The following is a 142296-nucleotide window of genomic DNA, read 5'->3' as shown; positions in this document are numbered from 1 at the left end:
GATGCCAAATCATCTGGTTTGTCACTGTTGTTTGGAAACAACCATAGCTCGGGTGCTATTTTCTTCATTTATACATGTGTGTAAACTTGCTTGTAATAAATAGAAGCCACGGTATTAAAAACACTTATTTCTGTAACGGCAAGGTTCAGCCCAAATTACTGTGGCGTGTCCAAAATCAGAGTCCTGCATGGTGCCGTGCTTTTGAAGAAACAATTTAAGAATGTGTCTTTAGGCACAAAATCAGCATAAATACCAAAGGTAACACAGTACATACAAACCTTATTGCAGAAGGCAAACACTTTACAGTGCAGTGATTCTTTTATTAATATTTGACTGAAAAAACTTGTATATTATAAAATTGTAAGTGCTTTATGCTGGTAAAATAATATAAAGTTCAAAAATGGGTAGGTAACTGGTTTCATGGCTTTACATTCAGGAGGCAAAACAAGAAGTGAGACACTGATATCTTTGAAATACATTTTTAATGAACTGACAAATTAATAGCTGTGTCACAGTATGCCACCATTATTATTTTTAATTAATACTGCTCTATGTGCTACTCCTCCTGACATCATTATTAATATTATTATTAGTAGTAGTAGCAGTATTATCATCATACTTTCACACCAAAGTCCTTTGATTTAAATTGAATAATAGCCTTTAAAATGATGGCAGTTACATCCAATCAAAAGAAAAACCTACTCACAGCTTTAGAATTCCCATTTTTAGTGCAAGACTCATACGCCTCAATTCTTAATGCAAAAAATGAGACCTTCTATTAGTGAATTTATTTCATTGTATAAATCCTTACCAACAGTTGTTGGTTTAATTCCAGCCAGAGACAGAAAGTGGATGTTTTTATTCATCCGGGATTGGCAGTCTCCCTCAGCCAGTGGCTCATGTATTAAATGAGATGTGAGAACAATTAATATTAGCAATCGAAAGGTGATCAGGAATCTGTTGACTCGTCACTGATGATTAAATTAGACTGATTATTTGTGACTAATACATTAAGCTTGCTTCAGCGATATTCACATCCATCTAGAAATGACTACAAAATAAAAATTCTCTCTAAACAAATTCCTTTATCTGGCAGAAGCTCAACATAAGTGTTGATGAGGTTACTGAGCACAGAGCACTTATTTTACCAGTTTATTGGATGCTTTTATTCAGCGATTTCCTTACTTTGAATAAGGGCAAATATCCCGGGAGGTAAACTGTGATGTAGAGGTACATTGTTAACCTAAAAATATTTACTGAGAAATAGTTCCTCAGTGATTGCTCAAGTGTAAGTGGATGCTCTGTCTGTGCACCTTAAATACCCAACTCTATTTAACTGGATCAGGTCAGCACCTGAGTTTAAGCAGACTGAAAGAATCTGGGTGGACGGATAAAGCCTCACATCGGTGGTAAGTTTACTCTTTCTGACTCCACTTTCTCAAGATGGCCTCTGCGGCATCTAGCGTGGAGTCCTCCTGTGAGGAGAAAGCGGAGACAGAAAGACTGACAAACAGGAAGTCGTTTCTTGAGATGTACCACTTTAGTAAGAAAGGTCAGGTTTACCTTAACAAAACAGAATCGGATGTACTTGTCAAACTCCTTGCTGTGCTCTGGACTGTAGAACGCAGAGACGGGGATTGTTGCTAAACCCTGGAGGTAGAAAAGGCAGGAAAAAAACAACAAAGAAAACTCAAAATCTGTGGCAATGGATCAGATTTTGACTGCTTAGCATCAATTGTCTCCAATCGATGCTGAAAGTTTGTCCTGTTCATCATCAGTTTCCTTACATGGGGGGCATCTATCCCCAACAGTTTTCTAGACTTCGCCACGCTTCATCAAAAAGTATGCAACTCTTTATGTCTCTGTTACCCACCTTTCAGATATGCACCACGCATTTTAATCGCTGGTCTAAGCAGAAGGACTTGATTGGTTATGTCTCATTAATGCGGTGTAGGTCTGCATTTGAGAGTTTGAATCTTCAGTATTGTTTTTCACCTTTCAGGATTTCTTTTTTACCTCGATCTTCGCTCCATCTTCTCTATCCACCCTACACCCTCCACCCTTGATCATCTTAAGGATGACCTTACAACACGTGCCCAGATCAATCGTTTTATATCCCCACATTTACTCCAAACAAACATCAACAAACTTAATAAAATCTTACATTTTTACCTTTTCTTTAACGAGCCATTTAACAAATCTGAAGTCATACAATTCATCCTTTGTGTTCGGGTCATTCAGGTCCACCTCTGCTTGAGGAAAAAAGACGAAAAGGTAAATACTGATTTCAGATGATGACAGATGTATAAAACAAAGATGACTGTTCATCACTCACTGACTGAGGAGATGTCTGTGACCATGAAGTAGCCTCCCTCTGGCATGATGGGCTGCAGCCCCACGCTCTCCAGACACAAGGCCAGCTTCTTTCTTTTGTGGTGCAGCATCGCGGGAAGCTGCTGGAAGTAGCTCTCCGGAGTCCCAAACAGCTGATATTCCCGTTCAAATCCATGAGCGACTGCCTCCTGGTGGTAAGGAAGAAGGATGGAGAGAGTTTTAAAATTTAACCTGATCAAGCAATTCTGATTAGATAAAGCACAAGGAGAAAGAAACAAACAAAAATGATCTGCTCATTTCCATATCCATTAACTGATTAAAGTAGCTATAATTCACAGCCCTGCTAAAGTAGTACTAATATTAGTTTAGAAAGTATGCATTTACTTGAGCGGCTGTTGCGCAGTGATAAACCGAGTTCTGATGGATGGTTTTCATGTATTTGATGATATTTCCAGAGCCGATGGCCCAGCCAACCTGAAAAAGATGAGTAAAAAACCCCAAATCAGATCACACTAACAACGTGTTGCAAAGATAATGACCCTACAGACTGTGTGTTACCTTCCAGCCAGTAGCACTAAATGTCTTTCCGGCACTGCCGACAGTTACAGTTCTTTCCCACATGCCAGGAAGGCTGGCTGCCAGAGAATAGGAAACAAACATGAGATGACACATCGGCACTGTCGCAAGCTGGTTTGTGTGTAATCTGTTATCCCACCTATCTTTATGTGCTTGGCTCCATCATAGGTGAGCCATTCATACACCTCGTCACTGAAGCACAGCAGATTGTGCTTAATACACAGATCGGCAATCATTTGGAGCTCTTCTGTCTTGTAAACCTGTAACACACACGGATGCATGTTTGTATCCGAGAGTAAAGTCGATTTATTAAATGAAAACACAGAAAATGGCAAGAAAATAAAATCCATTAGTTGAAAATTCCACAAACCAAATCAGACTTATGTGCACGGTAACGGCCTCGTGAGGGCATCATTAATCTTACCTTGCCTAACGGGTTGTTGGGAGTGTTGATAACAATGGCCTTAGTGCGAGGAGTAATTTTACTGGCCAGCTCGTCAGCAGAAAGAACCCAGTCTCCACTTGACAGGATGGCGCTGCCCTCTCTCTGTTGCAAAAGAGAAAAAACAAAAGGGAAGAATTATGTACAGGAGCCATACATTGAGGATCCTAAATTGAAAAGAAAATGTGAAATTATCAGTTTCTATTTTATTTTTTAGAAACATGAACCACTCACTGGTCTCAGAGGAACATAAACTGCCTTTCCTCCAGCCATCACCACCATGGGCTGGTAGCAGTCAAAGAACGGTTCGATAATGATGACCTGAAACGTAAATTACTTTTTTAAGAGAGAGAGAAGAAAACCAACTCTCAGTTCTTTAGATTTTCACTTTCACTTTGAAAGTTGATCACTAGTTTCTTGTTTTTTGACAGCACTACTTATCGCTTTTTTTGATTTCTGTACCTCATCCCCTTCATCAATCAGACCCTGGAAAGCACAGAAGAGGGCCTGATAAGCTCCAACTGTCACCAGGATGTCTTCGAGAGGGTCGATGTCCTGTCCCACAATCCTACTAAAGAATTTAGCCAAGCTTTTAACAAGAGGTGGGTGACCCTGAGGAAAGAATACAATAAAAAGGCCATTCATTATATGCTTTGCAACTATTTCAGTTTCTGCATCTGTCCTTTTAATCCCTGAAAACTGAAATGGGGTCCCCCTTTGGGATGCCTTTCTGCTTACAAAAGCTCGGGTGTACTGGTGCATTTGAGGTCCTCCGCTGATGGCCTTGCAGAAGGCCTCCTGGACAAACTGTGGAGGGGAGAAGTCGGGAAATCCCTGGCCGAGGTTCACTGCTTTGTAATCTGCTGCGAGCTGTGTAAACTCAACCCTGTGGGTGTGAGGTGAGTCAGACAAAGCAATGATGTTACGAGACGTGTCAGTAAGAATGAAACAATCAGAGGGTTTGTTCCATTTCAGTTCATCTCAGTTAAGACGATTATTTATTTCAAGCATCCATCATTCTATTTTAACTTGAGTTACACTCCTGAGAATCTATATTTTAAAGTGGTAGCACCAGAAATTTACCTTAAAAAATTTGAAGGACCAAGTTTAATTAGTTTTCTAGACTAGTGAACCCAAAAATGACTCCTTAAAAATGACAGGGATCTGACATTTTTTGAATAATTCCTATTAAAACGCGTATCATATATATGTTTTTTCAGTATTTATTGCATATTCTTTTTGTTTTAGTTGCCATTATATTCTGCAGAAATCTGCTCTTAGCTTGTGACTTGTGTCAGACACATTTGCACTTGACCCATGAAGACAGTTGGGCAAAAGTTAAACTTTATGAAAGTGTTTGTCCTTCAGTGATGACCTTTGTAAAGAAGACACAATCAAAATGTGGAAGTGTCTCAGTATGTGAGAAGGGGCCAAGGGTTAAAAATGCAGTGCAGTCCTTCATGAAGTCGCACATCTGAGCAAACTGTCATTTACTGGCTCAACCATTAAGCCTAGGGGCAGGGGTCATCAACTACATTTGTCCAAGGGCCAGAATTTTTCCCAGGAGACACTGTGAGGGCCGGTAGCTCTCATAAAATAAAATTAACATAGTATCATAGTTACTATGTTATTTAATTGTGCTAATGATCTTTTTCTAAATTTTTATTATTCCTTTTCCTTTGTCACTGTTAATACTTACATTACTTGTACTGGAGTAAGCCAATAAAGGGCGATTGCGATATTTTAGGTTTCACATTTGTGAAGCTTTCAAGCTAATCATCACTTACACATGCAGTGTACTTTTACTTTGTGGAGTCTGGGAATGAGCAATTTGTGTTTGCATCTTTTCGCTGAATTAAACAATTAAAGAGTGGGTATTGCTCTGTAATTGTTTGTCGTTTTAGCTGTTTGGTGGTCATGGAAACAGTTTTATAGCTTGGTGACATAAAACATGCATGTGAAACACTACAAGAAATGTTAAATGAGAGATACTACTTATTAGGCTATTCCTGTATTCAGTCATATTCTAGGGGCTGGATGAACAGCTCTGGTGGGCAAAATGTGGCAATATTTCAGTAATTAAAAATATGCAAAACCTTAATTAAATAAAACACCTGACTTTTTCTGCTGTCTATAATGACATATATGGATTCCACTCTGAAGCACATTTTTAATAGTTTGTGACACTTTAAAAAAAGAAAGTGGCTCAGCTCCAATCTGTGTGACCTCATTCTCAAGCACTCAGATGTAGGTGATACATCCCGCTGGTGGAGGTATGAGGCAGGTCATAAGCAACAAACTGGTAGAGTTTTATTTTTTTATTTTTTCTTCTTTTCTCAGTTAAACAATCTGTTTAAGAGAAGGCAGAAAGCAGGTCAGCGTAATTCAGTCCAGTGAAATATGCTGACAAAAACATTTCTGTTTCTGTTTCTGTTCTTCTTCTTTTTTTCTTTTTTTTAACCATAAATCTGAGCTAATGAGCAGGTACCTGAATGCAACTTGCTCAGTAACTGCAGACTCTGCTGTGAAATATTACTTTTGCTGTTATGGTTAATATATTACACATATGATACTTTACCTATCCCCTAAAAACACGGACATTTCAGGTCATTACTCACCAGACATTCTTATCCACCCCGTCTGTCCTGCGTGCATGAAGTCGCCTGGACATGATGACCTGAAACAACAAAACAAGCTTTAAAATACACGGCCACTGGCCGCTGGAGACCTCTGTCTTCAGTTTAACAGAGCTGTGCCTACCTTATGATTGTTTCTAATTGAACTCTGTCGAAGTAGAACCAAACTTGCTGCAATGTTCCGGATTATTCCCATTAATAAATGATCTTAGGCTCACAGGAGCAGACGACACATTCAATGTTGTCACTGAGTCCCTGCAGAAGGAAAAAATATCTGTAAACGTTTCTGTTCACTTGAAAGTCCAGGGTTGTTGTTGTTTGGGACCAGTGCAAGATGAGAACGAAGGTCCCAGCACCTCCCCTTCAGCCTCCTTGTGTTTTGATTATCTACTTCCTGTGTGGGCGTGGCTAGATATTACAATTAGAAACGTCACGGACGACGGACAAACACGCGCCCAAAACTCAAGCCGCGGTTCACCTCTGTTGACGTATATGTCAACAATATGTTAGGGTTTTGTTTTTTTGTTTTTTAATACCGTTTTTAAAAGTAGCCGTGAATTTAGGAGAAATATTCCTGAACGTTTCATTTCCTTCTGTTGTTTTTTATTTGAGAGGTCTCAGGTAGTCCTCCAGCAGCCTCAGGACTGACTTTTATCACTGCCAGTGACAAAAAAGTAGTCCAATAAAAAAAAATTAAAAAAGATAAGCCGCAGTTATTTTGTTTTATAGTTCACATTTTACAAATTACATAGATAACATTAAAAAATATATTGAGTTGGCGCTCACTGGCACTTGGCCTAAGAGAGAGCCAGGCTGCTAACCAGCTTCTTTATGGTAAAGCCTCTTTTTTTTTTCTTTTTCTTTTTTTGAAACGGGCACAAACACACACACAGAGCCAAATATGGAAACCTGTTAATTTGAATTATAGTCTGTTCACAATCATGTTCACAATTACATTTTATTGACCATGAATCAAGGTATTCCTCCTGGGCATTAGGGTCAAGCAATATCTGCACAAGGAGAACATTTTATTATCATGTGAATATCACAGTGCCATACAGAAACTGAAAAAAGATGCAAGTTCTCTTTCCTTTGACTAAACTTTGGCTTTTTTCAAGTCCTCGGGCAGCACCCGGCCCTTCTTCCGCGCCCTGTCCTTCTTCTTCTCTGCCCTGCCTTGCTTGCGTTTCCGCAGGTTCTTTTGCCTCTTGTCCTGCCGCTGCTGCATCTTTCCTAGGACGTGCTCGCTCCGCTGCTCCCATTTCTTCTTTTTCTGAGTGCGTCTCTTCTCCTTCTTCTTCAGCGACTCGCGCAGCATGTCCTCGTTGTCTTTGATTTTGATGCCCTCTGCCTTGTAGAGCATGTTGGTCCACATGATCTTCTTTTCCATCTCGCGGGCCTTCTCCTCGTCTTTCTCTCTCAGCTGTTCCAGCTTGGCTTTGCGAGCCTCCACGCGGCTGAGCAGCTGCTTGTAGTTCTTCCCCGTCAGAGGAGTTATCTGGCCTTTTATCCCCTGTTTCTTGTTCTTCTTTTTTTGTTTCTTGTCTATATAACCCTCGTCCACCGTCTCAACCTTGTTGAAGACCAGAGCAGTCTCATTTCTTTTGCTCGAGGCAGCGATGTGCTTCTCTTCCTGTTTTACCTCTAATGGCTGTTCTTTCCCACTTTTTTCAGCTAGTTTCTTCATCAGAAATTCTTTTCTTTTCCTCTTCTTGCGCTCCCGCTCCAGCTTTCGCTTCGCTCGCTTCGCCTGGACAGCTTCTGATAATGCATCCTTTGGAGTTCCCTGATAAAAGACAGGTTAAGATGGTTAGGCTCAAAAAATAATTCTAGGGCACCAAGTCAAGTGACATCACTTCCTGTTTTAGAAGATCCTCAGTACAATAACACCCCCCCCCCGTCTCCCTTCATGAATCTCTTTCATACTGTGTGCAGTCTCTGAAAACTGCATACCTGTCCTCTGGACTCTTCAATCTTTTCGTGGAGCCTCTTGCGTAATACATCGACTGTAGTGAAGCTGGAGTCTACACTTCCTCCTTAAAGAAAAAGCAAATAAGCATTAAATGAGACCCAGTCATGTAAAGAGAAAAACCTCCGCAGAGGACCAGCGTAGGCTCGGTATACCTTGATGCTTCTGTTGTGTAGCTCCATTTGCGGCCTCAGTGTTGGACTCGTTTGGTTTCACGGCAACTTTGATTTTCTGCGCTGCTGGAGAGGGCGAAGGCTTCTGTTGGGGTTTGGGAGTCTTGCCGTCTGTGACCTCATCTTTCCTTTTGCATTTTTTCTTCTTCTTTGGAGGACCAGTGTCACTTTTAGCTTTGAAATGAACTGTACACACACAAACACAATGCACATATTGATGATTGCATGTATATAATGTGTCACTGCAGTTCTACAACACTGCCATTACAGTTACTAGCCTAGGACATGCAACATGTTCAGATAATGTCAGCTAACTGGAGAAAGAAGGATTTGAAATTTTCTGTTGGCAAACTCATGATCAGCTCGTTTCCTCATTTTCCATGAGAAAAAAAACACTCACAGCTGATTTGGTGGGTGACTCTTCTCTTATAAAAGCAATCCTATTAGCAGTAAAACACCTTCCAGTCAATTTATCTCATGACTTCTTGATATGACAAAAACTGTTCTTATATCCTGTGATCAAAGGATGTATGTCTACAAGTTATGAGCTGTTTGGTTTCAAAGTAGTCCACCTGGAGGTCTAGTGTACACATACTTGTACAATGAGACCGTTTTTAAGCCACTTTGCCATATTGTCACTTTTATTGCATATCTTTTTCACTATAATTTTAAATTTAAGTCCTAGACAACAACCATGCATTAGCTGGATGGACTTGAAGAGGACTTTAAAGAAGTGTAATGAGAACTACTGTTGAACTGTTGAATCTCAGTTGTCTGCATCTGCAATGGAATATAACCAAGTCTTTAAGTTGGCTGCGCAGCCTGTCAGAGCATCTCAAGGGAGGAAACACAGCACTAGGTTGTAGACTTAAGAAACCTACTGCTTAGGAAGACTGCAGAAGTATTTAAAGTAGTAAGTATGTATTTATATTTTAAATTCTGTTTATGTGTCTATTTACTTTGAGGGGGGATTTGTGTAAAACTTCTGTGACACCTACATAGTTACTGCATTACTTTTGTTAAAGCCCTTGAATAAAAGTTGAGCCTCTGCACTTGCCTGATTGATTTAAAGTCAACAGTGGAGGTGGACAGTAGGGCTGCCACAAACGATTATTTTGATAGTCGACTAGTCACCGATTATTTTTGCGATTAGTCGACTAATCAGATCATGCATCCATTGGATGTAAAACATACAACTTATTTCACCAGCATGCATCTGCTCTTATATAACTATCATTAGCTTACAGCTTTAAATGTTTAAGGTATGTGCTAACTAAAAATAAAGACAAGATGATAGTTTTTTAAATTTTAATGACATTTGTAGTTTGTTTGGTGGAGTTTAATAAACTCAGCCGTCTGCTCCTTGCTATCTAAAATATAACAGGACACCGGAGTATATTCTCGAGCATCTCAACACTTCTGATAATCAGTTGTCTGCTTGACGTTTATTCAGCTGTGTAAAAACTATAACTTTAATCTCAGCCAACCCGATTTACTCAGGAACAAATAAAATACTAAAAAAAGCCAAACAATATCATTTTTAAGTTATCTAAGTGACTAATATATCATGTTTAACCTGAGTAGCGAAAGACGGCGGTGGGTTTGAAAACGATTTGCCGGGAGTCCGGTGTTCTCACCGGCTCTAGTGAGCCGTCAACCCCAGCTAGCTATCGAGCTGGTGGGTAACAGACGTCTCCGAAAACGTCGGAGCGCACAGCTATATTCACAGCTTTATTCTCGCCTGAAAATATGTTAAAAGTTTATTTTGTGACCCAGAAAGAATAATAAGAGTGATATTAAAACTAACTAGCTGCCGCCATTGTTGAAAACTGAGCAGGGCCGCGCTATGAATTCTGGGACACAGATTCTTCTTCTTCGGGGTTTAACGGCAGCTGGCATCCTTGTACATGCAGTGCTGCCATCTTCTGTTTCAGTCCGTCATTACACTCTTAAATCCTACTACTTATTCCTGCGTCTTTTGGGATCTTACAAAGCTTCAAACGACGCGTCGACTATTAAATTAGTCGTCGACGATTTTAATAGTCGACGTAATCGTGACTAGTCGACTAATCATGACAGCCCTAGTGGACAGAGACAAAACTACAAAAACAACCCAAAAAGTAGCATTGTCCAAAAATCTATGGAGCCAGCTTTAAAAAACATAAAAAGGTCATTTACAATATTAGTTCCCCCCGAGTTATAAATTAATCTTGTTGTCCACAACTTCCCACATAAATGAAATCAGTGAAAGGTAGAAAATTAGTACCTTTAGATATTCCAAAAACAAGTTTATACTTAAATATATGACAAAAACTCATTTTTTTTAACAGTTTTGGGGACAAAAAAGTCATTTAAGAGTAATAGCAGATTATTTTTCTGACATGCTATCAGTTTGGTAACTTTAATAAACAAAGGGTGCATAAAGCCATCAGATGTTTCTCAAACACTGTAGCGCCTCCTGTGGTACCAAGTAGGTAAAACCTGAAACTGTGGCACAAGGTTTGATGACATTTGCTGAGTTTTACGTAGTTTTTCACAATAAATAACACCTAAATGTTAAAGTATGCACTACAGCTTCAATTTTGCCATGTAAACAAACCCAAGCATTTAGCTAACATTACCGAACGGTCTCTTCCTGGGCTCCTGGTCACGTTGAGAAAACACTTTACTTGCAAGTTTCTGAATGTACGAGTCCTTTGAGGCGAGATCCATGTCGACAAGTGAAACGGGCTCCCAACTTTAATCCGGATAAAACAGACACACGATATTTACTGATAAAAACATCAACACGTCCACAGAAGCACGTGTGTAAAAATTAAAAGGGGCGGGGCGTCGCCAATCCGGAAGTAGTAACACCAGAAGTGGTCCCCCTCCAAGCAGAAACTTGTCAGTTATGTAGCTGTGATGTAGTCGATTGTCTCGTCCATTTCCATCCATTTCCACGTTGTTTTGATTCAGAATGGTCTCTCTGACATCTCTGCTGACTTACTCCCGGAGGCTGCTGCCGACACTAAAAACACAGGTGCGTTAGTTGTCGCAGTTTCTCGTCTTTACGGCTCAAACAAAAAAAAAAATTACGTCAAAGTCATTTTCATTGCCGAGTGAACGACTAGCAAAAATGCTGAGTTTATTTTATACATGTGTATTTCAGAATCATGCCTTTTACACCAAGAGGTCTTTCTTCCTGCCAGGACCCTTCAAACGTGTAGACGGTACAAACTAAACTTGTCAACAATTACACCGCCTTTAGATAATTAGAAAATAAAGTCACTGTTGCATATGTTTTCTTTAGCAATATTTTTTCCATTTAAAAAAAAAAAAGTAGAAAATAAATCCGTTTTTTATCTGTTATATGGTATTTTGTCTTTAATGTTGAAATTAGGTAAAAAGTAATAACTACGTAATAATATAAAAAAAATCAACAAAACCTGTTCAGTTTACATTAATGTCTGTCTCCATGGCTGCTGAAATAATCATTATGTATACATTTTAGGGGTAGAATATATATACATTATTCCATTATATTATTTGTAATTGTTATGTCAATATCCACCTTTCACTATTATTCTTTACATAACCAGGCAGGTTCCTTGGCTTTGGACGACAGTCCAGCTCCACAGCAGCCAAAGCTGCAGAGAAAGGAGAAGACTCTTTTCTTAAATGGTTCCTGCTGCTTATCCCTGCCACCACCTTTGGCCTCGGCACATGGCAGGTACGACTTATTTGTTGATTGTTATTGCCTTTTTAAATACACACAATGCGGTTATGTCTTTCTGGTTGTTGTTGGGTGGAGTCTAGTGCCTTCATTGCCTTCATCTGTAGGTGAAAAGGCGTCAGTGGAAATTGAAGTTGATTGATGACCTGACACGACTCACTACTGCAGAACCCATTCCTCTTCCTCTTGAGTAAGTGAGTGGCAGAGAGTGGCTAGATCCTGTATCTATGGGAGAAAATATGAAAAAGCATAATAGGTGCTCTTTAACACTTCATGTAATGGCCTAATGTGCAGAAGTTGAATAAGCCACGTTATGTACATATGTGAATCATTAAGGTGCAGATTTACATGCCATTTCCCCCCCTTGCATTGTAGTCCTTATGAGGTTAATAACCTCGAGTACAGAAGAGTCAAGGTACGTGGACGTTACGATCACTCCCAAGAGCTGTACATTATGCCCCGCTCACCAGTCGACCCAGAGAGAGAGGCCAGAGAAGCAGGAAGGCTCTCTTCAAGTGCAGAGACCGGTGCTAATGTCATCACCCCATTCCACTGTACCGACCTCGGGTAAGGAGCCAGATAAAACATCTCATCATACCAATATCTGTACATTGATCTTGCGCTGCTCCCAAAACTGATTTATACCGTCTGTGTCACTGAAGCATCACAATCCTGGTGAACAGAGGATTCGTGCCCAGGAAGAAAATAAGACCAGAGACCAGGATGAAGGGACAGGTGAGGGGAAGACATCAGATGCTGGGTAAACACAGAGGTTTTAAACCAGGTTGGAGTGTTAAGTCTTTTATTATTCTTGATAAATGAGTTAGTCTTTGTGCAATAAACAAATCTCAGACTCACTTATAAGTCTAATAGGTTTGTGACAAGCTATGTTAGAACTAAGACTACAGTTCAGTTCATAGGTTTTACATACCAGGACATAATAAAAAGTCATCTGGTTGACAGCAAGTCTTAACGGCTAAATACAACCTCAGATGAACAACAACATGACATATCACACCATGTAATTATTTACTGAAAACTAAGCCAAAATACAGAAGCAGCATGTGTAAAAATGATTTACACCCTTACTTACTTCCTGTTCCCGTAAGAATTAGGGGGATAAATTCCAGCCCTGTTGCTGATAATTAAGTGCACTTGATTAATTGATCGTCAGTAAGTGTGAGAACCGCTGTAAAGGTAGAGGTTTTGGTAATTTGCTGGTCTGGAGTATTCAGGTGTGTGTTAACAGAATACCAAAGAGATAACAGCAATGATCCCCTGGGAGGGTTAAATGACTATTTCCAAATATTCTGAAGTCCATCATTGTACATTGAGAAAGATTATTTACATATGGAAAACACTGAAGAGTTTACAGTCTTCCCAGGAGCGGACGTCCCGGCAGATCACCCCAAGGTCAGACCGTGCAATGCTCAGAGAAATTGCAAAAAAACCCAGTAGCTACATGTCAGACTTTGCAGGCCTCAGTTAGCATGTTAATGTTAAACATGTTAAACAGCACAAAGAAAATAATGAACAAGTATGGCTTATTTTGTTCACGTATAACCTGTTTTGGAGCACAAGTTACTATGTTGATCCACCTTGGTAAGAAGTGAACCACCCCTGAAGTTACCTGGTCAAGACAAATCCCACATCCTAGTATAGGCCTTGGGTGTTTCTAGTTTTGAAAAACTCTTGATGTACTGAGAATTCATCTTCAATTAGGCCCCAACTCCCTTTAGTAATTGAATAGTTTAAATATGCCTTGAAGACCCTTTTATTGTCATGTTACTCCTACTAATAAACTTTCTGCATACAAATTTAAATTAACTAAAGCAGAACTGACCTACACCACTTGTCTGTTCGCTAACACACTAACACCACCTTTGTGTTGTTGTAAACACTTGAACCACTGAAATATTGCCTTTATGCAGGTGGAGGATGAGGTGGAGTTGGTGGGAGTGGTCAGACTGACAGAGAATCGTAAACCCTTTGTACCAAACAATGACGTGGAGAGAAACCGCTGGCATTACCGTGACCTGGAAGCAATGGCACAAGTCACTGGAGCCGTGCCCATCTTCATTGATGCCGACTATGGTATGTTCAGTGCTCTTTGACGCAGTGACTTTACATTAAGATTAAACCTCTGGAATCCTCCGTGTGCTGTTTATCTCACTCACATCAACAGAAACACTTTGTTTTTGAAAGTAATTTAAAGTTTTGTCTCATGCAGGTAGCACTATTCCTGGTGGGCCAATAGGTGGACAGACTAGGGTCACACTGAGGAATGAACACATGCAGTACATAATAACATGGTGAGTGTTTTGTTTTGGACTGCTGTAGATATGTGACACACTCATGTCTCAAAGTGCATTTGATTAATAAAATTCTGAATTACTTTTTTCTTCTAGGTATGGTTTGTGTGCAGCTACTTCCTACATGTGGTATGCAAAGTTCATCAAGAAGATTTAAAGCAATAAAATTATTTTACTTGGTACTTGAACTATGGGTAAGCAAATCTTGTATGTGCTTAACTTTTGTAGCTCCAGCCTGGTGCATATATTATGTAAATAGCCTAATGTGTAAATAAAGTACTCAAGCTCTGAGATTCTTTATTTACCTTGTCGCATATACTACGTACCAATAATAACCGTGGGGAAAAAAGATCCTCGTGTCCTGTAAATTATGTGGTTTTGATAAAGCATCTTATATTAAACTTAGGCCAGTTTTTCTGGAAATGTATTTTTTTCAAAACTGGTTAACTTTACTGCTGGATGATATTAAATATAATATCAATATGATCAGATTCAGTAACTCCAGTTACAGAAACTTAGACCATCAATATGTCTACACTTCAATGAATTGAAAGGTAGAGTTCATGATAGTTTTCACCTTTCAAGTTGTGGTTTCTCAGTTATAAAAAAAAACCCAAACAAAACTATCCTGATCACTCTTTTCAAGCAATTTGTCAGATAATGCCCAAGATTATCATTCATCTTGATTTAAACTGTGACACTTCAGGATTCGGCATGGGAAACCTAAAAACGTCAGTTCCACCCTTATTATGAACAAGCAGAATTTAAAATGCTCCCATGTTTACATTTCCTGCTGTCACTGTGGTGACACCTGCAATCTGATTCTAACATTTTTATAATTTTAGTTTGAAAATTAAACAACAAAAGTCTTTCTTTTAGGGCATACATTTTTTATTCCAAACAATTTAACCAAGCTTGGTTGCAAGTTCCTTGGCCTTTGCCTTCTCCAGCTTAGTGATGCGGGCTGTGGATTTGGGACCCATGATGTTACCTCCCCAGTGACGACGGATCTGGAAAATGAGATCGCGAACAGTTAAATATTTGTACAATTTGTTTTAGGATTTGTGAAATGTAAACACTGCTAACTGAGTAATGGTTATTCACCTCCTCGTATCTGTCATTGTAGTTGGTCTTGATGGCTTCCACGAGCTTAGCAAGTGCACCTTTGTCCTCACTAGAAGTAGGGAAAAAAAGAAAAAACACTTTTATACAGATGACTAAATTTCCCTGTTTGAAAATTCACTTCAAATTCATACATACTGTGGTCCCTGATTAAGGGGTCAACTGCTATAGAAAATAATCCAAGCAAATTTGAAGACGTGAATTAAGATCTCACTCCAGAGGAAGTATCAAATCTTTTCTCCAGCCAGTTATTGAACATGTACTAAAAAACATTTGCCAAACTTCACTGTCACACTTGAACACAGTTCAGTGTATGCTCATACTCACGGGTTAATCTGTGTGAAGGCAAATGAACTGCATGTCTTTCTGTGCACCAGTCTGCCCAGTCTTGCCTTCCCCTTCACGATGCAGTAAGGGACACCCATCTTGCGGCACAGAGCAGGCAGGAAGACCACGAGCTAGAAATTCAGGGGAGCCACAGGAAGTATTAAGTATCATATTATTATTATATTAAGTATTATTTCAGGAGGCAAAAAATATTTTTGAGTTTATCCATGGAGTGTAGCAACCATATTGCCTTTTATAAAAAATGAAAACTTGTTTTTGCTTTGTGGTCCGTGCTCAGGGTTAAAAAGCTCGTATGTTTTGATCCACACAGAGGATTCAGGTGAAGAAATTCAGACATCATTGCCAGAGACCACTTTTTACACTAAAATGAACCCAACATGCATTCACAATATTACACCAATCTCACCTCAATAGGATCCACATCATGGGCAATGACGACCAGCTGGGCCTTCTTGTTCTCCACCAGAGAGGTGACAGTGTTCACACCTGGAGAGGGTGAAAACCAAAAGGCAGAAATTAAAATGTGTGACCCGCCAACTTAATCCAGAAAAATGTTTCATTATTTTTTGGCCAACGCTCAGGGTTAAAAAGCTCAAAAGCCATCACGGCAAGTTTCAGGTGAAGAAATTCTGGTCATCACTGCATTGAGGCCAAGTCAGATGAGGCTGAACTAACAAGAACACAAAATAGGTTCTAATGCATGGTTTAAGATTGTTTAGGAGCAAACCTACAATTTCACCAGCACTCCTGAAATACATTAAGACTGAGCTGCCAAATAGGCTAGCGTAAGTCTTAAACTTTTATACATTTTTACTAAACTGTGGAGCTTAACAAAGACAGGACTTTGTTCAATCAAACTCACCTGCACGGATAACGGGAGGTCTCTTCGTCGGGGCATCTCCCTTTCCAGCAGCCTTCTGCTCAGCACGAGCCAGCAGCCTCTGCTTCTTCTCCTGCTTGGTCTCAGGCCTGTACTTGTGAGCCAGCTTGAACAGCTGAGTGGCTGCAGAAGAAACCAATTAAAATTAAAAATGTAAACACTGAAATTTGGGCTACAGGTTTGGTTTACTGCAAAGCTACCATGGTTACAAACACATGCATCAGTGATCTTGGTGGAAGTGGTCCGCATAACTGGTCAGATAGCAAATACTCTTTCACATCACTTGCACAGTGAAACAGTCCTTCTTAGAATGCACATGACAACTCTGACATGCTGCCATACAGAAGAAAACCACTTGCTTGTACTTACCAGTCTGGCGGTCCAGAGCCTGGGTGAACTGGTTGATCGCAGGGGGAACCTTCAGACGCTTGTAGAGGATGGAGCGCTGCCTCTGCAGGCGGACGTAACGAGGCCATTTCACAAAGCGTGTCAAATCACGCTTGGGCTGAATATCCTGGCCTGTGGTAAAGAACAACAAATTCATCATTATCTACCATTAAACACAGACTTTCTCTTAATTCAATGTTAATATAATGTGCATCAGCGATCTTGGTGGGAATATTGTCATCAGTGGTATTAAGATAGCAAATATTCTTTTACATCATCTGCACCTGTATGACCACTAGCTTATGCCCCCAATAAAGTGGCACCTGCAGATACTCACCGATGCCAAAGTTCTTGGGCCTCTTCTCGAACAGGGGGTTGACTACTTTCTTGGCCTCATGCTTCTTGGCCACTGAAGGGGCTGGTGCCACCTTCTTCCCCTTAGCCTTCTTTCCCTTAGGCTGTGGAAAAGGGAACAGTGTGTTACAGAAGCATAAACACAAGCAACTTTAACTTAATGTGCGATTATTAAATTGTAAACATGTTACTCCACATGTAAACTTACAACACTGCTCTACATTTCCCAAGCATGTCAGGGGGTTGCTTAGCATAGCTTTAGCAACTACCAATGTCAATTTCCCACAATAAAATAAAATAAAATCTAGCAAAAATACAATTAAAAGACCACTTTAGTTTTTTAAAGCTGTAACGCAAAAAGCAAGAAATAAACCTCAAAAGCCAGAGAATGACTTTGGAGCTCGCCTAATCTCCATGCTGCTACACCAACACGTAAGGGACGTCATACACACTGAAGTAAAGACCGATTCAGGACAATAACGTATCAATGAAAACGTAGGTAAGACTTGCGTGTTTGTGAATACATTCAATAAACGACAGAAACACTACTAATGTGAGGCCAAAAGGAAGGTTAATACCGACCCACGCTCGGGCCCATTCACTTAATGCTAGTGAGTAAACTAGCAGGGCACACAAACTTGTACCCCGGTAGTATTGTACTTCTACTCTACAAAATACATATAACCGTCTGGAAAATTAAAAAGAAAAATTCAAAAATTAAATTAAAAAAAGAGCTCCTAAAACAAGCATGTTCATCGCCTTTAGCTTCAGTACTTCACTCAACCACAGCACTGCTAGCACCGGTAACACATCGACCAACTTAACCTAAGTTTTTGTCAAAAACAACACAGCATCAAAGCACAATATTAACATCATGGCCCTACACAAAGTTCAAAGACTTAATTGGCACTTTCTACAGTATAAAAATATAAATGTATGAGAGGATGCAAACAGATATAACAGATAAAATATTTCCCCCAGAAGGAACAGCTATGTACCCACCATGTCGGTTCAGGCAGAAAGGAAGACCGGGGCATTCTGGGTAGCGTAAATACCGCGAGGCTTGCTGCGTGTTACGTGGCTTCCAAACGTGCCGATCTGAAGTCAGATTTTACAGCTACCCGCCAGTTCAGGCTTCGTTTCGTAAAAAACGGAATACTGACTCGGAATCTGTGTTACACTGACGTATCAATGACTGGGATTTATTTTAATTTTCTTTGCCGTACTGATAAAACATATTATTCTAAACATTTGTATGAATGAAAAATTAACATTAACGTCTTGTTTTAAAAGCATAGGATTTTTTATGACGTATTAACGTCATACCACACATTTCTAGTTTAGTTTTAACTTTATTTTTACAACAAAATCTTAAAAAGTAGAAGAAATAAACAGTAATAATTGATTTAACTTTATTTTATTGATCATAGTAATTCTGTACTGCAGTTTAGTACCATTTAGTTTGTTTAATACAATTTGACAAGCATAAAATAGTATTGTTCCAACAAGATGATCCCCAAAACTTGGCATATCTTAGCATGGTGTGCAAAAACTGAGGTGGTCAGATGGTGGTCAGTGGGCGGCTGAGCTCCTACCTTCACCAGATTTCCCAGAACATACAGCCACAGATCTGATGATACAATAACAAAATCAATCATCGACCTTCGACGTGGGGTGTCCTGGTGACACATGCACTTATGTCCAAACATGGGTTAGGGTTAGGACGTAACCCATGTTTGGACACTTTTCCTCCTCCAGAAGTCGCCACATCTACTTCTGTTCCTGCTGGAGCATCTGGCATCTGGCCACGTTAGCTGGAGGCTCGGGTGACCCCCTCCAGCATCCTGCTTTGCCTCCGCTAGTGCTCTCCACACCGGTTCAGCCGCCTGTGGCTGGCACACCGTCACCTATTCAACCGCCTGCGGCTGCCACGCCACCACCTGCTCAACTGCCTGCAGCTGCCACGCCACCATCTTCTCAACTACCTACGGCTGCCACGCTGCCATCTGCCTACGGCTGCCACGCTGCCATCTGCCTACGGCTGCCACGCTGCCATCTGCCTGCAGCTGCCATGCTGCCACCTGCTCAACTGCCTGCGGCTTCTACACTGCTTTCCAGGCCCAGCCACATCTCTGCCTGAGCCAGAGGTCAGCATGCCGGAAGGACCTGCTCTGCCCACGCCAGAGATCTGTTGTTCATGGGGACCTACTCGACCTAACATAGCCTGAGCTGCTCAGGCACAGTTGGCAGCTCCAGCATATCGCTGGTCATCTGCCATGCCACGCCGCCACTGGACCTGTGGTTGGCACCAGAACTTTTTCTCTCCCACTGCCAGATCTGCAGCAGGCCACCACAACTGTTTCTCCACCACCGGACCCACGGACGGCCACCACTGTTGCCGCCCGCTGGGCCGGCCACCAGAACTGTTTCTCCACCGCTGCAGGACCCGGGTCTCATGTGTTGCTTTGGGTTTAATGACTATTGTGATTCAATAAAAGGACTAGTTGTTACAATCCCTGATACTGCATTGCTTCTAATGGAGAAAGTCTTGAGGGATGGCTACTATGAGGAAAGGCAGCCTGGAAGCTTTACCAGCAGGACACATCATAAAATGTGTGATTCAGCTTCACAGGGTGTTTCGGCCTTTATCACAAGACACCATCAGCTGAGGCAGGCCCACCACAGGTTGATCAGGCCTGGGTATGTGTCTTGCATCCTCTCACAGTACCATCAGCTCAATGACATAAGCAATTTTTTGAGAGTTTGGCCAAAAGACAAGGTCTGGTCACAGAGGAGCTGTAACAATTTCCGTGGGGAAAATTAGTCTCTGATCCAAGTCAACTTGCATCTGCCAATCCCTGGCGACCTTCGGCGGTCCCAGATCCGGGGTTGAAGAGCTAGTCCTTCACTTGTTCCCCTCCCGGACAAATGCTGATGGATACTGATGCTCCTCTTGGTTTGTGAAAGGTTGGGCGTTGGTGGATTCCCTGTACTCAACTTTTTCAGCTAGACACCTGAGGACCTGGTTGTGTCTCCATGTGTATCTGCCTTGAGTAAAGCTAGTCCTACAACAAACCAAAATGGGCTCGGTGTTGCTGGGTCTGTACACAGGGGGCAAGATGGGTCCTTTCCAAACCAAAGCTGCAGATTTATGGGGGAAGGCAGCACATCATATGTGGCTCATAGAGCTGGGCGATATATTGAGTTTTTTTAAAAATATCGATATATTTTTATACGAGATATAAGATGTGACAATATCCTTTATATCGATATAGTCTATGTTACGTTATAATTATAGTTGCGGAGCCGCAAGTTTGCCTCTCTTTCGTCCACTTTTGTCTTTACGCAACGTTACTCGACCTCGCCTCTCCTTCACTGAACACAACTCCCCCTCCTCCCCCATCGCTTCACCTGCAGGCAGCGATAAGATGGACACGGCAAATCTCCGTTAATGAGTTACTGCGCATCGCCCCGTGCGTGGGGCTGGACGGCGTCAATGTGTTAACGAGCTAGCCACGCTAACGCCATGCACGGCCTGAAATCCTTTCATTTTCTCAAAAGTTGACTGCGCACCTTTTGTATGAATTCTGGTTGTGCTTGATGACCGCGAACCGATTTTATGCTCAGCGCTCAGCAATCTGTCAAAAAATGTTTTAGTTCGACTTTGGTAAGCTACGGAGCTGCACCGCTTGATGGATTGTCGGAGCATTACGGCTACCGAGGAGCCTCGCGGAGTAATACGTACTGTGCTTCAACGTAATATTACCGTATTGTGTGTGTATAAGGACCATAAATGGCACCTGTTCAGAGACATGGTTATGAAGCGGATTTCAAACTCCAGGCTGTCAGTCACGCAGTAGAAGTTGGGAACAGAGCAGCTGTGAAATCTGTCTTTGTTATTATGCTCAGCGTCTTTTAGTTTACATTTTGACTGCACAATTGTGAGCTCTTTGTTATGCACAAAACAACATAGTTTTCTTTTATTTATAGAGCATCATTATTTAATAAATGCTCATTATTTATTTTTGAGTAGTTTTTTTCATGTACATCTATGCTGTATGTTAATAAAAGTGCCTGTGTGACATCTGGGACACAGCTTTGACTAAGAACTCTCTTTTTGTTCTTACTTTATGGCTTTAAAAAAATATCGAGATATATATCTTATATCGCCATCCAGCTAAAAAATATCGAGATATGAATTTTGGGTCATATCGCCCAGCTCTAGTGGCTCAGATGATGAAACTTAACCTATTACACTCCATTCCGCAGATTTCACTCCATGTGAGTTTCCTCTTTTCAACACACTCCCAATTCATCCAGCGGCCCTGCTTGGCCAGCGCTACAGCTCTGGCATTTCTGGCTGCATCCTCCTGTCGACGCACCTCCTCCACCACCATATTTCGACATTCGGTTACAGATGCCTGTTGCCAGAAAGTTGTTACTGCTCCAAGACCAAACCCTCCTCTGCCCTTGTTGGACGTGGCCCACGATAGAGAAGAGCAGATTTGGCCTGTAGCACAGCTGTGGCTGGGGTTCACTTCCTCCCCGTTGTTAGGGTGGGAGCAGCGCTTCTCAGTCCTAGGAGTCTGTGAGTGATATTTCCAGACTCACTTTTGCACATTTGAACTCCTCTGCTAGGTTAAGGATAGGCAATGACAGTATCCTGTCGCTGTAGAGTCCAACGCTGCTTAGCCATTTCGTAAGTCCAAGCCACTTCCTCACGTAGATGCTCACTAGCCTCTCCAGTCGATTGGCATGATTAACCGAGACCCCATACATCATCAGTGGCCACAGTAGTCTGGGTAACAACCCAAACTGGAACCACCAGAGCTTTCCCTGGGAGTGCGGTGTTGTTAATCTGCCTGAGGTCATTAGCCATGTCATGCCGTAGTTGGCCCACGTCAGTTGTTAGTTTTGACCAGCCACAAATGCAGTTCTGCAGCTTCTTTCCTACCAGCATTGATGGTCCATTAGTTGCAATGCTGGTTATTCTATTCATCGTTGGTACTGTTCCAAGGTCCGTTGCCATCAAATCCATCCGAAAATGGTCTTCTTCCGGCAAGTTTTTGTAGCAATATTGGGTGTATCAAAAAATGGTCTATCAGATTCTCAGGATTGTCTGTTGTTGTTTGTTTGGTATTGTCTGCTCCTGGTCCCTCGTTTCCCTGTGTACATGTCAGGGTGTGTGTGTGTGCTGTGGTGTTCAGGTTTTGTTGCCACACCAGGCCTGGAGAGTCTTCCCGCCTTAGAGCCAGCCACACCTGGAGTAATCACATTCACCTTTTACTGATCAGCCTTGTCAAGGAAGCACTACTTAAGAGAGTAGCGGAGCAGTGCTAGGCGCAGGATCGTTGTGCTATGAACGGGGTTCTCTTGCTCATAAGGTGAAGATGTACTAACAGAAGCGTTTCTTGTTTCCAGGAGGATTGCGGAAACGTGCGGAGGGAGCTGGGCACCTATGTACAGACTCGGAGGATAGAGGAACATTTACCATGGACCACGGAGGAAAATCACTGCATGGGAATTGAGGAACTGTCGCACAGAGAACTTACACATTGTGAATTGTTAGCACTTTTGTTGTTATTCTTTGCTGTAAATAAACACACTGTCTACATTCAGAAAGTCCTGCATTTGGGTCCTACTTCTGCCAAACCATTGTTGGGACTGCTGTCCCCTTCCCCTTCCCCAGACCCCAGACTCACTGCCTCTTAAAACATAATTTAAGTACTGCATTTTATATTTACTTTGGGATTTCACTGAATAATATTAACATTTGCTTGATATTTTCCGCTAAGATGCCCTGATGAATATATATTTGGTGTCCTGACAGCTGCATACAAAAAAGCACTCACGTGACATTTATACTATGGAAAGGACTACTTTCTTTCTCTTAAGAAAAATGATTTTTATTAAAACTATGGGATTAGTGGGTCAAATAGGGTAAACCTGTAAAATTATATTTTGTGTAGGTCCTAGGTGAATTTCATGTATGTTATTTTAATCTACTTATTTGTTGTTGTTGTTTTTGTATCTATACAAAAAATATTGTGTATATCTTCATATATTACTTAGTGTCTGCACCTATCTCCACTCATAATCTGTGTAAAAAAATCTTTGAATGCCAAGAAAAACTAAACTAAACAAGAAAAGACCAATGGGGAAGGAGGCACACTTTTTTCACGGCACTGTAAACAGTCAACCGATGGACTCGAGGGACCCATTTAACTTACGTACCTCTGACATACGTGCAGTATTATGTCACTTCCGTAAACAGGGACATTTACGAAATCGGAGCGCACTTTGCGGTTTATGAATCTCTATGTATCAGTATATACAAATAAAATAGTTGTGAATCAAATGTTAATCAGGACACAGAACTAATATTAAAAAAAGAAGAGGGCCTTCATTTTCATCAGCGGTACTGAATTTGCATGTGTTGACCTAACGGTGGCCGGGGCTGACGTCTCCTCCTTCAGTCTGACGTCGTCCCCAGTGGTCGTGCGTGCCGTGCCGGGCCTCTCTGCAGATGGAGGTGGGCGGGGGGGAGGTTGTTTGGGGATGGTTTGCCGGGATATCGCGTCACCTCCTCGGTGTCTTGCTAGCATACTGTCACCTGCTCGCATTCAGCACGAGCTGTTTGCACGGACATGAAAAGTAAGCTTTCAGGTCGCGGCAGCCGCTTCTGTTTGTGAGCCCTTTGTAAAGCACGTCGCTGCGGGCCAGGAGATGTTTCGTGAGCTTTGGTGGGTAAACAGAAGGCCTTTACCTTTGCAGGGTTGACAGCTTCTGTTTAGGGGGTTGTTGTCTTCGCGGTAATGACAGACTACAACTGCTGCTGCTGCATCTGCTTTTGAGCTATCAGCCAGAGACGAGGTGAGTGCGATGTCTGTCTGTGTGTTTGGTGTTGAGGTGATGGAGCTAGCGTTAGCTTACAGCAGCCCCTTTCTGAAGACTTTATTGCTATTAATGGCCTGTCACGTTTGCAGACGTCCACCAGAAGAAGATAGTTGGTAGCTATGGCTGAACAAGACGTTTGCCCCCACCTCGATTCAATAGGCGAGGTGACAAAGGAGGACCTTCTGCAGAAGTCTAAGGTGGGGTTTTCATACAGTGAAGCTGCTGTCAGATGTAAAATATACCCTATTGTGGATGGCGACTTAAGTAAGCACTTGAGCTGTGTTGTGCTCATGTAATATCCATGCATGTAAACTTCTTCTTCTTTACGATGTTGTGTTAATATTGCCTGTAGGGAACTTGTCAGTCATGTGGAGCTGGTGGTCCAAACCTGTGGGCCTGTCTGCAGGTAAGGTTAGGACTTGGATCATGTTAAATGCCTTACATTATTCTCTGAAATACTTAGCTATGAAGCTAAAAGGTAGCTTAAGTTCTAAGCCAACACTGCCCTTAGCATATATCATCAGAGACTGGAGGGCCAGGTGAATGCTGAATAATTAATGTTAGCGTGGAGTATAAATGTGCTTAAAAATGCAGTTCCCCTTCAGTTCAGGAAAGCGATAAAGGGTGTTGATTGATTTTTGGATTCTGAATAGAGAAGCGAAAAGGCATGAGATCCTATCTTACATTGTGTCTGCTTTGCAGAATGACTGCCCATATGTCGGGTGTGGAGAGTCCTACTCTGATCACAGCACCCTGCATGCACAGGTACGGCCCTTTCATACAAAATTTATTTGCAGGTCCCCCCTTTTTTTATCAGTAGTCTATAAACAGATTGTGTGCTTCCTTTTAGGCTAAGAAGCACAACCTTACCGTGAACCTGACAACGTTCAGGATCTGGTGTTATGTGTGTGAGCGAGAGGTGTTTCTGGAGCACAGGCCGGCCCTGGTGCCCGTACCTGCTGCAGCACACCTCTGTAAAGCTACAGAGCAGGTATGAGTTCAACCCAATACCTTTTTTTTTTATTTTAAGTGTCTTACTAGTGGAATTTACATTTTAACATAAGAACAAGAAATACACACACACACACAGGATGCTTATAATATTTGTTTATTCTCTTCCTAGGAAACCTCTCCCCAGACAGTTGGTCACCCACTCAAAGCAGTACCGATTGCTGTGGCTGAAGAAGAAGGCTCAGAATCAGAAGAGGATGAGCTTAAACCCAGAGGTATGCATGCATGCATGCTTGATCAGCTTCAAACATTTCTAGACTGGTGGTCAAAGCTGCCCTGGTTTCTTTTCATTGAGGCCTTGAAGGGTTTTTTTTTTTCTGTCTGACTTGTACAGCAGTCTTTATGTGTAAGATTTTTAGTTTGAACGCTTTCTGAGAGGATAAAGTGTTTCATGATTGGTGATCTTTTTTTGGATCATTGTTTGTAGGGTTGACAGGAATGAAAAATATTGGAAATTCCTGTTACATGAACGCAGCTCTCCAAGCCCTGTCCAACTGGTGCGTGCTTTTCCTCCTAAAATGTAGAACAACTTTAATGTTTGTTTTGGCTTTCATCAGGGTAATTATTGGGCATATTTCAGTCCAACAATAAAACTTCTCTTTTGTTTTACATCTACTACTAATGTTAGAGGTGCTTTAACCTCAGCTGTCCCTCTGCCCCCTCATTAGCCCTCCTCTCACTCAGTTTTTCCTGGACTGTGGTGGATTAGTAAGGACCGACAAGAAGCCTGCTTTATGCAAGAGCTACCAGAAACTCATCTCAGAACTCTGGCATAAAAAACGGTAATTAAGCGTCACAGTGATTGTATGTAAACTGGACAACAAACTAGTGTTTAGTCATTAAAATGAAAACATAATTGCATGTCTCTTATTACTGCTGTCCTCTCAGGCCCAGCTATGTTGTCCCTACCAGCCTGTCCCACGGCATCAAACTGGTGAACCCCATGTTTCGTGGTTATGCTCAGCAGGTAGGGGCGTCTGCCCGGCATGCTTCAACAGCATCTTCACACTGTCCTTTTATTGGATTTTATACCATTAAACCCTTGGATTTGCAAAAAATGTTTTTCACAAGATTACTGGGTTGTGTATTTTAAAGTGCAGTCCATTATTTTTTGACTCAGTCTGAAATCTACAGTTTGTCTCCCCCCTGTGGCAGTTAAAGCAAGTACACAAACATGGTTGATTGGCCTTTGACAAAGAGAAATTCCTAGCGTTAATTCCTGTTTTCCTTTATCGTTAATCACTTTCATTGTTAGACTACAAGCCTTCCTTCAAATGCCATTTGTCTGGAGGGGGGAGGGGGCACTAGACAAAATAATAGGAAATGCATTTTTTTCTTTTAACATAAAGACAGGAATTGAATTTCCCTTTCCCTTCTGAGAGGCTGCTTGATCTGAAAGATAACTGCTCCTTGGGATAACACAGGCTTTACTTCTGTTGTTCTGTGTCTTTCATATTTGAATACTGAAAAGACAGAGGGCTTCGTCTTCACTCAGTTATGTTTCATGGCACGTCTAAGGATAAACAAACCGGGTGATTGTCTGCATTTTCTCTTTAAATAGAATCAGACAAACTCAAATACAAAGTCTGACTTGAAGTTTAATCAATAAAGTATTCTGATTCTGATTCTGATTAGACTTTGTATTTGAGTTTGTCTGATTTTATTTAAAGAGAAAATGCAGACAATCACCCGGTATCGGGTTATCTCCAATTCAGTTTCTTGTTATTTTTTCCATATTTTCTCGGTGGCTTAGTTAATGTTTGATTTGTCTGTTTACTCAGTGGCTGTGATCAGCACATGGTATCTCGCTAATGTGCAAACTGATTTCTTGTTACTCCGATGTTTCTGTCTTTTTGTTTGCAATAGTTGTGTTTATCTATTGTCTGTTTACAAATGTTCTCTGTGAATGCGGCCCTATCCATGCAGTTAATATAAGGTTTATGTGTTGTCCAGGACACTCAGGAGTTCCTGCGCTGTTTGATGGACCAGCTACACGAAGAGCTGAAGGAGCCTCTGTCGGAGTGTAGTGTGGGCGGCGACGGGAGCGACGGGGAGGACAGAAGAGACGGAGACCGCTCCCCCTCTGAGGATGAGTTCCTCTCCTGTGACTCTGGCTCCAGTAGTGACCGAGGGGAGGGAGGAGGGGTGGGTGACAGCGAGTTGCTCATCCAGGATGAGTGTGATGGGGTCCGGTCACCGGCAGGTGGAATGGGGGACGTCAGTAGTGGTGCAGTGATCTCTGAGAAGGAGAGGCTTAAAGAAAGGAGGGTACCCGGCTCCCCGCTCCGTGGCGGCTCACAAGAGATGGATGAAGATGCTGATGTGGACACAGCAGCTGAGGAGGGGTCTCCTGAAAGGAGGGCGGAGGATGAAGAGGAGCCTGCAGCAAGCCCAAACACAGAGGTCCAAAGTCAGGAAAACCATCAGACGTCTAACACAGGGCAAAGTCAAGTCCCGAGGAACAACAACTCGGGTACAAGCCCAGCAGGAATACAGTCATTTTATATATACATATATATTATTCAGTTACGTATTATAGAATATCATCAGTTATCATTAAGCTTGTATTTCCACTGTAATGTTTTCTAGAGCCAGACAATGAAGCATCGATGGCCCAGCCCCAGTCCACTCCCTGCAGTCCTGTGCGCACCCTTCAAGAGCTGCATCCCAAACTGTCCTCCAGTCCCCCCCGGTCCAGCCCTCTCCGCTCTTCAGGACCTGCATACTCCTTCAAAAAAGGTGAGAAAATTTCTCATAGATTGCTCAAGATGCTTCACAATTTTAACAGACTTGTTGTGGAGTCCCCAGGCTGAGAAACATTTGCCTCGGTAAAACACATTTTTACTGCACTACCGTGTTGGAGTTATTGAGTTTTTCTGAAGATCTTTCTAAGTTTTTTTTTTTTTGGGAGATGTTGGCTGCTTTTACACTCATTTTCACTCCAGGGTTTAGGTCAGGTGACTGTGGAGGCTCACGTGACTCGTGTATCATTCAAACATGAACAAAAAACCCATTTAATTATATCTTTTGGGACTTTGACCGTCAGCCTGTTGAAAAAAACACATCATTTATTCCCATTTCTTTGGCTGAATTTAAAATGTCAACGATAACACAGTTTGATAGGCATAAAGTAGTACTTTGGCACCACTAAGGTTCGAGATATTAGCTGAAAACTTGGCATGTCACAGCATGGTGTGCAGTGTGGCCTTTAAAAAAATGAGAAAACTGGACAAGTGAAGGATAAAATAATTAGTGGCTGGCATTAAAAGGTATGTGTAGCTGATGAATAGTATCTGAAAGTCATTTTCAGTTTGAGTATACACGGTTACAAAGATGTTAGTTAAGGAGGCACTCTTTGAAATGCTCTCTGCCTTTGTCCTCTGAAGTCAGCCCTCCCTCACATCATGTGTCTTCCAGCTCAGCTGCTGCTCAGTGCCAGGAAGAAAAAACAGTCTCACTATCGCAGTGTGATCTCTGACATCTTTGATGGCTCCATCCTCAGTCTGGTCCAGTGTTTGACCTGTGACAGGGTAAGATGCACTTCACATATTTGAACAGAAGGGGGAGCTGGAGTATACGCTTTATAAAATATATTAATTGTTAAATTATATTACATTTCCTATCAAAGCAGGTTTAAATGAAATGAAGTGACTTGTGCAATTATTTCATTTCAATATTATACAGACTTTTCTGTATAATTAGAGTGATTAAAACACATTCATAATTGCTCTTTTACTGCTAGAGGTATGCTGTTTAAACTGGTTATCTGAATTTGTTACAGGTCTCAACTACAGTGGAAACCTTCCAGGACTTATCCCTCCCTATTCCTGGTAAAGAAGACCTAGCAAAGCTCCATTCATCCATCCATCAGAACCTGCCGGTGAAGACTGGTGTGTGCCCCGACACTTATGGCTCGCAGGGGTGGATCTCCTACATCATGGACTCCATACGGCGGTCAGTGAATCAAATATAATTGTAAAAGGCTGAGAAGACGTTTGCATGTTTGAACCTGAGTTGTGCAGAATTTTGACTGCTGATGTTACCGATATACTTTTAATCTGGCATGTTTCTGAGTTCAGTTTCCTGTATCTTCAGATGTAGTTAGATAAGCTTTCTACATGCCTGCAGGGTAACATTTTTACAGAATTAACGGCGAGTAGAAACTTGGCCTGTCAGATTTTTCAAAATTGTTGTGCATTTCCTGAAAATGAATCATAAAACTACAAAACCTTCTTATTTAGCTAGTCTTTTCAGTAGGTGCTGCAACATGTGTCTGTGTGTGTTTGATGATGAAGATGAACGCATGTGCTATGCCAGATCTATAAACTAAATAGATCTAAAAAATGAATAGTTTATTTCCTCTAACTAGCAATCACTTTGCTAGTTAGAGGAAGTGTATCGCAGCTGATGCCATAGCTAACTTCCTTCAATGATTTATCATATTTCTTTCTGAAAATGTACTGATAAACGGATAAAATGTGTGTGTAGGACATGTAGAGAGCCGGATATCTCCCTCAGGAATGAGCACAGATAACCTTTGTCCGCTGGAAGTCTAAATACAATTCTGCTTTGTTTGCGTCATAGCTCAAAAATTCATGTTCAGATTACTACTCTGCTGTGATGTCACATACTAGTTTATGAAGTCTTGTTTCAAAGCTTTGACTTTTACCTTCACGGCTGTTGCAATCTTGATATTATGGAAACAGAAGTGGCTGTGTTTTGACAATGCTGTTATCAGCTAACACAGGGGTCAGCTTTTTCCCATGAGAAACTGAGACTGTTGTGGAGCGCTGCAGGTGGAAATATGAAGGACAGCAGACAGGTGATCATCACTGGGAGGGGATTTGTTAAACGTAGTCACTAAGGGTATTTATTGACATATGAAGGTAGAGCGTCTTCTGATACACGGAAACCTCTCCTCTTTGAGAGAACGATAAAGATCCAGCAGTGATGATGATGTGAAAAACTGAAATGATTCTGTGCTTTTGCTCTTGCAACATGGTTAATTTTTAGCAGTGACTTACACAACACTTCCTGGTGCATAATTCAGTGCAAAAACATCAATTTCAGTTCTGTGTTCATTTCAGTCGCTTTATCTTTCTTCAGATTTAGACAGCCATTAGTTGTAACACCTGCCAGTTTGTCCCGTTTCAGCTCCAGCCTATCCAAGCATGCAGTTACCGTCATGGACGAATCACTCCAGCTCCTCCATGATGTCAAACTCCCTTGTTTCACGTGTACATAGACTTATATTGGGCTGTGTTGCAGATATCACATTTCTCATCTGGTGGCAAGGAGAAAAGTTAAAATTGTTTGCTTTGTTTTCAACCAAAGCTTCAGATTTCCCCGAAATGTCCTCGTTCCTTCTTGTTAACAGTTTGCACATTTTCAAATGCTGTTTTATCAGGGCGTGTTAGTCCGGCCCAAAAAGTAAAAATATTCTCAGTAAGAATATTTTTACTGTTTTTCAGTTGTTTTTGTGGGAAATCACAAAGCTGGTCTTGACCGCCCCATACGTGGATGTTTAAAACTTTCACTCTCTAAAACAGTCAAGTTCTTGTATTTCTCTACGTGTTTCATCTTGTATTCATCTTGGTGATTCAGTGGTGAATCACACTAATCTGCTCTACACAAACTAAGCATACAACTTTACCTCCAACTGCAGTAAATAAGTTCTTAGAAGTCAAAGTCATTTTTAAAAACTACTTAAAAAAACAAACATCCGCTTTCAAAATAAAAGCAACAAAATGACATTATGATTTGAAGCTGTTCTCCAATGGAAATTTATCCATGGAAGTTTGGTGGTTACAATGGGAAACACTTGAATGATTTATAATTATTTATTTGAGTGCTTTTGGATGAATTGTTACTCCAGTTGTTAGTTATTGGCAGGTAATTCTTATCAAATGATCTAAAAGGCACCTCAAAAGGGCGAAAGACTTCAGTTAGCTTTAATTAGCTGTGGTGGAGTCTTTGCAAAGACTCTAGTGATTATAGCGGACATCTGTAACCTTAAGATTTCAGGTTATTAAGTCACACCCCTAATAACCTTAAACCTTAATACAATAAATATAATTTTGACTTGCTTTTGGAGCCAGCCCCAAACGGCCATATCAAGGAACTGCAGTTTTCCAGATGTTCTAACTTTCACACCAGTCCATCCTCTAACTCACTTTGTTTTGTCTGAGAATCAAGCTTAAAGAATATTCAGGCGTATTAGTAAGAATGATTAAAAATGACTAATTCAAAAAGGCCGTGGGAGGAGGAAACCTTTTCACTATGTGATCAACTGCGCTGAAGTTTAAAGTTGCCTTTTAAAGCTAATATTTCTCCAGCTTGCTTTGTTTGTTTTTTTTGTTATGAATATTTGTGTTTGTGTTGTGCAGGTTTGTAGTCTCGTGTATCCCCAGTTGGTTTTGGGGGCCCATGGTAACACTAGAGGACTGCCTTGCTGCTTTTTTTGCTGCAGATGAACTCAAAGGTAAACAGCACTAGCATACTAGCATAGTTTATTATGTCAGAATTTCAATTTCCATTCATTTTCTTTGTGTTTTTTTTCCAGGGGATAACATGTACAGCTGTGAGAGATGTAAAAAGTGCGTAAAATTAAATGCTTGAAATATATATCCTTGATTTAAAAGGAGGTTATTTGTATGCATTTATTCACACAGTGTTTTCTTTTCTACAGGTTGAGAAATGGTGTCAAATACTGCAAAGTGCTTAGACTTCCAGAGGTGCGGTTTTCTTTTCTTTTCTTTTTTTTTTTTTTAACTTTTTTTTGATCTCAGCACTTTCTTTCAGTAGATAACACATCAGTTTCATTTGCAATCTGATGCATAATGCCATCTTTAATTTCCTTGTTTTGTCCTATATTTGCTGCATAGATTCTGTGCATTCACCTGAAACGTTTTCGGCATGAGGTCATGTATTCGTTCAAGATAAGCAGCCACGTGTCCTTCCCGCTTGAGGGCCTCGACATGCGACCTTTCCTGGCTAAAGAGAGTCCATCACAAGTTACCACTTACGACTTGCTGTCAGTCATTTGCCACCATGGCACTGCAGGAAGTATGAGACTGCAAAGTTTCCTGTTGATATAATAATTCCCCCGTGAGCCATATATCTCACGGTGCGAGCAAAACCCATATCTGATTAGCATCTGTCACTGAAATGTTTTCTCATGCTTTTTATGGGTGCAGGTGGGCACTACATAGCTTACTGTCAGAATGTAATCAACGGCCAGTGGTATGAGTTTGATGACCAGTATGTTACCGAAGTCCATGAGACGGTGGTGCAGAACGCAGAGGCTTATGTGTTGTTCTATAGGTGGGCAAAGGCGTCATTTACATCGACTCTACGCTAATTCATCCAAGATGTGTTTAGTGACTCATTTCTCTTGGACTCGTGCAGGAAAAGTAGCGAGGAGGCTGTGAGAGAGAGGCAGAAGGTGGTGGCTCTGGCCAATATGAAGGAGCCCAGCCTGCTGCAGTTTTACATCTCCAGAGAATGGCTCAACAAGTTCAACACCTTCGCTGAGCCAGGCCCCATCAGCAACCACACGTTTCTTTGTCAGCACGGCGGTATGTGTGGTTAAGTCTCTTCTTTAAAATCAGAATTGCTTGCTCATGGCTCAGCCTGCAGCCTGGTATAAATATTTTTATTAGGTCGTCCAGTCACGTGTTTTGATTAGAAAAACATGCCTGTACTGTCTTTATTAGCCTTCACGTGTTTCATCTCTGTGCAGGGATCCCTCCTAATAAATACCACTACATAGATGATCTGGTTGTGATTGTTCCCCAGAACGTGTGGGAATACCTTTACAACAGGTAAACGTGCTCCATGCTGCCAAACAAACCTCAGTATGACTATGTTACGACCTTGGCCTGGGGTAACCTGGGCGTAACAAGAAATGTGATTCCCCACTCCAACTCCGCCCAAGAAAGAGCCAAAACACAGAGCAATTGCAAATGCTATGCAGCTGTTTATTGACCTCAGCAGTGAGCTATGGCAATGAAACAAACAAAAGATCTCCAAAGGTCCCTAATCTTCCCTGCCCAAAATAAAAGTCAAACAAAAGACAATTTGCTTACCTAAACTCCTATCCAGTAAACAAGAGAAAAGAGGTTTTAATGGAAAAGCCTTCTCACTCCTGTAGTGTTCAGTATATACAGTAAAACAGAACAAGTTGTGTGATTTACAAAACTATTTACAAAGATCTCGACTAGCACTCATGAAACCAGACACACAGATTTACTCACACTCACTAACGAAGTCTCGATGTTCGTTAGTGAGTGTGAAACACTCAAAGCTACTATCAGAAACACAGACTGTTTGATGGGTGGCGGAGGTCAGAAGAGACGGGCGAGGTGGCTGTCATCTGGTTAGTAGCTTGCTGTACATCCAATTATCCAGTCCGGGAACGGGAATCAATTCAACCCAACCACACACAGGCACCTGCCTCCATCAAGACACAGCCATGCACGCATGGTGGGAGGAGTCACATATATAAACATACAATCATGTGGGTCATATATGTGTGTATCTGCTTTTATAAGTTCCTGCTGCCTTAAACAGGGAATTTTGGTCCAAAGTTAGTGGAAAAACTAAGGGCATTTTTTTGAATGACTAGCATAGTAATTCTAAAAAAATGTCCGGATGGTTGCAGTCACTTTGTGGCTGAGTTGCTTTGGTGCCAGCTGCACTTCTGCTTTGCAGTAATAGCACTTAGAACAAGGAGGTTGAGCCAGGAGGTAGGAAATGTCACAAACGGACTTGTTGCAACGGTCGCATCGTATTACAGCACCACACTTGAATTCACTGAGCTCTTTAGAATGACCCACTCTTTCACCAACATGTGTAAAGTCAAGCTGTGTGGTTAGGTGCTTGATTTTTATACCTGAAAAAGGTTGAAGAGGTGTCACTCAGTACTTTTGTCTGTATTAAAAAAGAAACCAGACGCTGTTGTTGTTTATAATCAAAATGACCAAAAACCGTCACTCAGCATAAGAGCTGAATGGTTATAGTGCGTCATGTAGCAACATTGTTGACCACTTTGATTATATTAGGCAGCAACACCCATTTGAAGTTGACATGCATCTCAGCATTGATGTAAAGACCAACAAAAAGGCCTTATACTTGCTTATCAAATCGTCTTAATCTCTCAACCATCTCTCTGTTACGTTTTTTTTTCTGTTCTCAGCTTTGGAGGTGGCCCAGCAGTCAACCACCTCTACATGTGTGCAATCTGTCAGGTGGAGATTGAAGCTCTAGCTAAACGCAGAAAAACAGAAATTGACACCTTCATCAAGGTAAACGTGTGTGTTATGCAAAGGGGTACCTTTGTGCTAAAGTGTCTTTGTGTTGAATGAGCTTTTTTGTTTTTCCTTGTGTGTAGCTGAACAAAGAGTTTCAAGCTGAGGAGGCTCCAACAGTGATCCTGTGTATCAGCATGCAGTGGTTCAGAGAGTGGGAGAGCTTTGTGAAGGGCAAAGACAATGGTACGATGAGTAGCAGCACATTCGAGTTTCCATCTTTCTCTCTTTACCAAATACTTTTTTAAAATTCTTTCTCAGAGCCACCCGGTCCCATCGACAACAGTAAAATCGGTGTTATGAAAGGAGGACATATACAGCTAAAGCAAGGTAAGTCTGAGGAGGTTGAAAAGGACATTAAGGTAGAAAATCAATGTACTGTTTTTAGACATTGCGTGTGTTTTTCACCACAGGTGCAGACTATGGTCAGATCTCAGAGGAGACTTGGCAGTACTTGTTGGGAATTTATGGCGGAGGCCCTGAGATTGCAGTGAGACAGACGGTGGCCCCGGCTGACCCAGACACCCTTCATGGAGAGAGGAAGATTGAGGCAGAGACGAGAGCACTTTGAGATAAAGAGAGGTTGGAGTCTTTACACTTTGCTTCATTACTGTGCAAAACTTTTGAGACCGATGTTTTTGAATTTTTTAAAAGTGATCTTTAGCAGTAGTTCTCTGGCCTTTCACTCATTTTGAGTCCAGTCCTCGTACCTGACCATTTTCAGAGAAAATTTGTTGTTTATTTTTAAGAACCAATTTTAAATTGTATCTTTAGGTGCTTTGTTATTAGGAACCTGTCACAAAGATTATTTGTTCCCATTTCCTTGAGTTGAATCTACAAAAAAAATCCCAAATCCAAACATAAGACAGTTACACAACACAGAGCTATTAGCTTTAAATTTGGCACACCTCAGCATAGTGTGCAGTGTGTACTTAAAAAAATTGAGGAACCTGGATAAAGACGACCTGGCAGGCCTCAAAAACGTGAAAAATTGGACCTAGAAGTTGCATCTGGCCCTTCAGTTCATTCATCTTGTGTTATCTGAAGTGGCTGAGGTGTGTGTAATTACACAGAAGCTGGACTGAAAATCAGTGGCTACAGGTCTTATAGACAAAGGAATTCAAATTCTGTATTTTTGGTGTAAATTGTGATCACAGGGCAGGGGATCCAAATTTAAAACTTATCATCAACATGTATGGTGGAGGTCAGAAGAGAGGTACAACAGTGAGTGTCTACAGCCATCTGTAAAACATGGTGGAGTTGCTGTCTTGGTTTGGGGCATTTGTGATGGAACAAATATAATAAGTATTGTCAGATATTGATTCACCATGATACACAATCTAGAAAGTGTCTGATTGGTAACAGCTTCATTTTTTAGCAATAAGTGATTCAAAAATCACAATGAAATGCCTCCTCAGAGCCCAGACCTCAACATTATTGAAGCAGTGTGGGATCATCTTGACAGAGAAGAGAACAAAAGGCCTGAAGCACTATTGCTGAACTTGTTAGAACTGTACAAACTCTGTATTTCCATGTTTGTCTGGAATGTCTGGAATTTTTTGGGGGAAAATATATAGCAGTGAGAGGTGGCTCAAGACGTTTGCACAACACTGTACATATCCCTTATAAACATACATATCCCTATATATGCTGTATATACACAGAGTTGAATTCAGGTATGGCTTTTAGTGTATTTGGGTAAATCAGCAGAAAGAAGGATATCTGGTCTCTTAACTGCTATAAATCCAAAATATAGAGTTGGAGATGATGCCTCACTAAGGGTCTGCTCATTCTCAAACTGCTTCTCAACTTTTATCATCCCCAGGTCTTCTGAGCCCCTTTTCTACTCTTGTCCTCACAGGAAGCTGAGGAATTTGCACCACGGTGAAGAAGCCCCATCTTGAGCACTTTGTAAATGTAGCAGCGTGTTATTCTGAAGCCATGTTGCAGGACGAGAAAACGGTACCTAAATACGACACGGTTTATTTGTTGGATAACTTTGATCCTTAATGTTGAGGTGTACAAATAAGATGTTGTGTTACATCCCTGGAGCTGTTTTTGGTAGCTGTGGTGTCTCAGTGGCCGCTGTAGTGACATGGTGTTGTATAATGCTATACGGGCAGACGGCTGCAGGTGTTACAAGACAAAATGCTGCGGAGAATAGAATTACAGTGTGTTGCTTTTGAGGACTTCTCTTCTTCCCTGGAAGCAAAAACCCAGAGACATTAACAGTGCTTTATGTTATTTAGTTACATATCAGCAGGTACGGCCATGAAGAGAGGGTTGTCAGATAAATCACAGTCGGACACTTTGATCTTTAAAGGGGACATATTATGCAAAATCTACTTTGTTTTTCCACAAAAGATGGCAAAAGAGCATCCCTAGAGATATTGCATGTAGTTACATACAGGCCCCACTGGTGAATAGATACACCTGAATACCACAGACCTGCCGTGGTGTACATTTCTGTGTTTTCATGTCACCTTTACTGCTTTAGTCCAAGCTCAGCTTGGTCCTTTACATCTCTTTGCATCTCTCCTCATCGCACCCTGTACTGCATTTCAGCACGTTTAAAATCCCACTACAGCTGACCTCATTTACATAATCTTCAGTTTTTGTTTACAGACAATGGAATGAGTGTGAAATATGAAGACACAAACTACAACCTGGCTTGTAACCTGTCGCCAGTTATGAGCCAGTTTTTAGAGCTACTGCTCTGCATTGCTAAAATTTCAGTTTTAGAATTGAACCATGGTTCATAATCATGAGCTCAAATCAGTGGTTGTTTGTGATTGCAATTGTGTTGCATGTAAAATGATCACACTGAGAAAGATAGAAACATCAGAGTCTCTCATTCATGTCTATGTGGCACACTGTGCCACTGATCTCACTGGCTGGTGCTTTCGGCTGCTCCCGTCTGTGTCTTACAGACCACTTCCTGGAAAGGAGGGCACCAGCGGCACTTTTATTTAAAGCTACAGGAACTGAAAGAGTCTGTTGAAAACTGGGGTTATAAGCTGAACCTTAATCATTTCGGGGACATGTAAAGCCTGCATCAACATGCTAAAGTGGTATATAATATGTCCTCTTTAAAAGCACTCAGGACTGTGGGTCTTTTTAGTTTTGAATTTGTTTGAAAGGGTTTACAGACTACAAAAATGCATGTGTGGGTTCCAAAAGACTTTGGGTATAAATGCATGAAAAAAAGTTGGGGTTTTTTGTTCTTCTTTGCACAAGTAAGGACATTTCACTGACAGGTTGAGTTTTTTTTTTCTTTTAATACCCCAAACAGACAACCCGTTATCTTTTTATGTGCTCAAAATGATCGAAGTGTTGACTCGCTTCTGTTTAGTTTACGCAAGCAGCTATCAATACTTAGGAGTTTATGAATATTAACAACATTTGGAAATGGAAATTTTCATGGGGCATAGACAGAAAGTTGAGCGCGAGAGAGGATTATTAAAGAGAATCTTGTGCAACAGAACATCAGAGCTGGTTTTTATGTAGAGAAGAGACACAGAAGCTTTTGATTTTTAAGTGTAAATTAACTTTGAGATGCCTGTTATTTCAAATAGACCATTATGCAGTATTTGTTTAAAGGGTAGTATTAAGTACAAAGTGCTTTTTCCCACCATCTTCTAAAAATTTAGCAGAAATAACACAACAGCTTCACAAACAAATAACACATATGCAAAAAAAAAAGAAAAAAAAGAAACATGTTACACCAATAAGGTTACTCCTTATACTGATTAGGTGTATATATACTTTTTTTTTAATTATTATTTTGTTTTATACTCTTGTGCAATGTTTGGACTCCAATATGAAGGTGGTAAATAAAAAAACCTTGTAAAAATTTAGCATAAGTATAAAATGTTAGATATTTTCCTGAAGTGTGCAATTCATGTTGCAGAAATGCAAGAGAGATAATTCGATAACAAATCTGTAAGAAGCTTAGCTAAGTAAACTTGGTCATCCTCTTTCTCATTTCAGATAAACCACACGCTTGCCTTTTTTCTTTTTTTTCCAAATAAATAATGGAACCCTAACCCTTGGCAAACTTTGCCCCCATGTTTTAAGTAGTTAATGCTTGGCATTATTTTAATAAGATAATTCTTTCCCTTTAACATATTACACTACATTACATTATATTAGTCTAGTTTACTGTCAGTTAATAATAATCAGGTTTAAAAAACAAAAACTAGATGGTGTTAATGAGCTATTACATGCTTTTTTTTTTGTCAATTTACATGACATGAAGTCTCCATAGGTGTTTTTCATAAAGTGTCAGTGCATATACATTGCTTTTAAATCTCTATTTTATCAGTAATCATTAAGGGAGAAATTATATGTATTAGACTGGCAGTGAAAAACCTCCAGAAGTAGACTGTAGGTAAATGTTGCAACTCAGCTGATGCCGGTTTAAAAGTAGCTAGAAGTACTTTGATAACGAAATTTTCAGTGCCAAATGACTGAAAATAATAGCGAGGGCTTATTTATTCTTTCATGTAAGATGAAGGTGCAAAGTGGTGTTTGTTCCAGAGTGTTCCCCGTTCTGTGTCATTTGCTTTTTTTTAAACATTTCCTCTAAGTGAAATTGCTATTTTTCCCTGATGACGAGTTCACCCACACATATTTTGGGAGTAATCGTCTGAATTTCTTCACATTTGTGTCAAGGAATCATCTTTTGTCTATAATTTGAGGCATAACAGATGTGTCTAAATAATAGAGTATGATCATTCATCCCGGTTGCATTTGCCAAATAGAAGAGCCAAAATAGAGGCGCAGAACAAATTGACAGTGAATTCAACCATAAAGCCAAAACTGGCTCACTTCTGTACATGTAGTTATATATCTAGGTTTCCAATAAAATCAAAGTTAATGGTTTTTGGTTATTTTGAATTAATGGTCAACCAGGGCTCCACCAGAGCTCAAGTACAGAATTTTTTAGGTGTAGACAAGTGGTAGATTGTTTCTGGCTGGGTGGGCCCAGATCGCTTCTATCGTTTGGTAGATCATATGATCCTTCTGACTTCATTAAGTGGTGAACTTCCACTAGGATGGTCTGTGAAGGTTCTCAGTCATCCAGGTTATTGTAGTTAAAGGAGCTTGGAAAGAAAAGTGTCTGGACTTCTTTAAGTTTCCTTGAAAACATTTCTCCTCTCATCTGAGAAGCTTCTTTAGTTCTAGGAGGAACTGGTGAAGAGTAGAAGAGCCACCTCGACAAGACAAGACTCAACTATTCATCTGCATTTAAAGGACACAGGTCTCTCTTTCGAGGATGCCAATGTTCACATTTTAGACAGAGAAGACAGATGGTTTGAAAGAGGAATGAAAGAAGCATGTTCACTGTGAACGACCATCTTTGAACAGAGGCGGTGACTTACGACACCAACTGTCTGCCACCTATAATCCAGTTCTGAGATCCCTTCCAAAACGCCTTAACGCCCACTCACGTCCTGAGCCATTTGACCTCAGTAAATCACATGATAGGGTGGAGCTTGGCCTCACAATGGGTTCATCTGAAACCTTGGCTGATTGTGCCTCACACCCGTTTTCAAGGGTGTGGGGCAGAGGATCAACAGGGGGTCCACGACCCTCTTGGGGACACTCCCAATAGTGCTCTTAGAACTGAAGAAGCTTCTCGGATGAGAGGTGAAAAGTCTTCAAGGAAGTCCAGACACTTTCTTTCCAAGCTCCATACATCGTGCTGGGACGATTTGGAGCCGGCATGACAATTGGCACCTCCAAGTCTGAGGCCACAGTTCCCAGCCGGAAAAGGGTGCAGGTCTCATTCCACTTTGGGAAGTAGTTTCTCGCCTAAGTAGGGGAGTTCGAGTATCTTTAGGGCTAGAGAATGGGACTAGCATATCGTCTGAAGAGATGCAGGTGCTGTACCGGTCTGTTGTGGTGAAGAAAGAAATGACTGTAAAGGTGAAGCTGTAGATTTACTGGTCGTGCTACATTTCTGTCCTCACCTATGGTTAGAGCTGGGGGTAAAGACTGAAAGAATGAGATTGTGGATACAAGCAGCAGAAATGAGCTTCCTCTGAAGGGTGTCTTGGCTTGCCATGGCAATCAAGTGGACTCACTACTGTTTGCATGCTCAGCTCAAAATTTTCCAGATTTCTAATATCTCATTCTGTGACATATCTACTTTAACCTTTTGGTTCCTGTGGCAGTCTTGCCTTGCAGCTAAGTGACGCGCCCCTCATCTAAAACAACTTCACATTCGATACTGTGCTTGTATACTCAGCAATACACCCATCCAATGTGAAACTTTTGATTGCTGAAATAGGCAACAGTAGTTCAGATAGATTCCTCAATTATTAAATTTTTTTTATATTTAAAAAAAATACAAAACTTGTGGGCCACAGGCTATTGGAAGTCCTTGGACATTTTTACTCTCTAACAAGAAAGTAGAAATAGGTTTTCCCTTTAATGGGTTTGAGCCATCTTAGCAGAATAAGACAAAACTTTGACAAATACCGATCAAAAATTAAGTGTTTGATGTGTGCGTTTTCCCTTAAAGAGTTACCCCAGCTATTATTATCTGCAGTACAGTCATCCTACTTTTGAATACAGTGCCTTCAATCCCCTACACACTGTTTGTTAAGGTGGGAAATTTCCCAACATTCATCCACCTTTACATTAGTCATGTATGTCTAGCAGTGTACTATTAACTCTAACAGCTTTATTTGCTTGGAAGCTCAATCGAGAAAGCTCTCATTCATGCAGAGATATTAAGGAAAGGGATAAGAACTCAGGAGGTAATCAATCCTTTGTTCTCCAGCTTTATATGGAAAACAACAGGAACCTTTGAAAGGCGCGTCTTGACACATGACAGGCTAAATTACTTTTTTCCATTGCTTTGTTTACGCCACTGATTTGTTCATTGTTTTCTAATGTGTTTTCTTTTAGCACATTTCCATGTTGTATCCACAAGAGGTGTTATTGGCGATATGTGTATTATGTTTAGATACCTTTTGGGGAGGGGAGGGTAAGTGCAATGAAATAAAAGACAAATCTTAGTGCAATCTCAGCTCTATCATCAAAGATGTGCTTGACATGCTGACAGTCTGAACAGCTGACCTGAAGACTGGAGCGTTTTTTTGTTCTATTTCTGTTTAGTCTTTCTTTGCAGTGTAGAGAAATCGTGAATGGTAATTACCTAATTATCCTCATCTGTGAGTTTGTTTGCTTGTGTTACAGCACGTAGCTACACGTGCAGTTTTCACTTCACTCAAAAATGTGGACAGTTAATCGGAAATGTTAAAACACACAGCGGGATCTCATTGACTTGTGTTTTCTCTGTATCCCCTAATGTGTGGCTCGTGTGCTCATGACAGTAGTGATGCTTTGATAACGTGGGACCTAAGTGGTTGGCCTAAATTCAATGAGATGTCTTAATATCTGTATAGCTGATGTAATAACTTATGACTAGTTTGATGATTAAAATTCCCTCGTATTACATTTGAAAATGCCAGTTTTTTTTTTTGTTTTTTTTTGGAGTGTGTGTGTGATGCAAGAAGGTCTGACGGTTGCTTTCAGTTGCTTTTGGGTAAATATTTGAAACCTCACTGAGAATTGTTCAAGAGGAACACCAGTGGCCTGATTCCAGGACATTGGGCGTTCCTATCAGCCTCAAAAAACTGATACAGCATTATTACAGAGCTGTGCAAAAGTCCCCTCATTTCTTTATATTTCGCTAACAAGGAGCCAGACTTTCATGTAATTTTTTTAAGTGGTCTTGAGCAATAGTTCTCTAGCTTTTTATTTCTATTTCACTATGTTCATGTGCTGTAGATAGGTTTTAGGCGTGCCACTTTTGCTGTCCGCTTGTCCAGTTAGGAACACACCATGCTTAGATACCATGCCAAGGCTTTGTCTAATGGCTCTTTAATATTCATCTTGTTGGTTCTTTGTAAATAGCCTGTTACATGTAGACACAATGCTGGTTTGTTAGGTACCTTTTTATGCTTGAATACTTCATAGGCTAGTGTTATTTGGCTTAATAAGCAAACAAAAGAAAAAAACCCCTCTAAATCTCTAAAAATGGTCAGATACAAGGATTGGGGTGAAAATGAGTGAAAAAGCAGCCAGTGTCCCCCCCCCAAAAAAACAGTTTAAAATAAAGCCTGGAGAATTATTACTTTAGACAACTTTAAACTTTACATGGAGGTCTGGTTCCTTGAGGCAAAATATAAAGAAATGAGGGTGGTTCAAGACTTTTGCATTACTGTGAAGCAGGTTACACCGATAAGGCATAAAATTATGACCAATGACAGGTAAAGTGAATAACACTCATTATCTCTTCATCATGGCGCCTTTTAGTGAGGACAAGGACCAACCCCCTCATCAACTTGCAAGACTGTTGCTAACATCTTGGTGCCAGATATCACAGCACACCTTCAGGGGTCTAGTGGAGTCCAAACCTCAAAGGTTTGGGGCAGAAGAGGGGCTAACACAAGATTAGGCAGGTGATCATAATGTTATGCCTGATAGGTGTGTCTCATGTTGCTCAGACTGAGATTTACTAGATCTTAGAAAATGACTACAGTGATTCGATCAGGGTTGTTTTGGCTTAAAGAGGCCTCTTTATAACAAAAAAAATACATTATAAAAATTTTGAAGCTGCCCTTAAGGTCAAATGAGGAGGCCAGTTTTGCTCTAATTTTCAACTTCCTCATTCAGAAGGACAGTTGAATGAGGAAGTCGTTTTCATGGTTCTGTTAAAGGTACATTACATGTTAAATGTTTGGATGTGCTTGCATGAGTGTGTTCCCTCCCTACCAGCACATACCCTCTAATAATCATCACATTATCTACATTTTAAATACAAAAATGAACATTTAAACCTCATTTGTTCACTGACAAAGCACAGTGCTTTCTCCTGCTTTAAGTATTAATGCTAAGCTAAAGTAAATAGATCAAGCTCTTTAGCATGTGGTGTAAGAGTGGCATCAACCTTCTTATTGTCCATCCATCCATCCCAGCTGTCATACGGTGAGACCTTCTTACTATGAGGAAGCAAATTTTCCAAATCTTTTGCTTTGTAAAGATTTATGTTTGCTAAACGAGGGTTTGTGCAAAAAATGCATTGAATGATGAGCAGTGAAGTTTCCATGCTTTTTAAGGGATGAACCAGTGATGGATTTCAAATGTAGCCACTTGGGATTGTGCCAAAATAATTACTTAAATGTGTCATTATTAAATTAAAATATCAAAACATTAAATTATTTAATGGTTTCTGTGTTGCAGTGCATCATAAATTTATTTAATCTAATCTAAACCTCACCCTTCAAAGTCAGGGGGCGGGGCTAACTCCAGGGTGGTCCAAGCCACTGCATTTTTTTTTTAATACACATTTTCCCCAGTGTTTCCAGTTGTTTCTTGTTTCCAAGTACACAGAGTTTGTACTTGTGTACTTGCTGCTTCCTGCCTGGCAAGTTGAAGACTCCAGACTTCTGAGGATGCAGGACACAACCCACACGTAGATAGCAGCTTATTTGATGACATCAGCTCGGCTTCATTGTGCACTTCACTACCTTTTCATGCTTATTATTAATATTTGTAATAGAAATAACTCATAGTTGACTGAATTACATGTGTTCTTTTAAGCTGTATGTGGAATTTTAAAGGCGAGAACTCAGCTATAGAAGGCACATGAATGTAAAATTATTTTGATAGTTCATAAATGCTGGATTGGTTGGGAAGAAGGTGGTAAAGAACTGTACACCAGCAAATTAAATTAGATGAAGACTCTTCACACAGATCAGATTAAAAAAAAAAATTCTTGTAAACTTTGAAAACTTTTAACAAACAGCTGCCATTTAGAAGACAATAAAAAACAGATAATTTGATCATTTTTGGAGCAGGCTTGACATTGCTCTTCAGGGTATCCATGCTGCGTACCCCTTCAGCTGGACTGAATGTTTCTGTTGTCTGTAAAATGTTCTCATTTTCTTCCCTCCCTATTTTTAATGTTAATTTTAAGCATAAGCATAACACAATTGAACATTGAACTAAATCATTTGTTGGTCCAAGTATACTGACAGCACTGCAGTGAGACTCAATACAGTTTAAATTATTGGATGATGCATCTCAGCACAGGAAACATAATTAAATACATTTAAAAGAAAATTATATTTTAATTATGCATTTAATAGATTAATCAAATTTTAAACAATTTAAATAATTATTTAATTTATTCATTTTGGCACTCTTGGCATGCCATAATCTTTATGGGCTCAAACTCAAATGAGCTGGGGGCCACTGCTGGCACTGTCATCTCATTGGAGGGCCACTCTAGTGTTTGACTAGAAAAAAAAACAAAAGCTGCACTTGCTTTGTAATTATAAATTACAAAAGAAATGTTTGCCTTAATTGTGGGAAAAAACTAACAAAGTAACTCCAAGAGCCAAATTGCATGAGATTTTTTACATCAGTATATTTTAATGTGCTAAAACTATTGCAAATACTGCAGAAAAATGATGTGTAGACTTTATTATTTTTGTTGTTTTTACCTTCTGCTGTATGCCCAAAAAATATAAGCGTGAGGGAGAGAGAGGGAGAGAGAGAGAGAGAGAGAGAGAGACGATGGGATCGCCCGTTTTAATTTTAGGAAGAGAGCTGCTCTTAAGTACGGATGTGTGATGTCATCTCAAGTCCCATATATATGCTGAGCTCTGCCGACTCCAAGCCCAGACAGAGACGGAGCAAGAGGGAAACACGCCGGGCTGCTCCAAGGATATCACACACATACTGATTCATGCAGACAGGAGAACCGACACACTGTGTTCAGGTAAGAGCCAAAATGTGTTTTAAGGGGTTAAGTTGTGCACATATAGCTATACAAACACACAGAGCAGCATGTGTAGCATCCATCCTCATCACAGGAACACAACACTGGCACGATTCCTGCACTACGCGTGTGTCTGAACATGAATACACACAGAGCTTTGACATCATTACGGATGTGAAGGTTAAATTGAAGCTGGGATGCATTTCTTGAGACATCAGATGTATTGATGAATAATTAAGTGTCCCGTAGGAGCAGTTGAATATAAACCAGTATCAGTACAGTGACAAATGAGGACAGCAGAGGAGTCTTAAAGGCTGGCTTTAAAGAGGGTGGCCCCTGCTGTGTCCATTCACTGGGATGGGATGGGTGTGGCATGTAGCAGCAGACCACTTGTCCTCATCATAACAGGCATTTTTTTTTTCACCCTTGGAACTAATGGCTCTCTGTGCACCACCCAGATTCTGCTGATGGAGCTTTGACAGTAGATTTGGGTGGTCTGGTACAGAAGAAAATTTCACTCAAGCATGGAAAAATGAATGTCAACATTCATATCGCGAACAGCCTGGGTCAGCTGCACAGATTTAGGTTTTTTCGTTTGTAAATTGTGTTGTTATTTTATAGAGTGCACAGAAACAACATGTTTTTCATTATATGGATGCAGCAGTGTAATGTAATTAGCCAGAATCACTCATGTAGGAGTGCCCAGTGTTTGTTTTTATAGCTATAAGGAAAAAACCTGGATCCTGCCTGGTTCATGCATCTATTTTTAATTCAGATTATGAACACTTGAGCGGTTACCCCATTTCTGCTGTCTTCACAGCACCCCTGTAGGTGCGTATTTGTTTTTGCAGAACCTTCATGTTTTTCAGACATACAGTTATGTTAAAACAAAAAATACAGCCTCTTACATTTCTAAGGTTTTTACATATCAGGACGTAAAAAAAAATCATTTGGGCTTCATTGGGTTCTACAATTCATCAAATATAACCTCAAATAAACAAAAACGTGACATATTACACTGTATCATTATTTTATTTAACAAAAACTAAGCCCAAATGCAAAGGCAGTGTATAAAAACACATCACGTATCACATGATTCAACAGTTTCTATGGCATGCTTTAGCACCAACAACTATCTGTATGAATTTTGGCCTGTTCTTCTCTACAGTGTTGCTGCAGTTCATTGGGGGTTTGTGGGTATTTGTTCATGCACAGTTCTCTTAAGGTGCCACCACAGCATTTCAGTCAAGTTGAGGTCTGGACTTTGACTGAACCACTGCAAGACTTTGAGTCTTTCTTTTTCAGCCATTCTGTTGTAGATTTGCTGTTGTGTTTGGGGTCATTATGCTGTTGTTCTGTTGACCCAAGTGTTAGCTGTCAGACAGATGGCTTCATATTTGACTCTAGAATAATTTGGTACATAGAGGAGTTGATGAGTGACTCAGTGGCTGCAAAACAAGGCGAAATCATCACGCCTCTACCACCGTGCTTGGCACTTGAGGTGTCCTGATATGCTGTGTTTGATTTTCAGTAAGCGTGGAGCTGTGCATTACAGCCAAACACCTCCACTGGACATTGTTCCAGAAGTCTTGTAGTTTGTTCACATGGAGCTTTACAAACTTGACCCATATTGACCCATCAGTCTTTTTCTAATAAGTCATAAACTTTATTAAACATAAACTTGCTAACCGAACCCTGTAGAGTCCGAGATGTAGCTGTTGGGTTTTGTTTTTAGTTTTTTTTTCTTAATTTGAAGTTTTTCTCCCAGATTAATGGGGAGACACAGATGCTTCTCCAAGATCATGGCTAATATCTTTCCTCCTTTTTGTTGTGTTAACACATACCTGAATGCTTGGGACCAGCAAACTGCCAGAACTTCAGTTTTTATAGAGGTGCTCAGACTTGTTGAGGATCAGTTTATCAAACTTCATTTGATTATCAGTTTCTGGCTGCTACCTGTCCACTTGATCCCCATGGAAGCAGTCAGGGTGTAGAACATTTTTTATACACTGCTTCTGCCTCTTGGTTTAGTTTTTGTTACGTAAATAATAAGGCTGTGTAATATGTCATCTGTTGTTGTTTATCACAGGTTGCTTTTAAAGAACCTGCTAAGGACCAGATTACTGGATTTTTATTTATATGGGATATAAAACATTACAACTTAAAGAGGCTGCACTTTCTTTTAACAGAAATATAAACCAGAAACTGAGACAAATCTCCTTTTTTATCTGTTAGTTTTTGTCTTGATTTTCCTTTTTCCGTTTCATATTTGTCTCTTTTTGTATTTATCTTAGTCTCACAGAAAATATTTCATTGTGGATTGAGTGGTGTACAAAAAAAAGAATATTTTGCCCCTAAACTTAAAGTAATGATTTTATCTGCCGCTCGCTAACCTCTCATCCATTTCTCTCTTCACACATTTTTCAGATCTGCAGTGACAGCTATTCTGTATCAAGTTAAAAGACATCACACAGGAAGTCTTCAGTTTATCAAATCATCAGTGTGAAGACGCCCTGTGGCCAAATCAAAGTGCCACAGTTCGAAGAGCACGTCACCAGATGAACCGTTTCTTCTGAAATGAGGGCGATTTGCTGGAGAGAAAGAAGCTCACTGACTCATCTCTGTGTCTGACTTCTCTCTGTGAACTCTTCTTTTTTTCCCCCCTTTCCAAAAGCAACCGCTGTAAATATTTACATGCCGTGTCTGGCAGCTGTATGAGATGGAGAACACCAATTATGATTCTGGCTTTTTGCTTCGTGGTTAAGTCCTTCGAGCCTAGCAGGCAGGGTTGGATGTGAATCTGATGTGTATCTGTGCAGTGCTTGCAGTTTGACAAGTAGCTTCACTTTTGGTTTTACGTCATTTTTTGGCGAACCAGCCTTTTTGCAACTTATCCATTTTTTTTCACTGCCTTTTATAGAAGAAAATACTGATTCACATTCTTGGGAAACAGGCATAGGGGTTGACAGTGACGCTGATGGTGTTTTACACTCATTAGCAGAAATTCGATACTCGAGAGCTCCTTTTCAGAAACATGACATTGAATAACTATTCAAATGTATTTAACACTGCTAATTCATTTTGCATTTTACCCCCATAATTTATGATAATGATGATATTATTTATATTTTTATGCCTGAAAACAAAAAATACACCGTGCACTTTGAAGGCAGACAAAACACGGGAACCAAGACAAGGAATGGAAATTATTGATGTTGATATGTCTTAATTCCTGTCTGCACCTGCCAAGTGTGTTGGTGAGTAAGTCACTATTTACCCTGAGACCTGCGTTTATGTATAGAGTCACTGTGCATATCTGTGTAATCTGTCCCCTCTACTGTTTGCAAACACCATGGGCTGTGCCATGTGTACGCATCTGGTTGACATGTGGACTGTGAGGGTGAGCAGGACTGGCCGCAGGGCCATGGAGCTCACCGCCTATCCGCAGATGCTCCAGGGAGACTACCACAGAGTGACGGGCCTCCACTACATGTCGTCCTTCTCTGATGCCGAGGACTGCTGCGACGACACCAGCTCAGGCAGCTCAATCACGCTGGACTGGCAGACACAAGGAACTGGCGGCTGACCCTCATCCAAGAAGTGTTATAATGCAAACATGTAAATAAACGTGGAGTCGTGCACAGAAAATGTGTATTTACAGTAAATGTGGTGATGCTTCCTGTTTCCTTTCATATCTGTACTCTCTGACAGAAAGAAAAATATGATGTGCAAACATTTGTCTTAAATCTTAAAAACAAATGAAGATTTTACATGAAAAAAAATATCAGCCTACATGCAGTTTTTAGTAATTAATACAGGTTCTAGACTAAGATTCATTTAACATTATGTTAGTGTTTACTTATTAAAGCAACAGAGATAATATAATAGCAACTCAATGTATTCAAGCATGACAACATGGTCAAGACGTCAGAATGGGTGAGAAGGGGAATGATCAGAGTGACTTTGAATGCGGCATGGCTGGTGAACCCAGAAGGGCTGCTCAGAGTATTTCAGAAACAGGTGATCTACTGGGATTTTCCTGTCCCACCATCTCTTGGGTTTACAGAGAATCACCTGAAAAAGAGAGAATTCTGTAGCAGCAGACGAGCACACCGCTCCTGTCAGCTAACAGCAGCAAACTGAGCCTGGAGCTCACACAGGCTCACCAAAGTTGGAAAATAAAATATTGGAAAAACATTGCTTGGCGTCTCAATTTCTTCTGCAACGTTCAGAATTTGGTGTGGCATGAAGGCATGGATCCATATCGTCTTGTAGCAACGGTTCAAGTGACTGAGCGTATCGATCTTCTGATAACTGCTTACAGAGAGATAACGCACCATGTCACACAGCTTCAGACAAACTGCTTCCTTGACGTATAGATGTAGTTAATGGTAAATGGTACTTATATAGTGCTCTTGTCTAACATCCATAGACACACAGTATGAATTAAAAAGTAATTCCCTAAACATGAAATATTAAATTATAAAGTATTGGAGAACAAAAATCATCAAAAAGTAAAAAAATAAAGGTAGCTCCAAACACACTTAAGTGCAGTATTAATTCAGTAAAAAACAAAACCCCCCCCAAAAAACTTGTCTATGTAATATGATGACTAATCATGGTGTTGAGCAACTAGGCTACGTACAGAGGGCACAGCTGGATTGCAACAGAAATGTTCTGTTGTAACCTCTGATGGCGTGTTTTGCCAGCAGTCCTACAGGAAGTAATTATCTTTAAAAAGTTTATAGCATATTTTTTTGTAGGAGTCAGATAGCATGACTCAGTTTCAGATCATTCTGTGAAGTACATTCTTTCAAAAACTTTTTTTTAAAACAAAAAAGATTGACATTGTAGAAAGAGTTGAACCAGAGCCATCCATATTTGAGTGGAAAAAGCATTTAGTGGGGGTGAGGACAGGCAGGGACAGTTTTAAATATAAAGCTGTTGCTGTTGGATATATCGGAAAAAATAGTTGCATTTATTGTGTGATGAAGTTTAAATATCTTAATAAATCTTTATAAACAGTGGACCTATTATCCCCCCAAAACCCCATCCCCTAAGAGACTGTGTCAGCTCCAAAACAGGCAAAAAACGATTTAAACATAAAAAAATCACAAAGAAAGAACAATACAGTATCCACATCTCCACCACAGAGTAAAACAGTGAAATGTGGATTATTAAACATTAGGTCTCTCTCTTCCAAGTCTCTGTTAGTACAGCGGTCCCCAACCCCCAGGCTGTTTGGTACGGGGCTGTGAGAGTTGAGGCTCGGGTGTGAAATTTATGGTTTTCAGGGTTTTTATCGTTAACTCATTTTCCCTGGGTCTTTTCCCGTGTTGTAGTTGTGTGTCTTATTTTGAAAGAAATATTTACGTGTTACCATAGTGACCAGAGAGCATTAAGGGGCAGAGAGGAGGACATTACTCTCAATGTTGTTGGCACATTTCAGGAGGACGCTGCTAATAAAGTTACACAATTACACAGTGAATTTGTGTTTATTATTATATTTACAAAATACCACAGTTTTTCTCTGGGTCATATCATTTTATTTTGTTGTATTTATCCGCGACAACTTAAAATCCGTGTCCGTGAAAATATTGTCTGGCATTAAACCGGTCTGTGGTGCAAACAAGGTTGGGGACCACTGTGTTAGTACATGAGTTAATAACTTGATCAACAAATCGATTTACTCTGCCTTATAGAAACCTGCTTACAGCAGGATGATTATGTTAGCTTAAATGAATCAACACCCCTGAATCATACTAACTATCAGAATCCTCAAAGCACAGGCTGACGACGTGGTGTGGCAGCAATTTTCCACTCCAGCCTATTAATCAACCAAAGACCAAGACAGACATAATTCACTTGAAAGCCGGATGCTTAGCCTTGTCCACCCTAGCTAGAAAACACAAAAAGCAGTCTTATTTGTTATTATCTATCATCCACCTGGGCCTTACACAGAGTTTCTGTCTGATTTCTCAGACTTTTTATCTGATTTAGTTCTCAGCTCAGAAAAAAATAATTATTGTGGGTGATTTTAACATCCATGTAGATGCTAAAAATGACAGTCTCAACACACACTGTCAACACATCCTGTCTTCCTTCTCTCCCCAACTGGTCGCGGCAGATGGCCCCGCCCCTCCCTGAGCCTGGTTCTTCTGGAGGTTTCTTCCTGTTAAAAGGGAGTTTTTCCTTCCTATTGTCACCAAAGTGCTTGCTCATAGGGGGTCATATGATTATTGGGTTTTTCTCTGTATGTATTATTGTAGGGTCTACCTTACAATATAAAGCGCTTTGAGGTGAGTTTTGTTGTGATTTTGCGCTGTATAAATAAAACTGAATTGATTTAAAAGAAAACAGGGCCAAAAATATTGGACAAACTCCTGTAAATGGTTCCCATGAAGCTAATATCAGTGTGTCGTTTGTCTCTGTTTTGATCATTTCAGTAGTTTTTGTGTTGCTTTTTGGGGTTTTGGGGGGTTTTTTGTCGTTGTTTAGCGACCCTTTGAGGTCTTCTTTAGGCATTTAGTCCCATTTTGTGATAGTTTTCCACCCAATTCATTGTGGTCTTTTGATTGATTCTCGGAGAAGAACATTTGGCGTAGATGTTTAGTTATTCATTCATGACACACACACACAAAAACAGCCTCTTTCTGACTCCATGCTGCTATTGTTGGAAAAACTCAGTTCTGTTTGTTGTTAGGCGTTGTTTCTTGGTGTTTCAGTATGCAGAGCATTTTAAAGTGCGTAGGTCTGGGAGGGGAGGCTGTGTAAATACAACAGTGATCAGTAGTGGGCATGGTTTTTTTGTGGGTGCTAGGATCTAGCAGAAAATGAAAAACAGCAACAACAAAAGAGTGATTAGTAGGTAAGACGGTCTACATTAGCCTGGTTGTTATGGGAACACTAACTAAAAAAATATTATTTCATCACTTGTGTTTACACATTAGGGCTTATTCTTCTTCAGATACCGGCTTCTATTCAAGAAAAATAATAAGACAATATAAGACAATAAAGTAATCTAAAACTCAACATTTTGCTGACTAATGACAACTTTTGATTAATTCAGTACATGTTGTTTTGGCAGTGAACATAAGCAGGAACATAAAAGGAGGAAACGTGACACGCTTCAGCAGTGATCCACCCACTCGTTATCCACACCTGAGGGAAATCAAGCCGGTGCACCAATCAAATCCTCCCATTGTCCCTGCAAAGCTCTCAGAGCACAAGGACAAACTGTCTCAACATAAGTAACAAGTAATTTTTCAAAGTTTAAGGGCAGGTAGAAAAGAGTGAGGCAACACGTGAACCATGTAGATTAGAATCAAGTGCAGCAAATATCTTAAACAATCTTTCAAAATTTAATACAAGTGGCAAAAATGGTATGTTTGTCCAAGTGTAGCCAATGTTTAAAAAGAAAATAGCCACAAGAAATTTCAAAATCTGACCATTGTTTTCATCTAAGAAACAGCTGCAGCATTTCATCCACTGGATAAATTACAGAGCATTAACTCTGACTAAAAGTATCAAATTTCTTACTCAAAAAACTTCGTCAGTGTTTCGTCTAATGACGTTACAGTAATTATAATTGTACAGTTTGGTGCAAGTGGAATTCCATTTTAAGCCTCTGACAGCACTGTGATGTATACAGCTAGGTTCAGACATTCACCCAGTGGCAGTAGAGTTACACTGTTTCAAAAACATTCATGTATTTGACGCGTGAAGCTTCCTTTACCGTTGATTCAGCTGCCTCATGCCCGCACCGAGTTCATGGCAGCCTATCCCACACACTGGGTGAGATATCGGATACACCGTGGATGGCCCGCATGTTTACCTCCACAGCTGCTATAGAAACACCATTTAACCTGAAAAGCAGGTCTTTGAACAGGTTCAGGATTAAAACCTTCTTGCTGCAAAGCGATTTTTACATCACTGTCTCCACTCCTCTCATCCCCAACCATTTGCGACAGATAGCCGCCCGTCCCTGAGCCTCGTTTTGCTGGAGGTTGTGATTTACACACACTGTGTTAATAGACCTCTCTGCATCGAATCATATCTGTTATTAATCTCTGTCTCTCTTCCACAGCATGTCTTTCATCCTGTTTTCCTTCTTTCACCCCAACCGGTCGCAGCAGATGGCCACCCCTCCCTGAGCCTGGTTCTGCTGGAGGTTTCTTCCTGTTAAAAGGGAGTTTTTCCTTCCCACTGTCGCCAAAGTGCTTGCTCATAGGGGGTCATATGCTATCTACTGTACAATATAAAGCGCTTTGAGGCGACTTTTGTTGTGATTTGGCGCTATATAAATAAAATTGAATTGAATTGAATTGAATTGAATTTGGTGTTATATGAATAAAATGGAGTTGAATTGAACCACAGTGCTGCGAGGCTTCTCGTTATATTGGCTAACTCGTACTCATACCCCAAGTTGGGCCACACGTCTATTGTCTAATCTTCTGTGAGAACGAATAAGTTGGATTCCCCCCCCCTTTATTTTTTTTCCATCGTCACACCGCAACCTGCTATCACAGACAGTTTTTAGACTCACACATTCATGCACACACATCAGGAGGGACTTAGGGTTGGGTGTCTTGCCCAAGGACACTTCAACATACATACAGACTGCAAGGAGCTGGGGATCAAACCTCTGACCCTCTGAATAGTTGCAAACCTGCTCTAAATTCTGGGGGAAAAAAAGGTACAAATCAAAGCTGAACATGTCACATTTTGATATTTATCCTCCAAGATAACGGAAGGAGAAAACTCTCAGGCTCCATTTGAATGATTTAAATTTGCTACCTGTTTCCAAGCAGAAGAACAAAACGCCCCTCCACCACATGTTAAGTGTAGCCTCTGGGAAGCAATTTTGGAATTCACAGAAGTTGTGCATGGATGAGAGTGCTTTCATCATTACCGTGAGTGGGTGGAGGCACTGCTACAAAACGGCCTGCCCTCATTCTCACTCTCACTCTCCCTTTTATTTCAGCAGCACGCTGCAATCTCAGAGTTCTCCTTTAAGTGTTTTTTCTCCCCGGCTCTCGCTGCAGCTCTGCGTGGATTACAGCAGTCATGTTAAGAAACTCGGTTTTCTCCTGCTTTGTTTTCTACGGCGTGCTGCTGGTGTTAAAGATGTACGTAATAGCGGTCATAACGGGACAAATGAGACTGCGTAAAAAGGTGAGTGAGCTCCTTTAGATGCAGCTTGAACGTAAATCCTGTGTAAGCTTTTCTTCTTCCTGATTGTTCTCTGGTGGAAAGTTTTTTATTTTTTTCGTTTCTTCCCTGAAAGGCTTTTGCCAACCCCGAGGACGCGCTGAGACACGGAGGTTTACAGTATCACAGAGAGGATCCATATGTGGAAAGATGTCGGAGGTGAGCGTGCAGACGGGGGTATTTTGTAAGACTATACTGCTTGTGTTTAGGGGGAGGGGGAGTTTTGGATTGGATAAAAAACAAAACAAAACAAAAAAAAACCCCCAAAACAAACTCCCTTGTGTTTGCTGCTTATGGCAAGTATTGATTTTTCATATTTTACGCGCTTTTGAGTCATCTTACAGTTGAGTGCATAGCTTTTACTTTTTGATTGAAAAAGAAATTCAATACACTGCATGAAAACTAGTTCTACCCAGGTAGATTTTAAATGCGCACAGCATTGAAGTAGTCGAGTAAAATACCCTTGCATCATAAAATGAAAAATTTTCTATAGAATATGAATGACGTGCCGCAAGTTTTCTCCTGCACAGATACCTGATAAAGTGTAGATTTATTTCCATTTATTTCTTAGAACTTGTAGGCTACTCCTCCACTGATGTTTCAGTAGCCTGCAGGACTGTGTGCGATAGATTTGTTTAAACTTGTCAGAATATGATCTGAGACAGGGGAGAGCAGATGTTTTTCTTACTAGTAAAACTTTCCCCTCTGTCTGTCCTGAAATGGCTTTTTTTTTTTTCCTGAGAGCTTGTGGTGGGAATCAACTCTGCACCAGGGGGAAAAAACATTTCAAACTTCCATTAATAACTGTAAATGGCTGCAGCAAGACGTATTCCCATATCCAAGCTTAATCATTTCTTTTATGTGCCCTTTTTGTTTGTTTTCTGGGCAAAAAGGGGCTATGATGGCAAGTGTCCGAGAACAATATTGTTTAAAAAGCTGTTCCAAGTGGGTGGAGGGGAAACAGGAAAGTGGTGTAGCTGATTAGAGAAGGTCACAGAGCCCTTGCTTTGGTTTGAGATGTGCTAGTGTGGGTTAAATGCATATTCTTTTAGTCATCCTGAATATACATTTCCAGGAAATCATTACCCCAAATCATAGTCACTCATGTGATGTAGCCACTTTACTGCATCATAGGTAGCTGAGTCACACAACTGTGGAAAACAGTTGTGTGTCAGCCTTCGCGTGCTGACTGCTGTCTTTCATTTCAGAGCTCATATTAACGACATGGAGAACATCCTCCCTTTTCTCTTCTTGGGCGCCATCTATTCCATGACCGGACCTTCGCTCTGGGTGGCACGGCTTCACTTCCTCGTCTTCTTCATCTGCCGTGTGCTGCACAGCGTTGCCTACCTGCTGGCCCTGCAAGCACCGACACGGTCCGTGGCCTACACTGTTGCTCAGATTCCCTGTGTGTCCATGGCTGTGCAGATCCTGATGGCAGTCAAATCATACGCCTAAAAAAATAAATAAATCAAAAACAAAATAAATCCAGGAACAAGGGACTGAACTAACGGCTGTGATCTGGGACTCAAGACGGCTCAATATGTGTGACCTGTGTCAGAAAGTAGTGGGAGAAAGATTCCTGATGCACTTCCTGTAAAGACAAGTGGAAGTGCAATACAAGGTCTCCGATAACACCAGTGCTGGGTTTTGAGATTGACTATCAGTATTTTTTTTTCTTCTTTTTGGCAAAGTTTGAAATATAACAGTGTCTTATAAAGATATCTGAAGCTGACATCACGTGCAGTAGATGCAAATCAAGGTTGTTGCTCCCTTTTTCTTTTCTTTTCTTTTCTTTTCTTTTCTTTTTTTAAAGCCAGGAAACTTAGACCTAACTCATGGACAGGCTGCAGAGATAGAACTCAAACAACCTGGGAAAATTTTCCACCTCTGTGCTCCACTTTGGCCACTGATCTCTTGTGTTTACACAAACCGTAGACCACTATTCATGTATTGTCATGCCACCCCATGCTTTTGTTTCCTTGTGGATGGATGCATGTGCGTGTGTCTGTTCAACAACAGCATGATGGATCCTGGTATGATGATTGATATGTTGAAATACACTTGATGCTCTTTGTGTGTGTGAGAAACAGGGCGTGTACTTCCGAGTACACGCCTTGCAACAACCTTCTGAGGGATTTTCTAGCGTATAATTGTGTGTAAATGTATCTGTGAAGGCACTCGGTGAGTTTTGTAATTTATTCAATTTAATGTTTTTGAAAAGTAAACTTGTAGACAATAAAAACTATGCACATCTAAGCACACCCAGCCTCTACCTTCACTTTGTGCTAAATGAGTTGTTCTTTTAGACAGCCTTGTGCTGCAGAATTGGTATGTTCTGGGGATAGGGGGCCCCACTTTATGTGCGAGCGTGAGATGATCCAAAAGGCACCGGCAGAGTTCCAGCATTCCTTTGATTGTTATGTAAGACCTGCTATGCTGTGCTCATTTTTCCTTTTTTTCCCACCCTGAGGGCAGGAGGGAGGTCCTGGAAGGCCGTATAGAAATATTTATAGAAGGTGCCCAGCCATGCTTCCACACTGACAAAAATTAAAGTTTGTGCGCCAACATAAAATGTTTTTCCATCAGTGATTACGCTTGATTTGGCTTTTCTCACTCTGGCGTGAAACTTTTTGCCCAATTCTCAGATGATGTAATCTCGTTTCCAGTGATTTTCCAACCCAGTGATTGTGACTAAGCTCGAACTTACAGAGCTCAGGTGTTTTTGTGATTTAAACAAAATGACTGACAAGGTGGGAGGACGGGGAAAATCCTTGGCTTTTAATAACGGCATTAACAATATGTGTAATCTGGTTGAAACATAAAGCTGACACGCCGGTGACAGGGGTGTGTCTGTATCCTTGCATGCGTCAGTGTTGTCATAGTCTCAACGTGCCCCCCCAGCCCTCGAGGGTAAAAGGAATTGTGGTTCTTGACCTCCTACCTACACTTTTCACTGTAATAAGATCAGTGTGAAGTTAAATGTTTTTTGTTTCCTGTTCATGCTGTATTTTTGTTTTTTTGTTTTTTTACTTCTGGATTGGAGGAAAACTCTGACAAAAGTTTGAGAAGTGCAGGCTCTCCTGTGGGAGAGAAAGTGAGGGTTAGTTCTGACTTCAACCAGTGGATTGAAAAACAAACTGGTCATTTTACTAAAGCTACCTAAATATTTACCCCCACCTTGTGGACACACACAGAGCACTTCTCAGTCAGATGTTTTCAGCTCTCACTTGTCAACAAAATGGCATCTTTAAATCTTTGACTTTTAAATTTGTTTGTGTAGTAACAGTACATAGGCACCTATTAGAGTTATTAAAATAATAGTTCACACCAGCTAAATAATTATCTAACACTCTTCTAACACCACAGAATCTAAACTTGGCTAACTATGATGTTCCACTGTCCTGTGTCTTATTTCAGTTGATTAAACTGATTTAAATATTAATGTCAACATAAGCAACATGTGGGTCTGAAAGGTCAAATGCACAGTAACTTCAGAAAATGCCAGCAAATGCAAAAATAGTGTAAAAGCACACAAAACACAACGGAAGTTAAATAAAACACAACGGAAGGAGAAAAAACATCGCTCACAAAAAAAAGGATTTTGGGGAGACAATAATGTGACGGACCAGCTGCGGAATGGACAAGCTAACAGTAAACGGCTAATAGCAAACATCTATCTGCAGTATTACATGAACTATGTGATTAAAATACAATTACCTTTCATCTTTTTCTGCCTCACAGATGAATTGCATTCTTCTTTCAATCATGTCTCTACTCAGTCCTTCGCATGTTTTGGTTTCTGTCGCTTCTGCAGCTGTTCTGTCACATTAATGTCTCCCCAGAAGCACTTCTGTTTTGTGTTCTTTCATAGCGTTTTCCTGCTAGTCTTTTGTGTTTTTTTCTCTCAGATTCATTGTAGACATAACCAAAAAAATGCAGAGATTTTGGTCTGTGTGGGTGTGACGGTACCACACAGCTGCTGCAGATTTGTCAGATGCGACTCCATGATATGAATCTCCCCTTTATGACATGGCATGCTCTCCTGTTGGAATCAGCCATCAGAAGATGGGTACCCTGTGGTTATAAAGGGATGGTTTTTAAACAATGCTCAGTTGTTAGTGTGCCAAGAAAATATTCACCAAACCATTACACTACTAGCAGCAGCTTGAACTGTTGACAGAAAGCAGGATCCAGCTTACATGCCGTTTAGATCAAATTCTGACCTTATCATCCGAATGATGCAGCAGAAATGTAAGACTTATGAGACCAGGGAATGTTTTTCTATTCTCCTATTATCCAATTTTGCTGATCCTGTGTGAACTGTGGCGTCGGTTTCTTGTTCTTTGCTGACAGGTGTGGCACTCAGTCTGGGCTTCTGATGCTGTTGCCCATCTTCAACATGGTGTGCATTTAGAAATGCTCTTCTGCATACCTTGGTATGAGTTACTGTTGCCTTCCTATCATCTCCATGCTGTCTGGCCATTCTCCTCTGACCTCTAACATCAGCCGTTATTGCACAGAAAACTGCTGCTTACTGGATATTTTCTCTTTTTCCGACATTTCTCTGCAAACCCTAGAACTGGTTGTGCAGAAAAATCCCACTAAATCAGCAGTTTCTAAAATACTGAGAACAGACCAGCACCAGGAGTCATGTCATTCCCATTCTAATGCTCAATTTGAACTTCAGCAGGTCAACTTGAATGCATTGAGGAGTTGCTACACCAGCTGAACAGGTGTATCTAGTAAAGTGTTGCATATGTATGACAAACAAAAACTCTATGTAGGCTGTAGTAGAAAGGTGTCTGAATGCATAATGCATCCCATCCTGTTGATTTTGGGTCTGGTCAGAGTGTCTGTGCTGAGCCCCAATACCACAAGGGCTGACGAAGCAACAGAAAGCAGCATTGGCCACGTCATATGCTTTTCACTTGGGGAAGAGATGGCAGCAGTGATAGGCGTTGAAAAGGGCAAGTGAGTAAAAGGCAGTGTGATGCTAGTATCGGTGTTCTGCTGGGCTTTGGCAGTTGTGTGTACTTCGCAATGTACTACAAACGTAAACATTTACATTGAACATCATAATCAGATTATAGCTGGGTGAAAAATCCAAACAGAAAGAAATGCTCCATTTAAACAACTCAAGAATAAACAACCCCAGACCTATGACTCAGTCAGCTACAGAAAAGAGGGTTAAAGCAGAAATGTATGTTGACATTAAACCTTAACATGACTTACATTGCTTTCAGCCTGTTTAAATATCTATATCTATATCTATCTATGCATGCATGTATGTATGTATGTACGTGTGTGTTGTGTGTAAGCCAAAGAAACCACCCAACAGAAATTTCATAAATATTTATTACATATCAATGAACAAAATCAACTACTTTCACAGCAGTGGTCTACAGCACTTGTTTAAAATAACTGCTCAAATAATATTAATATTAATAATAATATAGTTCAGTTTCCTTTGAGGCCACATTTGATACACAAACATTTACAAGTATTACTTGGCATTAAAAACGATGGCGATACAATATTTTAAGACACTTGGTGTTTTTTTTGTCAATTTTCTGTCATTTTGATATCACAGAGAGGTTCAGCAACAGTCTAAACAGTAAATATAGATTCAAATACAAAAAACCCCAAAAACAAACTAAAATACCAACCAAAACAAACAAAAACAGTGAAAATGCCAAGGGGAGGTAGAAACTAAAGACTTGACAAAAATACAGAAGGATTCGTAACAATGCAAAGCGGGAGAAGCAGCATTCCCCGAGTCATCCACCCTCATTCAGACACTAAAGAAGAGTAAAAATCCCTCTTTCTTCCTCCTCCTTTTCCTCCTCTTTCTTCTTCTTCTTCTACCCCCTTTTCCTTTTTCTGATTCACGTTATGCTGTTAGAGGGATTCACACAGAGGCAGGCAGGAGAACAGAGCAAAGGTGTGAAAAATGAGAAAAGAGGAGGCTCATGCTCGATCTGAAGGCTGCTATGATGTGAAACAAGCACACAGAGATGCTCTAACACCTACATCAGGCTAGTCACCTTTGCCAAACATTTCCCTTTGTATTACTGTCACTTTGATTAGTTTTTACATTGACACAAAGCACCATTTAACCTTTTCAGTGCGTAATTATGTGTTATAAAGTGGGTTCTTACTAATATTAAATGAGAAGTGTAGTTGACCCTTCATGTTAGAAAGGATTGTGAGATTCTGTATGAAACTTCTTCTAGATAAAGTTACCCTGATAAAGGTTATTAGTGTTGGAGGTGCATTTACATCAGAAGTGGGGTGGATGGTACAGCTGGGGATGTTTCCCATGTTGAACCTGTGGTGGTTAAGTTTTGTCTCCCTCCTCTGGCTGTGACAGTAATTACACAAAGTTTGTTTGACCATGTTTGACCTTTTTTAAAACCATGGACTCTCACTTACCAAGTCTCTGCTCTCAGAATTACTTTTATGATTGCTCTAATGCCCATAGGTGCTCAAGCTGGGTTTAATCATGTGGAATGTCACCCTTTAGCTGATGTGGTGCATCCTTAGCTGTTTGGCATTCCCAGACTGATGTAATAATAAGAGCCAATGTAGATACTGATGTTTCCCTGTTGTCAACTCTACAGTAACCGAGCATTAGTGGTTTTATTTTTAATGGATTGCTTTAGTCTTTAATCTGAATGTGTGGAGTATAAAACGAGGAAACATTTAAAAGGTCGAGATGGTTTAATGAAATGTAGGATTGTTTTTAGAGTATATATACCATTAGAGACTTATCAGTCTCTTTTGAGCCCTCCAAATTTATGGACTGGATTTTTATCTGTATGACAATAACAAAAGATTTTCCAGATGGGCAGCCAATTAGCAATCTGATCATAAACCTCTACACTTAGTAAGGAAATGATATATAAACTGTGAATTTAAGTGTGTGCTGCAGTGAGTTATCCCCTAACTCGTAACTCCAGGTGTCCCAGCTGTAAATCAGTGTATTTCTGGACCTCGGGGTGAAAATCAGCAGGGCTTCTGGGCCTTGAAGTTCCAAATTAGACCCAGTGATTTAAACAGCGCTAGCTCCATTAAGAGCTGAATCCCTAACAGGGTTAGGCTTTCCAATTATACATAAATACATTTAGTTTTTTTTTTAAAAAGAGATGTTATGTTTTGCACTTTTAAAATTCTTAGTTTCATTTAGGCTTTAATTTTAGTTCAGTAAAAATCAAATTTTTCCTAAAGATAAAACTACTTTTTAACTAAGTGCACATTTTACTCTACAAAATAAAATACTTTTTCTTATATTACTAAGTTCAAATTGTCCTGCTTTACATTCCACATACAGAAAAAGACAAAGTAAAAGTAATTCACACTTTTGGTTTTGTTTTTATCGTCCCTCCTCTATCCATCTAACCACCATCTTGTTAAAGATACTCCTGTACTTTTTTTTTCTTGTCTCAGCTTGTTGTTTCTTTACTTTGTTCGGAATTTGGTATCATGTTACAGACCGCACTGTTTCCAAAGAAGCGATTTCTTTGCTGCAAAAAACACAACACTTGCAAGTCGTGCAAATTTAAGGTCAGGTCTTTGTTATGGGATAAAATTATTTGTGCATGTGCCTTTGAGATTTTGCCGCCAGCAAGTGAAATCACCCGAGCTGATTGCAGTCGTTGGTTACCACTGTAATCGAACATGGACTACAATCACGGCTGCTACTGACACACACCAAAATCTGGTGGCTGTTGGACGTCTACTTGAATGGAGGACAGTGGCAAACGGCACTTGTGGGAGACTTCTTCCAGGTCTGTCTAACCTGTTTACGACGGATACGGAGAACAATATGGGCGAAAATGTGCAGAGAGCATAAAATCAAAAATCATACTTTTACTAAATATGGGAATAAAATTGATTTTTATAATATATCTATAAATATGCATCACAAGCCAGACAGGCATATACGCCTGCATGTGTGCACTTTTGTGTATAAACAGATGTACACATATGCATATCATACAATACTTGAAAGTGGATCGGAAATAATCACATAATATACAACACATAAGCTCTTGCAACGTCAGAGGGAGTTGAGAATGCAGAGAGTTTTCTCATGCCTTGGTGCACAGATTTACATTCAGTTTGTGGTTTTGGATCAAACCGGCATCTCAAAGCTCTTGCAGAAGTCTGAATGCACCATGGCATCTTAGGCAACCTCTTTGGGTTATCTGCTGCGGGCGACACAAGCAGCCGACACAAGCAGCCGACACACGGCGACTGAGGGGGGGGGTACTGCTCATGAAAAAAGTCACACACGCACACAGACATGACTTCAAACCTCCACTGCACCCATCTCGTCCGCTGAACGGGGGCCCAGAATCCCAGGGTATGTAGGAAAAAAGCGCCAAGGTATCAGAGCTCAACAACAGAAAAAAAACAAAAAACAAAAAAAAAAGGAGACCAACCAAAACAACAGAGTAAAGGTGACAGTACAGAAGTGGGCGGGCAGAGAAGTGCACAATGGGATTGTCTTCACTTTAGGTCCAAGACATCTTCTTCGAAGGATGTGGAGAGGGAGAACGCACTGGTGAGAGGCGGGCTCTCTGGCTGCAGCACCGCCTTCTCTGGCTCCGCCTCCGAACTGGACGAACAGTGCAGCTGGACATCCTGATCCACTTCGCTGGACTGTGAGGCTAGCCTGTTGTGCACAGAAAGACTCATGTCTCAAGCTCAAGCTAGCATGAAGCAACCATCAAACGTGCAGCTGCTGTTCAGATGTGTCACCTGTCGCTGTTTGTGGACGTCAGCGCTCGAACTTTGGGCTCGTCCTCTGTGTTCTTTTTGCTCATCTTTCTCTGTTTCACCGATCCACTGTCTGATTTCCCACTCGGTTCCTCTGTCAAGCCTTTGTTGGTAGGAGACAACAGAAAATGGAAATGCATTGGAAACCTCAGAAATATGCTTTTTTTTGCCTTCCTGCTGAGACCGGGATGGTCAATATCCCATTTATATCTGTGATTTAAAAATGAAATACAATTGGTAGCTTAACTTAACATGAGCGTCATAGCCTTCAAGCACTAGAATCCCCATAGTGTGTTTTGTTTAACCTGTCAAAAATGCATAGTACTATAATATAACAGATGCCAGATGATTTCAAACCAAAAGTAGTAATTTTCTTGGACTTCATTTAATTTTTTTAACGACTTTTCAGTTTAATAAATCCAAAGTATATGAATATGAAATATGAAAGTATTTGAAGGTGGGGACGGATAGAAATGGCCTCTTTAGGCAAAAGAGTAAATGTTCTCCATATGTTAAGCTAATGTTGCTGTAAGTTTACATTTAGTGTAAAAGTACCATATAACAGTGGGATGAATCTCCTCACACAACAGGAAGGCCAATAAGCACATTTCCCAAATGTCAAACTACTGATTTATGACTTATTACTCTTTAATGTGGAAAACTCTCAGTTTCTCTCATGCGTTTGCTTTTTGCCTATGTTTAAAAAAAAAAACTCAAAACAGATCTACTTCAAACACATTGTTTGGGATCTTCTCCTACAAAGCCAAATGTCTAAAGCCATGTGGTGATTTCATATCTCAGATATAGTCTCTAATGCTACAGTCACACTGGAGAAAACAGTAGTTAGAGATGCCGCACAACCAAAATGAATGCAACTGTGTGATCTCTGTGGTTTTGAGTGTTGCTTTTGACCACAGTTGACGTCTTCAAAGCAACTTTGGTGCATCAAGATGGTCAGAAAACAGCAATAAGTCTAAGTCAGTCTGCTATCAGTTTGTGACTGAATAAGGTCAGCTTGGAGACTGTATGCAATCTAATTGTGATAATATGATTAACTGTAAATCGTTGAAAGTCACAAATGTGTTGACAACTACATACACAGAAATGTAACATTTAACAGAAATTCACATTAACCATTTACATTCAGAATCCAGCAATTTAACTGCAAAATGACACAGGTGCTTTTATATAGGAATATAACCAGAATACAACCAGCTGGAAACCAGTTGAGGCAAGTCTGCTATTAAAAACACACACGTAGATGATGTGTCCAGACTGACTCACACTGATTACAACCTGTGTCCAGGGAACCTTTGCAATCACTCTGTGATCAAAAGTGGTCAACTACAGGTTGTGGGTGTTGCATTCTTAACCTCTGGGTTACCAGTTGGTCAGTGCAACTACTTGTAATCGGCTGCTAAATTTCAAAATATTCAATGGACTCACTGGGCAACCACCAATTTTTAGTAGTTGCAAGGAGATATAGTCTCTATCGTATCTTTACTCTACTGTGGCTGAGCCACTAAACTGCAATATCATCTGAGACCAATAATGCAGAGTACTTCAAAGATTTTAGAATTAGTACAGTGATGTCTCCCAGAAAGTTGATTCTGTTTATCTGGAGGTAGCCTTTTCACTGGGAGGCTGTGAGGTCACTTTCTTGATCATTGATCAACAGCTACTGATCAATGACCATGGGTACCATTCACAGGGAGTTGGGCAATGGCTGCCTGTCCTGCCTTAGACATCGAAGATAGCACATATAATGTAATAACTGAAATAACACAACCAGAAATGAATAAATAAACAGATAAAAGATTCACATGAACAGGAGGAGTCTATTGAAATTCTATATAGCTGTTCTTGCAAAACCAAAATGTGTTTGTGGAATTAGCTTTTTTGAGGAAGATTTTAGAATAAAACATAGAGACGGCAACTAGATCTAACTAAAAATAAAGGAATCTCTGTATGTGTTTTTGACTGACTGTAATCTCGTCATGTAGCTTTGCTGTTGCTAGTAAGCTCAAATGTAGCCGTACCAGGCAGGAGCAGATATGTGAGGGATAATCCAAAGCTGCACCAGTGGTTACTAGTTCCATAAAAACAACTTAAATTTCCTATATGGCGTAAAATCATTTTCCAGTTTACCAAGCAGCTCCTTCCGTGTGCGACTGGCTATTTCTTTGATCTCCATGCGGGATAAGGAAAGCGAGTGTGTTGCAGAGATGAGGGGAGCTGGGGCCACCATGGTGGGGGCTGGTGTCGTCAGCACCTTGTTGACCAGAGGGGACTTCAGGGGTCTTTCGATGCTGCGGCCCACCAAGTTACACAGAGGGATCTTAAAAATGTGCTTGCATGCCGCTTCACCTGGGAGGAAGAAACCCAGAGGAAGAGGTAGCAGTGAGGAAGAACAATTGTGGTAGATGACATGAGAGCGCACAAAATGAAAACATAAAAGAAAGAAGGCTTGGCTTTAGTTCTTTAGAGAAATTCAAAAACATACCATATGTTTTCAGATTTTACAACTAGTGATTGAACCTTTTATTTTTGTCAATATTTCAACACTTTTGCATGGCAGTGCAATGAGAACTAAATACTTTATTTTTGACTATTTGGCTGCATAAGTTACCACTGGGAAGCTACTGCTTAGCTTAGCTTAACGTAAAGATGAGAAACAGAGGGAAAGAGCTGCCTGTGCTCTTGATCTTTTTTGAAAATCTGTACAAAAACCCAGGTGGTAAAACATGTGACTACATTAGTGGTTTCCAAATTTCTACCTCTCATACAGTACTGTGCAAAGATTTTGAAGCATCCCACATTTCTTAGTAGTTTGCTTCTCAGGACCCGATTGTCTTTCTTTATTTCTACTTGACTCAAACCTTGGCATATTTCATCATGGTATGCATGTAGTTCTTTAAACATCTGAGCACACTGGACAAGTGGAAGACAAAAGAAGTTGTTCAGGACAGTGAGTGTCTACAGCTATCTGTAATACATTGCGGGGGTCTGTCATGATTTGGGGCTGCATTTCAACCAGTGGTGCTGCAGGTTTTTTTTTAAAAAACTGATGGAATAATGAATGCAGAAAAGCATAGTCAAATTTTGATACTCCATCGGGTGCCTAAAAGATTTCAGAAGAAACAAGGTCATACCAAATACTGACTTTCAGGATTGTTTTAATTGTACAAACTCTGTTGTTGCTTTTTAACTACTGTATTTCTCTGCATATTTGCACATTTCAATATATCACTGGACCTAGTTCCCATTTCTGAGTAAAATATAAAGAAATGAGGGATGGCTCAAGCCTTTTCCACAGTACTATATATTAACTTGAACTAAATTTACAATACATCACACTCACATACATATCATCTGCAGGCATTTTCAGTGCAGCTTTAGAATACTCCAAAACTCTCGCCTGAAATTCTGTTGTTGGGTATTTTGAAACATACTCTTACCTCTGAGACTAAAGCAGCTAACCCCGTTTCACGAGACGCACATTTGTAATCTTTATGCTAAACACACTTGAAATAACCAGGGACTGGCTTCAGACATGTAAATATTGGCATCTATCTTGTATATCAACTCTAGAGGCATATTTCCGCCTTTCTGGTGCATTCAGGGACTCGCAAAGATTCAGCTTATTAACATTGCACACATGAGGTGTGCACATTCTATGTGCCAGCCACTCCAACTCACGAAAACGTTGTAAAGGTATAATGAGAAATAATTTTATTTCACTGGAAATAAAAGTCTTTGAATGCACCAGTAAGGACCAGTAAAAACCAGATAATGACTGCAAAAGCAGAAGCTTACAAAACCTGAAAAAGCAAAGGTGACACAGCTTGATCAAGTCTTTAACTTTTGTATTTTCGTAGCGCAGTAAAACATCTAAAGTCTTGTGGCATGTGTTGCAAAACAGTCAGCTGTAATATTAATTCTGTATATAATTAGGACTCTATGAATGCTGATACAACAGAATCAAACGTCCACATTTAAATGAAGCCACTTTAAAGTGATTTATAGTGCTATTTATTGAAACAGCACGCAGTCTTAAAATTAATCTTCCTTACAACAGCGAGCTAATGTAACTGTTCAGTAGACATTTATAGCAGGCCATCTATTATTCAACAGAGACTACATAGTCTGCTCGAGATGCATTGAATGGATGCTTGGAAGTTTTCAAGTGACACAATCTGCCCGCAAAGCTGCAGTATGCCCACTGGCAGTGCCCAGCCATTCCACTTGGGAGCAGTGTTGGAGTTCAGAAACTGCACACTGCTCCGGTGAGGTAGGCTGGTGATAGTGAATGAGAGTGAATCGAGGCGGAGACTATGCTGCAAAAAAAAAAGAAAAAAAAAAGGGTCTGTCTCATCTGAAATGTCAGCGGGTGAGAGGAGAGTTAAAGAGCCACTGTGAGAAACAAAGGGTCACTGCTGATGCTTGACAGGTACACTGTGTTAGTGCTGTTACAGATCAGCTCTCACTTGCCGTTGTGTCGTCCGACAGCAAAAGGAAATAGCCAAAAATGCGGCAAGGCATGCAAGTATTTGGAATATATAGTTGCAGAGATCAATATATTCCACATGCGTTTCTGGACCAGGGGAAGTGTCACGCTCCAGCACACTGGCAAAAAAAATCCAAAATCAAATAAATAGTTGTCAGGGATGTTTTTAGTACTAAATGGAGTCAAATTCACCAGAACAATGTGGCGTCTTTAAGCCAGTGGAGGTGGATGGTGGCTAGCAGCCACATCAGTGACATCTTGCTCGCATCACTGATGTGATTACGTCAGATGAAAACCTTCCCAAGGAGCAGATACGGCAGGCGCACAGGCAGTTAAGAGGATGGGATTTTTGTCAGCACCCTTCCACCTTTCTCCACCCCCCCCACCCTCCAAACACCCCGCCCGACCGCCTACCCACCATCAGACTGTAGCACCGCTGTTTGGACTACTTTGGATCGAAAAAGAGGGCTGACAAAAGTCTCCATGGCGACAGTGCAATCTGTAAATCATGCTGCAGCAGACGTGTCTTCTCCTTCCCTCTTTCCCTTTTCTTGCTCCTTTTTTCACCCCCCCCCTCCCAGCCTCCATAACCCCTCCCTTTCTGCTCACACTCCCTGCATACCTATTCTTCCTCCCCCCCTTCCCAGTAATTTCATAACTCTTTATCTTCATCACCTCTGCCTCACTTTTGTACTTTGAGCTCTAGCACCTTCCTTTCTCCCTTCTCATTCTCCCCTCACACTAATGCTTTAATTAGTCGTCAGACAGAAAGGGGGGTGGGTGGGGGTGGGGAAGACATAATGTTCACTTAACATTCAACCAACGTTCAAGTCAACATGCCGCTTCGGAGCAGACAGGGGTGATACACTCTGGGTGCACGTGCATGTTAGTAGGGCAGCGTTATGAGTGTTTTTATGGACAGAGGACAAGTTGTGGGAGAATCCTAAAGTACCTTCAGCATCCTTAGACATGTACAGGGAAAGCTTGGTACCATAGGGGATCCGTATAGAATCTGAACCAGGGATGAAGAAGAGGGTTACACAAACTGAACACACACAGTAACATACATTTAGGAGCACACGCACACACCCACACACATACATAGTAGGTTCTCTATTATGTCTACATCTTCCAGTAATGCAGAATTATTTGCACGGCCAGTTGAATCAGAAAAAAAAGAGATTTCCTTTAATAAAAATGATATAAATAAGCAGAAATCCTGCACTTGACTAATTGCAGCAGCAACAGCCAGACCTTCCTCCCCGTTAGCCTTAATGGAACCTGTAAATACCCACTTCCCTCAGGAAAAGACTGCCTGGATGGTGCAGCGGCAGCAGGAACACAACCTTTTTATTTCTTCTTCTTAAGTCTCGCTCTTCCCTGCAGTTCAGACTTACATGGACACCTTTGTGTGTCTTTAACAGCTGGACTGCACTGTCCATCAGTCAGCTGACAGACAGGGAATGACAATCTTGTACAAGCTGTATTAATCTGGAAGAGACCAGGAACAGCAGGATGGGGAGGTGGTGGTGCTGGTGGGGGTGTGTGTATTAAATGATCAAACATACAGTGAAAGATGTCTGGGAGAGTGTGCGTGCTATTCACAATTGAAAAGATCACAATGATGCTTTCAAATGTTCTCGTCCTTCAACTACAAATCACATTTAGCTAAGGCACAAGCTTTTTTTCATACACCTCATACTACATATGGGTATAAAACTCATATGATGCTTGTAAGTTGTGTAAGGAACGTCATATCTCAGTGAAAAGTTTGTCTCCTTGATCTTTTGGCATCATATCGATGAACAGGAGGCCATGTGGATGCCTGTTTTGAAAAATGGTGTGTTCAAGGATCCTCCAAAATTCAAGAGTTCACTGCCTGGTGACAACCCTAAAACAAAAAGGGATTCTCAAACTGTCAGGTCTGAGACAGAAACATTGGAGAGTGTGGTGGACAACCATTGTGAAAATAAGGAGTGAAACTTTAGTAGAATAAATATGATTTACAGCTAGATCTGGAAGTATTTGGACAGTTTTGTAATTTTCCCTGTATACATCACCATGTTGGACAATCAAGATGTGACTGAAGTGCAGACCTTCAGTTTCAGTTCAAGAGATCTAACAAAATATTGCATTACCTCTTCAGGAATTACAGCATTTTTATACACAGTCTCTCAAATCTTGAAATCTTAAAAAATAAATCTTAGAAAAATAAACAATAAAAATGACAAAGAGGAGTCACAGAGGGTTACAAGGCAGAATAACAATTTGTAAGTGTTGGTCTTTTTTTAAAAGAAGGCATATTCTGCAATATTCACTGTGCTTATCTGTCTAATGTTTCTTACAACAGAGGTATCAAACATAAGGCCTGGGGGCCAGAATTAGACACAGACTCCAATCTGACCCACTGGGCAATTTTAAAAATGTGAAGGAATAAAAAGGCATAAATTTTGGAGTTTTAACTATATTTTCATAAGTTTTGGAGCATGATAAAGACCTCCCCCATGGGTATACTACACCAAAGTAAATACAGCAACAACAGCAACATTTCTATATCATATAGAAAAACTGAGATTTTTTCTTATATTTTTTCTTATAAACTATCCCAGGGATTAAATGTGTAGTTAAAGTTATTTACAGAAAGGGTTTCTGTCCGGCCCACTTAAGATCAAAGTGGGATGTACTTGGTTCACAATGTAAAATAAGTTTTTGACATTCCACCCCTGCCCTACAATATAGGTAAGCAAAGTTCATCTAAAGCAAAGTTTCAGATGATGAGTAGGTCCTTGAACACACCAACAGGCAACATTTTTGTACCGGTCTTGGGTCGGTAAAAAAGATAATTAAACAAAGGCAACTTTCTACCTCATGTTTAAGTGCCACAAAAGTAATTTTTTAAGCATAAAATTTGTTGAATGAATGACTTTTTTCTGAAATAATTGTAAGCAAGAAGGTCGGTAATAAATAAAAGTAACCACATTTGTAGGTAAAATTTTTTGTAGGTTTAAAAGGTTGTTGACAGGATAGTTATTCGTCTACTGCTACTCTAAATACCCAGCAATGAGGACATTATAATGTTTCTCATAAAAACAAGATGATGGCAGAAGTGATTAAAGAAAAACTTACTGTCACAGAAAACTGCACGTTATTAACCTGAACTAACGTTCGCAAATGTTGTGGAGCTTGAAGCTAAGAGAGACTCCAAAAGTCAAACATCCTGCGTGGGTCTTACCATCGCCAAGCGGCGAGGGGAACATGGGCATCTCATAGCCGGTAGGCGTCTGTGGGGAACTCTGGGAACTGGTGTCTCTCGAACTGCAGTTGGAGGCTGAGCTCACTGGAGCCGATGAAACGAAATAGATGTCTGACTGTGGGTGGAAAAAGCAGATGCAAGCAGAGAGGGAAATGAGAGGGAAATGATGGACGTGCCGAGAAGGCAGGAAAACAGAAAGGTTTGAAGCAGGAGGTGAAAAAGAAAGAACAAAGAATGAGAATGAATCATTTGATCTCAGGCGCACTGTTCTGTTTGCAATTATCGGTGTGTATAAATCATAGTTGTATTATTGCTTTTGCAGCCATGCAGATTACCAGCCTTATTTCCCACAGGGATAATAAAGACGGATTGAAATGAGAGACATCTTCTTCTACAACAGAGTGAAGCCTGACACTAAAACTAAATTCACAAACTTGAGGATTCTTGTTCAGTGGGTATGATATGTTGTCATTTATACAGACCCGTGAGGCAGCCAGCTGCAGCTCCGGGACCACTGCTGTGTACACAAGATTGCCATTGACCACTAGTCGAATCTCAATGGAGTCCGTGGTGAAGGCCAGGATGTAAGGAAATGCACAAACTGCAAAGACACCAGGAGCATAAGAAAAAGTATTTCATCAAAGGGAAGCAATGTTGATCTTTCTTAATACTTCAAATTTGTAGTTATTAGTTTCACTAAGAATTATTACTATTAGATTATTGGCTAAATATATATGCAGAAATGCCCAGCTTGTACTATAGGTGCCTCAGTGGTGGTCCCTAATTCTTTATAGTTTTGTCTCCAATGAGACAGACTTTCTGTAATTTGCGACAAAGAGATGATTCAATTTGATATCCAGACAAGTGGAGAACACAACAGACATGGAAGACTATCTGATATGGAAGCAATGTCATTAAGTAATAGGAAATAAAAATCCAGCAAATCCATCTATTGTTCAGCAAGTCTCACCAGAAACGGTCTGAGCAGGAAGATGGCTGTCAAGAAGCCATTCTTAAGGAAAGGAAGCAGGGAGAAAAGGCTGAAGTATACCAAATTATACAAGAACTGACTGAAAATCAGTGACAGCAGGTCACAGAGTGTTGAATTCAAATTTAAAATATGGAGGAGGTCAGGAGAGAGGTGCAAAAGTGTGTGACTACAGCCATCTATCTATAACAGCGGTCCCCAACCCCCGGGTCACGGACCGGTACTGGTCCGTGAGTCGTTTGGTACCGGGCCGCGAGAGTTGAGGCTCAGGTGAAATTTATGGTTTTCAGGGTTTTTATCGGTTTTTATCGTTATTTTTTATCATTAACTCGGTTTCCCTGGGTCTTTTCCCGTGTGTTATGAATAAATCTTCTTCTTTTTGGCGGTACTGGTTTTATTTTGTTGTATTTATCCGCGACACCTTAAAGGCCGGTCTGTGAAAATAGTGTCGGGCATAAACCTGTCCGTGGTGCAAAAAAGGTGGGGGACCGCTGATCTATAAAACACGGCGGAGGCTCTGTCATGGTCTGTGGCATCGTCTTGAGTCAGTGATGATGGAGATCTTGTCAAAATTGATGAAATTATGTACACAGAAAATTATAGATTTTGATCCAACATACTATATCAAAAGGGTGTGATTGCTTTTTATTTTAATTATGAAAATCAAATTTTTATGCCAGTGGTGTGAACTGATTTTAAATTGAAGATCTCCCGTGTTTTAATACATTTGTGTTATTACTCTGCACTGTTGGCTTTAGTGTGTATGTGCATATTAAAGCAGGACACATTACGGATGCACAGGAGGCCAGAGGGGCAGCATTTTGTTATGAGCAGTGCCAGCTTTTTTCCTTTTTCATCACCTTCTGCGTTAATAATAAAATGTACACAGAAACACACACACATGTGCGCACACACGCACAAGTAATCACTTAGGCCTGTCGAACGCTTGTGATTACACATGATGTTTCCATAGTGACACGAAGCTCGGCCAGGCCAGCGGCAATAGGTAGGGTGGGGCCCCGAGAACTGTTGCCGTGGCAACCTACCGATAGCATTGGGCATCTGGTTCCAGCTGAAGTGGAAATCCGAGGTGTTGGACTGGATCATCGGTGTGGAGCCGTTAAACGGACAAACTTTCTTATAGTAACAAATATCTGCAAAAGACACACAGGATTCAGGTTAAAGGTATTTATGTTACACCACGATCGACAGCAGCCTTTTATTGTGACTCGAAGAGGGCAGACAGCTGTTTGTCCTTTTATACAGCTGAAGCAGAGGGAAAAAAAGCTCCCTGACTCTTAATATTCTGGAGCCGTCTCCGTGCAATGATTTTTATTCCAGTAGCAGAGGAAAAGGCTTTGACAGTAGAGGCAGATAGCCGACATTACACAACATCTGAAATGGTTGGAGTCAAGAGAGGGACGGTAGGGAGGGGCACTCACAGTTGTAACACAACAGCAGACCTGCCTCCCCGTCTTCATACACATCAATGGCCGCTACAAAATTTACCTGCAGGCACAAAGAAGTCAGTTTAGTGAAATCAAAGACGGTTCAGAGGCGAAAGGTCAAATAGGAGACACTGTTTTTAACAAATAATGTCAGGTCAGTACCCTTAGGGCAATACAGAAGATACACTGCATGTCAGCTACAGATTTACTTTTCTCTAAATAGAAAGCAGAATGAGATGCTTTATTAAGGCAGCTGTTCATCCTACAGCCTGCTCATCCATTTCTCCCTTCTCTCGCCTCCCCAGCTGGTGGCTGTGAATGACAATGTGTTGATTCACCAAAGCAGGATGGTAATCAGCAGGTAAATAAAGCCGCTAACTAAAGGTTTCAGTCCTGTTTGGCTTCAATAAACATCACATAGAAATGCAAGAAAGCAAAGAGAAAGTCGCTAATATGTGTCTGTGTCTGTGTGTGTGCCTCACCCTGTTGGCCTCTGCGTGATGCAGCCGGTAGGCATCTCCAGTGCTCTCATTGATCAGGTCAAATTGATGTTTGTAGGCCACACAAATCATATTATCATTTTCCCCGGTTGGACCGTCCACCAGCGACATCACCACCGGCGGGTCGCACAGACAGATCTCCTAATGGGAGCGTGGTACACGTGGTTAACATTAGCACTCTTTACTTTTACACTCCTGTCTTCCTTCTTCTTTCACCCTCTTCTGTTTGATAGATAATTAGACTCTTTTTTTAGCCCCCATTACCATTTGGGTATTGAATACAATGTACATGCTTGATTCATATGCTGTTTTTTCCATCTTCTCTTTGCTCATATGGACTTTGATTTACCCGTATGTACTGAAACTCCTCCACTGGAGAATCCGCTCCTGTGGCGACGGCGCTGAAACGCGGATGTTTCCTGGTGATGAGGAGGAGTTTGTTCCTGATGGCTGCTACTATCCTCAGCTCTGAGCCGTGGTGGGTGTTAATAGAGTACAAATGGCAACCTAGGACAAAGAAGATGAGAGGGGAGGCTGACAAAGAGATGGAAACTATAATGGATGTTTGCTGCTGCAGGTGCCGTTCCCTGGCATCGTCCCGCAGATCAATGCATGCCGCTCAGACAGCTGGCATGACACCAGTGGATATAACACTGTGTGTGTATTTGTGTGTACCCTGTAAAAAGGAGATTCATTAAGGTTGCACTTCAGAATTGATTAGATACTTGTTAACCTTGTAAACAGCCTCATAAACATATTCAGATAATCCTTCAACAGGTCAGAAATGTAGATGTTTACTTCTTTAGGAACATTTGTACATTTTTCGATACAGATGTACAATATTTACAGCTCAAAGACATTATTTATGTCTGTAAGCCAAAAACTCAGGTTTCAATCTGCTCGAAAAGCTTGTTTTCCAAGTTTTTCTACTTGCGTTGAGCTGTTGTCAGCTTGGCATGGATTTCTTCATATGGCCATCTCAGGCCAGCACTGTGGCTTTGGCTGCGCCTAATATGATGAGCACAGGCCTGTTCCAGAAAACAGAGTTTGCTAACCCTGAGATGAGGACTCCTTAATCCCTGGTCTATTCACAGACTCTGCTCGCTGGCAGGTTTTCTTTAACAAACCCAGAGTTTCTCTCTGACTCCTCCCCTAATGTTGTCCCTAAAGCAGCTGACTGAATCTCTCTTTCATTTCCACATTCATGCAATTGATAGCAAAACGATCAACTATGTTAATTTGCAGAAGTTTATGTCTTTACAGATGCTAATTAGATTACTTTTTTACTTCAAGCTGTGCTGGTTGCTGAAGCCACCACATTCTTCCACATTTATGGGGTGACCGTAGCTCTGGAGCTACAATGGGCGCACCCATCGCAGTGTGATAGTTGGCAACACCTGCCAGAGGCCAGTGGAGAAGTCGGTTCCCAAGTAGGAACTTCTTTATCTCCTGTTTATACATACAGGAGCATTGGGGAGATGCTATCAGTCGATCCAATCTGTCTTAAAATAGGTTTTAACGTTGATCTGAATGTATGAGGGTTAGGCTTATCATCATCAAATTAGCTCTTTTCCACAGTATGCCTTTTTTCCTGTCTCCCTCCCCTCACTCCCAACTGAACCTGGTTCTGCCGGAGGTTTCTTCCTGTTAAAAGGAAGTTTTTCCTTCCCACTGTTGCCGAATGCTTGCTTATAGCGGGTTGCCTAAATGTTGGGATTTTCTCTTGTGTTATTTTAGCGTCTTGACCTTACAATTTAAAGCGCCTTAAGGGGTAATAGACACACTAGTCCACCACATGCTAAAGTTCCATTACCAGCAGGGGGAAATAATAGATTTAAAGCCAATGACCAAGGAATGTATGGAGTACATTTCAGGCTTCTTTTATGCCAGAAATGATTGAGCTAGGTAGCTGATATGTGTCAACAATTAAATGTCTTGGAAATGTCTATTTAAATGTTTTTACATTTATTTTCATGATGGCTTGAATTTAAGCATGCATGTCCATTTCACACTTACGAGAGGCAAAGTGTGACATCCATGCAGTGGACCAGCGTGTTTTTGCTGTGATACTGGGTTGTGTTAAAATCAACTCGATTTCTTCTAAACTTCTAAATTCCCTTTTGCTTTCCTCCCTTGAGCTGCTGTTGAAGGATGCTGACAAAAAGAGCAATCTTGTAGTCTCATATTATCCTCAAATAAACCTAAAGGTATTAACAGGGGGAAAAATTTATCACAAGTGTTCAGATGGGGAACTATCTGATGCTTTCAACTTCAGTCAAATTCAAGCAGATTTTTCTATCTTGCATAAGTGTATTTACCTTTTTCACTGTGAGGATTGGTTTGCATTCTGTGCAACTGTGTGCATATTCTTGCAGATCTTGTGCGTTACCTTTCGTTTTCTCCAGTTTGTTTTCCCGGCTGTCGCACTTGCCCCTGATGAGTTGCCTCTCCTCCAGGCCTTTCTTGATCGTGCTGAGTCTGAACACATAAAGCCGAGCATCCTTTCCTGGAAACAAAACAAAAAGCTCTTCTGTTTTTTCTGCACAAAGGCTACCCTCAATTTGCTAGCTCTTATTTAGCATCCTCCCACGGCCAGGCAATGGCGTGGTATTGCAGGAGGATTACTAGAAGGCTTCTTAAAGCTGGCGCACTCGCAGAAGCTTCATCAAGGCCCACACACAGTCGTGACAAATGCCTGCCATCGCATAATGACTATCAAACCTGGACGATCCCTACTTGCTAATCATCTGCAGATCAACCATTTACATTCTTTCACAGTTAAAGCAAACATCAGACAAGTCCAACTGCTGTTTGTTAGTACACAGCCACTTCTCGGTTAAACTACTTGTGTGTTTTTTAAATCTTAGTCACCCTCTGTGTTTAATTTTATCCGTCTGCCTGTCTGGATATCTCTTAGTACTTTATAACCCCCCTGTGCTCTCACAGTCTATGTGGTTCTTCAGTCAAACAGACACTCTTTTGTATACACATGCACACAGAACCCCTTTAGGGACTGGTTCTGTGTAGGTCAGCTTCCTAAGATCTCGGCGATGGATCGATGTTTTCACCGGACCAGTGGAGGTGGAAAGGGTGAGCGTGTACACACTAACGCACATAGGAAAAGACAGATAAAATGTAAGGCGAATAAAAAGAACAAAAATAAAGACAATCTGCCGCAAATAGTGCTGTGAGTCAAAAAGAGGATTTCAAAGGATGACAGGAGATCTCTGATGTGCAGGGAGGCAGTGCTTAGCAGTATCCTCCCGGTGGTCTAAGCCTACCTTTGTCAGTGCGGGTGATAAGCAGGTCCTGAGGCTCGAGAACATGCATCTGCTTCACCACCATGGTTCTGTCAAACACGTGCACTGGGGGAAGGCTCTGTGGCTCTGAAAGACAAGACACAAATCACATGATTAAAGAAAGATTCAAATTAAAAAGAAAAATCCCCACCCCAAGTAGGGATTAAAAAAAAGAAAGAGCCTTTAAATAAGAAAATATTGATTGTGTCACTCACCAATGCCTAACCCTGCTGGATCAGGGCCTGAAACAGGGACAACATCATTACCATCATCATGTTAGCTGCTGCTCTCGACATTCTGCTGAGTATTGAACAATTATGCATGGGTGCTTTAATTTAGATGGCACAGGGCGTATTGATTAGAGTGACCTCACCATCGAGCAGCATGACCCCTGCTGCGTCTGTGGCAACCAGCACCGACTGACCCCAGGAGTCAGCACACACGATATCATAGGGGAATGTGCTGCAGAACAACTGGGACTCCCATGGCTGGAACACACATATTGATACAGCGCACAATAGGATTAATATTCACTTGGATTGATAGGACTACAAATAAATCATAAATTACATTTAGCTCCCAAGAGAGATACGCCAACCCCCCCCAGTTTCATTAAGTGCTTTTCAAACATGAAGTTGTTTTGTTACGGCAAAAAAATTCAAAGGTTCTTTCAAGTATTAAGATCAAGGTGGTGAGATGCTTTAAAGATGTGCGCCTCACCTCTTTTCTGCACAAGCCTGTGGTGACGAGGCTAGTCGGCGCATCGCCTCTCACTATGGTCTTCAGCTTGAGGGCCTGGGGAAGAAACGGCATCAGATATGACACACGGCGTAGACACCTCTGAATTCTGCACTGATGGAAGTCTGAAGTCTTGCATCACCACAGTGTCTGACATCAAGATTTTCTCCCATGTAGCTAATGTTAGCATTAAATTCACGCTGTTGCCACGATGAGAGGGTGGCATTTAACCACCGTGGCGAGGTAACGATGATTTCTTTTATAAACAGATTTATAGTTACTCTGTATTTTCCAACCTCGAATGAGGCAGGACAGAATGAAAAATAAAGTTCAGACCTACACAAATATACACATTTTTTTTTTAGATATTTCTTTAACTCTTTTCCCCATTAAGATGATCTACCCTGCATCATTAATAGCAAGTTTTGACGCCTTAGTAAATATCAATAAAGATGCAGTTCAATGACCATTAGACTAAATGGATTTCCCTAGGGTACCTGCATGAACAGAGACCATCCTCAGTAATTTCTGATGCACATCCAATCATGTTGTTCTATAGGCAGGCTGAAATATGGCATGAACCAATCAATTCAAAACAGGGTTGCTTCTAACAGGCTATTGAGGGGTAAAGAGTTAAGATATTCTTTTTCAGCCACTGGGTTTGAGTTCTTTTAATAAACAGGATACATCTCTGTGCTAATAAAGGGACATTTTTAAAACATATATTTTGATGTTATATGTGGCTATTATGAGGCCTTGATGAACTGCTATGTATTTTTCCATCTTTTGGGCTCCATCATGTAGCTGTAAACAGGTGGCTTGCCAATGAGCTAGCATCTATCACAGTCATTCTCTGTGTTTTTTAATGACACACTGGATACTTTATATCCTTTCCAACATTCTGCTCGGTGGAGGAAATTACATTTTACGGTATTTATCTGTTATTTAAATAACATTTCGGCTTTCACACTCGTGGACCTTGCGCAAGATAAATGAGCCCTAACTTGCTGAAATACGCATGCTGTTTTCTATTACTGCTATTTGGCCTGACATTGCTTGTTTTTCATGCTTATTTAGGTTCTGAGAACTGTGACAGACAGCTCAAGAAGGTGACTGTACAAAAAGAAAAGTCATAAGGTTAAAGCCGTTTCAGAATTCAAACACAGTTTGTACAAATGTGCAAGCTGCAACCATCTGACTGAAAGTGCCAATCCAAGCTGCACAAAGCATTACCATGCCTGCATAAACAGGCAATCTGGAGATGATGAGATCAATACAAACCACCACTGCGGCGGCTTAGCCGTACAGCATACTAAAGCATCCTTCAGAACAGATCCATGAGAAATCATATTCAGATTTATGAGACATTAATGGGGAACATGACATCACTGTGTACTACGTGCATAACACAGTGACTGACCCCACTGTGAGTCAGTTTAGCTGACAAATGGCTTGTCCCTAAAATAACTGAACAATCAATGACCGAAGATGTTAGTCTTCCATTGTTTTAATGCTTTATAGAAGAGCACGTCGATACCTAAGCTTTGTATGTGTAAGTCGAGAACAGTAGAAACGAGATAGAACAGTTACGTAAAGAAAAGGAAACAAGGACAACAAACAAAGCGAAAAAGAGAGAATTACTAAGATTAATAAACAGCTGCTTGTTTAGAGTCGACTATAAATGGTTTTGACTTTAAAAACTAATTTCCTCCAACAGGTTTTTTCTACAGGGTACAGCTGTTATAACAAGTGTCTAGTTTTCAAGGCTCATATTGACTATTATAAAACAATGAGTGAAGATGAAGGCATTATTAGTGCTACTCAGTTCAAACCTTTGGATTTTGGATATATTTTTCAAGTTGATTAAAAAAAGAACTAATTGTAGTAAAATTATTGATGTATTTGGTTTATGAAGGGAATTATTGATTTATTATAATTTAACTCAGCTGACAGTCACATTACTCTGAAACTGTTTGAGTGATCACATCAAAAATACCCACTATCTCCCAGCCTCACACAAAAAATAATTTCAAAAAATGGTCATCCGGTTCATTGCCATGTATGGTGCTTTGTAAGGTTTTTTCCCAGTATGATTATATCAGGTATATCAGCCACACAGTGACCTTCTTAGATTATTATTCCTTCTTTATCCTCCTGCAAGCAGGTGTTCAGTTCATTCAGCCTTTGAAACCCAATCAGTACAAAGAGCTTCCTCATTAATGACTGAGAGAGGGTAGTTTCTCCTGCAGTGGTAGGCAGCACTCATTACATTTGCATTTTTAGAGGGAAACAAAGAGAATAGAGCAAAATATACTAACCCATGCTAGACAGTTTCATTTCTAAAGACCAGACTAAAGTGACTCGGGTACCTTTTCTGTTTAGTTTAGAGTTATTGTTTGACTTCCCAGGCAACTCCGATTAGCATTTACTTTTCACTTGCCTTACAAATTATTACCTTTCTTCTTAAAACATCAAACAGAAGAAGCTGGTAACTGTGGAAGCACTTTTTTCTCTTATGAGTAGGACAAAATTTAACACCCCTTTTAATTTCTTTGAGTAGCTAAATCATTTGGAAAGTTTCCTGGAAATTACATCAAAACTACATGACCCATAAAGTAAATACGCCCCCACCAAAAAAGCCTAAATATTGCCACGGTGGAGAAATGGAGTGTATAGGGTGATATAAAGCTCAATGATGTTGTTTCTCTTTCTGAATTAAGCCTTTGATTACAGCTCAAGTCTGAAGTGTTCACTACAATAGAAGCTGATCAAAAAAAGATTTTTGTGAACAATAATCATGTAAAAATACTATGACTTGTTTCGGTCTGCAATGTCATTTCTACAACACTAAACCCAGATTTCTATATATGGAGCTGACCAATAGTTCTTTAGTCTTTCTGAACGTCTTTCAAAGCTTTTCTTTGGACATTGGCAGCTTTTTCACTCCTTTTCAGTTTTGTCCTTGTACCTGACTATTTTCTGACTGCTTTCAGTTTGTTTTTCTTGTTCTAATTCGCTTCTAATTTCTTTCTAATTTGCTCCTACTTCTTCAGTGAATCTACAAAAATGTTAAAGATAACACAGTCTGAAAGGCATAAAAGAGCATTTTTGCAACAACAAGGTAATTCCCAAAGAGCTATTACCCAAACTCTCGGCATGGTGTGCAGTTTGTTCTTAAAACATCTGAGGAAACTGGATAAGCGGAGGACAAAAGAAGTGCCAGACCTAAAATCTATCTACAGCAGATACATCTCTTTAGGGCCTGCCTCTATTTATGTCAAATAACACAAGAACTGGACCACAAATCAGTGGCAACTGATGTATCCGCATTTGAGACTTTTGGTTCAATTCTGTACATGTGAATATGTACGCAGGAGGTCAGGGGAAATCCACATTAGTGAAGCAGTTTGGGATCATCTTGACAGAGGGAAGGCAGCCAATGTCCAAAGAAGAGCTCTGAATGGGCTTTAGCAAGCCTGGAGAACTTTTCCTGAGAACGACTTAAAGAAATGACAAAAAAACTGCCTGAGAGAGTTCAGAATAAAAGTAGTCATGCCAAATACTGACTTTCAAGCTCATTAAATTTGTACAAACTATGTTTTTACCTTATATATGCTGTATTTCTATTTATGTTTGCACATATTTCAATAAACTGTTGCACCTATCTCCTATAGCAAAATGAATGAAAATGAGAGGTGGCTTAAGACTTGCGCAGAATTGCATGTGTACATACTCTTTGGTGTTTCTCACAGAACACATGAGGCTATTTTACATGTCTTTGTGTGCTCAGTACTTAGTTACCTGCCCTATTCTGACAAACTCAGCCTGGCGTGCCTCCTCCTTCTTACGTGCCGACTTTGGAGACTCAGGCAACACATCGCTGAAGGACCGTCTGTTTAACATGTTCTGGGGAGAAAAGGGAACCTAAACATGGAACGCACAAAATGTGACACATGCGCGCACACACGCAACCACACGGAGAGAGAAAAAGAAAAGCAACAAGGGTCTTAGAAGTGAAGTGAGAACAGCAAGAGTGAACAGTGCACTGCTTGAACTAAGCTGTATTAGGAGCAACGGTGAAAGGAGGGGAAAAAACAACAGATATAAGAACTAAAGTGATGTGAGGAGAGAGAGCCCTGCTGAGAAAGTCAGCATTGCAGCAGAATCCAGTGGAGTGTGGTGCAGTATGCGGAGGCTGCAGTGGAATACAGCAGAGGACAAATCAGCAGCGACTCCAGTCGCTGCAAGCGACTGAAGTGACTGAAGTGACAAGGGGGAGTCAGGAGGAGAAGAGCATAGATGGCCAAAAAAGTACAACAACAGGTCTCTGCAGCAGAGTCGTGGACAGAAACGCTGCTGTACCTTGTGCAGGTCAGGCATGAGGTCTTGATAGAGCGAGCGGATCAGCATGTCGAGGGTCCGCTGACGCTTCTGGGCAAACGTCGGTGTCTCCAGTGTGGCTTTCTCTCCATTGATTACTGAAGGAGATGAGGGAAGATCAGTGTAAGGGAGTCAGAGGTGCTGCAAATATGTCAGCATATCTGGTGAATTTATTTTTAACACTTTCGTACATTTGACTAATAAAAAGTCCCTGAATTCTTGGTGATCGGTAAATACAGGCGGAGATGGGAGAGGGGGTCCAAACAGTGGAACACTTTCCTCTGAGAAGATCTTTAACCTGCGGCAGAGAGCACACATATGAGGTCGTAAAGAGCCGCAGATCAAGTAACTTCATCGACTCTTCTGTAAACCAAACACACTCACCTGTAACTGTCATTCTGGCTATTGTACCTAACTAATGCAAAAATATCTTGACGTGAAAGTAAAGGAAACAATTAAACCACATACAGTCAAACTCATACAGTTCCACTGCTCTGATGTGGATGTGACTTCATTATCTGAAGCTGGTGTAAACATGACTCATGCTGTTGGCTACCACTTAATCTCTGTGACAGTCGCTGTCCATGTGAAGGATACGGGTGAAGTGTGATCGGATCATAGACGGCTTGAAGGATGACGAGGCGTCATCGCCTTCCTGGAATACTATGGTAACAATGTCATTTCCAATGTGCCTCTTTCTCTCCACCTGACAGAATGGATGAACAAGAGAGACACAGAGATAAGGAAAAACACAGCAAATTAACCTCGGTACCCTTCAATTTATGTGTCACAGGAATTATCTACCATTAATTATGTTGTTTTTTGTGTTTTTTTGTGTATTTGGAATTCAAGATAACCCCACATTTTAGTTATTGGGCAGGTTCTGGAGCTATGGAAGCATTATTCCTATGATTTCCATTTCCTTGAAAAGGAAATTAGAGACAACGATAGCCTCAAAATTTTTAGGTGACACTAAATCTACAAATACGCAGTATGTGTGTTAATGTGTTTGCTAGGCCAAATCAGCCACCCAAATACTTCACCAGTGTTTTTGAGACCACAGAAATGCATGCACTTTGTATCATGCAGTGTGTTTGTCTTTAATTCACAGATCATTTATTGAAATTTATTAAGCTTCTTTTCTCCCAGGACTAAAACTAAGCCAAAATGTCAGATTTTAAACCTGTACAATCATGTAAAAATGCCCAAACTCTAGTCTGAGACTCCTTTGGCCTCTTTACCAGTAAGAATATATTTCTTTCACATCAAACAATACAGAAGTATTGCTGTATATGATTAACACAACACCTTCACCAGTTAAAACAATCTGACTTTACATTACACCAAGACTAAGGTGTGATATAGAGTGTGACTGGAGCTGCACCCACATGCACTACAGGCACAGACTATTCCTTATTAATCACTGCCAGAGTGAATATCTCAAGATGTGCCAGATTTGCTAAGCAGCAGCCCTTTGAAATCATACCTAATGCCCATTTCTTTTTATTCTTCTCCTCCTATACTAACAGGATTCTACTGCATTCGTGCCACAGCACTCACTTATGGATACATAACAACTGTATACATAAAGATACAGAAATAGACATTGAAAGGAGTACTGAACAACAGTGTTGTCAGTCTCCTGGTATTTTTGTCACTTTTGTATGATTTCAGTATTTAATGAGATGTGCTACAGACGTAGTAGCTGTGTATGGCTCTCTGATGGGACCTTCCCAGCCTTCTGAGTGCAATGTCAGGTTTATGTCACAGCAGCCCTAAGTGATTGAACTGGTCATTACCATTTTTCTTTCTTTTATTTGTTTGTGTAATGGTTAATGCATCAGTTTGAGCAAGCTCTGTAATCAAAATTATATTTTTAATGCTTAACTACAATTGTTGTTATTGATGAATTTTGAAATGTACCGTTTTACATAAAAAACAGGCAAAAATAGTAAAGGAATTATTATTTTTTGATTAAGATGCCAAATTACAGTCAGTTACTTGCATCCCTGAATGGAAAAATGAGCTATTGTGGTTGAATTTAAAGCTTAATTAACTTCCAACGTCTGCGTGAAGGCCAGTGGGCTGGCTGAAATGGTGCATGGATTCAGTTAGTTAACTGTCGAATAAATAAATGTGTTTCTGACAGATTCTTAAAATATTTGTGTTTTGTTGGTTTTATGACAGGCGGTCTAACACATATAAAGTCAGAGGTGGGGAGAGAGATCATTAAGACCCCTGTGCAGAATGGGGCAGGGCATCTGGAGCCATCAGCTGATGTTGGCTAAAAATCTAAAAAAGATATTTCACGGAAAACCACAACTTCAAGGTTTTACCAAAACTATTAGAATGATTCTTCTGGACATCATGAATGTTTGTACAAATGCTTATATCGTGTATCCATACTACAATATTTCATCTAGACCAATGATCCGGAGAGACATAGTGACTGACTGTAAAAAAAAACCCAACTATGTATAAAATTATATGAAATCGAGAAAACACTAAACGTGTTACTAAAAAAGAGAGACCAAATGTGTACAACCACACTTGTAACGCACCTGCTGTTTGTTCTCTTTAGAGTAGGGTAACATGGTGGAGACGTGGAACATGAGCTCATGACCTTGATACACTGTGTAGATGGACTTAATTCCTGTAGTGTCATCTGCAGACAAAAACAGTATAACAATACACAGAGAAAAAAAAAACCTTAATGGATGGCCTCCTTTTGAATGTGATGTTTTGTTATGTGATCAAACGGTGCACATTCTTACTCTTGGTGTCTAACCCTCCTCGATAACCTGCCCATCCCTGCAGTGTAATGGTATCACCCAGCAGACTGAGAAACTTGTCGAAGTTCTCACTCCCCGTCTCTGCAACAACACAAGTCATTAAGCAGATATCTTCTATTGTGGGATGTAGTGTTTTTTATTCTACGCTGACATTTTGGAAAAAGTACACTTTTGGCGACCAGATCTACACCACTCTAAAGTTTATATGCTAAGCTTAGTTTAGCTTAGCTTAACATGAAAACTGTAAACAAGGTGAAAAAGCTAGCTTGGTTAGTAACATTAATGAGGTTATAGAAAGTCTTGTAATCTTGCTAACTGTTTTAAGCCCATCCTTTAACAAGGCCATCAGAGCTTATCTTATCTTTTCTACATTTTTACATGCTGTAGTGCCTTTTTTAAGAGCATTTCAAGTTGCTATGCATCAATACAACCGTTATATCCCAAATTTAAATAATATGTATGTATCAAGTCCATAGTAACTACATAAATCACTAAAAACTGTAATAAACTACAAAGAAATTGAAAATCGGTTTTGTTTTGCTTACACGTTTTTTCTAGTTACAGAAATGTCAAAGGTGTAGCCCTCGAAATTTTAAATGCAAAAAAAGTTGAACGAAATAGTTTTCAAACATAGGAAATTCATGTTTTCATAATTTCAGTTTTACATTTTTTATAAACTGCAACAAAACAAAAATAGATATTATTGTGCAAAAAATCTGCATGTGCATCAAAATAAACTATATGGAAGAGGATTAGGACCACTGGGGGAAAAAAAAGTGGGCACGTCTTTCTTTGTCTTACTTTCCAGAATTCTGAGATTAAAGTAAAAAATCTGACTTTTTTCTCAGAATTCTGACTTTAAAAAAAAGACATGCCTACTTTTTTTTTCTTTCGGTGGCCCTAATCCTCTTCCGTAAAACTATTTCCAACAGTGCAATCAAAGTTCTAAGTGTAAAAAAGGCACAAAGTCAAACATAACTTTCAATTGCACCAGTGGATCTTTAAATGGCCCTGAAATTAAACACAAAAACAACCTAAAACTAAATTTCCTGCAAAAATGACATAATTTCTGGTTTTCGCAGTAAGTGGCAGACGTGTTAGTTCATGCTGATAACGTGATGATGTTTATTCCAGCATAGGAAGTGCAATGGACAGTTGATCAGATCCGCAAAGCGTGTGTCTGGATTTCTTCTGACGCTACTTTTGCAAACCCATTAGTAGAAGGAAACTGCGGCCGGTGACAAGTTGAATGCATGATATGTAAGTAAACTCCTCTGTTTTCATGTCAAAATGCTCTAACTTATTTGATTGTGGGTCTACCGGGATTTAAAAATAGTTACGCAAATGGAATTGAGGGCACTCCCGTCAGCGTTTAAGGGCTAAACAAGCTAGCGCTAGTGACCAAAAATGATGACGCCCAAAGATGGTAGCAACCTAACTGTTCATTTTAAGCTTCAAAATGATAATCCACTCATAAATGGTTGATGTCACAGTGACTGTGTCCTTTTTTATATACAGTTTTTATTTTGAACACTAAATAATAAATGAGCATAGCAGGATTTACCATTACTAAACATCTCGTCATCTGTCAGCTGTCCATCTTTGGCATACAGCACACCAAACTTAAAGTTGACAGAACCCTAAAAGAAAATTGAGTTAGATTAGAGATTAAACGTGCAAAATAAATTCTACATTTTTTTTTAAAGAAATTAAAAAAACATGTAATAAATTAAACAAAAGATCCACAAAAGGTAACAAGAAAAGCTAAATACTGATGACCCAACTTGGAGACAAGAGAAATAGTGTATAGTTACTATGTAATCACATAAGAGCAAGAAACATATTAATCTGCATAACACTTGAAAGAACAATTGTAGTTGTACTCATGCAACCATTTCAGCATATAAAAAAGACATATGCACTCAAACATGCAGAACACTAGAAAAAACGAAAATCAAACTGTATTAATGACAGAAAATTCCAGGATTACCACAGATATGCTAAATTATCCCATGAAAAGCATATCATATTCATACCTCCTGTTCCTCCAACACCAACAGGTCCTGGGGAAAGAGGACACAACAACTGTCACTGACCAGCACTGCAGCTAGAGATGACACAGCCTAAGGACATTATGAAGTTTAGATGTCGCTGATCCGGGTTGGCATGAAATGGGTCGGTGCTATATTTCATTAAGAGCCCGCCGTTGTGCTGGTGTCATTCTCACCTTCTGAATCTCCGGGTTGAGGATTTCCCTGGGGCCTTTCTCAAACCTGTCCATGTTCATTGCACTGTATGGGCAGAAGCAGGAGGGGCAGAAAAAGGAGGAGTGGAAGAAACAGACAAAAAACCCAAGTGTTTAGGGTTGACGAAAGACAAACAGCCCAAAGGTTAACACTCATTAAAACCTGATACAGGGGATTTCCCATCTAGCTTGAACCATTTGTATTCATTTAGAGTTTGTGGAACAACTTAGCCTTGAGGAATTTAACATCTCAAACCTTCTTTTTCGTACATATTTTAATATCTTGTTACCAGTCACTGATGACATCTGCTGATGAAAATAAAATGCTGAGGGGAAAAGAATGACCAGGAAATATTTGCAAAGTTCTGGTGAAATTATACAAATGTTGCATATTTTTTCAACATTTTCTTCCATATTAGCCTCTGTTTACTGGCTCTCTGTTAAATCAAGAATTGAATTAAAACCCTCTCCTCACATTCGGGGTCTTTAATAATCAGGGCCCATCTTATCTTAAAGACCTTTAGTAACCGATCATATAGAGCACTTTACTATCATACTGCAGGCTTACTTGTGGCTCCTAGGTTATTTAGAAGTAGAATGGGGTGCAGCGTTCAAGTCCCTCTTTTGTGGAACCAGCTCCCACTTTGGCTAGAGGACACGGACAGCCCCTTTACTTTTAAGAGTAGGCTTAAAACTTTAACTCAGTTATACGGCACTAGGCCTAGGCTGCTTGGAGCTTCCCATAATGCACTGAGTATTTTTTCTTCTCTCACCTTTCTTTCACTCTCTGTCTGTTTTTAGACTGCTTTGCATTTAATCATTAGTTCATTACTCTGGCTGTCTTCCACAGTGTGTATTTTTTCCTGTCTTCCTCCCCCTCACCCATCTGCTGCAGGTTTCTTCCTGTTAAAAGGGAGTTTTTCCTTCCCGCTGTCACCGAGCGCTTGCTCATAGCGGGTCATGTGTTGGGGTTATTTCTCTATTACTGTAGATCTTTACCTTGTATTACTGTGATTTGATTTGATTTGATTTGATTTGAATGTTTCTTGTGTTCTGAGTTAAGCTACATTGTGCAATGCAAAAATTACATCTCAACTGTAGAATGAGATAACAACAATATAAATTCTCATTCATGCATTGGAAAGAGGGTATAAAGTGTAGTGACTAAAAGGTCGGAGCTGCACGTCTCACCTTAGTATGGACTTGACTGATAGTGTTTTTGTTGGGCTGTAGGGAAGGGAGATCTTCAGAGTCCCCTGTGTGAACAAGAGTGACACAGATCAGTGATTATCATATTATAGCACAGTGGGTTTCATTCATTGTTCATTTTGGAAATAATTAGTATTTTTTTTTTTATGTGTGTATTTAGAAATTCAGACAACAAAAGAGATTTTTCAACTACTTGCAGAATAATTACAGAGGACTTAAAAGATTAAACAGAAGCAATTCAAGAGAAGACAAAGTTGTTCTGTTCAACAACAACATCCTGTACCAGTTAGAGTCTGACAGAAACAAGATAAATCAATGTGATCAGGCAGCGGAGGTGCATCACCCTAATCAGGTTCCAGACGAGGCTGGAGGGCAAAATTAGATCCAAGCTATCTTGGTCATGAAACTGAATCACAGAACTAGATGCACACCATAATAATCATGCATCTCTCTCTAACACACACTCACACACCTACACAAACGGTGACTCAAAAGTGGAGTAGCATAGTGCCTTAAAGACTATTTTTAAGGGACTTTGCACATTTTGTGCTTTTCCATGTTTAGATCGGAGGAACAAAAAACACACCTCCCACAACTGTTTAATTAAGCAGAAAATGTCAGTGTTCAGGATTAATCTTTGCACCAGTGTGCTAAAACTTTTAATCCCTGCACTTTTAGTTGGAGGAAAGATTTCACATTTTATGGGAATTCAGACTCCACGACTACCGCTACATTTATCTAACACGCTTTACAGATTAAGATTTTAAAGAGAATAAATGTTTGTGAATTATTCTTTAAGATTACACACACTGATTTTTTGTTCATCATCTAATTGGTCTGGAGCTATCTGATGAAACTATTGAAAAATATCTCAACATTTATCGGTCCAACAGTAAGAGACTGCTTACAAGACAATGAAATGCAGTCACGTCATATGATACAGTTTGCTGAAAATGCTTTCAATTAATGGTGCTTGCAAAAATATAAAAAGCTTATATATAATTTTCCTCAGATGAAAATGTATTGCATACATCCTGAATGTCTAAGAGATGTGAAGCATTTAAAATTAGTGCTGCCAGGTGCACAGACAGTGAACTCACCGTCTTTCTCCAGAGGATGGCTCGGTACTGAGGAACACGTTGGTTGTTCTGGTCCGAGAGGACCACCGATAGGTAGAAGGGATTCTTCTCTGCATCCGTGCCCACATAATTTTGGTGGACTATGGTGGACAGAGATCATTTACAGATATGATTAAGATTAAGAGATCAAGATTATTCAACTGATTAACTTATACAATAGTACAATGGATATTAAAATCAGACCTCCTGCCATTATTTTTACTCTAGATGCAGAAACAAATGATAGATTGAGCTGGAAATTTCTGCCTCCTATAACATTTTGGATTTGGTCCTTACATAAACAGCTAATCCTATACATCTGTAATCACTAATGGACAAATATCCAACCCATTCAAATTAAACAGAGGTACGAGACAAGGATAATCACCATCTCTTCTGACACTTTTCATTGAACTTCTTGCCTTAGCCATAAGACAGACTGATGACATCAGAGGTATAGCAACAAATTTACATAATCACAAATTCACTTTATATGCGGATAACATTCTTCTTTATTAACTAATCTGACGACCTCACTTCTGTCAGTCCGCACTCTGATCAACTGCTTTGGAGAGTTCTATGGCTACTCAGTCCACTGGTCCAAATCCAAGATTCTGCTTTTCAGCCATAGACACTGGGACGCTGGGACTTATACCTTGGAATATAGGCTCCAGCTAATCCAAAGGATATCTTCAAATTCAGCTTTACCCCATTGCTTTATAAAATCCAAGAAGACTTTGACAGATGGAGCTTTGACAGAGTAAGCTATCCACTTGAACTGACCCGTGTTATTCCACCTCCAGGCCGGTTCTCCTCCTGGAGTTAAAGTTTTGATTAGTTTAAGTTAAAAAATTGAGATTTTTCTGTTATAGTAGGGGCTCAGTCATCTCTCTGCTTTTAGTCTTTTGTTGTTGATGTTTTTTCACTTTTTGTCTTCCTTCCTGCCTTTTCTTTCATTAAATTCTCTTCTTTCATTCAAAACCTGGAGTTACACAGATCGCAGCAGAGTCTCACATTCATGCCTCTGCCTCTTTGGTTGACAGGGTAACATATCCAAACAATGCCAAACAGCCATCCAAACCCAATTAGACGCAGGTTCTCTGCTGCCTCTTTCTTTGTCCTCACCTCAGCTAATGCTTTCTTTTCCTGTGTATGTGTGTGTGTCTCTTTTATTCTATTTGGTTATAAGCTCTGTTTATTCCTAATCGGTGATGTTTTTAAGCTTAAGGTAAGCAGTAACGTGAAGCTGTGTTCCAATTACAGGCTTACTACTGAGCCTCGTTCTTTTTGAGCAGCCTCAAGAATTATTGTCATATTTAATGGAGTATAATAGGGAAACAGACATAGAGAGATTTATTCTTATCAGTAAGATGTGTGCCACTGTGGGTGTTTCATCAAACGGGAAGCTTGTGTTAAAGTAGCTGGCCTCGAGTTCATAATGTGTTGTTTTGTGCGATGCAGTCGACTCTGCCCGGGCTGTGAGACACAGATGGCTCAGCTGCAGTCCAAAACAGGTCGAGCCAAATTTCTTGCGACGTGGCTCATTTTTAAACTGCCCGTGCCATAGTATGATTAGACCCTGGCTAGAAGAGGAAAAAGATGCCTCTTATTCTCTTATTCCATAGCTGATAGTTTTCCTGTCTTAACTTTCCTTCACAAGTATCTCTGCTCTTTACCTCACCTCTTAGCTGATTGTAATCTTCCTCACTGAACTCATTACAGGGAAACCTCAGCAATGAGCTTTTAAGAAAGAAGTAATGCAGAGTGATTCCCACTCTGCATTACTCCCACTCTGCAGGAAATTATGAAAAAGGTGCAGGACAGGTGACCAATACTAATAATTGTTGCTAGGTTGCTGCACAGTCTCATTTCAGAAGCTAAGGGTAAAATTTTAATTGTGCTATCTTGTGCAGCGTTGTCTGTCTAGTGATACTGTATGTCCTTAGTGAGCTTTCTCCTTGGGTGACGTATTGGACTGGGGTGTAGTTGAGACTCTCAGTCGGGATATGGTTAGATGCAAATACGTTTTGGCCTTGAATGAAAAGCGGTGCATGAGGACAAGGCTGATAACAAGCTTCCAAATATGGAGGCATTTCTTGATCTATGTCATGCTAGCTCTGTGCGTGAGTGCATTTTTTAAACAGAGCACAGCAGAGAAGCACTGACCTTTTCCCAAAAAGTATTTAAAGAACCATCTGGTGTGGTACTCTGGATTCTCCAGATGGACATCGGTTCTCCTCCAGGTTCCTGGAGTGTAGTCCAAAGTCTGTTTCAAACACACACACACACACACACACACACACACACACACACACACACACACACACACACACACACACACACACACACATATGCCACAATGTTATAATGATAGTCACAGCTTGAGTCACAGCAGTCTTCATTGTGGAAAACTGTTACACAATAAAGCAGTACTGATTATATTACAGGGCAGGAAATCAGATACAGCAAAAGCAAGCTATGATGTAACTGTTTATTACTTGTATCATGGCTCTCAATTTAAAAATGTGGGAGGACTAAGGTTTAAGATTAAGAGAACCTTTGTCTTTGCGGATTGCATCACGTCCTAAATAATACCAAAATGTTGGACAAAATCGAGGCAGTAAATCATAATAGGGCGGCCCCATGATAGAGATGCATTGTTGCTGCATTCTCGGAAATTGACTTAAAAAGGAAACAAAGATCAGCAAATGCAGGAGCTGTTCGCAGTACTGGTGTACTGGCCAGCGTTTGTTTTGCTCACTCAAAGTTATCTCTTGTCATACATTATTAGTGACCAGCTGACAGAGGACAAATGCCATTGCCACAAATAATTTTATGTACGTGTGCATGTATTTCTTCACATAATAATCTTCCTGACTTTTCCACAACAAATGTTTCACAATTAAAGTCTTAATAAGAAATGGGATGGCTTAGTATAAAGGGAATTTAATTAAACACAGATATAGGAAATGTTGAGGCTGTGTAAACAGGATAATCCACTAACTCAAAAGGGACTAAAATATGACTATAGTTATCTAAAAAAGGAATGACGTATATGATCAGTTTAAGCAGATGAGGTAAATAAAGACCTGCCACAAGAAGAAAACAAACTGTGTTTAAATTTCATCATTTTAACTCTTCCCCACAAAAAACCCCCACTAGACAGACTAGATAAAAAAAATCATTTTGAAATCCCTGTACCCTCTGAAGGTAGCCTGCAGCTAACGGCAGCTTCAAAGTTGGAATGTTTTCTTGCTGTGCTCGAGCTGACATTGCAAATCAATCATCACATCAATATGACAGCTCTGACCAATTTGTCAGTTTGTTTTCATGGGCTGGCACAAAATAAGGTTTATGATAAATGTCTTTTATGATAAATGTGGCAATTCCACTTCCTCAGGGGAGAAAAAAAAGTGTTTGCTGTGCTCTGGCACCACACTAACCCCTGTGCATATCACTATAAAATAATGGTGTGTCCACTAGGAGTGTGTAGATTGCTTGATGTGAACAATTTCAGCAGCTACAGAAGCAAACTGGCCTGCATTTAACAAGAAAAAAAACCCAACAACTACGGGAGAAAAGCCAGAATGTACGAAACAGGCCTGTTTTTTTGTCTTAATCATCCATTATTCATCTTGTGACCCCTTAGATATATCTTTTTGACCTAATGGATGAGTCATAAACCCAAATTTGGGAAGTACATGAAGAAGCAATTCGTAGCGGCAGAGAGTCATGTTAAAGGGATACTTATTGTCCTCTCTGCTGAGCATTAGATAAGAAAATCAATACCACCTTCATATAACATCATAATTTAGAGCTTTAGAGGGCCTGGTAGGTGTTTTTTGTAACTTTGCACAGAACCAGGAAATCAGTTTTCCCATACTTCCAGTCTTTATATTACTCTACCCCAACCACCTCCTAAATTAGCTTTAATACTATTCAGTGAAAGAATGGCAAATGAAGAAGAGCTTAAAATATTTTTTATGAAATTTTCTGTCACCTTCAATCAGCTTGAGTAAAAACAGGCCTTCAAAATAATTACAGATCCAAAAATCAGTACAAGAAAACCTTGAGAGCCAGACTGAGACAAGAGGCTTGTTAGGATGCATTTGCGCACAAAAGTGTGTGATATAGTGCGCACCTCGTCTGAGGAGCCATTCTCCACCCTGAAGCGTCCTGCCCTCTGAATGGCCCCATCTGCATCACTGGATATCAGCTGAGAGGAAGACAGAGACAGACATAGTGAGAGGGAGACATGTTCAAAATTAGACACCTGATAAACAGTGACTTGTGGCAGACAGTAATAAACCGGCTATAAATACACCAGAGCAGGCTGCACTCACAGAAAAAAGAGGAACCATGGTAAAACATCACCTCCATGTGACAACAGCAGCATTAGCAACCCCTTTCCATGAATATGTTACCAACTAACCCTATTCACCCTTATTCACTCAAGTCTCCCTTCACTTTAGAAACAGTTCTTAACTTTTAAACTTTTCTCCTAATTTTCCTCAGGCACCCTCTACTTATCACCACAATTATCTGTCTCTTGCTGACTCACCTCTTACTACTGCAGCACCAGAGAGGAGACATCATGAGATGAAATGGGAAAGTTAATAGTGTGGAGACTGAGTGAAACAAGAGAGGACAAAGCCTGAGAGCAGCTCAGCTATCCTGTCTAACTGTGCACAGCTTCCAAAAACGGTCCCATATTTGGGCAAATTTTGATGCTTAGTCACTCTCTTGCAAAGAGTTGCCGCTGACTTTTGTGCAAAGTCAGTGATTCCAAATATTACCTAGAGTCATCATCATGTCACCATTTCAATTTAAGCATTTCAGACCTGAGGTGCAGTTATAGTTTTCTAGCTTGTTAACATTTCACAGCACTATGTGCACTCCTGTAAAACGCTAAGTACAGCCCATGATTCAGTAACTTGTAGAACCACCTTTAGCAGCAATAACTTAACAGTCTCTGTCATTGCTTTGGAGGAATTTTGTCCTACTCCTCTGTACAACATTGCATCAGTTTATTGAGGTTTTTCGGGAAACCAATCACAGCACACTTAAGATCCCACCAGAGCATTTCATTTGGGTGGAAGTAACAACCCAAATAATGACCCCTCCACCGCCGTGCTTGGCAGTTAGTGTGAGGTGTTTGTGGTGATATGCAGAAGTGTTGTGGTTCGTTCAGACGTACCATTGTGAACATAAGCTGTGCTGGATTTAGAGAGAAGAGGCTGGTAACTTTTCTAAGGAGAACATACTAGTTCAGTCTTTTTCTAACTGAACTGTCATGAACTTTATCATTTAACATGCTAACTGAGTCTCAGATGTAGCTCTACAGATTTTTTTGTAGTTTCTCTGAGCATTGCACAGGCTGATCTTGGGAGAATTTTCTGGGATGTCTTCTCCTTGGAAGATTATTGCACTGTGATAACACACATCTGAATGCTGCCACCAAATTTTTCGCTTTAATAGAAGTGCTAAGGCCCTCCTAACTCCCTTGAATGCAGTACAGATGTGTAGGTTTTTCACATGACTATAGCAGTAGACAGTAATTTGTGTCTTTTAAAGCATTTATAATGAGACCATGAGTCTAGCAGGAAAGATGAATGACCTGCGCAGGCCAAACAACAGTCAAATTGAACATTTCCACTAATCTTGATTAAACTAAGTCATTAAGCAATTGCTACTACACATCAAACTACACAAAATACACACTGAAAAATCATTCACAATATCTTAAAGTAATATGGTGTTAATATAAGCCCATTACACTTGGCTTGCAAAATTGTTTTTGTTTGCAAATATGTGTCTTTTTATGACCTGATCTGAAAAGTAATCGAAAAATATCTTTTATAAATGTGTATAAACAAATGCTGTGAAGTTATTTTTATAAAAGATCAAGAATATCAACAAGATCAATGATAAATAAAGAAAAATAGTCAGTTTTGCTGTTTTTTTTTACAACTTTCTTCTTGTCGGTGTGGACACATGTAAAACTCCTTTCAGTCTATTACTCTTCACCTTCTCATTAGTCTTTTAAACCCCGATTCCCATCATGGTAACTGATGCTCTGTTACCAGGGAACACATCAGAGACTCTTTCCTCCCATATGCACTTCCTTTGCCCTTTGCCCTTTGATCCTGTTGACTGCCGTGCTCTATTTTACTGCCCTCGCCGACAGAGGTCTCTGATCTGCCAGTACATTTGAAAAGAAAAGACAGATCTGGCATGGATGTATATTCCTGCATGCGCTGCGATACATCCAGATGGCCAGAAATGGTTTGGAGAGGCCAAGCAAAAAGATAATGACAAGCTAGATCCTGAGAGGTAAGGAGCAAATACAGAAAACTACTAAACAGCATCCAGTGTTGCTGACCTACAAAGTTAAAAAGTTTGCAACTAATATAAAAAGCAGAGGAAAGCAAGTGTAACAATCACCTATATACAACAAGAATATGGTCAAAAGCAGAATAAGACTATAAACCAGGACTGTGCACTTGTTACCTCAAATAAAGCTCAAAGTAGAGTGTGATGATGTAAGGAGTTATGAACAATGATAAACTAATAACCAACACAATATTCTGAGTGGCTGCCAAAGCCTGTGCAAAACCTGGGCAAGGCACAATGCTGATCAGTATGAAGAGTGGGTGGTGTGCCCCACTTCAACAGCTCATTAGATCAAGAGTGATGAGAGAGAGACAGAGGGTTCAAGTCCACTCAAAACATTCCTGTGGGTAAGTGAGGATAAAAGGCAAGAGCTTTGCATCCTAAATAAAATCATTAATAACTGTCACTCTGACTTTATTGTTCATACTAAATTAAATCTGATATGGAGTATTGTAGCTGGGGTTTTGGTGCAAAGCTCTTAAATTAAATTTTGCAACTGACTCTACTGGGGTCGGGTTGAAAATAGGCATTTGGATTGTAACAAGGCCAGTAAGGAAATTGTGGGTTTTATTTATATGTCATCCTCAGAGTTTTTGCCTATTGAGCATGCAAGACACTCTTCTGTATCAGTTACTTTGTGACATTAACTGTAAATTCATGTGTTTTTTGCATTATATGTGGTAAATGTCATTTGTGATAAAGGATTTCTTCATCTTTTTGGGCTTTCTTCAAATAATTGACTAATCTAAGTTTAATCTGAGCTGATTTAATAATAAACTTTATAAATTAATGCTTCTGTAAGTGAGACCCTTGTATCATTTGGTTTCAGTGATTGCTTATCCAAGTGTTATGCAAGACAATATTTAAATTGCTGTTCTGACATGGTATGTGTACACAGTGGGGATGCCAACAGAATAAGTACGGCAATCAGTGTTTGCTAAAAACAGACATCATGTTTGCATCCATCGTGTAACTTCCTGCCATCTTTTGGCCATGCTTGACTATTGTCTCTGGAAGCTAGCTTGAGTACAAGCCGTTGTCATTTTCATGGGTGCTGCTAGCAAGGGCAGAAGCCTGGCAAACTGAGATAAGGGAAGCAGTTTTTTGGCTAATTTTGTGAGCACATCAAGGATTTACCTGTGATCCTTCATGGAGGATTGATAGGAGACTAACCACAGGCAATTTTGTGAGTTGCCCCTCCCTCAGCTTCCACTGTTCAGAGATCAGTTATGGTACTGCATTCAGTACTATCTACAACTGTGTAGATGTATATGGAAACTCTAAACTGAGGTAGCTGTAACAAGAAAGCAATGAGAAAATGACACTATGATTTATATCTGAACGGAAACATCTGCTGTGTGGATTTACGATGTTTTGCGAAGCAGTTTTTAACAACTCCTTTCGCATGTTTGGAAGGACCAGCATTATGACTCAGGTGATGGAGAGTAGGCTCCATGTGTGAAGACTACAAAAAGCATCTTCAGATTAAGCTCAAATGGAAAACAACGAGCGTCACTGGCTAATATCTAGCTAGCTATTTACAACGCTTGCTACAATTTTAAAATCACAGTCACCTTAATCCTTAAATGAAATAAATCTCAAGCCAGTTAAAACTGTATGATCTTTTATTAAGGGCTTTGTCTGCAGGTGCTAGCAGTTGAACCAATTTAGCTCAACTGCAAGGCCAAAGCAAACAGTTAACCTTGCGTGAGTGGAAAATGAGTCCGTCTGTTTGCTGTAACTCAAAGAACTGAGACACCGTAAGTGTCAGACACAGTGATTGCAAAAGAAATGGGAGACCAGTAAGTGTTGTGTGCATTTATGCAGACTATACTGTAGGTTTGTTGAATGTGATTAAATTGGTGATTCAAAAAAGAATTCTAACAACATATTTGCAACATTTTTCTTATTAATATGACAGTGATTTCACTCCGCCCTGATGTGCACACAAGTACAGCACTATAGCTGCATTTACTTCCTTAGGTAAAGTGTATATAATGGCATAATAAAATCAATACAGACCAAAGCATGTTTACTGCAGGTCTGAAGCTCTAATAAATGACAGACTTCTTTGCAATAACTCATTTTGTTATAGAAGAAACTGATGAAAATAAGATGCTCTCTCTTTTTATATCCATATTAAAAGGCATCAAAATTCCCTGCACATTTTCACATGTCGGGGTATGGACCTGTACGTGCCCATGTTTATGGGTGACTGAATGAGCTTTGCGACTCTGCTAACATCTGTGTTTTGTATTCGAGGGCTGAAAATGGAAAGTAAATGTCGAAGCTGTTGGCCACCATCTCCCTCTATTTTTCGTGCCTCCTGCAACATTAACTGTCCAATCGCAAGATAATGGAGGGGAAACCAATGTAGCATTTATACAGAGCAATGCACTACCTCCCTGGTGGATGTGTTTGTGTGTGTGGCTGGATGTGAAGAAAAAGGAGAGAGACATTCAGTATTAATTGTGTTTTTAGGTAAGTGTTTGTGCTGCAGTGTGTAAATAGGCTTTCAGTTGTTATGGGGTGAAAGAAAGAAAAATGTCAGAAGAAAAGAGAGATTAAGCTCTCTGGGGAGTCTGTGTGTGTGTTTTTGTGTGTTTTTGTGTGTGTCTATGCATTGTGCAGCCACTGCTTTTAAATCATGGAACAGAAGAGTGGCAAAGAAGAAAAAGCTGCACTCCAACGAAACCCGGTGGGCTGGGGGAGGCAAAATGAGGGGCAACAGGGGAAAAGGGGGAGCCTGTTATGCTTCTGCGCTTTAACAAACAACTCATAAAACACCTCGACACTGCTGGGAACAATACTGGAGACACCCGAAAAGGAGGAAAAAAAGGAGGACCAAACCTATATACGGTGGGGGAAGTAATTATTTGATTCCCTGCTGAATTCCAAAGAATTTTGATGAAAGTTTAATTTTAATCCAATCCAAAATGCAAAAAACAAAAACATTATTACATAAAAGTTAACAAAATTGATTTGCAAGTCAGAAACTGTATATAAAATTATAACTGTATATGTAAATAAGTATTGGATGACCAAGTAAAACATGACTTAGCACTTGGTGGAGAAACCCTTGTTGGCGAGCATAGCGATAAGATGTTTTTTGTAGCTGGTCACCAGGTTTGCAGACATCTCAGGAGGGATTTTGGCCCACTCCTCTTTACAGAGACTCTCTAAATCCTTTTGGTTTCTTGGCTGCAGCTTGGCAACTCGAAGCTTCTGCTCCCTCCACAGATTTCTTATAGGACTAAGGTCTGGAGACCGACTAGGCCACTCCATGACCTTAATATGCTTCTTTGTTGCCTTGGTGGTATGTTTTGGACACTGTCACACTGGAAGACCCATCCATGACCCATCTTCAGTGTTCTGACTGAGGGAAGGAGGTTCTGGTCCAAGATTTTACAGTACACAGCATTTCTCCTCCTCCAACCACGGTAGGTTGAGTTAATGCCTGAGAGCTTCATTTTGGTTTCATGTGACCACAGCGCTTTCTCCCAAGCCTTCTCTGAATCATTTAGATGTTCACTGGCAAACTTAAGACAAGCTTCTATATGTGCCTTCTTGAGTAGGAGGATGTTGCAGGCCCTCTTACAGACACACTTAAACAGCTCACATTTTAGGGCACGACTTCAGCATTTCACACGTACATGCAATCGAGCTCGTACCAGAGCCTCTGATTTCCCCCGAGGCCCACGGGACAAAAAAGAGATGCAGTGCAGAGAGACATGCGTGGGGGGTGTTAAATCAATACTTTTGTGACTGCTGATAGATAATTGATCTCATCAGCGGGCCTGTTCATGCACACCCACAACCCTCCAGGAAAGCAGGAAACACAGAGGCGTAGTTCAGTAGAGCAGGAGAGGATGTGAAAGAGGGTGAGGAGGGAATGGCACGGGGAGGGAGAAAAAGGAGAGAGGCAGGTGCACACTCAGTGAGAAGATATAAAAAAAGACACTGAAAGAATTAAGATGGAGATTAGGAGTGGGAAAAGAGAGAAGCAGAAACTGCTAAAGAAAAGGACTAAGCGAAAAAACGGGAAGATTAAACAGAGTTCCTTGATTAAAAATAAGTCACTGAATGGGAAGAAGTTGTCAAAAGAATCATGGAAATTCAGTCTCTTCTTTTCACCTTCCTCTCGGTCTACGGTAATAAAACTCTTCATTGTGTTTTTTATTCGGATGAATTACAGATGCACAGTGGAAGGAGTTGAAGCACTATTAATTGCTCCCATATAATAAGTTATGTAACTTAAAATTGAAACACTTCCTGAGCTTGGATTAGCATAAAACCCGTCTTCAATCACACCAAATTCAGTCAGGAAATGCAAGCTGAAGCTCACAAAAAAAAAATCAGCTGTACATGCTGTTAGTCTGCAAAAGAAGCAAAATAATGCGCTGACATGACATTAAGCAAGCTAAACTCTGCCATACAATATTCCTGAAAGCTCTTAAGAAGGTGCCAATCTTCTAAAAACCACTGCCGGTAGTCTGATTCATCTATGCCACAGATATCTATTTTGTTCTTTTTTGTAATTACTGGCACACAGGATTAAGCTATGAGAGGCTACATAGAATTGTTAGCAGGAACATTTTATTTTCACTTTCACTTTTTATGAAACATGAAGGGGGGGTGCAGGACAAAAGACACACTGTGAAGGAGAAGCAGATTTGAATAATAACTACATGCAAAGCAGTGTATAAACATATGGAGAGTGAAAAGAGGTTCGAGAATAACTTTTCAGTGCATCATGGGAACTCTCCAGCAGCTTAAACCTATTGGAGCATAGCTAAGGGAGGGTTCAGGGTCACCTGATCCATCTCGGACTACAAGCTTTGTCAAAAAGTAAAAGATTTAAGACTAATCTTTTACTTTTAAATATTAGGAACCACGAGTGAGTCTACAATCTGAGAGCAAACATCTCTATTGGGGTGATATGGTACTATGAGGTATTTAAGATAAAAAGGAGAACAGTTTTAAATCTGTTGGTAACTGTTTGTCTCTCCTTGGTTTAGGCACCACCCCTCTACTCCTGTGGTGCTGACTCAGGTGACTCAGCACAGAATACAAAAGCTGGGAGAAGAACAGGCAGCCCCAGCGAGCCATTTTCAGTGTTGTGAGTGACTAGTGAGTGGCTGTGTGCAAAGGAAAGTGTTTTTCTTTCTTTGGAATTTTATTTTGGGGTTTTCGATAGATGTAGTGGCTTCACCTGGAGCCTATCCCATCTATCTTGGGGTGAGAGGCAGCTTATACCCTAGATGGGTCACCAGTCTATTGCAGTGATATAACTTGTTTTGTAAGTGAACTTGCCTTATTTGACTATTTTCAACCGAGCACTTTAAAGGTTTCCTCCCCTCATCCTGTGTCCATTCTGCGAAACGTAGCGATCAGTGATAGCTGTGATTTGTTCAGTAAATATAAGCTAAACAAAAAAGGAAAAACAAAACAACAACAACAACAAAAACAGCACCCACCCACCTCTGCTCATTACTGACTTTTTAACTGTTTCCACAACATGAATAACAGTAACATAACAGTGACTGAAGTGCAAAGAAATGAGGGGAGTTGCTTTTACTTTTCTGTTATATATGCTTAAGTGAAATGTTTGTTCGCTCAAACGTGTGGATGCGTCACTTTGAGTCTGCACTGGCGACCCAAATATCAGTCGCACCAATCAAATTCAGATTGAGATCAGATATCAGTCCAATCCTGACTCAACGTGACAAAAGGATCATTTATGCAGCAAATCCATTTAATTCAAATCTGTGTTGTTCTATGTTTACTACACTATGGGTCACCAGCAGTGCATTGATTTGGAAAGAAGGGAAAAAAAGGATCAGCACAACCACCCACGACATCAGGCTTCTTAGCGTGTCTTCAATAATTTGCATAACACAACACAACTGTGCTGGAACATTCAAAAAAAGGCGATTTGAATGGCTGGCGTTCAAACGGCTGTGTGGCTGTTTGATCTTTTCTCAACTTTCTGCAAAGAGCCCACAATTCAATTTGGCAATGCAACAAGTCACCCCTTTTAAAATGATTACGACTCGAGACGACCGAAGCCTGAAACACGTACGTGTGATTCTGGCTTAATGGATAAACACTTCAGTGTCTGCGTCACAAAAGCAAAACTACACACAGCATACATCTATTTGCTTTTATCTTAATTGCCACTTGTGGCCAAAGTGTCTTCTGCTCGGCCGAATTTATGCAGTTAATAAGCAGACGAACAGACGCGTCGCAAACAGTGTGATACACGCTGAGAGTGGGAATAAATGCAGTGTGACAGTGCAGTCAAAAGCCTCTGAGGCAATGACAGTAACACTGGTAGGCAGGTGGGAGCGGAGCCGTCTGCTCACCAGTCGCTGTGCAAGACTGACAGCTAACCTCTCAGCACACACATGCACACGCACCGATTCTGCCAGTAGTGCCAGTCCCATTTAGTGTTGTGCACTGCGGCACATCAAATAGCACGAAGCTAAGGCAAATACAATGTCCGCACGCAGAAAAAATTACCATGAGAATGTGTGTCTGAAGGGTTTTATCCTATTCTTTTTTCTGTTTGGCGCACCAGAGACTGCCAGCGCCCACCTCACTGTCACCAACTCCATCACTCAGCCTCAAAGACAATTCAGTTCACTAGAAAAACGAAATTCCATGCTTTCCGAGCTGTTGTGTCAGGATGAAACAATGCACAATTAAGTTTTTTAAAGTGGACGGTGGCGTTGTTGCAGAATGAAATGACAAGACAGGGTGGGCGTCGCTTTTATGACTGTGTTGTTTGTCCCCCTCTATGAACAATGGTGACAGGATTTCTTGCTCAGTTCTGTGGATGAGCACTTAAAAATATAGATTTGTGCCTGTGTGCTGGTTATGAGTTCAGCAATCCAATATTTCTACTCATCCGGACACTTAAAGCTAGACTGCGCTGATCTGTAGATCTGATCTGCTGAATTCAGTTCCATATTCAGTTCCATATTTCATCACTGTTCACTACTGTGTGAGGAGGAGAGCTAACATTTGGAGCCCATCAGCTTTTCTTTGTGTGTTTTTTGACTTTAATGCAAACTGTGGCCGTGCCTTGTTTGCTTTAACTCTCGTTCTAAGTTGCTTTGTTCCAGTTAACATATATTGACTTAATATCACTTACAGTGCTATGAACATGTATTGGCCACATTCCTAATTTCTATTTATTTTTTAAATATTTGTTAAACCTAAATGTTTCAGATCGTCAACAAATTTAAGATAAGACAAGATTATTAATGGAAAAAAGCAATTAGAGAAAAAGTAATTGCCCCCCTTGTTAAATCATGGGTTAACTGTGATTAGCCATTATTGTAGCCGTGATTTTTGGAAAGTTGGGTTCACAGAGACATCCGTGGGAGAGTTCCAAGGAAAATATTCTGTGGAAAGCTGAACTATGCGAAGGTTTGCTTCCCGTTACATCTGGAGTAAAAGTATCACAGCATTTCAGTCTGTCAAACATGGCGGTGGTAGTGTGATGGCCTGGGCTGGTTTGCTGTTTCAGGACCTGGACAACTAACAGAAAATTCTCAAGGAGAATATCTAACCATCAGTTCATGCCCTGAAACTCAAACTCACATGGGTTATGCAGCAGGACAATGGTCTGAAACACACCAACAAGTCAACCTCTGAATGGCTAAAAAACAAAACAAAACCCAAATGAAGGTTTTGGAGTCTTGGAGTTTTGGAGTCAGTTATTAATGCTTGAAAACCCTTAAATTTGTCTGAAATAAAACAACTCTGCAAAGAAGAATGGGTCAAAATTCCCCCACAGCGATGTAAAGACTGATTACCAGTTATCAGAAATGCTGAAATTGTCATTTTTGCTCCCAAGGGTGGCAATCAGGGTTTAGAAGGCAATTGTTGTTTCACACTAAACCAAGTAGGTTTGGATAGGTTTTTTTTCCTGTGATAAATGAAATCATTTAAAAACAGCATTTTTTTAAATTTACTCAGGTTATCTGGTTAAGATTTGTTTCAGATCATCATCTGAAACTGTGCAAATATGTTAAAAAAAAAAAAAACCCAATAAAAAATCAGGAATGGAGCAAAAACCTTTCCAGACACTGTAACTTCACAACTCTTGTCAGGTTTATTCCACACTGCATGTGATGCATGTCGGTGTGAGGAGATGCACACCGAGTGAAACTGAGCGCATCAACCATGGTAACAGTAAACATGCACATATACACAGGAAATAAGAAAAAACAAACAAGAACCCCTTTAATATGATGCTGATGTCCATCTTTAACAGCAGAGCACTCTAATGACTCTTCAGTGTTTTGTATGGGCTCAAATTGTGGTCATAAATATTTTGTACTTGTAAATCAGTTTTGTACTTGTAAACTTGTAAAAAAAAATTGTGTGTGCGTAAAAAAGATTTGTGTGTGGACTTAGCCAAAAAATACGTGTGAAACTCTGCACTCAAGTTTCAAGTTAGAAGTACGAATTTTGACCCTACTTTTCTTCCTTTCATCTGATTGGTCAATGTCATGTCAATCACAAATTTAACTATCCAATCAGAGAACAGATGGGTTTGGCTGTCGGAGGGGCGCTTTTTTGAACTGCAGGTCCTTGAAGGGTAATACAGTTTGAAGCTGGAGGATCTCTATATAAATATCCGATAGAAGCTAGGTCCCCTAACTTTCCGTAGCTGTTGAAAGTACAGTTGTGGTATATCAGTGGTTAGAAATACCATTATTACTTTAGGATTAGTTTAACACAAAGTCAGGGCTGACCCGGGACCATTGCTGTGAGTCACAGTGCGCAGCATAAAGGTCCTTTCACATCGGACGCAGCATGTGCTGCTAATGCTAACTAAAAGCCAAGGATCCAGAATTTGATGCGCTGGCTGCTGAGCTCTGTGGGTTTTTGTAGCAGCTCTACCTGTACTAGATGCACCTGCTCCTTGTTGTTTCTATCTCTGACTTTATGTCCTCTACAAGAGTTTCTGGTTTTTTTGCTGGTTCTTCAAATGTTCAATAAAAACATGTATGCTAATTCATAACGAAGAAAGCTTTGTAACTATCCCCACTAGTGAAGACTGTCATTTGGCCAATCAGATGAAAGGAAGAAAAATAGGGTCAAAATTCGTACTTGTAACTTGAAACTTGAGTGCAGAGTTTCACATGTATTTTTTGGCTAAGTCCACACACAAATCATTTTTACACACAAATTCTTTTTACACATACAAATCCTGATTTACAAGTACAAAACTGATTTACAAGTACAAAATATTTATGACCACAATTTGAGCCCATAGTTTTCACCATCAAATGATTTTAACAGTACAAAGTCTCTTATAATGCAAGTAGGCTGAAATGAAACCGGATCCTATACATATCTCTATAGTGTCTTAGTTGTGTGTGGACAAGAGTGAATCATATCATACATTGTAGGGAGCCCTGCTACCACTGCTTCCATGATGCCAAAAATAAAACAGACAGGGTGAGTCATGGCTCTGCTTATGCTGGTCTCTCTTATTAGGGAGTCCCTGCTTTGAATCAATATCTTCTAGTTGTGACATTTGAAAACATGTTCTTTAGTACTAAAAGAACTAAAATAAACCACCATCAAACCGTGCCCAAAAAAGAAAGAATACAAAGAGTGAAGCCACTGGAGCCTATCCCAGCTGTCATAGGGGGAGAGGCAGGGTACACCTTGGACAGGTCACCAGTCTGTCGCAGGGCTAACACTAAGATACAGACAACTATTCTCACTCATATTCACACCTATGGACAATGTAGAATCATCAATTAACCCAACCCCACTAACTGCACTATACCCGGAGAGAACCCACGCAAACTCCACACAGAGTAATGACGCATATACTGTAGTCACGTTTCCTTATGCAGCAAATGGTGAGATAATTATGTTGAGTATATTCCTTCTCCATGCATGTGGGGTTTAGGGCCCATTTCAGCCAGTGTATTGAGAGTCTTATCAAAACTATGAATGCAGAAAAGTTCCATTAGATTTTGATTCACCGTGCAATACCATCTGGAAAAAATCTAATTGGCAACAGCTTTGTTTTATCAACATGATAATGATCACAAACACACTGCCAATCCAGTAAAAACATATCTGAATAGAAAAACACAAAATGGAACACTATCTGTCAGGGACTGGCCTCCCTAGATCCTGGACTTCAACACTGCTGAAGCAGTGTGGGATCATCTTGACAGAGAACACAGCAAAAACACTGAAACTCCCCAAACAAGTCACAGCTTTACTTGGCCACATGCCTTAACTTCATCCTTCTTGTGTGTCATTGCAAGTGAGCCCCAAACTTAGTCTCTGCAGAAAGCTTTGACCTCAACATTGTCATCTCTGCTGGACACTACTCTGCCCACATTAACATCACACCACCACAGGCGCCACAGGTGAAGCCACAGCATCGCCATCACAGAGTGCTTGCAGCTCTGACAGCCCAGCAGACGTGCACTGAAGCATCTCAAAGACAGACATACAACATTTTAACCATCACACATATAACAGGTAATTGTGACTTTAAGAACAATTGAATAATTCTTTGCAGGAAATGTCAGGTCCTAATAACCTTCCAACACCACACTAGGGAGACAAACAGACACAGAGCACATCGATTCAATGCTGTCAACACAAAGAGCTGTTTGTTGGCTAAAAGGCAACATAACCTGAATTACCACAGACTCGTTCCCGACCTTTGCACAAGCCTCCCCCAGAGACATAAAGCCTTAAGCAGCATGAGTGCCAGACTTGACAAAAACACTTTCTGCTGTATGTTCACACACACGCAATTATATTTCTTCTCCCACAGAAAGCCAAGAGCTTAATTTCACTACGGAGTTGAGGCGCAAAAATATACCACAGGTAATGTAGTAATGTGGTTATACTCCCTGAGGTCCTTTGTGAATATAAAGGTGGTTTATCAAGCCCTGTATTTAATTTCCTTCTGCCCACTTCCTCGTCTCTTAAACATGCCGTTTTGCCTTTTATCACACCTGAAATTGCCATGTCTTACTAACCGAATCGTCCTGGATGAAATGATTATTTTGAAGCTTTATGTGAATTTGTTTTAGCACCAATAATTAGTTGAATTATGCAACCTGAAACCTGTAATTAATCTGGAATACACTATAATAGCATTAGAAAGGCACAAAGGTGGCTGTACTAAAGTTTATTATGATTAACATAAGCTACACAGCCTATCCAGCTTCCTTCAGAGCATATGGATAAATGTGTTAACCATTCTGTCAAACTAAACTTCAAAAGTAAATCTCTAAAAGTTCTAGACTTAGGGCATATTCTCATGGCAGTTAAACAAATGCATATTATGAATGTTTGATGTTTTGCTCAGACTCTGGTGAGATGATCAATAGCAATCTCAGTGCAATAACAGTACAATACTATAATTGCAAGCATCCAGTTAGCTTAGCTTAGCATGGAAACTGGCAGAATAGGCAAGCAGCTAGAAGGGGTCAAGCCTTCTCATTGTGATGTTTCCAGGAAAGCGTGAACACCTGAGCAATTAGCCATTGCACCTGGCTAAGAAATTGTCCCGACACCTAACTCACTTTAAAATGAAAACTGTAGCTTTCACAAGAGATACACTGTGATGTTGCTTAGTAATCTTATAGCAGTGAGTAGATTTTTTTATACTTTAGACCAATTATTTAAGACATTATTTAAAGATCTGAGATGTCAAATGTCAGGATTTGCAACTTTTTGGACTTTCATAACATGGTAATTATTTTAAGAATATGCTATTAAATCAATAAAATATTCAAAATAGTTGCAGCCAAGGAGTTTAAGTGGGTCAGAAAATCATTATTTCTTTTCTTGTTATCATTTTGTATGCATTTAAATGTCAATAAAGCTGCAGTTTCTGTATTTTAGCATCTGGCTAAATAACAAAACTAAAATGAGCAGAACTGCTTTGCATTGCTTTTTTTCCTGTAGTGGCAGATGGCTGCAAGTTCATTGTTTAAAATAGAGGTCCACAAATATAAGCAAATTCAATTCTCATTTTATTTCACATGTTATTTCACAACAGGTTGTGAAAAGGAAGAAGAAGGGTTATCTTGTTGAGTTATCTGGTTATTAATTCATATTGTGACGTAACCGTTATCATCATACTATAATGACTGCAGAGTATGCATGTCTGTATGTTTATTCCCAAACTCCTCCTAGATGATTGATTGGTGCTATCTAAGATACCAATATTTCTAACATCTAACATCTACATGGTGACTGGGCAAAATATTTACTTCAAATAAAAAGTACTCTTTGTCTTTGTATCAGTATATAAAAACACTGGTTTATAAGTGTACACTCCTGTTTTTATGCACATAAAATGAACATAGCGTTTGCACATTCATAGGCACGTTACATGTACAATTTAAAGCTTACGAGAGGGTTTAATTTTTAACAACAGGCAAATTTTTATTTCCTATCTGACGCACCTTTACAATTCCATGGCATGAACTGAAGGTGAAAGAGGGTCACAACAGATGGCAGAGAAAGGGGAATCTTTCCAGACATTTGCTTGCTACACTGAAAGAGCCATGCTCATGTAACCATACCAAGTTTGTCCCAAAAGGTTAATTCAGTTCATCTGGATGTAGCAAAAATCCCAAATCTTGGGATCCCAAATCCCAAAAGGTTGATTTTGTTCAGATGAATGAATCAACCTTTTGGGATTTGGATGATTGAGCATGCATCAAGACATACCAAGTTTGATGCCAGCATGCGAAAAACTGCCCGTAGGATGGGTTTTTGCCAGTATATCAAATGATCAACTGTGTTGCATTGGTCAAAGGACTAATGTGAGGTTACTGGAACTAAGCAGTCTGCAGTATCTGTGGTAAGGCTTACAGTAAAAACTAATGTGGACTCATGCAGAAGAAGGCTAGAAGTCATCAATTTGAGTTTAAGCTCTTTAGTATCACTTGTCAAATTCCACCTTTATTATTGATTTTACAGTAGTTATTAATACAAGACCTGCCAGTATATTCTAGGGTGTAGTTGGCTAAATTGAAAAAAAGAGCTGTAAACTTCAGTCTCAGATGAATCAATAACACCTCTGCCCACAAAGAAATGAAATCCATATTTTTAAAAAGGCTGTTTATAAATGACTTACATTAAAATACATAATCTACGTATTTTGTTTTACTACTATTAAATCCCCGATGCTAGGTCAGAGTCACTTTTTACCTTGCTTCGCATAGTGACGGTCTGAGCTAATGCTAGAAAATACATTTTAAGGTGTAGCAGAGGTAATGAAATGAGAGGACACCACTGACCCACTGCAACAAGTCACTGAAGCTATTAGTGACCTCACCCTGTCTCACACTCACAGTTTCTGGATACTAGCCTCTCATTTTTTTCACTGACACTCCCCACTCACACAACTTCACTGTCCACACTGTCTGTATGCTAGTGCTGATAGGCACAATGTGGTTTCTCCTCATCACTAATCTGCTGAGCACGTGGTGCCCGACACTCATGGACAAACCCGCAATATGTCTCTGGTAGGAAGTACGATTGCTGCGTGAAAACCCTAGGACTTCCTGTCCCTCTGCGCTATCGGGAAGTACAGACTCAGCTCACAGTGGAGGGGCGTACGCTTACACACATGCACAGACACATACACACATGCTCCCCCACGGCAACAATGACTCAACAGCTTAGTAATCAACCACAAAGACACACACTGTGCCGCAGCTTTACACCAGCAGCATCAAAACAAAACAAATTAAGTTTGGAGGCTGGTAGGCAGAAAGCATCCTGCATTGCTGTTGCCGAGCTCTTGCTCACAAACCATGGTCAGATCTGTCCCTATATTATCGTGAGATGTTTACCTTACACTTTAAAATCCCATTAGATTAATACACTGTGCTTTATTAATAAAAACAAAATTGAATTAAATGACTTTGAGTGGAGAACTGTTGTGATCCACACTGGTAAAGCACATGCCTGAACCACGCCCTGCATGTCATGACTCATCAGTCCCCCTCTGTTGACCATCCATGCCAACAGGGAGTGGGAAAGACAGAGAGAGCAAGAGAGCAAGAGAGAGAGAGAGAGAGAGAGAGAGAGAGAGAGAGAGAGGAGGTCATCAACAGAAGAATCAATGATGAGGATGAGAGGAAAGAAGAAAAGGAGATGCTCATGCTGAGAAACAAAAGAGAGCAACAAAGACATGAGTGCACTGTGGGTGGGACTCACCAGCTCGACCGAACCATAGTGTTTCCTGCTGAAGTCTCCACGCCTGCACCCCAAGTCCTCTGAGGCAGAGCTGTAACACAGAGGAACGGTCAGACTCAGATGCATGTCCTATGTGGTCTCATCACATACGTATACAATGCATAAACTGTGACATCATTCACACACAAGTGGCACTTGCAGCATCTGTTTTTCTTCAGTCTCTTTATCATAATATATACAATATAATATTACTAGAGAACACATTTTTGTGTTTGTCTGTGTTTCACCGTTCTTCACATTCAGACAGTACTTGGTTACAAGGCAATGCATGCAAAGAAGGCGTCTGCACAACTGGGTAACCTCTTTAGCTTCTGTTACTGAGCTGTGTTTTTTTACACTGATGAGGAAGACCAAAAAGAAAAAGAAGAGCTGTCTGACTTGACTGGTAAAGTCCTATGAGGCCCGGTGAATGGAGAAGCTGGAGACCACAGGCAAATACTAACAGGTTTCTGCTAACTCTTTCCACATGCACATGTCCTGCTTATTTTCCTCTGCTAACACCTACGTTTGGGTGCGCTGATACAATGATCCTGCCCATCAATGTGCTTAAATTTCCAGCTATTTCATCACACCGTGAGATATTTTGTCTTATTTATGCATATCTATGGCCTCAGGTATGTACTTTTACTGCTTTAAAAAGTTATTGAATGACAACTGCATTTGAAACACTCACTTTTCAGCTACGTGCTGTGAGGACAGGCAGTAGTGAATCACACTACAAGAATAAGTCATTGGAGCCACCTGAGGCTACTGGGACTCATCACTTAACTGCTTAATGCATGGTGTCCTCCTTACTTACATGCCACCAGTCAGTCTTATGTCATATATAAACATTTTCAAGTTGTCTTTATAAAGTATTACGTTTATTAATGCATTATAACACACCACAAGCCGTCTCCCCTCACACTACTGTCTCACTTTTCATCTAAGCACCACCTGGACAATTGTAGGAAAATCAGGGTGACTAGGTCAGTGGAGCCGCCAGAGGATAGAGCCATTTAATTATTCATACATGCCTATTACTTCTTTTATGCACTATGCTCACGAAAGGACTATAATACCATTTATTATGTATTTACCATACACTCACCAGCTACTTCCAAGGCTTATTAATGGATTTAGGCATGAAACATGGTCAGGACAACCTGCTTAACTTCAAACTGAGTATCAGAATGAGAGGAAAAAAAGGTGATTTAAGTGACATTGAAATGCAACATTAACTCAAACTAAGGTATGCAGAAGAGCATCTCTGACTGACTCTAACACGTTCAACCTTTAAGCAGATGGGCCACAGTAGCAGAAGACCACACAGGGTCCCATTTCTGTCAACAACAGTTGCATCCCATCCCTTTGTCCCAGCATGATAACACACCATGTCACAAAGCTCAGATCATCTCAAACTAGTTACCTGAGCATGACATTAAGTTAACTATACTCAAATAGCCCCCACAATCACCAGATCTCAGTCTAATAGAGCAACTTTGGGATGTAATGCAATGGGAGGTTGGCATCATGGATGCACAGCTGACAAATCTGCAATAACTGTGTGGTGCTACTGAGCCATCATGTACCAAAATCTCTGATGGATATTTCCAGCACCATGTTGTATCTGTGCCATGAAGATTTAAGGTAGTTCTCACGGCCAGTGGCCAGTGAGTGTCTAAAGAAAAAAAAAAATCAAATCCAGTTTTTCCACTTGTGGCCACTCCTTCAAAGTGAGTATTGGTAAGTAATCATCTTCTGCTTGTATTCACATTGGATTACTAACAAATGTGAACTGTGTACTGTAATATGGGAATTCTATGTGTGGCTGTCTGTGCTTTTATATTATTTGTCCTTTCCAAATTTACCACTTTAACTACTGCGTCTTGCCCTTTGCACAGGATATTTTTTAGAGGTAGGATCAAAAGTTCCGAGGGGAATAACGAAAACTGGGGTGGCGGGTGAAAGCAGTGAAGAGGGCAGGGGTACAAGGGTGAGACTCTTAGAGTTCAAGCAAGGGTCAGCGAAAAGGTTGCCATGACCCAAAGGGCACTTCTTTCCATTGTCAGTGATCCTACTTGTCCTTTTGTTCATTGGCATTAAATTCATATTCTGTCTTTCCTTCTTATGGTTTTCTTTTCTTTTCTCTGTCTGTTTCTCAGTATGGTGTGGCTGCCAGCAGCACGGTGACTGACCCGGGAGCTGTGTCCAACTCACTTCTGATTGAGATGGGGGTCCTGATTGAATTAAGCTCGAGTGATAGATGGAGATTGGTGTGAAGAGATGACTGCTGGTGATACACACTCGCACAGAGTTGACACAGGGACAGATTCAAACCAGTGCACACTCGTACACACACACACACACACACACGCATGCGTAAAAGTCAAAAAATACTAATACAAAAAATTTAATTGTTTCTCCAATATGAATAACGTTATCTGGTCCTAAAAGCATTATAATGCAGACATAAAGTAGTATTGCACAGAAGGGACAAAAGATAAGGAGCTGTTTTCTCTCTGGTTTAAGGAAAAATAAAATGATGACAAATTGAAAACACTAAAACATGCACAAGTGTAAGTTCTCCAGTTTTCATTCTAGCTGAGATGTAGATGAAAAGAGCAATAGCATTAGAGATCTGAGTCACTAAGCTTATCACAGCATAGCTCTAACTCTCAGCTATAACATATTTAACACAGACACGGCACTTTCATGAATCTCATCATTTAACACTGAGAGGAAGTAAACAAGTGGATTTCTTTCCTCTCAGTAAATTACAGCAAAAGCTGGTCAGTCATTCAAGTGTTTTTGTGTTTATAAATGTCAGGTTTGACACTCGGTGCGCCACACAAAAGACCGAATATTGGTTTCCGTCCCTACGAAAACTTTGCTAAGAGACTCTGACCTCAGTATGACAGCACTGAATTGCCCTACAGTACTGCTGAAACACCCATGTATCACTGCTTATTTTCAGTCATGACAATCGTGTTATTATCGATCCAACGCTATCCATGTAGAAGATATTCTTAGTAGCAATTTAAAAAGCCTCAAATCTTAAAGATGAATTGAAAAGAAAAAGCGAGCCGAGTATAATTCTAAAACGATCAATTAATTTGTCTATTCACAGCAGGCAGCGTTCTCAAAGTTCCCTTTGTGACGCTTTATGTCTTTGGAATGCTAAATGTCATAAGAATCTAGTTAAATCCTATTAGCAATAAAGCCATTTATGAAGCAATGGCACTGCCAAATAGAAGTGGATGTGCAATGCAATTCGTCATGCTGTGCAGTGTCATTCCCTTCCTCAAATGTTAATCAGAGAAGTTCCAGTAAGTGATTAGGTTAAGAGAAGAGTGGCAGAAACAATGCCTCTCTGTCTATAGAATTTTATAAGATTAGACTGAAGATAGAGAGCTGGATAGACAATCACAGGTGCTGCTACGCTACCAGTTCATGCTCACATATGAGACATGTTTTTCTTCACAAGCATACACACTGAGTACACATGGATCTGGGCAAATATCTCACAACTTGCAGTATCACTACAGACATAACTGTTGGAGAGGAAGTTTGTGGGAGTTAAAAGTTATTCGGCTGTCACGCAGCAACTGCGTGAAAACTGAAGTTGCATGTTCTCATCGGTACAGTATGCTAGTTGATGCTTCAGGACAAACTGTTCAAACACAAGCACAAGTGTGTGTGACCCATCACAGAACTGCTTAAATCTTTAACGGCCTTTATGATTTTATACATTTAACTTATGAGAGTAGGATTAAAGGCAAGTGGTAAGACCAGAAGCTTTCTGCTCTCTGTATTCAGTCCACCTGTAATCCATCTTCTCCTAACCAATCACATTTGAACGGGATCATACTGGGTGCAGTAATCAACCCACAATAAGGACAAAACATAAGGAGTGCAATTGCCAAATGCTGTGAGGGGAAATAATTATTTGATCCCCTTTTGAATTTAATAAGATTTCTTCCAGAGATAAGAAGTCTCTACTATTTATGGTAGTTCCATTTTAATGGATAGACAGTGTTTTATTTTGTTTTTTCTGGATGTTTGGTTGATATTCTGACTGTCTTTGTACACGTGTCACACAGACTACAACCAAACCTGTACAACACTGGAGTGGGCTAAAAGACCATCACGAAGAGGCTTGGTGAGAACTTAACAGCTATTGATGCGATTATTCAAAAATGAAAGAAGTATATAATAATCAGTTGCCTTTGATTTGGAGATCAATGCAAGATCTTGCCTTTTGGGATGAGGATGATCATGATAAAATGGTAAATGGCCTGTATTTGTATAGTGCTTTTACTTAGTCCTCAAGGACCCCAAAGCGCTTCATTGCAATCAGTCATTCACCCATTGGTGATGGCAAGCTACATTGTAGCCACAGCTGCGCTGGGGCAGACTGACAGAAACGAGGCTGCCTACTGGTGGTGGTCAGAAGGGCCGATGGCGCGATCGCCATCGGCCCTTCTGACCACCACCAGTAGGCAACGGGTGAAGTGTCTTGCCCAAGGACACAACGACCGAGACTGTCTGAGCCCGGGCTTGAACCGGCAACCTTCCGATTACAAGACAAACTGCCAACTCTTGAGCCACGATCGCCCCATAAAGGTCATGGATCAGTCCAAAACTACACAGGAGGAGCTCGTTAATGATTTGAAGGGACTACAGACAGTCACCAAGAACATCATTGGGAACACACTATGCTGTAATGGACTGAAGTCTTACATAGCCCACAACATCCTCCTATTCAAGAAGGCACATATAGAAGCTTCTCTTAAGTTTGCCAGTGAACATGAAATGATCCAGAGAAGGCTTGAGCTGTGGACAGATTAAACCGAAACGAGGCTCTCAGGCATCAACTCAACCCACCGTGGTTGGCGGAAGTGAAATGCTGAGTATGGCCCAAAGAACAAAATCCCCACAGTCAAGCATGGAGGTGGAAACATGATGCTTTGGGGATGTTTTTCTGCTAAGGGTGCTGGACAACTTCATCTCATTGAGGGGGCAATGAACAGTAGCGTAGTGTTGGACCAGAACCTCCTGAACACTGAAGATGGGTCGTGGATGAGTCTTCCAGCATGACAATGACACAAAACATACCACCAAGGCAAATAAGAAGAAGAAGAAGCTCTTCAAGGCTACGGAGTGACCTAGCAAATCTCCAGACCTCAATCCTATAGAAAATCTATAAAGGAAGCTGACGCTTCGAGCTGCCAAGCAGCCGCCAAGAAACCAAAAGAATTTATAGAGTTTCTGTAAAGAGGAGTGGGCTAAAATCCCTCCAGGGATGTCTGCAAACCTGGAGACAGACTACAAGAAGAATCTTACAGCTGTGCTGTGAACAAGGATTTCTCTACTAAGTACTGGCATTAAAACCATATATAGTCTCACAATGCTGCTGCCTTTTATTAGTTTTTCAAAAGTAATCTGCATAGGAAACAATGGTACAGGAAGTCCTCAACTAGAGATCCACCGGTGACACCAGAAGCCCCAAAATATTAGCCATTGTTCCTGAAAGCTAACTCAACAGATTAAGTGATGGGTGTTCAGCTTGATTCAGTGAATAACATTGTGCTATTAGCTGTATACCTTCCACATTTTGAATATCTTGTGTTACCATGTATCATGTACCACGATTGCCTATTATGACCCCCATGTTTAGGTTCCTCTTCCTTTTTAGCCAACGCCCTCTATTTCCCTTCTACCTCCATTTAACTCCTCCCTCTGTGGTAAGGTTTATTTGTCTCTGCAGACGAGATAAAGGCAGAGATAGGGCTGTTAATACATAATGCCCACTCAGGCTTAAAGGTTGCATTTGTGTGTGTGTGTGTGTGTGTGTGTGTGTGTGTGTGTGTGTGTGTGTGTGCAAACTACAGGATGTATCCATCATCTTCTCCTTACACTCTCCCATCCCTCATTCTTGCCTCTTCTACAGAGATGCGATTAAGAAAGTGGTCCAGCACGACAATACCTTGAACTATATGTGCTGTGGGTTTTTCTGCCCATAATGGGAGTCGCTGCCCTTCACTGTACCTCTGTGAGAGAGGGTCATGAAAGGGACTCTATCTTGGAGGAAGGTGATTAGGTGAAATTACTTCAACCATCTCCTTAATGAGAACCACTGCATCTCCCAGTGAAGCTCATTTTCTTCATTTTATTAGTTTGGAGCTTCCAATGATGCATGAAGATTCTCATTTTTTGAGTTGGGGCTGAACTGTGAGAAAGATGCATGTACAAGTGGTTCTGCATGCAGAGTAATCAAATCTTTACAACTGATCATTTTTGACTTATTTTGATTTGTTTATTTTTTTCAAAACCTCATAACCTCCATAAGGCTCAAAGGGAAAAACATTGTTGCCAGACCGAGGCTACATCTTCGTATGTTCTGGAAAACACTTGTAAAATGAAAGGTATTTTAACACGTGTGAGGTGTAGCCAGTTGCTTGTTTGTGCTGTTTGTGCTCAAGGTGGTTTCAGTCAGACCAAACAGATAAGCAACATTCAAGCTGTGCTAACAAACTATTAGAGAGGTGGAACAAGCTGCGGGAGTGAAGTGCCCTGAATGTGATGAGGAACATGTACCTGTCAGAGAACAGAGCTGCAGGAGTGTAACACAGACAAGTTTTCAAGTATATATTCCAATTTATACACATACTCACTGGTGACAATATGGGGTACACCTGTTTAACTGATTGTTAATGTAGCTATTCTTTCAGCCAATCACACAGGAGCAATTCAGTACATTTTAACATGTAGACATAGCCAAGGACGACCTGCTGAAATTCAAACTGAGCACAAGAATGAAGAAAAAAGGAGATTTGAACGTCGCTTCATTGTTGGTGTTCTACACACACAGGTTCACAGAGAATCACAGTTCTCTGGGTAAAAATGCCTTATTGACCATAGGAGTCAAAGGAGAATGACCAAACTGCCTTAAGCTGATAACCAACCAATACTAACTCAACCACTGGCTACATCTAAGGCATGCAGAAAAGCATCCCAACATGCCGAAGCTTTAAGCAGATGGGCTGCAGAAGGAGAAGATCACACCAGGTGCCACTCCTGTCAGCTAAGAACAGGAAACTGAGGTTACGGTTCACGCAGGCTCACCAAAATTGGACAACAGAAGATCAGAAAAAAGCTGCAAGGCCTGATTAGTATCGAGTTGTGCTGCAACATTCGGATGGTAGGATCGGAATCAGTTGTAAACAACAGGAATGCATGGCTCCATTCTGCCTTCTAGCAAAGGTTAAGGTTGGTGCTGGTGGTGTTATAGTGTGGGGGATAGTTTCTTGGCACACTTTAAACCACTCTTAAACACCACATCCTACCCGAGTATTGCTGCTAACCATGTCCATCCCTTTATGACTACAGTGCACAGATCTTCTCGTGGGTGCTTACTGCAGGATAATGTGTGACGTCACAAAGCTCAAATCATCTCACACTGCCTTCCTGTACATGACAGTCTGTTCACTGTACTCAAACTGCCTCCATAGTCACCAGATCACAGTCTAATAGAACGTCCTGGAACAGGAGATCAAATACAGCCAAGAAATCTGGAGCAACTGTGTGATGCCATCATGTCAATCATGATCATGTATAAGGAATGTTTCGAGCACACAGAATTAAGGACGTTTTTAAGCTAAAAGGTGTCCAAGTAAAGTGTACTGGTAAAGTGTATCCGATAAGGTAACCAGTGAGTGTATTTATATATTTCATAACGACATTAAAATCCTCAACTCTGAAATCAATATAGATAGTTAATCTATATACCATTCCTCCCACCCCCTGCTGTCTGTGTCTGTAACACAGTGTACTAAAAATGTGTACATGATGAACTTTACACCTGCTTCACATCACCTTGTTTGCATCAGAACAGCTAGTCCACTTTCAGGCTTGCATGACTGGCTGTAAGCCCATCAAGCTACCTCACTCTCCTGACATGGTGTGTCATTACATGGTTTTGAGATATAGCACAGCTGAAATTATAGTCCCGCATTTGAAGCCGCCCATATGTTTAGACATCATAGCTTGAACTCTGCACCACAGCAGCCCAGACAATCACTTTCCAGCAGCATAATGGCTGTTAGCCAAAGAAAAATGACTTTGAAAGCTCAGAGCAAAGAGAAATCGCTTCAAAACGAACAAGGTACGATGGATATTCATTACTCAAGTGCTGCCCTCAGTAATGCAGTACAGGAGAGGTTACAAATTGTGGTTTCTGTCACAAGACAATGGACAGCAGCCTTTGAAATGGAGTGAAATGTAGAGTACAACCATCACACGAAACCTCCAACTGCTCCACGAGACTAAACCAGTCATTTTTTCCTATTACATTAAGCACTGTGTGACTCTTTAATCACAACAAAATGGGATTTGTTTATGAGAGAAAAGGAGAAACCTGCAATGCCAACAGGAGCAGGAACAATGCCAAGCAAAAGACTTTTGGGGCCGACATAAAATGTCCATTAGCTGGTACACAATTCAGAAATAATGTCACATTTTGAAGGCTTTCCAACATAGGCTGTCATAACAACACATGAAGAAATACTATAAATATTAGGAATTACTGCAAAAATATGATGTTATACTACCAACTGGAAGACTATTTTTGGGTAGTATGAGAAATTCCTTAAACTAATTTGTTAATTAAACATTCACTATCCCAATTATAATTTCTTATTGTGCACTCTAGGATGTGATATAGAAAATTTGCATGTAAATATCAAGGTGAAGTTACTGACAGAGCTGGACAGCACACTACAGTATATGTATGCAAAGTAACTACTACTCATTAACTTTTCTATAAGGGCTTATGAATTATTCCCAATAAAACTAAGTCACAATTTGCAAAGCTAAGATTATGCAGAAATCACACAAAATGGGGCAAAACAATCCAGATCATCGATGTTAGAAATCATTTTAAGAATGGACATTTCACAGTCATCTTCACACACACGCTGCAGTATGCTGCTGGCACCTCAGAGTATTTCCTATACACCCAGTCTCTGTGTTCAGCTGTCACTGCAGCCCAAAGCTCTTCCTTTTAAGCTGCTAAAAGAGCTGCAGCGGTGGCATTTCCCATCTAGAAGAAGAAGCTGGAAATGAGCTCCCACACAGTAAGCAACCTTGGACTACATCTAAACTCAGCTGCTCAGCTTAAGCCAGATGCCTGCCTTCAGTGTGGCCCACATATGTTATACTGACACAAAGCCAGAATGCCGAATGCACCTCCACACCTTGAACTGAAAAGCAGGTTATGAATAATTCATATTTTTCCATGCACATAGCGCCTGTGATGTCTGTTCTCTCGGGGGGGAAAAATGAAAGACAATAAAAGAACCAATTTGGTTTGCTTTCGTTTGTTTTTAATGTTTAAAACTAACGACAGTAATTCGTTAATTAAAAACTGTACGTTGAGGAGCTTTTTACTTCCAGACTGGAGACTTGTGGATTCTTTTAGTTAACAGAAGTAAATGAGCAAAGATCGATAAATCATGCACCTCTCATGTAAAGTAGCCAGAACTCGACCAAAACCTGCCAGTTAGTGCACAAACAAGTCGCGGATCTAGCAGGTGCCAATGCGCACTTTGCGCACCGACAAATTGTGACATCGCTGGAAGACACCAGGGCAGGTATTTCCAGCCTAATTTGCTTTCAGCTGCGTAAAATATGCGAGTGCTGCAGGAGATACGACAGCATGCAATCAACAGATGAGTGAGCGGCATTCACACAGGTATGTCTTTTGTTTTTTACCGCTGATTGAAAGTCAACAGTTTGTTAGAGGATGGATCCACACTGCTCATGTCCCCATGCGATGTTAGTCCAGCGGACAAGGCGACAGCAAACGGCAAACGGACGTCTTTCTCCACCCCTAACCCGCTAAGAGCGCTTGGACATCACTGCGGCGCAAACTCCGACAACTGCTGATCAAAAAACAAAAAAGCCCCACAACTGGTATTCCAACTGCTTTTGTTTTTTTGCAGCTCTTCCTTCAGAGCCAAAAAACTGTTCACTGCGTGATAGTGAAGCGGAACGGATCTGCCATAGGAGCTGTGCGTTTACTGTGTGGTCGCCCTCGCTCTCTCCCTCACTTTCTCTCCCCCCTTCTCTCTCTCTCTCTTACACATAGACTCTTCATTAATGGTGCATTTCAAGTGGACACAATTTGTTGCTTGAAGCTCTGCAGCAAAAAGCACCATTCAGAGCGGCTTATTCTTCTCCAGGTTGCTGCCGCTGTTACATCACAGTCAATTATCCCGTGCGCGAAGCTTCTCGGTATCCTGGAGCGCAAAGTGAAGTTCAAGATGCATGACTTCAGGCTGAGGCTCACTTAAGAAAAAAAATGTCAATGGAAATTTAATTTTCGATCTCTTAAGTATCACTCCTGGTCCGTAGCAGGAAATGGTCCCCAGTGTAGAATTAGTCAGCTTAAACATGTAAATTGGAAATGTTTGGTTGTAACTAAAAGATTTATTGTTGAGAGAGTTGTTGATGTTACTGCATGTCACTGGTTGTCTATCAATGACGAACAGTTTTGGATTGCCAGGTTGTGAAAAATACCGCTGTTGTTGCCAGTTGTAGTAAAAGATCCTGCCAAGTATTTTTCGACAACCTGGCTACTAAAATGTTATTATTATTATTATTAATATATTAGTGGCCGATTTATAAAGTATTGGTAAATGAGCAAAAACATTAAAAGAGATTTTTCTCCTTCTCTCTATAAATCAATCACTAGTGCACAGCATGCTCTGGGGGACTCCCAGAAATCTGGCCATAAACTCATAGACTGTATAGAAAAGATGGATGTCACCATTTGCAAACTCATCATTTGAACTTCGAACATCAAACAAGTTTTGGTTACTTTAAGGGTTCCTCCTCTGTGTGCTCAAGACATGTCTCAGGGATGGCATAACCCCAGTGTAAGTAATGAGGGTCTAACTCCACATTCTGCATTTTGTATGAACAAGCACTGTATTTAATTTTTATTTTATTTCAAATGAATGTGATGCTGTGAAGAATAACTGGTTACAGAAAATAGAAACTGTGTTGCGGCTAGGTACAAGACACAGCTGATTTGAGTAAATCAGACCAGTGACATCTCAGTTAGCTACAGTTGGATCCATACTTTTTACTCTTTTAACAAAAGTATTGAATTGAGTGTTTGGGAATTACCAACATTTTCTTCTATACAGCTCAATTTTCAGACAAAGGAGAATCGACTAGACTTAACAAAAAACGAGACATTTATTGTGGCTGATAACAGAAATGAACAAAACAGGGAAATCAAATTAAACGAAGAACTAATCATAAAAAACCTAAACTGGGAAAACGAAATAAATAACACCTGAAACACTTGGAAATACCATGGAGACACGAGGGAGTGTTAACGGACGCACTGACAAGGGACTGAGGGAGACAGAGACAATTTATACACTCAGAGAAGACAAGGAAAGTGGAAACACATGGGAACACAGCTGGAACAAATAGGCATAAGTGATGGGGAAAGCAAAACTAAACACACTAAACACTGGACGATAGACTGTCAAAATAAAACAGGAAATAAAACACAGACTCAGAAACGCAGCTTGACACCAGGGCCAGAAGGAAGGAATGTACATAGGAACAAGACAGTCTGGGGAGACAAAGGGAGGAGACACAAAGAGGGAAACATGGAAACTGTTAAGGGAGACGAGACACGGAGGGAGGGAGAGAGGAGAGACATGACCGGTTGGGGAGAACACACATTGATGCACATGACAGACAGGAGAGACATGGAATGAAAAACAAGGAGGGGAACACAAACAGGAACATGAGATGAAATTCAAAGACACACACACACACACACACACACACACACACACACACACACACACTCAGAGGGCGAGGGAGACGTAAACACAGATGACGTGACAGACTCACAAGTAACACAGGGGTGAGACAAACACACACAAGGAACCTCAGACAAACCATAAACTGGGAATACCAGAAAACTTAAACACAGAAAGAACTAGACTCGAGGCTAAACTGTAAAACTTGAACTTAAACCATCATTATAATACAAAGGGTCACAAAAACACAATAAAGTCAAACTCAAAAGACCCAGCAACCTGACAGTGATGGTGCCAGTGGAACCAACTGCTGTTTATTGATGATTTTGACTGCTGGTCTAAGCAGTAGCAGGATGAATTGTGAAGCAGACGGGGCTGTACTCTCTAATCTGTAAACAATGCATCTAAAAATTGTGGAATCCTTTCAGAATAGTCTGTGAAGGTTCTCAGTCATCCAGGTCATTGTAATCTAAGGAGCTTGGAAAGAAAGGTGACTGGACTTGTTTAAGTTTCTTGAAGATGTTTCACCTCTCATCCCAGAAGCTTCTTCAGTTCATGAACTGAACATGAAAAGTCCAGTGGCTTTTCTTTCCAACCTCCTTAGATTTCAGAATCATGCTGGTTCATATAAAGTTACTAACACTAAGTATCTAATCATCTACAGTATATTATGAAAAGATTCAGACAATCTGGAGAAATCTCTGTGAGCAAGCCTGAAAAACCGTTTTGGATGCCCTGGATCTTTGGGCACTCAGATGGCGCTGCATTAAAAACATTCTGTCACATATGCATGGGCTCAAGAACACTATACGAGCACATGGTCCAGAAACGCCAGCGTCTGCTGTGAGTCAAAGCTCATTTACATTGAACTGAGGCCAAGTGGAAAACTGTTGTGTGGTCAGACAAATCTAAATTTGAAATTCTTTTGGAAAATGTGGACACGTTGTCAGCGTTCAATTCAAGAGTCTGCATCTCTGATGATATGGGAGTCTATTAGTGCCTGTGGAATTGACATATTAAATTTGGCCTATTGGAAATCCCCTCACCCACAACCAGTCACAGCAGCCCCTCCCTGGCTGCCCCTCCCTGAGTCTGGTTCTCCTGGAGGTTTCTTCCTGTCATAAGGGAGTTTTTCCTTCCCACTCTTGATTCTTGGGGTTTTCTCTGTATTATTGCAAGTTTTTAGCTTAGAATATAACGCGCCTTGAGGCAACTGCTGTTGTATTTGTGGCACTATATAAATACAAATATATTCAATGGGTGAACAGAGGAAAATTACAAAAATTGCATCATTGTCCTTTTTTAAAGATAACAATGACTTTGGATCTGGTCCTCTATTTTAACAGATGAATTTTGTAATCAGAAACAGATCTTAAGAAGCAACCATCGAAACTGTTTTCACAATATTAAGAATGACTTGAGAAATTAATAAAGCTGTCGCTTAACATCTTAATACAACAGGACAGGAAAAAAGGAAGGAAAATACTTCTCAGGTCAGTACATGGAATAAATGGATGCCGCACAAAAACTAAGCAATAATGACACCAGAAACATGTGAAGATGGATTTTAAATCATATTTCTGAGCTCTCTCGCTTTTTTCCCCTTAAGCACACAGACGCAGCAGGTGAAATGTGATCTTTAGTATATATGATACCTTCACAATAGTGCAGCCACAGCCTGTGTCTCAAGCTCAGCCTACACACACACACACACACAACATGAAAGACTGCAGGAATGCTCGGCTCAGGCTACATGGCACTCAGCTGCTCATCAATTTTTAATCAGCAGAAACCCCCCTCTGTGACATGCCATGCTACAGGAAAACACCTAAAGCTACCAACACACATGGCATTTTGTCTTGTTCGTTCTCTGGATGTGATAACCTTTATAAATAGCTCATGTTGAAATGCAGCTGTAATCTGCCACAGCCTGAAGCTTCAAAAACAAAAAAAAGAAGAAGAAAAAAAGCCTTTTAAAGGAGACTGGAGTTCGTGTATGCAGTTTTCTCAGGTCAGGATTGAGTTACAATGAGCCAACCTGAGATAGCTCAACACCCCTAAGCTCTAATTAGAGCCCAGGGGCCAATAACTCGCACAAAGAGGCAGTCATACAAGTTACATAAACACAGCTCTGTCACACCCTCCCACTGTCACACCATATCGTGCACTGGCGTCCGTGGCCTTTGCATAAAGGGTTTATTCTTTTAACGGATGCTATGAAGTCGTTCTTTAACAAGGGAAGTGAGAACAGGGATAGACTTCCTCTTCACAGATCAGTCTGTTAATACGGCAGAGGGGGGGTGGGGTTGGAGGGCGGGCATCCTGAATGCATAACAAAACGGGCTGAGAAGAAACACTACAGTAAGTGTAATGTAACAACAGCCTGCTTGAGGTGATGAATATAATGCACAGCTTACGTACAAAGTTAAATAATACAGGACATGAATCCACCAAAATATTGCCTTTATTTTAGTTTGTACAGTTCTAGTAAGTTTGACACAACCTGAACTCTTTTAGGCAGCGTGCTTCTAATTTCTTTAAGTAGTCTTCAGGAATAGTTCTACTTGAAGGATATTCAAAGCTCTTCTTTGGATCTCCGCTGCCTTTTATTCCATTCTTTGTAAAGGTGACACCACACTGCTTCGATAATGTTGCGATGCAGGCTCTGGGATGGGGCCAATCCATAACTGATAGTGTTCCACTCTATGATGTTCTATTCAGGTATGCTTTTACTTCTTTTGGGATCATTGTTATGCTGAAAAATGAAGCTGTTGCCAATAAGATGCTTTCCAGACAGTATTGCATGTTGGATCAGACAGGAACACACCATCCTGCAGTGTTCATATTTCCATCAGCTTTGCAAGAGCTCCAACACCACCAGTGTTGGTCAAGTTACTTGAAAAAAGTAATCAGTAACTAATTATTGATTACCTCCCCCCCAAAGTAATCCCATTACTTTACTGATTACTTATTTTCAAAAGTAATTAATTACTTAGTTACTTTTTAAAAACACGATTTACAACCTGAATAGGTGATAAAGCGATAGATCTTTCAGCCCAATTCTACTTTTTCTGCATAATCCATCATACAAAATGTAATCAAATGGAAATGTCTCTTTTTAAAACTTGTTTTATTAGTTTTAATCTTTTAACATTATGCATCAAGCAAAAATTTAATTATATGCAACATTCTCTGACTGGAAGAAATTTGTTTAACATTTAAACCTATTTCCTGCACATTCCAGCACATAAAATAAAATATTTTTTTGTGTTTACACTCAGTCTTTCAAATAGATGCAAGTGAAACACAGCAGAAAATAAATACAATCAAAGACACAGCGGTCCTTTGCTCTATTTTCACCTGTATAGCAGGCGGATGTTTGCCCTGGTGCAGGTGTGCTGGAGCGGTCAGTGGAAGAATCTGCGAGTTTGTCTGTGAATTTCCCATTCCGTGGCAGCGTACTCGGTGCTTGCTCGGAAGTTAAGGGGTTGTTTCGCTGTAAAAAGAAGTTTTCTTTCCACGCAGTGAACAGCGGACGCTAATGTTTTCGTCACTTTTTACGGAATCAAACTCCAAGTAGGGTCAGTACTTCCACGCTTTAAACGCTGCATGCTCATACTCTCTCCCGCACTCGATATATTATCCATTGTTGATCTGCACACAGCTGTTGCCACGAACGTCGCACTCGCTTACGTCGCACTCGCTTACGTCACTGTCATGAGACACTCTCGCAAAAAAATCACGGTTTTAGTAACGCAGCGTGCTTACGGGAAAGTAACAGTAATCTAATTACCTTTTTGCAATAGTAATCCCTTACTTTACTCGCTACTTGAAAAAAGTAATCAGATTACCTCTGAACACCACTGGCTGAAATGCAGCCCCACACCATGACCGTGGTCTACAGATGGCTGCAGACACTCACTATTGTACCTTTCTCCTGACTGTCAACTCAATGTTGACGATTAGAATCAAAAATGCATTTGATTGCCTATTGTCACTGATTTTCACTGTAACTTGGCATGCCTCAGCCTTTTCCATCTTTTTCTACCCTTCTATTGAGACTATTTCTGATGAGGTTTCTATGAACAGTAGATGAATCAACTGAATGCCCAGATGCATCTTGCAGGTCCTGTGTCAGATCATTTACTAAAGTCCCTAAAGACAAAATTTAAAATGGTTTCTTTACCAGGTTTAGTTTAGGTCAGTGTTAAATGGCTTTGCAGTCAGTTTGAAAGGTTGCCTCCTACCCGTGAGGCAACCTGTCCAATTAATTTGCAACTGGAAGTGGTCACCACAATTACTTGCAATTGATTAGCATAAGCAAAGAAAATTAAACATAATCACTGGACTATTTTTTTCTAGCTGCAGAGAGTTACTGCAATATTTAAATTATAGCTGCTTTTTGTTGCAGAGCTTCAATTAAAAAAATAATAATTTCATTTCATTTTGTCTTCAGGACTTCAGCAGGAAGTTAAAGATCAAGGTTTAGAGTTTGTTTTTTAACTCTTGTATGTGTGCAGGACTTGGCAGTATTGGACTTTCTCAGGCTCTTTGTTCCCCAACTTTAAAGATCAGGTTATATATGTAGGCGTAAGCATTACAGTGTGTGGATTTACCATGTGTCAATGCCAGTAAGGCGGAGGTGCAGAGGAACACTAATTGTTTATTCACTTGCAGGGTGAGCCACGGCAGTTGAAGCACATGAAGCTAGCTACAAGGTGGGGATCAAGAGCTCTTGACTCAATAGTGCGATAATCCCTTTGAGCTCCACCGCCCTCTCTCTGGACAGCTGCCACTCAGGCCCTCCAGTCTCACCAACTAAGCCACGACACTTTTCCCACACATAGGATAAACGAGGCTTGTCTGAAAGTGTATAATATACAGTGATGGCTACATCACACAAAATCCAGTGGGAGTACCTTCTATAAATAAATTGGTATGGATGAAAATAAGCGAAAAGATGTAAACACTGCAGACAATAATATGCAAAAGTGGACGACATGCACAGCGGGGTTATTATCTGTCATGTACGCGACATGCAAATGAAAACACCTGCCGTGATGTCACTTCTTTGATGAGCCGCTGCTTGTGGATAATGTGTAACCTGCAAGAGGAACCAGTCATTAAAGATGGCTCCATTTGATAGTGCTGTGCGATGCTGCAGAATTTGGAATCCATCCGATACCAAGTAAATACAGTACTGCCAATACCAATACATAAGCTGCCTTTGTCAGTTAAAAGTAAGGGAGAGCAGTGTGTCATGATTTATGAGTTGATCATAAATTTGCAAGTCATGAGCACATTTTAACATCCATCACATCACAGTGATTTATACTTTCCAGAATAATTAGAACACAACAACAAAACACACCTTTCAGTTTTTCACCTATTTTGAAAGTGTGTTATTTTTTCGAAGACCTGGAATGTAAATGTGCCCGTTTTTCAAACACCGGGTAAGCTTCCATTGTTAGAATATGACAGGCTGTGAAAAAAACAAAAACTAGGCGATACAGGTAAGTAAGTAAGTAAGTAAAACTTTATTAAATAGCACCTTTCTAGATAAAAGATCACAAAGTGCTTCACACAAGGATAACAAAGCATAAAACAAAACAGACAACAGTTAACAAAATGCAATTCTAAAAAGATGTTTTTAGTTATTTTTTGAAAGAAGCTACTGAGTCCAGAGATCTTATGGTCAGTGGGAGAGAGTTCCACAGATGACACGTAGACATTTTTCATAGTGAAAAATGTTTGTTTTTTCACAAAGTATCAATCCTATCATGCTAGTATCAATCCAGTACCAATGTTAGTATCAATACTATCGATATTTGGATCGTTCCGCCCTCCTTTTGAGCGATTATAATGATTACCACACTGGAAGAGGAGCTTGAACTAGCTTGGACTGTGTAGGTTTTTATCAATGGTGTAAATGAACTACTGTAAATGCTTGTGTATGCTTTGAGTATTTCAGTGTACATGTTGCAGCACAACATTTACATTACAGTTACAGTTGATTAGGTACCTATCAGAGAAGGAAGCATGTCAAAATGCAATGACTTTAGGACAGTGAAAGAGTTGTTCCCTAACTGCGGTTATGAGTTCCAGTAGCCCACTATATTTATATTTCCCCTTTCATAAATTTTTCCAATGCTTCACACACACACACACACACACACACACACACGATTTGGATTCAGGCCTTGGCTTCTCTGTTCTTAGTGCATCTCAAATGCCAGCAGGTCACCATGTGGCCTCAGTGAAATGCCACTATGTCAGGCTGTGTCGATTGATGATGGCAGTCACGTTAAATGTAATCAGGTGAATTAACCTTTTGCCTGTGACGCTCAGACCAGTCCTGGACACCTCTGTGCCCTTGGCACTTTAGCTACATGTGCATGCGCGTGTCTGCTTTTGTATGTTTTTGTTTAATGCCAAAACTGTGTTTCAGACCTGGTCACTACCAAACAACACTGGCAATAACAACAAGAGCTAGAAGACTTTATTACCCTCAGATTTATGGGAAAATGTATAGAAACGCGTGATATAGAAACACCACTCGAAAAACCGAGAACATAACTGCTCGACAAAATGCAGAGGGCTAGCCCACAAGAAACATATCGTTATTAAAAAGTGCCATATCCACAGTTAAAAACCTTACAATAGAGAAATAATATTAACTTTATGAATAAAGTACCACTGAGAAATGAGAATTCCTATATGAACACAGGTGTACAGTATGACCGTTTCAAGCAACAGGAGTCAATGCAAGTGAGCAAAATATAATAGAGTATGCCCAGTATCCAAAGTGACAGATTATAGTGACAGCTGATATTGAAACCACTTGGGTTTTTTAGTTTATAATGACTGAATCTAATATGTTTCTCTTTGTAACCAAAATATGTCTCTATTAACATAAACACTGTTAGGAATTTGAACCTTGAAATCAAAGAAAAACATCTTATTCCATAATTTCCTTATTGGATATTTGTTGTTGCTTTTAGGCTCATGAGAGATACGGAGCTCCTGACACACCGTTTAAGATCTGTAGATGAGTGCACTGCTTGAATGCAGATTAGACATGAGATAAATTCAGCTTTTTTCACGAAAATAAACACGGTGAAGTCGATGCCTGATATGAAACCCTGGGCGGACTCCTCCTGGTCTCCTCACAGATGTCACTGCTTTTTAATGTACACCCTCCTCCTAGTGGAGAGATGCGATATCAAACATGCTGCTCAACATGAATTTGAACTCATCCTCACATAATCTGAGCAGTTATAAAATCTCACATTGTGAGAGGCGTGTGCCTGTGTGTGAGTTTGAATTCTTCAATCCTTCTTTTTTCAGCCTATATCATGCCGCCATATGGTCCCACTGTTTTTACAGGGAGAGTCTGCCCTCTTGTGGTTTTAGCTTTTATCACAGTTGAATGAGAAGGAAAATTGCACAATCACCAAGTATTAGTTCTTGGTGAATTCTGTGAGATGTAGGAAATATTATTAGCAAGTCTGCAGATATTGCAGCTGCACATTACTGCTGTGTTACCACATCCCAAAGGAGTTGTGACAGGCTCGAATCGGAGACAGAAGCCACTGAAGTCCACTTAACTCTTTCTCATGTTCATAAGAGCAGTTTCAGACAACTTGCATCATCATACTGCGGGCAACCTTTGGAAGATGCGCACGGTCAGCAGCAATATTCAAATAAGCTTTGGCCTTTAAAGTAAAATGAGTGGGAACAGCAACTGTTTACACAAGCCAGGTTGGGTCCATAAATTCATGTGCTTGAAGCCAAATTTTCTGAGCCTACCATCTTCAGCCTCAGCAGAAACTGAGTTTGATCTGACTGTCCTGTTTGTTGTGTCTTAGAAAGCCTGTGTCCACTGTAGTTTCACATTTCTGTTTTTGGTTGACAACAATGGAGCCCAACATCATTTTCTTCTGTTGATGTGAGGTGAGGTGTGAGGTGTTTTGCATCCTGACATAATCGGTGGTTTCACAGCTGTTGTATCTGATTCACCCATTTTTCTCTGACCCATGCACAACTACTGCTCATTTGCAACATGATGGTTAAACTCCAGAAACTGTTTTGCTTGGAGATCAACAGTTTCAAGAACACTAAAGCCACGATCAAAGTCACTGAGTTTACATTTTGTCCCCACCCTGATGTTTCTGAGAATACATGACTTCTGACTTTAATCTTTAACTTTTTAATCAGAGTATAGCATCAAGTCATTTAAACTTGTAGGATCTGTGGATTAGTTTCAGCTGCTTTGGTGTTAATGAAATTAACAACAGGTGCAATAGAGCAGCAACAATGAGACAACAACCAAAACAGGAGTGGTGGAGGCACAGGTAGAGGTGGAGGCCACTGACATTTTTTCCCTCCTGATCTTTTCTGACTACATTTTCATTTGACTAGGGCGAGTATCATTACTGGTAGTGATACCTGGACCCTACAGAGGTTGTAGGATGTAGTCCAACACCTCCAGGATGGGGCATCAACATGTACCATTGTCAGAAGGTTTGCTGTGTCCCCCGGCACAGTCTAAAAAACATGGAGGTGATTCCAGGAAGCAGGCAGTTACTCTAAGAGCTCGACAGGGCTGTAGAAGTTCCAAACCCATCAGCAGGACTGGTATCTACTCTTTTGTGCAAGGATGAACAGGGTGAGCTCAGCAACAACGTGACCTCCAGCAGTACACTGGTGTGAATGTCTCTGACCAAACAATCAGAAACAGACTGAGTGTGGCCTGAGGGCATTCGCCATAGAATACCAGAATTGTCAGATCCACCAGTGGCAGCCTGAGCTTTTCACAGATGAGAGCAGGTTCGCCCTGATGCTACCTGTAACACCGTTCAGCATGACTGGTTTGGTGGTGGGTCAGTGATGGTGTAGGGAGGCACATCCATGGAGGGACACACAACCCTTTACAGTTTAGGCAAAAACACCCTGACTGCCAGATTTGGGAGGAGATTCGCAGGACACCACCTATTGTCTCATTAGGAGCATGTCCTGATGTTGTCAGGAATGCCATACAAACTACTGAGCACCATTTTGCATACAATTAATTTTCATTTTTATTAAATTACATTAAATGGCATCATTTTATTTGTAATGCATTACCCAGTCCCCAGTAGTGGAGATATCCAGCATGTTTTTAAAAAAAAAATTGAGATCTGATATGTTTTCAAAGTGTTCCTTTCATTATTTTTAGCATTGCACATTTGCATGTACTTGATTTCATAGTTTAGTAAGGCTGCAACGACTCGTCACCATAATTGATCACGCCTGTGTATAAACATTTGTACTCAGTTTCTTGTTATCAGAATTAACTATATTAACATGAGTCTCTTAACCTTCCAACTAATCCAAACACCACACCAAAGGTCATTTAAAAAATGTGGTTACTAGACACCTGAGAAAAAGTATGAAAGACACTAGCCTAATTTTCTTATTTTTCAACAGGTTATCTCAATTTAAAAGCATTAAACAGTCCCACTTACTTTAACCTCCTCTTGCCTTGGGCCATATCATTGCTGTCTCAACTTCCTCAAAGGGTGTTCCCACACTAAAATGCAACAATATATCACTTCCGTTCCTCATTTGAAAGAGAAAACCGGTTATGACACATGAGGTGCTAAAGCCTAAAATTTCTCAGAGGGGGTCTTAAAGACTCTGTGTTGGACATCTTGGCAACAATAGTGATGCACTGATGGGAAAATGCATCTGTGAGTATGCACCTGTGTTTGTGTAAACTAACATGCACGATTTCTTCATCCAAAACAACACAGAAGAAATGCATCATGCAATGTAATCTGTACGCAACTGCAGTATGAGACCTATAGTGGGGTGGAGTGGGGGGGTTTGAGACAACTCCTTTGAGCAGTTTTCTGAAATACAAGCTCAAATTTAAGCGAGTTTATTTCAGCTTTGCCTTCACAACCTCTGCATGCCCTTATTTTTCTACAAGTGCATTTAAACTGCACTTCCATCTCCTTCTTTCTTACATGTCTTGTTCTGTTGCTCACCCACTAACCAAGAAGTGGTTTTGGCTGGCCTCCTATAAAACCGCAGGGCAAAAATGTCCAACAGTAACCCTTCACACGCTCCATTTCTCACACCATCTCTCCTGGATAACTTTTTAAGGATGACCACGATACAGCTGGTGGGTGTGAAACAGCATACGTTGTATTCTCACAGTTTTTCTATATGTGCAAACTTCCTTTCAAACATTTACTTTCACTTTGAAAGTGACCTTGCTATAAAGGCAGTTTGTAATACTTTGAGAAAAAATAAAACGCTCCCCAGATTATGAGTCTTGTGTGCATGTGGCTTGCGGCTGAGCTTGAGGTGGCCACATCTCAACCAATACCCGGCTTTAAGTACAACTCACTCTATGCTTGGTCTTATTCCGGCCAACTATAATGGGAAATGTTTTCCACTCCAAGCTTTCCTGGAGCAGTGCGCAGTGCATTTTAATGTGTAGGTATGTGTCTAAAAAACCCTAAATGGAAGCAGATGTTTTAGTCAAAAGAATAAAAGTTTACATGGGGTTGTAATCAAGTGAGGGACTTTTCTTTCGTTTTCAGCTTCTTCTTTTTTTTCCCTCGTAGTAATTTGAGTCTATTTTTCTGTCAAAATGAGCCTGGTGCGCTGCATCGTGTGCATGGCTGAACTGAGCTGGGTTGTGCTGAGCTATGCAGCCACATATGGGAGCGATTACAGTCCAGTGTTTATCAGACCTTGCTGAGAGACCGACTGTGTGGCTGAGCAGAGCAGAACCAGCCATGTGCAGATGATTTCAGTTCCCAGCCTACAACCTTGTAGGGGAAATCAGACAAGTAATACAATATAGCAAAACAGCGTGCGATCGGGACTCCTGGGAGCAGAAACTGAAATAACTGGTTAGTTTACCAGTCGGATAATTCATTTATAGGAAATGTATGCACGATCATTTCCATACTATAGTTAAAAAACAGGGAAGGTGCCAAAATTCAAAGCCTCAAAGTGTGTTGACAGATCTGCTGCATATGTGAAAACAGTTGTATAAAGCTGCTCGTGTCTCCAGAGGGAGCTGTGTGAACTTGGAAATGTAATATAAAAAAACAACAAAAACAAATCGAGGGATGTGGAGTCACCCATGAGTGAATGAAACTGTAAAAATGTTTTATAAAAAAAAGTATGTATATATAATCTTACATGTCATAACACATCTTATTGTCATGCAAGTATTTCCAAATGTTTTGAGCCACCCCTTCTTTATATTTTGCAGGGAAATGGGAGAAAGGTGGCATGACTTATTGAAACATATGCAAGAATTTGTGGGAATGCAGTATATAAAGGCCAAAACAGAGTCTGTACATCATACTGATGATGATTTCAACCAAAAGTCATTTTTACTCAATTTTGTGTGTAATTTGACACATCTCAGGCTTTTCTCCCTGTTTCCTTTCCTTAAGAATGGCTTCTAGACAGCTAGCCATACGTCAAGATCATTTGTGATAAAGCTACAGTGAACAATGGATCAACTGAAAGCCCAGACACATCTCTCAGACCCGTGACACCTGTCAAACACTGTTATCAGTGGTGCTTCTTGTAGATTCGACTGCAGAAATGGGAAAAATTGTGTGTTTTTGTGACAGGCTTCTACTAACAAAGTGCTTAAAGATATGTCTTAAAATTGGTTCTTTGCCTAGTTGTCAAAAAGCACAACATAGTCCATCCCCTGGATTTTTATACTCATTCATCAGTCAGCGTTACGTGATTTAAAAAGAAAACAAACATTTCCCTGAAGATAAAAAGTTACAAGAAGTCGATTGACAATGCATGAAAAAACAACCAATGTCCAAAGAAAAACTTTAAGAGACTTACATAAAGACTGGAAAACTATTGCTTAAGACCTCTTTAAAAATGACAAGAAAATGGAAGCAAAATATGAAGAAATTAAGGGTGACTCGAGATTTTTGCACAATACTGTATAGTGTAAATATGAAACCTTTCCATATGGGTAAGAAGGAAGTATGTTTAGCTGAACTCTAAGATACACTCCCTATCTGTTAGTAAATGTATCTGCAGCAGTTAAGTTGCATTCGGAGTAATGTTTTGATGGAATAAGAACCTTTTTTGTACTCTTGTAAACTGGCTGTAAATGTAAAATTTAAACCATATTAAAATAGCAACTTGAAATGATCACACTGGATTCCTTTTACATTTTAAATACATCTCTTATTAAATTTGTCAACGTCAGTTTCCTCCATTAACCACAAACACCTTAGATTAAACAGGATGTTGTATATTTTCTTTAACTGCTAGCTTTCTGGACATGTGATGAAAAGAGAGGAAAGGAGCCAATGACAGAGGAGGTTTCTGATCAAAAGGTCAACAAAATGACTTTGACCCACAGATTGAGAAACCACAGCCTGCTTACTGTTTAAAACCACAATCAACATTGCTTTGTTTTAAAAATCCGTGACAATGAAGGCCCACTAAACCTTGAAAGGTTAAGAGACTAAACCTGAACAAACCATAAACATGGCTCTGTCACGTGACTCTGACAGATAGATCAGTTGAATGATAATATCGGTGTATTAAATGTTTATGTTAGAATTAAATGCTCTTCTTTATTTATTTTAGAAAACTGAACACACTGGTTTCCCAGGCATCTGGGAGCAAGCTGGGGAGAGGGACCTCTGGGCATCTCCACATAGAGACGCGCCCTGGACCTCAAACTGACAAAAAGAAGATCATATTAAAAATGTTGTCGTGAGTCATTAAAAACAAAATCATCAGCTTTAGTTGTTTGATTTGCAGGACATAAACAATCCTAGTTACAGTTAACCTTTAATGCATTAAATTCTAACTGTCTACACCGCTCCTGCGCTCATCTTTCAATGCAAACGCACACTGTGCAGAACAAGGTTTACATCTGTGTGAGAGAACGTCCACAGTATGCAAAGCAGAGGAGTACCTGAAGTCAGCAAAAATGTCAAACCAGCCTCCCCCCTCCTCCTGCTGGGTGCTTTATGACAGACTGTAAAGCAGAGGGAGACCCCAGTAAACCAGCCTATCACAGCCACTTTCTGTCTGCATGAGAGTGCATCAGCATTGCCTCTGCACATAAACAGAAGGTTGGTGTATTGGTCTAAAAACAACCTACAGGAAAGCATCTGACATTCAAAGCGTATGTTCTTCATTCACATTGAGCTTTGAAGCCTACTATAAAAAATTCACCAGGAAACCACAAAAGGACAAACCCTAATATACGTTTCCTTCTTTTTTTCTTCTTAAAGATACATATGCTCACCACTCCCACTCCAGTTCAGTTACGAAGCGCACAGACAGAGAGCAGCGGATTTCGGCTTCTCCTAGATTCAGTCGTTGGGCAATGTGACGTGCAGCAAGCTACGGCAATCCCCCCCACCTCCCACACACACACCCTCACACCTCTAGACACAAAACACTGTGGGTTTGGCAACAGGGAAGGTTAATGAAGACACTGACAGCACTTCAAAGTGTGTGCGCTCGAATAACCAATCAAGTGAGAAGTTCAAGGCAAGTGAGGATGAAAGGGTGAGCGACTAACATTCTGTGAGAGTTTCACAGCTCGCACAGAGATCTACTGTATTTGCACAGGTGACGTTGGTACTGCACTGTTAGTCTAATGAGTGAATAGAGGCATACACAGGCAGATAAGGCAACAGAAAAGTGATTGATGAACAGCACAAAACAACTAACCCATGCTGTGAAAACCTAATCTTCCCCTGCCTATAATGCAAACAGGCTTCTTATCTTGAACTGTTTAATAGGTCTGTGTTACAAAATTAAACCATAGTAATCTATTTTTTACTCATGTTGTTCTCTGTTGGCCTCTGTTAGTCTCCCTTGCAGTCCAGTAACATGCAGCAACCACTTAAATAAACTATAGCTTCTTGATGAGGGATTGATGAGCGACCCCCCTTAAATTCTACACAGCGAGGTTTCCTCTGAGTTTTTTATTCAGGCTTCATCAGAGGATGTCTTCCTCCCTGTGGCCTCTTTGTTTTTCATCTTTGTGCTTACTAGTAGCAATGAGTGCTCACATAGTTCTCTTTGTCTCTCTTGCACTATTTCCTGAAGTTGCAATTGTTCTGCCAGTTCGTGGTCAGAGTCGAGCCAGCTCTTTCTTGGCTCCTTGAAGTGACACCTCGCCTAATCTCGTTGACACACAATTAGCCAAGGCTGGTGGGGAGTGCTCTGAGACAAACCAGAGCCAAGAGTTTAGTGACAGGCGGACTTGACAAACAGACGTGTTGCGATTGTTTTGGAAAACAATGGAAAAAGACTGTAATTAGGTAAGGATTTGTTATTCCTGGAGGATATCCAGACTCTCCCTCTGTCAAGCTCAAAGCTCCAGGGCAAAGACAATACTTTCTATGTACTTTCTTTGAGTGTATGCACAAGCATAATTAACCTCATATTTCTTAAAACATACTCCAGAGATTAGCAGAGCATTTCTAGAACACTGTCGGTCTCAGGCTGGATCCAAACAGATTCAGCAGGACTGGAGAGAGTCTGTTTTTCCCTTCTTTTCTTCAGAGAAGCACCCTTTCTGTGAAAACCTGGTGCCCATGTTGTCCTGGAGTCTATGCCAGCTAACACTGGATGAAAAGGGCACACCTTAAACAGCCCACCAGTCTATCACAGGGCTTCACATCCACAATTTGCACATATGGCCAAGTTAGTTTAACCAGTTCGACTTACTAGCAACCCCCCCTACACCCAACCAGTCACACAGGAGATTGCCCAGACCTTCATGATGAGACGTGACAGTGCTAAGAACTGCAAAGCTACGAGACCCAATGATGCTTTTTAAAATTGATCTTCCTTCATAAATATTGACTGGCAGAGGGAACAGGAAGTCCTCAAGGCTACAGAGGAAGCTTTAAAATTTCCCCAAAGGCTATAAGTCAGCACACTTGGGTTCCCAAATTAGTCACTGTACATTTCATTGCTGAACTGGAGAATTGAGAGCATTATGCTTATAGCCAATGTAGGCTTGAGCCACAAGGCACAGAGGTGTGCGGTAGGCTAGATAGACCAGAGTGTAAAATCGGTGGACTTCCCCTTTAAGTCCAGACAACTTTAGACATGTGCACAACTGTACTTGATGCACAGAAATACACACACCAGCTGAACCACCTGCATCCCTCACCGAATAAATCGAGAGCAGCAGAGGAAAGTGGCCCAGTAATTGGTTTCAGTGGTCCATCTAAGTATTGCAGCTACATGCTGTCAGTGAGAATATCCACCAACTGGTGTTCCGCTGACTTTGTTAGATAAGGCTTAGTCATGATGAAGCAGTGTCCAGATCACAGTTGGAAATATTAATGGGACGCGGCATGTTTATACCAGAGTGTATTAACTCCAGCAGCTTAGCACCGATCACGACAGCTTTACACCGTTAACTGAGCTTTTGGACTTGTTGTGAAAAGACGACACGATTGACTGACCACAGACATGTATTTAATTTGCCCATTTGTTGCAGAACGTCGTGGGGACTTTCATGCTTTCAGACATTTGATAAATGTCACGTTGGAATTTGGGAAATTACGATCTTCATCTTTCATTGCTTTTTTTTTGCTCCCTCTTTTCAGATTTATGGGCCAAGCAACGAATGAATCAACTGAGAAAGTAATAACAAGATTAAATGATCACAACAAAATCATTAGCTAGTGCCCTAAAGAACTCCTTTCAAATGTTGCAAGATGTTTCCCACTGTCTGCAGCCCGGAGGAGAAAATGTCTAGATAAAGCTGCTTCATAATAGAGTTTCCTACACGTATGTGTAGAACAACTCTGCCAGTCTGTGTGAGAGAGAGCAAGTCTGATCCTGCCTGTGACAGCATGTTTCTAATGTACAGCATGTGTGGTCACAATGTGTCACATCTGTACGGTCAGATGTGACACTCTGCTCTGCCTCTCTGCAGTGCAATGAATTATACACAGACTTCTCAGCAGAAGCCTCTCACTTGAGTGTCTTCCATATCCCCCCCTCCACCTCTCAGTACAGCAGAGAATCTATTTCCCCACGCAGTCCCACTTTAGGCCTGCCTCTGATTGATTGTCTGTTAAACTGCTAGTGTCTGAGAGACAGAGTGCCAGGAAGCTTTACAATGTGACTCTGGGTCCAGCGCAGAACAGCATCGAAATGGAAGAAGCTCATTCACTGCACGAGATAGGTCTGGCTCATTAGAAGGGATGTGTAATTTGAATGTAAGTGGACACAAAACTAGCCAAATTTCAACCCACATATGCACCCTGTGTGCAAAACATGGCTCTGTTGACATAAGTCAGACGTGCAGTCATAGATTTAGCCATCTCCCTGACAGAAGTCTCACCATCCATAGACACACTGGGACAAAGTTATTAGCCATAAGAGCAATGAAGCGAGATCCGTGAGTAATCTTGCACTTGTGTACACCTCCACAGCTCGTCTGAAATGGCAAGAAATTGGAGTGAAGGTAGGAATAGTCAAGATGATATGACCACAGTGATAAAACTCGATTCCTAACAATTCATCATTAATAGGGAAATCAATCATAGGAATCCCTTTTTAAATATGTATATTTATTTGCCTTTCCAAGCCTCACATTGTGGTAGATAATGGAAAATCAAACACAGATCAAATGGGGGATTCATTAAATGTTGATATCAGTCTGTGCTCTGTCTCTAGAAAAAACGAACAGAGGAGTTTTTAATGAACAATAAAAGTGACTTGGCTCAATATTGCACAGACACAGCACTGTGACTGAGTACCTGCAGGTTATACTGCCACACTGTTGGACCTAAAGCTCAGAATTGTGAGCCTTCCATTTTTTATATATAAGCGTTTTGCTTTATACACCAAACAATTAACAGAGAAAGTTATCTTAGTTAAAACGACCACCTAACAGATCTGCTGTCACAAGTTCTCAACAAAGACTCTCCGGCATGGAAGTACAGTCAACAAAAAAGCGATTATGTAAAGAGGAAGGAGCTGGTGTGACATCAGTAAAGTGAGAGTCTTTAAAGTAAAACTGTGGCTTAGTTGCCCTGACCAAGGTACCCAAACCATATGATGAATGATGTTACAGCAGATCAACCACAGTAGGAGGTTGCCACAGGAAGCCACACGTTCAAGCACCAGCGGGAGGTTAAACCCAGCTGTACCACACAGCCAAGTCATATTAGCTCCGCAGCCTGTGGTCTATTTGTCACCAAGGCCCTCCCCGCCTTCACCTGTTTGGATGTCTGAACTCACAGGTGCCTCCTGGCACCTCACTACCGCATGTGATCTCATAACAAATACCTGCTACGTGGATTTGTTTGTATTCTACAGTGCATGTTGGTGGCAACTGGGCTGCACGATCAGCACCTGAATCGGGCTCTAAAATCACCAAAGACCGCGTCCTGCAGCTGGGCAGCTCTGTCAATAATGCAGAGTCAGGTGCAGACAAAAAGAGCCCGTGCGTAACGCATCCTTCCACGGTCCGATAAGAAACGTGAACGCACGGTGCTGAGATGGAAACGGCATGATGGCCCCCAAAATGCATCTTTTCATTTGAAACAGAGGTTAAAACCTGTCATGGTTATGAATGTACGGTCTTTTTGGATCAACAATGCTTGTTTTTCCTTTCTCGGGGAATCCCTCTGCTCATCTATGCGCGCGCACACGCCAGATCCCGGTTAAATCACCGATCCGCAAGGTAAAACATACATCAGAAACTAAGTGCCAGCTCTTGTCACGAGAGTGCAGCTCCAGTGGGATACTCTGGCCATTTTTTGATCGCCCTCATGTCCCAGACAGAAATGAAATCGCCCACCGTTAAGAAAAACAGAAAAGAGGACCTACCTGGAAATCTCGAAGCTGCAACCCTTCCGAAGGAGCAAGGCTCTCTTCCGCATGATGCCTTTGTCTTTCCCAAGATACACATTTTTTTCTGAATTCATGGGTGCTGGGCAAACAGGTAGACTCAGGGAAACCGCGGCGCTTAAGAGAAAAAAAAAAGAAAACGTCCAATATCGAGCAATGGACTGCGAGAGGCGGAAGAGAGAGAGAGAGAGCGAGGGGGGAAAGGGAAAAACAGGGCAGAAAAAAGGCTCTGTTGACGCTCAGTTCACCTCAGTGGAGCAAGGAAAGTGGGCTTGCAGACTTTCCCCTCCTCAGGCTAGACAAAAGACTGCCCGCTGAACGCTTTCAGAGATGCATGTTGCCGGGCTGGTTTCACTTCATGCGCGCTTATTGGAGCAGGCTGTAGCGGGGCTGCTGCAGTCGTCACCCTGAGCGGACTGCGCTGAGGAGTCTCCGTCGCTCCAGAGATCCCGATCCTGTTATCCACTAATGTGGAGCTCACAGCGCTCCTTCAGCTTCAGCACAGCACTGAGTGGCTGCTTGTCAGTGACCTCATAAAACCCGACGGAGAGAGCGAGAAAGAGGGAGAGAGAGTAAAGAGTGAGCGAGAATTGAGTCAAATGAAGTTATTTGCGCGTGAGTAAGGAAGATAAATTGATGAAGTGAGAGTTGAACCGCGAACGTGATTTATACTCTTGTTGTATGTTAGTAAAGGAAAACTGAGAGCATTCTCCACCAAACATGTAGAGTGATGTGCTGAGTTTTGGACTGGCTCAGTAACACAGGTTCGTGAATTTGCTGGCACTAGTTGAGCTGGGGGCTAAAACCCTTCAATGATCCACATTTGACATTTTTATTTATATAACCTCTTAGTGAAAAACAAAAACTATTAAAAAAGAAGAAAATTAAACCAGCGGTAAAACCTTTGGCTGCACATGTTTGAAAAAACAAACCAAAACAAATCTGTGCTGCTAGCGCTAGCTGTGGGTAACCAGCAAATGTTTATGGGTGGACAACTTGAGTTTTGCTGTTAAGATGCATCTCTGGGAGATGATTTTGTACATGATTCCTAACAAACATAAACATAAGAAACAAATGTGTTAAACTTAGAGTAAGAGCACTAACATTTTCTGGTCTGTAGCAGCTATAGATTGACTGAAGAACAGCAATCACTTCAAGAATGAACATTTATTCTTAGTGAGAGTGAGGGCACTTTCACATAGAACCAGCTTGTTCTGTGCTGTGCTCTGAACCCCATTTTTTTCTGTCACATAATAACAGTGTCCTACTGCATAGGAAAGCACAGCCCAGGCACACTGGACAGGGAGCTCTTGTGTATCCAACATAGTTCAATACAGTCGAAAGCTTTCTATTATTGTAGCGTCTTAAGTTTACAATATAAAGCATCTTGAGGCAACTGTTATTATGACTGGTGCTATATAATACAGCTGAAATGTATTCAGACACACTCAACACAGTGACATGACCAATAGAAATGCAGAATGACAGGGAGTCATGGTCACACGTGAAGACCATGACGCTGTACTAGTTGAGCACAGTTGCCAGCTCAGAACAAATTGTGGACATTTCACTCAACCTAACTATCGAGGGGACACAGGAGTTATTTGGAAGTTTATTGTCTTGTGCATATGTGGTAGATGCTAGCAGCTCTGACAACAAGGCACTATTTAACGCCCTGAGAATGACAGCAGACTGGTCCTGCTGTGCTTTTGTTTCTGCTGTTGTCTAAATTAGACTTGCGATAAAGCAGTTATCAAAAAAATCAGTCAAAAAAATACTAATGCATCTGTTTTGTTGAAAAGAGCAGTGCCGTTTGTGAAAGAAAAGATAACAGAACCTGAAAATAAAACGTAGAATATATATGTATTTTTAATACCTAGGTATTAAAACATACCCCTGGTCATTTTAATAAATGCTGTCGCATGCATTTGTCCAATCATCCATCCCGACACTAATTGGGTTCCAGGTCGCCCTGACAACAGTCAATGCTGGGACATCCTTCTCCCTGTCCACCTCCAGCAGCTCTTCTAAAGCAACACCAAGGCAGAACCAAGCCAGGCGAAGCAGAGTAATCTATCCAGCATGTCCCAAAGGCTCCTCCTGGTAGAACATGCCTGGGACACCTCTCCTAGGTGGCACCCATCCAATAAAATGCCCAAACCACCTCCTC

General features: G+C 40.6%; 7 protein-coding genes, 1 long non-coding RNA gene and 4 other non-coding genes across 23 annotated transcripts; 4 read left to right on the top strand and 8 right to left on the bottom strand.

Annotated features, from left to right (window-relative positions):
• Positions 1-463: 463 nt before the first annotated feature.
• On the bottom strand, positions 464-6404 carry kyat1 (kynurenine aminotransferase 1). 3 transcript variants are annotated; one of them, XM_005454552.4, is made up of 13 exons: positions 6113-6404; positions 5971-6029; positions 4091-4238; positions 3815-3964; positions 3587-3673; positions 3335-3457; positions 3050-3170; positions 2893-2969; positions 2719-2808; positions 2336-2522; positions 2173-2252; positions 1564-1650; positions 464-1475 (listed from the first exon to the last, which is right to left on the bottom strand). In XM_005454552.4, the coding sequence occupies exons 1-13, from the start codon at positions 6182-6184 to the stop codon at positions 1416-1418; spliced, it is 1341 nt and encodes a 446-aa protein (XP_005454609.1). In that variant the 5' UTR covers positions 6185-6404; the 3' UTR covers positions 464-1415. The 3 variants fall into 3 exon arrangements, with proteins under 3 accessions (XP_005454609.1, XP_003449654.2, XP_019216179.1); XM_003449606.5 differs by having other exon boundaries at positions 2173-2249; positions 6113-6395; XM_019360634.2 differs by having other exon boundaries at positions 6283-6387.
• A 523-nt stretch (positions 6405-6927) lies between these two features.
• On the bottom strand, positions 6928-10967 carry surf6 (surfeit 6). The gene is made up of 4 exons (XM_003449647.4): positions 10752-10967; positions 8113-8316; positions 7942-8024; positions 6928-7774 (listed from the first exon to the last, which is right to left on the bottom strand). Exons 1-4 carry the CDS (start codon positions 10840-10842, stop codon positions 7085-7087), a joined length of 1068 nt encoding a protein of 355 aa, XP_003449695.1. The 5' UTR covers positions 10843-10967; the 3' UTR covers positions 6928-7084.
• A 37-nt stretch (positions 10968-11004) lies between these two features.
• On the top strand, positions 11005-14646 carry surf1 (SURF1 cytochrome c oxidase assembly factor). The gene is made up of 9 exons (XM_003449605.5): positions 11005-11152; positions 11282-11342; positions 11712-11842; positions 11953-12035; positions 12221-12412; positions 12508-12580; positions 13777-13939; positions 14076-14157; positions 14254-14646. The coding sequence occupies exons 1-9, from the start codon at positions 11090-11092 to the stop codon at positions 14312-14314; spliced, it is 909 nt and encodes a 302-aa protein (XP_003449653.1). The 5' UTR covers positions 11005-11089; the 3' UTR covers positions 14315-14646.
• Positions 14647-15026: 380 nt separating this feature from the next.
• rpl7a (ribosomal protein L7a) lies at positions 15027-18283 on the bottom strand. The gene is made up of 8 exons (XM_003449604.2): positions 18251-18283; positions 17232-17352; positions 16877-17026; positions 16490-16630; positions 16034-16113; positions 15607-15737; positions 15262-15331; positions 15027-15167 (listed from the first exon to the last, which is right to left on the bottom strand). The coding sequence occupies exons 1-8, from the start codon at positions 18251-18253 to the stop codon at positions 15063-15065; spliced, it is 801 nt and encodes a 266-aa protein (XP_003449652.1). The 5' UTR covers positions 18254-18283; the 3' UTR covers positions 15027-15062.
• On the bottom strand, positions 15896-15972 carry LOC112847601 (small nucleolar RNA SNORD36). The gene has a single exon (XR_003221239.1). It is a non-coding gene; the product is annotated as a small nucleolar RNA SNORD36 (small nucleolar RNA).
• Positions 16200-16272, bottom strand: LOC112847602 (small nucleolar RNA SNORD36). Its single transcript, XR_003221240.1, has one exon. It is a non-coding gene; the product is annotated as a small nucleolar RNA SNORD36 (small nucleolar RNA).
• On the bottom strand, positions 16724-16795 carry LOC112847606 (small nucleolar RNA SNORD24). The gene has a single exon (XR_003221244.1). It is a non-coding gene; the product is annotated as a small nucleolar RNA SNORD24 (small nucleolar RNA).
• On the bottom strand, positions 17104-17177 carry LOC112847605 (small nucleolar RNA SNORD24). Its single transcript, XR_003221243.1, has one exon. It is a non-coding gene; the product is annotated as a small nucleolar RNA SNORD24 (small nucleolar RNA).
• A 5234-nt stretch (positions 18284-23517) lies between the features above and the next one.
• usp20 (ubiquitin specific peptidase 20) lies at positions 23518-41934 on the top strand. 3 transcript variants are annotated; one of them, XM_013274066.3, is made up of 26 exons: positions 23518-23902; positions 24023-24121; positions 24235-24342; positions 24498-24551; positions 24848-24910; positions 24996-25136; positions 25269-25371; positions 25584-25653; positions 25825-25938; positions 26045-26123; positions 27110-27629; positions 27746-27895; positions 28574-28686; positions 28938-29110; positions 31543-31637; positions 31719-31752; positions 31845-31890; positions 32041-32221; positions 32353-32479; positions 32564-32733; positions 32898-32979; positions 34353-34461; positions 34548-34650; positions 34726-34794; positions 34878-35046; positions 36290-41934. In XM_013274066.3, the coding sequence occupies exons 3-25, from the start codon at positions 24265-24267 to the stop codon at positions 35033-35035; spliced, it is 2832 nt and encodes a 943-aa protein (XP_013129520.1). In that variant the 5' UTR covers positions 23518-23902; positions 24023-24121; positions 24235-24264; the 3' UTR covers positions 35036-35046; positions 36290-41934. The 3 variants fall into 3 exon arrangements, with proteins under 3 accessions (XP_013129520.1, XP_013129521.1, XP_005454608.1); XM_013274067.3 differs by having other exon boundaries at positions 23518-24121; positions 36326-41934; XM_005454551.3 differs by having other exon boundaries at positions 23518-24121.
• Positions 41935-54200: 12266 nt separating this feature from the next.
• ptges (prostaglandin E synthase) lies at positions 54201-56739 on the top strand. Its single transcript, XM_003449602.5, has 3 exons — positions 54201-54439; positions 54552-54634; positions 55684-56739. Exons 1-3 carry the CDS (start codon positions 54332-54334, stop codon positions 55931-55933), a joined length of 441 nt encoding a protein of 146 aa, XP_003449650.1. The 5' UTR covers positions 54201-54331; the 3' UTR covers positions 55934-56739.
• A 3950-nt stretch (positions 56740-60689) lies between these two features.
• garnl3 (GTPase activating Rap/RanGAP domain like 3) lies at positions 60690-140563 on the bottom strand. 6 transcript variants are annotated; one of them, XM_005454545.4, is made up of 32 exons: positions 140375-140561; positions 140106-140243; positions 110368-110437; positions 93878-93952; positions 91903-92002; positions 89719-89837; positions 88601-88665; positions 87392-87455; positions 87201-87227; positions 86729-86804; positions 85147-85245; positions 84934-85037; positions 82970-83078; positions 82757-82802; positions 82564-82670; positions 82355-82470; positions 81794-81916; positions 77975-78049; positions 77628-77742; positions 77470-77496; positions 77237-77341; positions 76345-76461; positions 74305-74462; positions 73938-74096; positions 73450-73516; positions 73054-73161; positions 71502-71620; positions 70999-71134; positions 68719-68778; positions 65408-65626; positions 63242-63362; positions 60690-63155 (listed from the first exon to the last, which is right to left on the bottom strand). In XM_005454545.4, exons 2-32 carry the CDS (start codon positions 140201-140203, stop codon positions 62990-62992), a joined length of 3150 nt encoding a protein of 1049 aa, XP_005454602.1. In that variant the 5' UTR covers positions 140204-140243; positions 140375-140561; the 3' UTR covers positions 60690-62989. The 6 variants fall into 6 exon arrangements, with proteins under 6 accessions (XP_005454602.1, XP_005454603.1, XP_005454601.1 ...); XM_005454546.4 differs by having other exon boundaries at positions 81794-81898; positions 140106-140562; XM_005454544.4 differs by having other exon boundaries at positions 140106-140561.
• LOC112847385 (uncharacterized) lies at positions 128433-133815 on the top strand. Of its 3 annotated transcripts, none has more exons than XR_003220903.1 (3): positions 128433-130588; positions 130656-131965; positions 132281-133815. It is a non-coding gene; the product is annotated as an uncharacterized LOC112847385 (long non-coding RNA). The 3 variants fall into 3 exon arrangements; XR_003220902.1 differs by having other exon boundaries at positions 128433-131965; positions 132281-132402; positions 133510-133815; XR_003220901.1 differs by having other exon boundaries at positions 128433-131965.
• Positions 140564-142296: the final 1733 nt, after the last annotated feature.

This window comes from Oreochromis niloticus, linkage group LG7, assembly GCF_001858045.2.
Source record: "Oreochromis niloticus isolate F11D_XX linkage group LG7, O_niloticus_UMD_NMBU, whole genome shotgun sequence".
Lineage (NCBI taxonomy): Eukaryota > Metazoa > Chordata > Actinopteri > Cichliformes > Cichlidae > Oreochromis > Oreochromis niloticus.
The sequence above is the reverse complement of the archived record's forward strand: the minus strand, read 5'-3'. Positions and strand labels throughout refer to the sequence as shown.

Coding starts and splice junctions, on each gene's coding strand:
- kyat1 (XM_005454552.4), bottom strand. CDS start 6,184: ATGGGAATAATCCGGAACATTGCAGCAAGTTTGGTTCTACTTCGACAG. Junction 3,965..4,090: donor ACCAGTACACCCGAGCTTTT/GTAAGCAGAAAG, acceptor TTCTTTCCTCAG/GGTCACCCACCTCTTGTTAA. Junction 2,970..3,049: donor AGCCAAGCACATAAAGATAG/GTGGGATAACAG, acceptor ATTCTCTGGCAG/CCAGCCTTCCTGGCATGTGG.
- surf6 (XM_003449647.4), bottom strand. CDS start 10,842: ATGGATCTCGCCTCAAAGGACTCGTACATTCAGAAACTTGCAAGTAAA. Junction 8,317..10,751: donor GCCCAGGAAGAGACCGTTCG/GTAATGTTAGCT, acceptor GTGTGTGTACAG/TTCATTTCAAAGCTAAAAGT. Junction 7,775..7,941: donor TTGAAGAGTCCAGAGGACAG/GTATGCAGTTTT, acceptor GTCTTTTATCAG/GGAACTCCAAAGGATGCATT.
- surf1 (XM_003449605.5), top strand. CDS start 11,090: ATGGTCTCTCTGACATCTCTGCTGACTTACTCCCGGAGGCTGCTGCCG. Junction 11,343..11,711: donor ACCCTTCAAACGTGTAGACG/GTACAAACTAAA, acceptor TTACATAACCAG/GCAGGTTCCTTGGCTTTGGA. Junction 12,036..12,220: donor CCCATTCCTCTTCCTCTTGA/GTAAGTGAGTGG, acceptor CTTGCATTGTAG/TCCTTATGAGGTTAATAACC.
- rpl7a (XM_003449604.2), bottom strand. Junction 16,114..16,489: donor ACCTCCCGTTATCCGTGCAG/GTGAGTTTGATT, acceptor CACCCTCTCCAG/GTGTGAACACTGTCACCTCT. Junction 15,168..15,261: donor ACAATGACAGATACGAGGAG/GTGAATAACCAT, acceptor CTCATTTTCCAG/ATCCGTCGTCACTGGGGAGG.
- usp20 (XM_013274066.3), top strand. CDS start 24,265: ATGGCTGAACAAGACGTTTGCCCCCACCTCGATTCAATAGGCGAGGTG. Junction 28,687..28,937: donor AGTGTTTGACCTGTGACAGG/GTAAGATGCACT, acceptor AATTTGTTACAG/GTCTCAACTACAGTGGAAAC. Junction 32,980..34,352: donor TGGGAATACCTTTACAACAG/GTAAACGTGCTC, acceptor TTCTGTTCTCAG/CTTTGGAGGTGGCCCAGCAG.
- ptges (XM_003449602.5), top strand. CDS start 54,332: ATGTTAAGAAACTCGGTTTTCTCCTGCTTTGTTTTCTACGGCGTGCTG. Junction 54,440..54,551: donor AAATGAGACTGCGTAAAAAG/GTGAGTGAGCTC, acceptor CTTCCCTGAAAG/GCTTTTGCCAACCCCGAGGA. Junction 54,635..55,683: donor TATGTGGAAAGATGTCGGAG/GTGAGCGTGCAG, acceptor CTTTCATTTCAG/AGCTCATATTAACGACATGG.
- garnl3 (XM_005454544.4), bottom strand. CDS start 140,203: ATGAATTCAGAAAAAAATGTGTATCTTGGGAAAGACAAAGGCATCATG. Junction 82,803..82,969: donor GATCCGATCACACTTCACCC/GTATCCTTCACA, acceptor TTTCACGTCAAG/ATATTTTTGCATTAGTTAGG. Junction 82,671..82,756: donor AGCCAGAATGACAGTTACAG/GTGAGTGTGTTT, acceptor TCTCTGCCGCAG/GTTAAAGATCTTCTCAGAGG.